We start from the raw sequence: 123499 nt of genomic DNA, 5'->3' as shown, positions 1-123499 counted from the left end.
CTGTGAGAGTTTCCCACCAGCTGAGGGCAGAGCAGAACAAAACATCTCACAGACGTTCCCAAAGAGAAAATGGGACGCAAGATTGTTAACCAGAGATTTGGTATTGAATGCGTATTTTCAGCAAAAGACTTTGGACATTTTATTTTTTTATCTAACCTGATCTGTTACAGAGAAAATAAGGAAAAAATATCAAAATTAACTTGAATTTTGTTGTTAGGGTTAAGATAAAAAGTCAGAATCAATAGATTTATTACTGAAAACATTTTGAGAACTTTTTAATATGCATTACTTTGAGTAAGTATTGATTAAGGTCTGGACTTTGACTATGCCCTTCTAACACATACATGTGCTTTGTGTTAAACTATTCCAACTAAGTTCTGTCTTTAAGTGTTGGGTTGTCATGCAGCTGGAAGGTCAACATGAACCCCCAGCTTAAGTCTTTCAGAACCTTTCACAAATTTTTCTTGATTTTGCAAGAAGGTCAAAAATATCTACTTGGTCTCATCTAACCAGATTTATGGTAAATCAGGACTAATATTACGATGAGATTAAAATACACAGACTCTATTGACTATTCAAGGCTCTGGATTTTATCCAGGGGTATCAGAATAAAGAGGACGTAATACCTATGGTATGCACTTCAAATGTGTCTTTATAATGACCACCTTGTTAGTGTAAATTTAAATTAATGTAAATTTATAGTTCTAAGGCGACAAAATGTGCTAAAGTTCAAGGAGCGGGAAGTGCTATTGCTCGTGGTTTTATTAGATTTTACAGATAAAAACCACACAAGACTCGAAAAACATGATTTATCCACACACTTTTTATTGCAAAAGGGAGCACAAAGTATATTAAGTTTCTGTTTTGAACAAATAACCAACCAATATGTGGTCATCCTGACCAGTGCAGCTGGGTTTCTCTTTAACCCTCTGCAATATCAGCGCACACTGGATCACGCCTTCTACATGTGCAGCTGACTTACCAGCAGAGTGATTCATGAAGCCAAAGCCATGGGTTTGCAGGTGCACTCTTTCATTCAAGATGATGAAGACAGATTAGTCATTATCAAACAGAGTGGCACATTTGTGAAAGAGCATAGTAAATATTGCTATATTTATGCACAGCTGGTGGCACTTAAAATGTCATGCTGCTGCTGCTTTAAGTGCAAACAAATGTTCAAACGAGCTCCAAAATGAGACAAAATCTCCAGTCATCACATGAGATGAAAGGATTAAGCTGAGGGGAAAAAAAAGCATTAAAACAGATTTAAAAAGAGGTTTACACTGTGCCCAAGTAGGATAAATAAATATTAAGGTACAATGTGTAAATCTTAGACAAATATTAGTTTTAGCTGATGACACATTGTTGTTTGTGTAAGAATAAATTAATAATAGCTCCGTTATAAAGCAGTGTGTTGTTTCTCCTGACTGTAATTTCTTTTTTCTTCAGCCTCATTTGTAAACATTTATAGAGACTAATATTGATAACCCTCATTGATAAGTTCACACCTTTTATGACTTTCAACAGTGACTTTTCTTTTGCCAAATTTGTGGAAATACTTTGCTTTCCTCTCTGTGTTTGTGGTGTAAAGAGCATAAAAAAATAAAAATACATAGAAAACAGTGCAGCCATCGGAAGTCCACTTGCTCGTGCATCTACAGCCCGAGTAGTCATGAAACATCTTGGAGAGTTCAGAGATCAGAACTCCATCTGGTCCTTGTGGCAGAAATTTCAGAAAATTTCCTTTTCTCCAAAGCTCAAAACCCAAAGATGGTGACCTGTCTAACTGTCGGTGTTTGTTGATGACGATTGATAGCATTCTAGCAGGGCGAAGACACTTCTAGTTACCAGCTGGCAGCTTATATGGCTTTCAGGATTTGGCAATGGTGCAAGCATGAATGCCCCTTCTCAATGAAATAGCTTCAAGGATTCTAAGTTCACTTTCCTTGGAGCTGGTATCTGCCTTTCCACGGAAAAATTGAGCCGAGTTTTGGCAGAAATTTATAAAACGCAAAGAATATTGTTAGATTTTGTTCACTTTTTTTCTACCCAGCCTCTTGGTCCAATCTTGTATTTGCTTCTTGCTACTAACTTCAGTCATTCTGCAGACTCATTACTACTTAAGAGATGCTCTCTCCTTAACCTGTGACAAGTGTTGGGTACAATCCTGCTTCTTTGGTTCAGGCCGACCCATTTATATTTTTGCACACAGACTGAGTGATTGTAGTCACCTGTAGTCAAACAGTGACAGAAATATAAAATTTTTGTGTAATGAAGATAGGCATTGAAAGACTTATTCAATAGTCATAGATGCAGGAATCATGTGCCCGTTGCAATCTAAAGACATAAAGGACATTATAAATCAGATCTATTATTATTATTATTATTATTATTATTATTATTATTATTATTATTATTATTATTATTATTATCACATAAATGTTTAATAAAAGGGGCAGTAGCCTTGGGGAACCTTTCATTTGATTTGTCCTCACTCAGATTTATAATTTCCGAATGACTCAGAACAGTCCCCTACTGCCAAATAAGATCTGAACCAAATTTGTTTACAGCATCTGTAATATGTAAGTTGCATCACCAATAAAAAAAGCATCTTTTAAGCAACTTGTGGGCATCATAAATAATTTCTTTCAAAAATACAGCATTCAATGATTTAAAATAATCTCAACTCTGGAAGCACAAAAAAGATGTATTATTAATATTGTCATTGAAATATAAATTTATCCTTTTAAACTCCTGAACATAGATGTGAATTCTCTTGCTATAAAAGTCTATGAAATGCATTAGTCTGTGTTGAGGAGAAAACATGCCATGTCTGAAAGGCTGCGTTAACAGCTACGGCTTTTTAAACCTTCAAGGCTGCAGACAGTTGACGAGACAACGCTCTGTTTTGTTATTGACTGCAAGTTCAGGCTGGGCAGAGAAGACGATAGGATTGTAGTGAGAGAATGTCTACAAAACAGATTCTGCTATTCTAAATGTGCTATGTGTTATTGTCCTTGGCCAGGTTTCTGCAAGAATGGAGTAGCACATGTCTCTGCTGCATAAGATAAGAACAAGCTTGCATTCATTTTATTTTTATGATTGATTGATGCCTGGATGCTATGCTGACTTTCCATGTAAAAAAATTATAATTTTATGAGGTCTTAATTTGGGATTGAATTGGTTAATAGGTGCATAAAAATGAGGCTTATTGTGGATGAAACGTTGTGTCATCCTGACAGGTTTGGAGGAACCTAGAATCCATCGGTGATATCACTTCAGAAAATGTATTGGCTTTCAGTCTAATTGACTAATCCAGCGTTTCCCAATTCCGGTCCTCAGGCCCCCCTGCCCTGCATGTTTTAGGTGTTTCCCTTCTGCTACACACCTGGATTGAATGTATGGGTGATCAACAGGTTTCTGCAGCACTTGATGGTCATGCAATCATTTGAATCAGCTGCTCTGGAATAGAGGCACATCTAAAACATGCAGAGCAGGGGGGCCTGAGGACCGGAATTGGGAAACGCTGGACTAATCTATTTAGCTAGTATAAAATAAGATAAACTGATCATGCTATGCTTACATCCCCCCAAATCTCTTTCTACTATCATCAAGACATTGTGCCAATTTTTCTAGACGAGTAACATGAACTTAAACTGAGCCAGGCTTGTCCAAACTGTGGCCTGGAGCCATTGGCAACACTTGGAATAATCCTGCGCTGCCTGGACCACAAATTAACAATGCATGTAATTTGCTAGCTCGGATGCAGACTCACATTTAAACACAATTGTTTGGGGACAACTTTGGCTGATGGAAGGCCTTTCAAAAAGGATACAGACAAATTACAATGTATTTATTTACTAGAAAAGCCTGAGGGACCCTGTTTATGTGGAATACTTTAGAGTCATATTCAATAAGTTGGAATATTGTTGAAAAGTTAATTTATTTGAGTAACTACATGCATTAGGTGCAACATATATAGATTATTACAGATAATTGAGACAGATGTTTTCAATCCTTTACTTTTGAAGGTAATGGTGATATTTCATTTAATACATTCTACAGAACTCAGCTTACTATTTTTGTTTTGTTAAATATTGAGTGTTTAGTTTATTGTGTCTCAAATATCCTGTAGATATTTTGTTGAAAACAATGCTGACGTGATTTATTACATCACAGTCTTTTTACATGTCATATTCTTTTATTGATCTCAAGAATGGGTAATTCATCTTGACCCTGTTTGTGACTCACACACTGTAGGACATAATAATGTACAATTAAAACATAATATCACATCCATTAATGCACATTTCACATTTCAGCTATCAAGAAACAGGTTTGAAACGATTTGGTTCGATCACATCAGCCCGTACTTTGAATCTCTCCAATCTCCAATTGGAGCAACAATAAAGATAACAAAGTGCCTCCGCAATGCTACGAGGCCTATTGCAGGACAGATAACAAGCTCTCGGTCGTAAGTAAATTGAAATGCAACAAATACAGTCAAGAAAGTGGGATGCTTTAAATACTGAAGTTCTCATATTGGATTCATACGTTGACCTCGCTTTGCTCTGCGCACGACTTCTTCCATAAAATAAAAATGAATCTTTCACAGCTGGTCCAGAATAAACCTCTCAAGCATCGAGCTCCACAAGAATTAATTTGAAAACCCCTTACACCTTAATCTGACCTTTTTGAATATTAGAAACTCCTTTGGTTGCATTTCAATTCTGCAAAGCCCACATGAGAAAATAATATTTTTCTGTCCAACAAATCTTCTACAGAAGACTTCATTCTTATTTTTATATATATATATATATATATATCCCATGTTGTCCTTTGTGATGTTTTCAGTGCAGAAAATTACTCTGCGTCTCAGCAGAAACTTGTGCTAAATCCAAGGTTTGTGTACATGTGAAACTGAAATAATGATTTGAAAGTTTCAAATTGTTTTGTGCACTTTTTTTTTTTGTGCATTCACGTCTGGGCCCATTTTGAGAAGTGACGGTGTCCAAACAAAAAGAAAATCAGAAAAACAAGACGGGCACAAAAAAGATCTTGTCTTTGTCTTCTTTGTTGTATAGAACTAGTAAAAAAGGTATGTGATGAGAAAAGAAAATGACTATTTTTTTAAAGCACAGAACATGTTTTTCCGAAGGTGTAATCATGTGTTGAAGTTCAAGCTGTAGTAGTGTGTTGTATGTAATTCAAAGTTTTTCTGAGAAGTACAGAAAGGATGATGGGAACAGCCCAAATCTCCTCCTGTTGATAATAATGAGATATGTCTTTGCAAGTCTGCATGTTCTTCTTGTGTTTCTCCCTAGGGAACACGTTATGTAATGTAATCTGACTTATTCTGTGCATGCTTAGGGAAAGCACAACACAGATATTACTTAATAATGGCAGTAAAGATAAGCAACAGGATTTCACTCAGCATTCATGCCGTACAAATACAAAATAGAGTAGATGGAAAGGGAAAAATAAAAAAGTGGATGTGGACACAATAAATGTTTTTAAAAATGCACAGATTTAAATATGTTTTGGAATATAAAGATTTCTTGTGTTTTATTCTCAACTTTAACTCCATGCAGAAAGACCCAAAGATGGGATTTGATCCCAGTACTTTCTTGCTGCAAATTAAAAGTACTACCACTTTTGATTTGCAGCCTTAATTACATTAAAGGTGATTAAAATTTACTTTTTTTTTAGCTTTATATCATGTTGTAATGTTACTACCTCATCGAAAACATACCTGGAGTGTTGCTTTGATTCCTTCATCCATGTTTGGGAAATCCTTGAATCTCCCGTGGCAACCATTCAGCTGTGCCAAAGGTTTGGTGAGACTGAATGCCTCCTTCGAGGACGAAGCTATTCCGTGGAGCCACAGTTTCCAAGCTTCTGATCTTCTGCACTACAAAACACCCCAACTCAGCTCCTTCAGACTAGCCAGAAGAAATGAGCAAACACCTGGTGGAACTAAACACCTGCTAAGCCAATTAAACAAGCTACTTCTCAGCAAAACTGTTAAAAACTTTGTTAAAGGGTTAGTAGAGGGGAAATGTTGTGATAACTTGCTGAAGTGAAGAGAGTGTCAGAAAGAGACAGAGGCCCGATTTAAAGGGGTTAATTTATGAAGTCAAATTTCTTTTAAAAACCTTAAAAAAAAAATAAAAAAACATTTCTAAGATCATCTGTTAGTGACGTTTCATACACTGATTCAGTTTTTGGCAAGGTATTAGTCACTTTTATCGTCTTTTATCCTTAAATTATGCCTTACTGTTTATAAAGTTTCCACAGTTTGATTATTAAGTGTGTTTATTAATCATTTATAAGGGAAGGTCTCAGTTTAAATTGGTACAATAAAACTAGCACTATCATGTGACAGCCTACTTCTCTTAAATGGAGCAGCAGTTCAGTGGTTTTTGTTTTGTTGCTTTACTTTTCACCGTTTGATTAGTTTTTGAAAACAAAGTATGTGCTTAAATGGACATTTACACTGCACTCAAGCTCCATTTTCAAACAACGCGTGCTCAGTTATGAGTCTCGCTCTGACACTATTTCCAAAACATTGTTGTCGTCTTACAATTTGACAACCCTTATTGTAAAAAAAAAAGTATTGTTCCGCAGTGACGGTAAATTAGTTTCAGACGCTGCGTTCTGTCTCAAAAATTTAACCTCCTGTTGTCCCTGTTATGACTTTCAGGGACTCAGACATATATTAAAGTTTAAAAATGCTACTGTTTGTTTCTGGTCCAAGGTTAGAACTGTTTTCTGTGTTGTTGTTGTTTTTTTTTTTTTTTTTTTTTACAGATTCCCAGTAATGACAGGAGACTTCAGTAATTATAGTTTAATTCTCCACCTCCCTCGTTGCCTTGGCAGCGATAAGACATTCCTGTGAATAAAAGCTGCAAAGGTAAGAAGTGAATGTGAAAGCACTGAGCAAGTACTTTCTGTCATATCACATTGGCATCAAAGGTCACTCTAAATCACCTCTGACTAACTTTCTCTAATTAATCCATCAGAGAGGCTTCCTTCTGGGCCAATCGGCCCTCCGTGCTGTCAGCTGAACACCGGATTGGATGTTGATAAGCTGTCCTGTTCTTCAGCGCAGCAATTCAACTTTGTCCCTTTAAACAGACTGTGGCAGTTCTACACCTTTCGCCATAGAGGAGCGTATCGATCTGATTGTCTGCTGCGCTTGCTCTCCTCCTGGATAGTTTCATTGAAATTTCATCAGCTACTTTGATGTCAGGATAATGACGCTGACAACAGACATGGTAGGATCCCACTTTGTGTAAGAAACTCATTCAGGATGAATGTTTAGTGAAAGGGAATGGAAGGAGGCAAAACCTAGTGAGACAGATTTTATTTAATCAGACAAGTGAAGGAGGAGACCAAACAAGTGATGGCCTAATTAAGAAGATTGTGTTTCTTTCTTCTTTTTTTTTTGGTTAAAGAAAATAAGAAAGCTATAAAAACAATGTTTTTTCTTTTAGGAAACAGAGAATTCCCTTTGTCTAAATTACTTATGCTTTCAGGAGCACGGAGGAATGGACATCTTTAACCTTCTCGGGAGCACAGAGGAGTCAGACGGTGACCACCGGTGGACACCTAATGATGTGTGTTCCTGAAACATTCAACGCGGTTTGCTCCAAACATAGTCGCTCTGAGAATATAATCAAAATCTCATATTCATTTAATGTCAAAATGAAAGTCTATACCCTGAATGTTAAGTGCATTGTTACCAGCGGCCAGGCCTGACTGAGCATAACATTGTTTGTGTTTGTTCTCATTTAACCCTTTCCTAGTATTTTCCGCTGCTTTCTAGCAACTTGTAATGGATTTTCTATTCATTTTGGGATTTTTTACATTTTAAATATTTCTAAAACATACATTTGCAATGATTAAAAAAAATATGCAAATTGTACTTTATTTTGTACAAGCAAAATTCTACACACAGGCTCAAATAGACATCTCTGCTAATAGTTGGATTAGGAACCAAGTTTTAATAGTCATCAGCAAGCTTCTGGTGTAAGTAATAAAAAAACTGAGTTCATTATAATTGGTTGAATTCCTGCCATCTATGAGCTCAAGGTTGACAGTGACAGAAGAGAGCCAGCAGGCTTCAGGCATATTTGAGGCTATGAGTTTGGGTCAAATAATCGAAGCATGAACAAAACAATGATCCCTAACACAAATTAAAAATAGTTTGGACATGGACAAAGCAGGCTAACATTAAACATCTCTGATGCTTTGCCCTAAAGTTGAGACCTAAACCCTTTGGAAAATGCGTGGATTATTCTCAAAACCCTCGAATGTTTTAGCATTCATTTCAGCGCTATGAACACTAAAATACGTTCTTTGCTTGCCACAAAAAGTGTATCATTTGGCAACGACACGCTAACGAACATTTAACCAAACTGCAGAGGGAGTTCATGAACATAAAGGTAGTCTGAGAATTTAAACTGATTTCATTCTACCAAGAAGGGAATTTTTGTAAAGACAAATTGTGAATATCATTTTTAAATGGCATGTTGAAAAGCTTTAAGTTGTTTCATGGAAAAGCCTTTATTGGTATCACAGCAATTAAAATTCTTCCCATAACTGCTATGAAAGTTTGAACTCTGGCTGCTCCACTCCAAAGCATTAATAACATGGTGATAAAATTAAATCATTATTTTAAAGCTAAGTTTTGATTCTGTGTGGATTCAATGAAATCACATGTAACCTCAAATTCATGCACATGATTCTGTTTTTAAGTTCACTTAAAGTTCACTTTTATCCCCGTGACTAAAATATCTTACCAGACCTTTATCTTCTTGTCTGTGCTTGTGTACAAACAGCAAAGGTGCCATAAGTTGATGTGCACTTCTTCTCTTCAGACTCCAAGCCCTCAAAGCAGTGGTGCTGATGACTTCCTAGATACTCTGCTGCATGATTCCTCCTCTGTGCCAGGGTCCCCCCTCTGGTCACCCTGTACCGCCCACAATGGTGTTAACGAGGACATCCTGGCTAAGCTGACAGACTGTCCCCATCCAATCTCCTGCACAGGGTTCCCTGCCTTCGACATTCGGGTTTTTTCCCAGGCTCCAGATATGGAGAACTCGCCTGCGGCAAAAGAAAAGCTGCCTGACGTGTCCATTGATTTAGGTAAGGACACAAAAGTGGAGACATTTGCAGAAACGGATCAAAACAGGATATCGCCTCTGCAGGGAGAACTAATTTTTGTGTTAGGAAAACAAATTGAACAGCAGGGTTTCGCAAGTAACGGGCAGCGAAATGAGAACATTGTGAGGTATTGCTTTTCATCGTGTTCGTCTCTGTTGTGGTGTAATGAGGGCTATTAACTGCAGGTCTGGGAGCAGGCATTTATTTCTTTTTTTCCCCGTTTCACTTCATTTGGATGATTAAAAGCTTGTTCAAAAGTGGTTCAGGACGCAACACAACAGCTTTCTTTTGTAAAGTGCTCTTTTTTAAGATAATAAGCTGACCTTGACGAAAGAAAAACTGTAAATAAATGAAATCTGAAACATCTGAATGACACAAAGCACCACCCAAACATAAAGAAAATATTCATATTTTTGATCACAGCAAAATATGTGATAATTTTTCATATTTTGTGATGTTATAACCAGATACTTCTGCGTATTTTGCTGAAATTGCGTGCTACAGCCAACATAAAGTAGTCTGTAATGATTAAATGGAAATAACATGGTACATCGTTTTCAAATTTTCTTGCAAATAAAAATATAAGTAGTATGACAGATTATTATTCATCTACAAAATGAGCTAACACTTTGTAAAACCTCATTTAATTGCAGCTTAAAGTTTAATTAGCTTTGGAAACATACATTCTTGCCCATTATTATTTTCAAAATGGTTCAAACTCAACATTAAAACACATGTCGACGTTATTTTTCAAGTCATGCCACAGATTGTTCTGTGGATTTCATTCTGGGCATTGACTAGGCCATTCTAACACATTAGTATTCTTTCTTTTAAATCGTTCCATTGTCTTTGTTTCCTGCTTGAACATTGGATTTGAGTCTCCACCTGTGGCTCAAGACCTTTGTATCCTCTACAGGTGTGTTTTTCAAGGATCACCCCATTTTTAGCTCCTCTCATCATCCCAGCTACTCTGATCAGATGAACTAATTAGAGAAAATATTGTAGACTTGCGTCAGAAAACGGAGAGAGGAAGACTAATTAACCCAGAGGGATCTGGAAACCTGCAACAGACTGGTGACCTGTCCAGGTTGTACCCCACCTCTCGCCTGGAACGTTAGCTGGAGATAAGCACCAGCACCTCCCGACCTCGCTAGGGACTAGGGTGTTAGAAAATAGATGGATGGATGGATGGATGGATAGATGGATGGATGGATGGCTGGCTGGCTGGCTGGCTGGCTGGATGGATGGATGGATGGATGGATGGATGGATGGATGGATGGATGGATGGATCTGGAAACCATAAGGAAAACACTGAGGTTTACTGGACATCATTAATCCACAGTTCTCTCACATTTCAATCACATTGGCATCTGGACTGCTTTGATTCTTTCCATTTTCAGCCATTTAGCTGTGGACTTGCTGGCTGTGCATAAACATGTCAATGTGTGACAGTTGTGCATGTAAATTGCACAATCATGCTTTGGTCTGAGACTGAGACCCAGATTGAGGCAAGCTTCAACTTTCGGACAGATGGCCTCAGTTTCAACTTCAGAATGTTTTGGTATTCAGAGAAATTTATGGCTGGCTCAGTGACTGCAAGGTGACTTTCACCCCCCACGCGGTTGAGCATTGGTATGCTGCGCATGGGGTCATATGGTGCTGTGGGCTTTATTGCAAAACATTTCAATTTCAGTAATGTCAGACCAAAGGACGTTGTTCCAGAAAGATGCTTTCCCCTGAAAAGACTTTTTTGCAACCATTTTGTCGATAACCTCCACAAAGGACCTGCAGCCTGCTTTAATGCCAGCCGTTCTCTTGATTGATGAATGCATAGATAAGTTCCCTTTGCTGTTGATTAGCTAATCAATGCATTTGATTGGTAGAACCTCCTACCTTCTTACTGTCTAACATCTTATGCCAATAGAAAGGAATAGAGGAAAATAATTGTTTTTTTTCTACTCAGGAATTGATTGTAAAAGCCAGTGAACACATAAAAACTATTATTGCATATAATATGGAAGCTTGTCTTGTCTTGATATTAATGGCAATATTTAAACAGACATATTTTGTCCCAAGATGTATCAAGATATAGCCATGAAGAGGGTTTGCTAACTTCAGGTTCTGCTTTTCTTTCTTTCTTTCTTTCTGTTTTCCTTTTTTTGGGGGGATGATATGGATTTGCGACAGACTGGCGACCTGTCCAGGGTGAACCCCGCCTCTCGCCCGGAACGTAGCTGGAGATGGGCACCAGCAACCCTCCCGACCCCATTAGGGACAAGGGTGAACAGAAAATGGATGGATGGATGGATGGATGGATATGGATTTGTTGGCATCTTCAAGTCATGACTTTCAGCATGCTCTGGAGCCGCTAGCAGCCAAGTGTGAAGGAGTCAGGATGAGAGTCAGTTTATAGTTTTACGGTCTGTACATCCTCTGCAAGAACAAAGAAGTTTGACCTCTCGCCTAAGACTGCAAGAAAATCACAACGTCACTCATTTCTTTTTTCACGAGACATAAAAGTTTGTCCATATAAATTGGTCTTCAGTCTGAAGGTTCCAACTTAAATCTATCATCTCAAATAAGCAGAAGACAATGGGTAGATGGATATTTTCCTGATAATTTTAGAAGTGATAAAGCATATGGAAATGTTTTATTATGCATCCATTTTATAATGTTCTAATGCTTGTAAGATATTCTAGTTTAAGAGAAAGCACATCTTTTTTGTATGTAAGATTAAAGGAAGTGGAAATCAGACAGCAGAAGTAAATTTGGAACCAGGTGAAACATAAACTTGCAGATTAAATACTTATTTAAATGCTTGATTTAAAAAAAATTACATTTAGTCATTTGTTTCTTTTACTTAAGCTCAGTTGAAGAAAAATATAAATTGATGAAAGTCAAACTATTCTGTTGGGACCGTTCAGATCATTTTTATGAAAGTGTACTACATCTTTTACAGTTTTACCATTTTCAAGATATTTGAAGTGCAATATGGTGGCTGAAATATAAGAACAGGAATTAAACAGAATAGTTGCAATCGACGTCTTCGTTCGAAGCGGCTAATGTTGTGTTAGCAGCGGGAATATAAACCCCGGGAACAAATTGGAGCATCATCACTGATGAAGATAATCTACCAGCCCTGCTGTCTGAGTTTCTGCTCCTGTTGTGTGAAAACAGCTGCTTTTGAACTGTGACAAATTCAAACTGTGACAAACCATGTTAACTCAGTGTCTCATCTATCTGATACCTTCTTCTTCCTCACCTCATCAGCTCGTTTTATGCCTCATCTGCCTGCGGCGCTCCTTATCTTCCCTGCCATACCCTCTCTCTCCTTTGCTTCAGTCCTGTTCCTGAATAGGATGCAACCAAAATATAATTACATCTCAGAGTTTCCGATATGAAAATTAGATCATAGAAGCACAACTTCTATCGTTCCATCTCTTGATTTTATTTGTATGTAGACTTATTTTCAAAACTGGCCTTGTAGATAAAGCAGCCTCAATTTCATGTCCTGACTCTGTTGCTGCTGTAGCAACAGAGCTCTCCTCCTCCACATCCTCCTGGCTCACATTTGCAAAGCACAGCTTTTTTTTCTCCCCCTGTTTTTCAGAGGAAAAGCTTTTACACGGTCTGAAAATCACTTGACCAGTCAACAGCAGCTGCAGGCTCGCCTTTCACTCACACTTGTCACTCTCGGCCCTTAAAATCTCCACCAGCCAGAAAGCTCGAGGTAGATGTGGTGCTTTATTAACGAGCAGAGCAACCGAATAAATAAATAACTTTCTGGGGGTTTAAATACATGACTGTAAACAGATCCATCCTCCTTCTTGACCTAAAATACAAAAAACTCTTGTGCAGCACTCTGCTACTTCCTCTAATGTTTGAGGATGACAGAGCACGAGCTGCTTTTTCCTTAAACCCAACCCAGTTTTGAGTTACATTCATCTGGTTTATTGTTTTGTTTGCTTTTTCTGTGTCATTGTGCAGGCTGGGAGTCTGAGGGCTGCCATGAGGAGTTTGGCATTACATGCTACCTTTCCAACAGCCAAACCCCACTGCTGCCATCAAGCCGCGCGCTCACAGTGAAGGACCTGCTTTTATCCAGTCTGGGACAGAACGTAAGAGAAGCTCAGCGTCTATCTGAAGCACATATATTTCTTTAAAGTGCATATTTTAGTATTTTCTCTACTATTTCTTTTTGATTTTTCATGAGCATGTACAGTTATCTTTATCTCCATGTCATAAACTGAAGAATTATTATTTCCACGAGTATTTTAGGTGTTGACGGTGTCTTAGTGCTGATTTGATTTGCTGTTAATTTGGCCGGGAGTCTTTGTGAATGAGATTTTAAAGGTCATTCAGTGAGACAAAGGAGAAGGAAGTCAGTAGAAATGCTGCCTGAGAGCAGTAGCTTGGAGACTTAGCAAACTGGCATCCTACTGACAAATTTAAAGTGACTCTGTGATGATATACAATTTGAATATTTATTTGGCTCAGATACTAAGAAAAGAATTGAGCTTGTGCTGCAGCTATTTATAGTCTTTTGACTTTGCATGTTTTTTTCTTAAAACCAAAATGCCAATTCATTCATATTCCTAGGGATTGCTTTTGGTGGGAGATGAAAAAATCTGTCCTTTTCAAACAAACTTACCAACATTTCCTTTATTGAGGACCTTTGGGAAAAGTAGTACTTCTCACTCTATTGTCTTCTGTGTTGCCAATAATCCAGTCAACCACATATTCTCATTGGGAGGGTCTTTGTTGCTAAGAAAACTGTTTCCTATTAACAACAGTAAGTCCGCCTCTGTTGTTACAGACAAAATATCTTCATCCATATATGGTAGTGCATCTTTTTTTATTATAAAGGCAAAGCTGCTAATGCTTGAGTATTGTCGGAAATGTGTGTCTTAGAATGACATCTTTTTTTTTTTAAATCAAGAAAATAAAGACAGTGATTTATTTATACCACATTTTCAAGAGTGTTAGGAATAAAATATGATGAACCTATTCCGCTTTTTAATCAGTATTAATGAAAAACAATCAGAGTTATTATGTGCCTTATTTTCCACCACAGACCTCCTGGTTGCAGCCCGCTCTCCAACAAGCAGGAAAATAATTTTCTGAACTAGTATTCCACTTTAATTTCCTTCTTCTACCTGAAATTGTGTTTGACAGGCACAGCGAATCTCTCAGCAGTCCTTGCAGGAGCTTGTGCTTAATGAGGATGAGAAGAAGCTTCTAGCTAAAGAGGGCATAAGTTTACCCTGCAAACTGCCCCTGTCCAAGGTAAATGAGCAGGTTACAGATGTAGTGCAGTTCCTGCACACACATACACACCCCGTGCCAATCCGATTCACATCTTTGAAAATCTAAATCTGGAGGCCCTGTTTGCCAACTTCCTAACCCACTTTTGTCTCACTTACCTTTCTCCTCTTCATATTTTTTCGTTTCCTTGTTCTTACGTCCGTTTCATCTTCGTGACAAGTTTGAGGAGAGGATTTTGAAGAAGATCCGGCGGAAAATCCGTAACAAACGCTCGGCTCAAGAAAGTCGGAAGAAGAAAAGGGAATATGTTGACAGGCTGGAAGGGAGGTAAGAAATCAACTTACTGCAGCGTCGTCACTGAAGGTGACATTATTAGTGAGTAGCTTGACCTAGAAAATTACAAGTTTCATCTGCAATGAATTGTACATCCTGAAACATCCTGTAACCTATCGACATATAAAAGACCATGAGGGGAATCTGTGGATCAATGAGACAAACATGGTGGAGGTGTTATGACTGGGGCTGCACTGCTGTCTTAGTACAATCTGTCGCAATAGATTAATTCTGTTCTCCTGGAGGATAATGTTTGACCATCTGATTGTGAACTCAAGCTCAAGCACGCCTGGGTTATCAGAGAAAACATAAAAGAAAGGTTTTGAAATGAGTGGGTCAAAATTCCTCCACACTGGTGTTGAAGATTCATTGGCAGCTACTGAAAGTTTCAATTGACTTCATAAGGGACAGAGTGTATTAATCAACATGAGTACATTAAAACAACCATGTTTATGTGCCACATTTAGCCACAAGAACTTATTTTCATCTGTAGTCTCCTGGCAAATTGATGGTGAAAAATAAAGAAAAACAACTGACACAAACACGGACGAACACACGTGATTTACAGAAAATGAGAATAAATGGTCAATAATTATACAAATTTGCAATTATAAAAAGCAAGTCACACCCATAAAAACATTTAAAGCAATGTTTTAAAAATGATTGAAGTTGTTGCCAACAATGGAGTCTCAACCTGTTAGGCACAGCAGCAATTGCTCTTTCACTCAGGGAGTAACGTTTGTACACAGCTATAACTCTTAGAATTGTCTTGTTGTTTGACAGTATCTTTCATAATCTGCAGTCCTTTTAGTTTACATGTTTATAATTGGTCTTGGGTGTATTATTACCAAACCTCTCATAAATCAAAAGAGGAATTTGCGATTTGGAGCCAAGAGTTTATACTGGACATAAAACATAAAAGAAAGCAAGCGTTTAAATCATACAGGTTATGCAAGATGTGACAGGATGTGCGAGAAATGTCTCGGGGGCCATAAACAAATGTATAGTTTTTTTTAATCATTTGTGACATAGTTGTTATAATTCCTGGGAGCAACTGTGACTCTATTATCCCAAAGACATATTTCCTCTATTAACGGTTGACAGTGATATCGATTCAGTGGAGGGGAAGTGCAACCGGCCTTATCTTGAACTGTCATGTCACAGAACGATAAGAACTGTGGGACATTTTGATACCCACTACCTCATTCACTTTTGGCCATAATCACAGGAACCATTTAATGCCGCAGAAGGCTACCACTGATCAGCAGGCTAAACACAAAGAATCTATGACATAACCCATTTATGAAGCAGAATCAACAGAGAGACGCACTTACAGTGGTTTCGTAAAAGTATTCGCACCATTGGAACTGTCTCTGTACTTTTCATATGACAAGATTTGTTTTACAAATCAAAATCCGAAAAATGCGGCATATATTTGTCATGTTAAACTATAGGAAATACGTCAAGCTTTTGAGATCTCACAGGGCCCCGCTTAATCCATCCTCCAAGAATAAATGGAGTGACAGGCCGTGTGTGAGATTATTAATCAAATAAGCAGCTACGATGCCCGGTGGCAATGCTCTGAAGCAGTTGCAGAAATCATCACAGCTCAGGTAAAATAATCGGTCAGCAGGAGCGCTATTGTCATGACTTTAAAATTCATAACAAGTCCTGCTCGCAGTTTGCTTCAGACCATGAAGGACACACGGCAGACGCGAGAGAAAGTTCTCAGACAGAACGACAACAAAAAAAGAAGAAGAAAAGAAAACATTTCAGCCTAGATGCAAAACACTCAATGTACAGAGAATGTTCAGATGCACTGCTTCCTTTGATACTGATGCAGACACGTAGAAAATGCATTAAATCCATATAGAAAAAGAAGGCATCATTACAACATTCTAGGAGTTTCCCCAATATGTCCCTGCTGTGTTTCCCTCCAAGATCTAGAAGGAGTCTGTTTAAATGTTTGAACGGCATCTGGGCTCATGTGTTTGTCCGGGGCTTTATGTAGGTCACGTCCCTTTTTCATTTTTTGTCCCTGCGCATTTGCTCACTTCCTCATCATTTGTTCTTTCTCTTCTTGGCGTTTCTTGTCTGTGTTCATGTGCAGGTTTTGCTCCTCTGCTTCTCTATGCTCATTTCCTCAAATATTCAGCCGGTCCCTTACAGCCAACGCAGCCACGCAGAATATACAAGGACTGCAGGTCTGTTGACGCACACCCCTCACCTTTGTCCAGCAAACCAACACACACGCACAAAGCACACATTCGCTCACCTTCACCACGTCTCTACCTATCAGCGTCGTCGCGCTCCCTTCTGTCGACGGGCGAAGCGGGAGAAGTCCATCCTCAAACTTTTTCGCTTTCCTCGGTCTCCTGGGGCTTTGAGGACCTGCGAAGCCTGAAGGAGAAGCTTTGGGCCTGGACGGTCGTCACCACGGTACACCTACAGGAACACAACAACGGAGATGATTACGGATCTTGGCAGAGCAGAAACATGTAGTGGTGTTGGCTTGTGTGTCAGTAGAGTGAGCACTTTAATTGCTCTTTTCAGTGTCTGTATTTGACTGTTATGATTTCAGTGGTGCACAAACAAGATGCTACTAGCCAGAACCTGTGCAGTTATGGTCAGTAGGGAGCTACAGTTGCACTGATGTCTGATAAAACAAAACAAAACAAAAAAAAAAGAACAAGGAAACTCCTCAAGGTTCTTGTTCAGGTACATGAGCAGGAGATTCACCCCTTCATTTTATTATGCACTTTAAATACATATAGTTTAAATATGTCAGGAATGAACTTTAACTTCCTCTGTAACATTTCAGTGAAATGATGATAAAGCACAGGAGCAAAAGAGGTTTTCAAAATAAAATTTTGCGAAAATGCATTTTTGTTTTTCTTAATTGCTTTGTGTCAGGTTACACAAACATGAGGTACATGTCAGCACATTTGTGCACTTGTTACTGTTCGACCATGTGGGACACCGTTAACGGTGCCTTGGGAAGGCATCCATACCGTCAAAATAAAACCACAAACCTTAAAGAGCTTAAATCATAAACTGACATAACATGGAAGGAAAATGATACCCAGTTTCTACGACTCTTTATCGATCAAAACAGGCTAACTGAGGTCTCCCTGAGTCAATCTTTTTCAGAATAAAAGTCATTACTAATTACTCTTGTTTTATGTTTGGGGTTGTTCTGTTTGATTGTTTTTGAAACCTCTTGTAGTGTTTATTGCCCTGGTTTTAATGCCATCCAGGAAGAAAAGTATTACCCACAGAAAAGCTTTACCCTAAACACAACTGGAGCATTGTGTTCAGGGTGATGTGCGGTGTTAGTTTTCCACCACAAATACTGCTTTGCATGCAAGTCAATTTTGCCCTTGTTTGGCTGAAGCTTCTTCAGCATGTTTGCTATTTCCTCTACATAACTTGTAGTAAGTATTCTCTTTGTTTACTTTCTACAGTGGATTTTTTTCTCCACACTCACCACTTACCCTAGTGGATAGATTTATGGAGAGAAAAAAAATCTCCCATCAACAGATTCTCCCACATTCAGACTCTAAATGTTTAGTTTTTTTTCCCATGGCTTTCTTGTATTTAACTCCATTCATCTTTCCATAAACTCTAATCAGGTTCCCTGTGCCTGGTTTAGAAAAGCAGCCCCACATCATAACACTGTTGCCACAATGTTTCACTGTGGCGATGGTGTGTTTTTGGGTATGCAGGCACACAGTATGTTTTAATTTGGGTCTTATCTCACCAGAGAATCTTTTTTCAAGTGTTTTCCGCACACTTGTTAAATTGGGACTGCTAATGACTTCTTTCTTGTCTCTGTCTGCAGTTCCTCCAGAGTCATCTGCTTCACTAATAGCTTCACTCTTTTCTTGCCTTCCAGTGAAGGTTGCTCTTCAAGTATTGATAGCTTTGCAGGCCAGTGCTCGGGATATGGCTCCACAAACTAACCCTGCTTTAGATTTCTCCAAAAGTTTCTCTCTGACCTGCTTGCTGGGTTCCTTGGTCTTAAATACTAACACTGCACGCCCCCTAAAGGCTGTTGGTTCACCGACGTACCTCAGCGGCCTTCACAAAAAGTACTGACACACACTCAGTTGGACTCCTAATGAGAGTACAGAAATATTAACATGTAACACCCACTCTAAACTCGCTCCAATGGCTCTCTATCACTGTAAGATCCGAGCCTTTCTGACTCATCAGTGCAGCCGTGGAAATGCTCCTCCCTGTCTACAACCTCAACACGTTCCCTGCCTTCCACATGGACTCCTTCACAGCAGAACAAAACTACACACAATGCAGAAAAAATTTTATTTTAATTTAAGTTGTAAATGTATTTATTTATAGTTTTATGCTACTGTTTCTAAGAATTTGTAGCACCTTCAGATTTGATCTAAAAATATATATGGTATAATAAGAAAAACAAATTTTTGTTAATATTATTATTCAGCAGACTGTTGCTTGCACTGGATTTTGTTAAGTGGTCTCAGAGTTAGGGGGCAAAAATACATGACATAATTTTCCTTCCACTTGATAATTATGCTATTATTACTCTGGGTCAAACTACATAATCCCCCCCTAAAAAAAAAAACAACTTACATGTTAGCTTGAGGATGATCTTCGCTGCTCATGCCGAAATTCAGGCAGAAATAGACAGGAAAGAAAACATTTGCTTTGCAGCTCCCGTGTCTTACAACAAGTGATGGATACTGTGAAGATGCATCTGCAGACTGTTTGTGGTTCAGCAGTCACGTCCAAAGGACTTGAAGCATGTTCAAGCACCAAACACTTCTAGCATCAGCTGTCAGCGAAACCTCTGTCCTCCCAGTTATTATCTCGAGTGGGCTCTCTGTGCGTGCTACACAAAGAACAGATTTACGAGATTTTTCTTTTTCAGCATCTTCTCACAACTGTGAATAATAGTTCAACTTCAGCTCCATCATAATCCATCTTGAATACTGTTTGAGTTCATATTCTCCAAGAACACTGGACAAAATGTTTAGAAAAAGGCTGCGCCAAGTGTGTTGTGTGATGTCTAGAGTCACACATTTTGCACACATTTGTGCACAGCTAATTATGATATTTTTGTTAGCTTCTAATGACGTGTTTAAGTAAGAGAAACAAAAAACATAAGATCTTACAAATGTAAAAGTTTTTTTTGTCCATAATCAGGCTTTGCTGTGCTCTGGGCATCCAGGATCTCAGTATGTCTAAAGCGTTTCTGTAACAGTCCAGAACGAGTGCAGTGGCTCAAGGCGAGAGCTGCTAGGGTGCATTTAACAATTTAAGAAAAGAGGGATTTCAGCAAATCTAAACCAAAACTGCAAGTACGCTGCACAGCCTGGAGTCTGAAATGAATTATTGATCACACAACTTTAAACAATGTTTTCCTGTGTATTAATGGAAAGTTCAGAATCTGTGGGTAGAAATTCAAACAGAATCCGACTGTATCAGTTTTGAGCTGAGGTGCTGCTGCTGCCAGAAGAGAGAAAGAGAAAAAAAGAGGCCAGAGGTGGGAAAAGATCATTCCAGGTATAAATGTTGCAAAGTTTGACCATCTAGAGGGTTTATGAGCTTTTGAATAAATACATTTCACAACATAAAGTAGTTGAACATAACTATATAACATTAATAAGTTAAACCTGTAATTTAACAAAATATTTTGACATCAGAGAAATGGACACAGTGAGCTATGTGATTTTGCATTTCCTGCTTTCCATTCAGTTTAAAGGGGTGGTGACCTTTAAAGGTCTTGTATTTTTTTGATAAGGTGACATTAAATATGAAATTCTAGAGCTGGTTCAAAAAACAAACCGTAAATCTTGGATTAGTAGATATTATCGGTGCTGTGGTGGATGATAGAAAAGGACCCCAGAATCAAATCCCATATAAGACCCCTGTAATCTTGTGGCGGCTCTGCATTTAGCAAACTTTCAGAAAACAATCTTCAGGGGACATTTAAAGTCGAAGCTGAACAACTTCAGGAAGTAATTTGGAGAGTCTCTAGGAATATTTCTAAAAGAAAATAGTCTGTCAAAAGTTCTATTTTTCTTTTACTGCCGGAGATAGAAATTGGTGTTTGACAATGGAAGAAAAAAAAAAACTGAATTGAAATAAAAAATATTGTTTTCTCTTTACCTTTCTGAAAGTGTGTCCACATTGTTCAGCTTTTTCTGATGACGAATATAGATTAAAGTGACAATTAAATGATCGTGTTTAAAGGGTTTTTTTTTCTTGTCCTCCTTCATTTTTTATTTCATCTTTATCACAAGTTTTTGTCAGAATGTGCTCGACCGAGCAAGAACACTGAAGAGCAAGCTGGCTTTTATGATCCTTGCCAGGAAGCCCATTGCAGTGTCTGTTCGACACAAAGAAGGAAGGCGGAAATCTGCTCGAATAAAAGCCTGTGAGTCCGCTTCGGTGTGACAGAAGAGCTGTAGTTCAACTCGAAGCACCAATGTTTGCAAAACAAACAAAGAAAATCATCTCGCTTTTATTTTCCCTCATTTTGAGCAGCAACATAACGAGTTGAGAGAGAGGCGCTGCGTTTAAGATTCTTCCCCAGCTCTACTACTTAATTGCCTGTAAGAGTCTGATGAAAATGAAAGCCGACACCTTTAAGCACCTTGAAGAGCTGCTGCAGAATGTAAATGAACCGCTCCACAAGGAGGAGACGTTACCAGCCGAACGTACATCTCCAGCAGACTTGGTACTTGGTAAACATTCGATGAAAGCAAAAAACACATTATACATATTACTATAAACGTGTCCAATGAGTTTAGGAGGAGAGCCTGTTATCAATAGCAGCTAAATGGCTGGAAAACCTCTCTAATGTATGTATGAGAGATTGGTATGATTGAACCCACTGATTGTGAGATAATGACAGAATTTATTATTTAGATGCGTCTTAAGTCTCTCCTTGTCTCATTGCTTTTTCATTTGTATTCACAATCCTCCATGCTGAAATAACTCTAAAAAAAAATTCCAATGCCTTCAGTCATCTAGAGTCGACCTCTGGGTAATTTAATCTCAGTACAAAGCCAGCTGCTCTTTGAAGGTCTCAGAGTTTTGGCAGAGAACATTGGAGAACAAACAGCATGATGAAGACCAAGAAATGGAGCAGATATGTCAGGGACAAAATTGTGGAGATGTTCAAAGCATTGTTTGGTTATAAAACAATGTCCCAGCTTGGAACACGTCACAGACCACTGTTGCATTCGAAGATAATAGAACTAGAAAAAATAGCCTAAACTAATAAGGAGAGTAATAATCAGACAATCAACTAAGATGCACAAGACAACTAGAAGTTGAAGAGATCCACAGCTCGAGTGGAACGAAAAAAGACATTGTCAAGAGGAAACCTTTAACAAATCTCAGTCAACATGTGGAAGGGGTTCAGTTCAGTCAGCTGGGATCCACTAGTTGTGGTTATTACGTTCACGGTCATATAAAATCTAAGTGAGACAGACAGAAGACTGGGTGTAAAATAAAATGATAATAATAGTAATGATGACAAAGACAAAATACTTCTCTTTTTCGACAATGAAGAAACAAGAATAAATAGCCCAGTAATTGTTTTTTTTTTTTAATTAAAGTAAAAATAAAAATTGATAACAGCGGGATGATGAAGCTTTTCTCCCTGCCCTCCCTGGTCCTGTGATGATAATAACAGTTAACGGCGCTGACTGAGCTGTGCGCACCCACAGTGCGCCGTCCAGCGGCAGAACGAGAGCCCGTCGACTATAAAAGCATCCAGTCCGGCGGCTTTGCTCTTCACATTCTCAGGATGAAGAGGCTGACGGATCGTGTCAGTATAGGCTGATGCATTTTCATATCCCCCTTCTTTATTTTATTTATTTTTAATTATGGATAGCTTAAGTTTCCATTTGGAGCACCTATAACATGTGAGCGGAGAGTTTTTGGAGACCATATAAGCAGGAGGAGGAAGATGGGGATTTTTTGTCTCCACACCTGTGCGGAGGTTACTCTAACACAGGAGAACGCTGGAGACCTTTCTTAAATAAAAATAAAAAAAGTGAGTCGATATTTCTCTGCACAAGCATGCAGAGCAACAGCAGCTCCCTCGGACCCCCCACCGGGCTGAGTGAGTGCGGGGGGCAGGAGGAGGAGATATCCGAGCTGGTCAGCCCGACAGGAGCAGGCTCCAACCTCCCGATGTTTAACCTTTCACTCAACTGCTGGCTTCTCATCCTCTCCAAGGAGTCCTCCCTGGATCTGCATGGAGACAGCGCCAACCTGCCAGTAGGTTTACTCAAAAGGCAGTAATTGTGTGCAGAGCAGAGCCTCTCAGTATTTGCATTAATAAAGTTTATGACAGAAGTTCAGATGCTGAAACGGTACTTTATGTTTGTGACAGGTGCGAGTCGTCATTGCACTGGTCTACCTGGTGGTGTGCGTCCTGGGACTGGTGGGGAACCTCCTGGCGCTCTTCCTCCTACACTCCCGCCGCCGGGGCCACCACCACTCCGCCATCGACTGCTTCGTGATGAGCCTGACCATCACAGACCTCCAGTTCGTCCTGACCTTGCCCTTCTGGGCCGTGGACACTGTGCTGGACTTCCGCTGGCCCTTCGGCCGCGTCATGTGCAAGATCGTGAGCTCGGTCACCACCATGAACATGTACGCCAGCGTTTTCTTCCTCACGGCGATGAGCGTGACCCGGTACCACTCCCTGGTTACGTCCCTGAAGATGAGCAGCCCCAGGATCGCCGTGGCCCGCGCCAAGTGGGTCAGTTCGGCCATTTGGGTGGTCTCTCTGGTGGCCACGCTGCCCCACGCTTTCTACTCCACCACCGTTCAGGTTAGCGCAATTGCACTGACTGCGTGGCCGATTTCTGTTACCGATTTTCTTTGGGCAATTTTGATTTTTCTTGAAGAAATCTAATTAAAAAAGCTGTCTGGATGCACTAAGAATTAAATAGTCCTAGCAATACGAATATTTGCAGCAAGAAAAAAAAAATAAAGTTATGAACAGCAACCCAAAGTTACAAAACAGTCAGAGCCGGCCCAAGGTACAGGCAACTTCTTGGGCACCCAGGCCTCATGGGACCCCCGGCCCCCATCATTGCTTGAATTATAACACAAACAATAGTTCCAGAATTTTAACACTTGTTTAACAAAGACAATACTACTAAATTAAATTTAGCAGTTTCAGCATAGATTGAATGTTTTAAGTTTTAACATTCAAATGTGACATTTAGAAGGAGTTAGTAAGTTTATTTTGTAAAAGTCCAAAGAATAATCTTCACGGTTTGATTGTTATGTTACCATACCTACAATTGGATGCTATGAGTTTAATATCTGTGTTTCAGCTCCTTGTGTTCACATCTCAGCAAATAATAATTAATTATCAGTGATTTGTTTTAAGCTCAGCCAGTTGAGCTTGGGCTCCTCTCACAGATTTCACTAAATCTGCTTCAAAACACTGCTAGTGGTGCTGATGTTCTTAACTAACAGGAGGAGGGGAGCCTAAATAATATTCTCCGTAAGGCCCCATTAACCTTGGGTCAGCCCTGCAAGCAGTATATCGAAAACTTACAATAGTGTCTGCAGGTTTTGGTGGAGAAGGTATCGGTAACAGAAAAAAGAACCACAGCACATCCCAATAAGTCCTTTGCACACTTGTAGAAGCGCACCATATATTGCCAATTCAGTTTACAAAATCAATTCAAAAACAGGACGAGACTTTAAATTATCTGGAAATCAATAATGATAAAGCCAAAACCTCACCTCTAATCTGACCCTTGACCCTGAACATGTCAGAGGCAACCACACCAAGCATGTTTCTCACCTTTCCCCAAAAAGAATTGCTGTGTTTTTTAAGAAACTCATAAGAATGGCAAAGCACATAAATTAATTTTTTAAAAACATTACAATGTGGATAAGGCCTAAAAACCTCAAAGTTGATGCATTATTTAGATTTAATGACATTTTATTACGTTTTAAAAATATATTTTCAACTCAATTCAATTATGAATTGTTTATTCATTTTTATCTGAATGAAGAAGCAATTCATTCAATTAAAATATGTAAGTCAATTATGCCATAACTAAAAGCTTAAACTACTTTTGTTTGTCCTCAATAGGTTTTTTTTTTCATTCATAAAATAATGGAGGAATTAAAACAAGACATGTTCAATAAAAAAAACATAGAATACCAGGAGGAGAATCAAATGTTTTCACAAAAGAATTAAATGCAGCCTTTTTAATGATATATATATTTTAAATCAAACTGGATGTTTTATTACATGTACCTATTAATCAGTTGCAGTTGTACAAGAAACTTTCATGGATAGGACACTAAACTGTTCCTTGTCTTTGGAAGACACCGTCATTGAGAGAAAAAGTTCAGATTTTAAGCTAAGTGTTCAATTTTTAAGTTATTCACTCGCTTATTGCAATTATACAAGAGCTTCAAGCAGCCTTTCCCTATTAAAGGTAATCATTACTTGTTTATACTGGGTCCTGAGGAGATGTCACACTGTGTGTATGACATAGAGAGCTACACAGCCCTGCAGCTAAACAAGATTTGAGTATAATTTCAAAACAACGATTAAATCATCACAGAGCTGACATTTTAAACAGTCTTTAGTATCTTGGCAAACGGCACGGTTAACACGGCTGGTATTTCCAGCAGCACAAATTCAACAGCTCACTGGAACGAGTAAATCCAATATTTCCTGATTCAGCATGTTCCCTGGCAGACAGAATTGGACTCTTCGAATGATAACTTTGTTTTAATACATTTAGTTTCCTGTTATCAGCAGAAGTTTACCTGATGCTGCAGCCTAAACGAAAAGCCAACCTGCTTCAGTAAATGTTAGATGTTCCTGTCTAGAAGCTTCTGACAGCCCTTATTCTTCCTTTGACTTCATTTCTAAATACCTCTAACTGTGAGACTTCTTCTCACAAGAAGAACTTTCAACACTGAAAAGTGTTGCTTTATGTCATGTCCTGGTCATGGTTGTGTAAGGTGTATTGACAAAATGGAAACATCAGTCGATCCTAGAGCGGATTTCTTAATGTATTTATAGTCTTAACCTTTAATCCCGAATTGCTTCCTATTTTGACGAGCATCTTCTCGTTCTGTTGTGTTCCCAGGTGTCTGCAGATGACGAGCTCTGCTTAGTTCGGTTTTCAGACTCTGACTCAGGTCACTGGGATCCCCAGGTTTTGCTTGGGCTCTACCAAACACAGAAGGTCCTTCTAGGCTTTGTAGTTCCCCTGATCATCATTTCCGTGTGCTACCTCCTCCTGCTGAGGTTCATCCTGAGCCGGCGCATTGTGGGCAGCTCGGTTGGCAACGGCAGCGGCACGGACAAGTCGGAGCACGAGAGAGGACGCCACCGCAAACGCTCCAAAGTTACTCGTTCCGTCACCATCGTAGTCCTGTCCTTCTTCATCTGCTGGCTGCCGAACCAGGCTCTCACCCTGTGGGGGGTGCTCATCAAGTTCGACCTTGTGCCCTTCAGTAAGGCCTTCTACAACGCCCAGGCTTATGCCTTTCCGCTGACTGTGTGTCTCGCCCATGCCAACAGCTGTCTCAACCCAGTGCTCTACTGCCTGATCCGAAAAGAGTACAGGGCCGGACTGAAGGAGCTCCTTCTGCGAGTTTCTCGTAACGCCCGGAACGTTCTTTCTCTGGCTCTGAGAGGAAGGAGAGTGGAGGAGGCACCTCCCAGCACGGTTGTGATGCACAAAGACATCAATATGTGATTTATTTTGTTGCTTAGACGATTGGGAAAGCTGTGATTACATTATTTTTGTTATAAAGAGGATATCTGAACAACAAACTAAACCTAATTTGTCAATAAGCCCTAGGGGTTGACATAGTGTATTTTGTTAAATTTGGAGACATCCAGGCTCTTTGTTTTCCCCAGCTTTCATCTCATCCTCCTCTGTTGGTGCTTGACATTTCAAATAGGTCTCATAGCAGCTTGTGAAACAATAACTGGTTTAATATTTAAGTTGGATAACTCAAGCTAAAAGTAGGCTTAGCGAGAGGGAAACAATCTGGTCTCAATTACGAAAGAAATGCCCAGCTAACGTATTTAAAGCTAATTGGCATCACCAGCGGAAATGTCATTACCAATCTTTTTCTTTTTGCAAGCCAGTGATTACTGACAACAAGTTATGCTTCCATACAAACATTAAAGCAGCATGTTGCGGACATACAAACTGACCAAAGCTGAAAGGGACGTCTAAATATTGCATTTGTGACCATTATTAACGGCTGATAAACAAAAAGACCTCCAAAAATTGGCCTAAAAAAATATAGGATTTTGATTTACTATCAGGGACAGAATTGAACAAAGATCTATGGGCTACATGGTAGACCTAATAGTTTTATGATTGCAGTAATATAATGGCCCCTAGGGATGTCCTGATCAGGATTTCATTTATCCCTTGCACTGATTCAGGCAACGAATATGTGCCAAGACAGAGCTTCAGTCAGATACATCATTAAAGTCATTTAAATGATTAAAAGAGTTATTAGCTTTAAAGCAGAGTGCGTAGACGAAAGACAACATTTCATCAGCATATATAAGGCCTGAAAAAGCACAGTGTGTTCATTCACATTGCATGGGCTGCAGTAACTTTCTTCCTGAAAGCCACAGATATTTTTTTTACCAACTAGGGTTTCTGGTGGATAGCGACAACAGAAAGCTAGCGACCAGCTAGGTTAGCTAATGATCTGATATTGCAGTAGGTCCCTTTCTTCACTCAATCACACCTCTCAATTAATCTTTTACTGAAATATTAGGCTAACACTAACATGTTTACTCCCTATCTTGACATGACTTGTAGACAATTTAGGTAGGGACTTGAGTGTTGTTCCAGTTACACCTGTGACTAGCCTGTGTTATATTTTAAACACCATTATAAATGGAAAAGGCATTTTGACTTTTAAGGAAAACCAGTGTTTGTTATGTCAACAGAATCTACTGTACAGCCTGTAATATATTTTTGTGGCTCATTCACACAAAACAACTTAATCACAGAAATGCAGGCTGATCTCGGGGCCACCACATGGTAGATCAAGCACAAAATTGCCATATTTTTCTGGAATATAATTTAGCTATAAAACTGAATAAAGTGACAGATAAAGCTTTATCTCTGCTGTTGATTTACAGTAAGAACAAAAGATGAAATTATCAAACGCACAGTTTTCCATTTTAAAGAAAACCAAATCCGGTGATTTAGAAACCACCTGCTTTGAAACAACGTTTGATCAGTGTTTACTGATCCAGATTTATATAGTGTGAGTATCACACTATAAGAATAAATTGTTTCACAAAATGTCATGAGACTTGACTTTGTTGTCAGCACACAGAAATGTCCCTGTTATTATAACAATATTAATCCTATAAGCCCAACAGAGCCACATTTTTTGGCGCATTGTAGCTCATAGTGTTGCTTATTTCTCCCCACAGTTATGTGATTAAATCTGAGCTGCTCCTTGTTGGATTTAATGTTCTCCTTTGTAAAGAAAAAAAAAGTAAAGAAACAAAAACAGATCTGCTAAAAAAAAACCATCCGGATAATCAGGAGAAATGATACCCTCTCTCTCCAACAGTTTTGCTTGAAGTCACATGGACAGAAAACCACCTTTTCTGATGTTTTCTTTTCTAGCTGTAATTATTTTGACTAAATTCACATCCATTTCACCCCTTTAAAACAGTCGTGAAATAGTTGAATTTCAGTGACCCACTCCGCCACACCCTTGTGCAGTGAAACAACAACTCCTGGTCGGCTGCCAATCTGTGTTTCACACTGCCGTTCATAACTGTCGTTGTCGTCGGCTCTGCTGTATCGATGTGAATAGTTTGGTGAATTTACGTATGTCCTGTGGCATTAAATAAAGCGAACGGACAAAAGAGTTAACGGACGTTTCGACAAAGTTAATCTCCCCTGCAGCCACAACAGCCTCACAGCGACAAGCTAAATGAGTCACTTGCACAAAAGCCGTTCCACACTTTGCCCTTTTGCAACCTTTAAAATTTCAACACGGATAACCTTCTTGCGGTCACGCTGCAGATGAGTAAAGCTCCTGACGTGGCGCAGGCTCTGTGACAGCTCAGCCATTGTGTGCCAATCTGGAGCTGATTACTTCTCCAGTCCGAATCACAGATTTCCTCATATATACGTATATTCTCTTTTGTCTCTGGTGTTGCTAAGAAGAAGAGTGGGGTCTCCAAGGAAACGTCCAGAATTAACTTTAAGACACAAAACAATAAAAAGTGAAGTGTTAAAGTACAAATCTGATTAAAATTGCAACCCTCTCCAACACAACATGCGATCGGGAAACAGGCAGAGGTGTGCATAAATGAGTACAAATTAAGTGAGGCGGTGAATTCAGCGCATCCTCTCACACATTACTGGTCGTCTCAGGGCTAATTCATGCAAATCAACAAAGACCTGACAAAGCCAAGGGCAATCTCACGTGTACCAAGTAATTGGTTGTCAACTACAAAGAGCAATTCTAATAGCAAGAGATGAAAAAGCACTTGAAGAAACTCTAGTGAGTAGTCACATCTGAGATGCACGTTCAGCCTGGATTGTTCAAGGTTTGAAACAATCAGGCTGAAGGTGCTTGTTCCTCAAGAGGACGCGGTTAAATGGGATGAGCATGAATGATAAAATGGGTCAATGTCAGCCACACTTCTCACAGCAGGAGTGACAACAAGCAGGTGGAGCTGCTACTGAAGAAAAATGTATGTTTAAATACATCAGGACAACTGTTCCTTTGTCCAAGAAAGCTTATGTATATATGAAAAAAAAAATCTAATCTTTGGTTCAGCCTTGTGGAGCTTACATGGAGACTTTAAATGCAATCAAAATCCAAAGGCGACGTGAAAACTGATTTCTACAGACTGAATATATTCTGTACACCCTGAAACTCAGTGTGGAATCAGTTTAATCAGAGGAAAAGCAGCTAGGTCAAGAGTGAGCACTCACAGTTCAACACAAGGAGGAAGAATGTCCCGTACGAGAGCATGGGTAGTTCTTGCACAAATCTTTAGGTCATGGATATAATGTTAGATTGTTTTTGAATTGTTATTATGCACTTTGTTCATTCTTTTTCCATGTTGGAATGATGGTACAGCGAGCAACCTGTAGGAAATTTGTTGGAATGACCAAGAAGTCTGTCGTGCACTGGAGCCACCAGAAAACCAGTGTCCTTCTTCACTCTATAGTGAGTTTTAACATCAACCTGAGCTGAAGCCCCTAATAAAGCACCAAAAGCACACGTATTTAATCTGCAGTCATCCACACACAGAAACCCAATGACCTCCTGGAGCAAAGTTTTATCAGAAGATGGAAAGATTGAGCAATTTGAGCAGAACAACAGGAAGATTCTTCAGAGGAGTCAAGGTGAAGCTTTCAAACAGGCAACTTTATCTGCACAGCACCGCTCACACATATCAAAGTGATGAACAGAAAACTAAAGGAACAAAGAAAAAAGGAAAACACATTAAAGACAAAATATCTTTAAGCTAAGAACGTAAGTGCGTTCTGATGCTTGAAGTGCATAAGGACACACGTTAATCATCCTGTAAAAAAAAAAAAGAGAGAGAGTTTATGATTTAAGGCATAAACAAAAGGCTAAGACAAAGTAGAAACACACAAAAAACAATTAAATAACTTTATGGAGTAGCTGCAGTAAAGAGTCATCTTCTCAGCTCCATTCTTCTATTCTTTGACAAACACGGAGCAAACATGTTGAAGGTCTGATTAAAATGGGATTTATTCTCCTCATGTTGGTCAGGACTATAGTGGCAGTGGTTGCACTCACCTGATTGGCTTTTACATGTGCAAAAAAAAAAAGACTCTTCTGCATCAAGCCGGAGGAGCAACAACCCATGTAAAAGGCCGCTCCGTGTCACGCGGCCGAAAAATTTGAAGGACCTCGTCTAATTGTGACTAGAAGAGCAATCAAGCGTGAGCTTCAGCATGCAAGAGGAACATTTAAGCAAGTATTATTCAGCATGTTTGCAGCTATTTGAGTTTGAAAGTATTGTTTTCACCCTGAATGACTTTAAAAATCCACAATAAATTCAAACTTGCATCTTGCATTAAAAATTAGGGATGCTGTTTGTCAAAATATCAGTCAACCTTGAAATAAAACCACATCAGATAAATAACCTGAAGAGCAAAATTAGCATGATATATATATATATATATATATACTGTATATAATTGATATTATTATATCAATGTAGGTATATGTAAGGTTTTAGTTTTTTTAATATGTGGAACTCAAAGAATACATTGGTTCTAAGAACAAAAGGCTAAGTCATGGATCTTGCAGGTAAACTCTGAACTTTGGTTCATTTTCTGCAGGAAAACTACAGGAGCATCTCATGAAAGGAATACCGAGACCATTTAAAGTTGGGTTCACAAGCCCCCGAGGCAAGATAAGCTCAGAAAAAGCTCCCATAACTCACACAAAACAAGCCAAGATCATCAAAGACCTTTAAAAAGACAAAAAAAAATGACATGAACAAAGAAAAAAAAGAGCCATTTACTGCAAACAGACATGAAAGAACACAAAAGACAAAAAGACATCAATGAGTCACACAGCAAGAAAAATGAAGATAAACAAAGGGAGGCACCGAGGGACACAAAACAACCACCAGGGGACCTAAAATGCTTCGAGGCAACACAACCCCCCAACCAAAAAAAAAAAAGAAAAACGGGGAGCACAAGTAGATGCAAAATAGCTACAAAGAGATTGAAAACACATTAACGTTGTTTAAAATCGACGTGGTTCTCCTCGGGTTCAGGAGTGTATCAGGGAGGACGAGGCGCCTCATAATCTGCCCACAGAGCTCGAAGACATGTTTTAATAATATGGATCGGGAGTCGACACCTAACAGGGATTTCACACTTCAAATGGTGACTATTTTGTGCAAATCTTTGTCAGAGCTTCCTCAGCTTTTCAGGGGCTTTCAGCATCATTTCACAGGATTCATCATTAAGCGCGCCTGGCGCAGGTTCTCTCACCGGGAGCTCAGGCTCTCATGTCTTCACCAAGGCGAGGGTTTTACCTTCCTACGAACGAAAAAAAAAACTGTGGAAATTACGCACATGTGAAACATCGCTTCCAGTGTTTAAGTAAAGTAATACATTTTTTAAATGTGTAGAAATGATTCAAATATATACTATTGAAAGCCTGGCAACACCAAAATGAATCTTTTAAATATTATTTTTACTTACACAACCCTGGATGTATGATACATATTCACAATTGCACTGTGCTACAGAAGCCTTTTTATTCAGACCAGCGACTCTTTCTAATGGGTCAGAGATATAAAGACAGACGGGCCAAGAAGAGCAACAATCAGAGATGCAGTAAAAAGATTCATCTCAATTTTGGAGGAGCTGCAGAGATCTAGAGCTCAGGTGGGAGAATCTGTTTAAGGGAAATTGTTTAACTGGCTGTGCACTCTGCAAATCTACCTTAATGGAAGAGCGGTCTGACGAAGAAAGAAAAAGAAACATTAAAAAAACAGTCCTGTTTGCTTTAACCCGTACAAAAACACAACTCATCATCATTATCAAATATGACGGCAACAACATCATGATGTGGGAATCATTTTCTTCAGCATAAGGAAGCTGGTCAGAGAAGTATGGAGCTAAATAGAGGCTGTAAAAGACCTGAGACTGGAGGCAAAAGTTCACCTCCCAGCAGGACAACAAGTCTGAACATACAGCCAGATCTATAATGCAACATTTTGGATTAAATTACAGTTGCAATGACCCGATCCAAATGAAACACTTGTGCCAACACATTGCTTATCTAAACTACCTCCAGATAAGCACAGTTGACCTAGATACAGCCTCAAAACTCTTGTAGTTGTAACTGCACCAACCACAGGTAAATAAATAACGCACTATTTGTGTTTATTATATATAAACTGAAAACAACAGTTCACACTCACAGACTTGTATAAGCTTGCATTCACACCAAATGCCAATAAAATACATTGAAGTTCAAGAGGCAGAGATACTTTTTTTTTTTCTTCCAAGGTTTCCACATTTTTCAAAACCTGTTCTTGTTTAGCGTGGCTGTACGAGAAAGGTTTCTTCAGCATAAATAAAATAGGAGCTCAGGCGTGGATGTGAATCTCAATGCACTCTTTTGCAGCTGCATTGTGACTCAATAATGTTACAAAAAAAAAGTACTGTCCATGTCCTGTTAAGAGCGTCTGACACGTTATTATTAAAACAGCTGTTATTGGCACAGATAGAAGCTCCAGACAAGCAAATAAAAGCTCATCTGATCTAAATAGATGGCTGCAGCTTGTAATTTCAGGCAGTTAAAAGTTGGAGGAGCAAGAAGCAGGAGCAGCTGCATTTTGTCGCTTCTGCCTCTATTTATGAGTTGATTACAGCAGATTGTCTTCTACGCAGATGACACTCGTCTTTCTGCGTTCTGGTTCTCAGGCGGAGCTCTTCTTTTGGAGAAGTAAATAATCTTATGCGGTTCATACTGAGTGTCTGAACTTTCCTTCCCATCTCATTACAATTCCCCCCGCAGTTCATTCGGTTTGATGTTAAAGCAGAAATATAATTCGGAGAATCCGGGGCTGCTGCTGCTGCGGCATCTATCTGACAAGAAAGCTGTTTAATTTCTTTTGATTTTGAGACTTTGAGGTTCGGTTTGCTGGTTTATCCTCGACTCACCAGACAGGACTTCTTGATGCTGTGTAATTCCAGTCGGTGGGTATCCAGACATGGGCAAAGATAAGAGGAAGTGTTAGAAATTAGGATGGAGACATTATCGGAGGATTCGCTGACAAAACAGGCCGCTTTGAAGATGGAATGATTTTGTTTCCCATGTTGGATGTTAATTTTAAGTAGAGCACTTTTTAAATCAGGTTATTTTTTAGAGGATATTTATTTTCTGTGTTTTTCTCCTCCTGTTTTTTCTTCATCCCCCCCCTTATTTGACAGCAATTGCAACCCCTACACTCTTCATTGGAGACTTTCTCCTGCTCTTGGACATTGAATGGGGGGAGATGATCTGTAAACAAGCCTCTTGCTCTGGCTCTGCTCGCCTCGTTGTGGCAGCCATGTGAAGAATCTTTCTTTATCGGGGCTTTTTGTGACCTCGCCGAATCTGTTTGCATTTCTCACATGCCTCGAAAGCATTTTCAGTAATGACATTAAAAACTGTTCACACAAAGCACACGCCACCACTCTCTGCCTCAGCAGGATTCGTGCTAAATGTTTAATGAGCTGCGCTGCTGCTTTCTTTCTTCCACACAAAATGCTTTGATTCGCAGCAGAGGAGAATTCAAGCTTAGTGCGAGACGAGAGCCAGAGATCTTTGATGAACTTTTAGCTTGTTTGATAAAACTCCAGAAGCTCCAGAGAGAGACAGAAAGGCCACAACTTGCTTATTGTCTGACCAGCAGACTCTGAATTGAAGCCTCTTCCGGTGTATTTATAGCCTCACGTTTAAATCTTCACAAATTTGATGCTGATTTTCAGCTTCTTGCTTCTTTGAGTTGTTGACTGTGACCTGCTGTCTTTTGTTTTCTCAGATATTTCGGAATAACGGCACACTTTCTTTCTTTTTCATTGTGCCCTGTAAAGGTTCACATTTGTCTCACTGTCACATCAGCCAAATATAAATGTGACTCAATTTTGTTGTATATAAGCACATCGTAGAACATAATTGTAAAGTGCAGAAAATGATACATGATTTTCAGGTTTTTCTTCTTTTTATAAAATGTAGTGGAATTTCTTCTTTTTTTTTTTAGCCAACCAGAATCAATACCGTATAGAGCCACGTTTTTCCTGCAAATAAACCAGCACATCTGTTTCAGAATGTTCTACAAGGTCTGACAATCTAGACACCAACCTTTTTTTTGTTTTGTAAATCTGCTTTGGTTTAAACCAATCTATTGCAGCTCTTGCTGTATGTTTACAGTGGTGGACCGCTGCCATAGATCTTAGGTTTTCTGCAGAATTTAACAAGTTTTCTTCAAGAATTTTCCTATATTTAGTTCCATCCATCTTGATAGATACTTGATACCTCATACCGCTGTCTTTTCTAGTTGGTTTTGGGTGTACAGATTTCATCTTTGCTGTTTCTGGTAATACATCAGAAGACACCAAACTACCTGCAGGTCTTCTCCCTTTCAAAAGGCATTTGTGATAAGAATAAAATGTGCACAGTTTGAATCATGACTATAATGCAAACATCAACGTTCTCTTTATGTCACCAACACGTCTCTCCGTACTATTCAAGCTACGAAAATTGTAAAAATTACAGATCATCTTTTCAAATTTTATGTTTACTGTAACACTGTGATGTCCAGGCATTTTTATTTGACCAAGAATTGGAAGCACATTTGGACAGAAGTTTTATATATACAGTATATATATATATATATATTTTACATTTTTAAAACAAATGTTTGCGCTCAACAATAGACTCAAAGATATTATTTTAATTCAAATCAACAAAATAGTGGAATTGTAAATCCAAGTCATTATAGGAACAGAGCATAACAAAGGTCTTCAGACAGTCCCACTATTTCTGCATTTTTCTTATTTGAGAAGTAAGACTTGCTTTTGAGAAAAAAGCAGGTCGGTGTTTGTGGTTCTAGTTGCTCCAAAATTAAGATGAATGCAAAAAACCTTGTGAATGAAAAGGAATCGATTTTTTTGTGCCTAACATTTTTTAAAGGATATATTATTTATCTGTAAAAGATTTTGCCATAGAAGATGAAAAAGTGTATGTCTGTATAAATTAAAACTGTAGCACGCAGGTTGAATAAGGCTTTAACTGGATTACGTTGTGGGAAATGTGGAGCGTTGCTTCCAACAAATTACTTCCGCACAAAGGGAGAAAACAACCCTGATCATTTGGGTTATTCTGAACTGGAGAATTGTTGATGCTCATTAGGGTGAAAAACATTACAAATCTTTCTCTAATGACTCCCACCCACCAATCTGCCCAAAAAACAAACAAACAAACAAAAAAGGAAGTGTCGGTTCAAGCGTGTTTCTCAGAGCGAGCCAATGAACTCAAAGCAACTGCTATGAAAAACTGAAGGTCTCACTTGTATCGACGGATGTCAGTGTTCATGAGGCCATCAAGAGGAAACCGCTGAGGAAGAGTTGTGGAAGGACTTGAAGCGAGAAGCTCAAGCGAGGAAACCGAACAAGTTTAATCTGTCCTGTACGGCTGAATGGGCTGAAGTTCCTTCAAGCAGAAATGAGGCTGAGGTTATTTTCTGCACAGGGGGGATCAGACTGACATACTGAAGTCAAAGGTTCACAAAGTTTTCATCATCATGGTCATAACAACTAACACTGAGCACCAGAGTCCTGAATGAGTAAATGTCAAAGAAATGGCTTTTCTTAAATGATCATAAATACTAAGAACAATTTGCTTAAGGAAAACCCAAAAGAACAAGAGTCTCAGCGTCCCAGAGTGTAAAGAACAAGTCCAGAAGGAAAGAGAAAATATATAGTACAAAAATAGAACTGTCCTAATAGTTTAAAATCCATATTTGGCTTTCAGCAAATGTTATCTGTAACTAGGTATTACTGTGCAAAAGTTTAAGTCAGTCTAATTATTAGTTTATAAGGAGCCAAATTTTCCAGTTATGGTTCAAAGTGGTCCTGGTGGTAATTCTTCAGGCTTTCTGAAGATACATTGGTTTTTTTTTGTCCATTATAAATAAAAAAGGTGCTGAAACCCAAAGGATGAGCCAGTTTTGTGTCTTCAATGAGCAATTTTGCAAAAAAAAAAAAAAAAAAATTCAAAATCAGATCTTGGGGAACTTTGTGACCAGAAGTCTGTCTTTGTTCCACTTTGTGAGAAAAATCTACAAAAACATAGAAAAGTTAGCCCGCTTCACCACACAGACGATTATCGGCAATATGATTCCCACAGAGCCATTAGCTGAAAAGTGAAGATAATCATGGGAAGTTGATAATCAGAATGTACATCACTAAAAAAGCAAAAAGCTAGGGACTGTATCTGCAGGACATTTTCATATTTTTTGGGAATGTATTAAGATTGCACCCTATTGGTCGGAAGTGATAAAAGAAATCAACACTAAAATGGACTTAAATTTATGTTGTGATTTTACTGTGGTTTTCCTGGGTAATTTACCTCAGGAACTGAAGAAGTCTGATAGATATCTTCTACTAATATTATTAGCAGGTGCAAAGAAAGCTATAACTCGCCGGTGGCTTGATGTGGAACCACCGTCATGTTTGGACTGGAAGGACATAATTGAGGAAATTCACGCCATGGAGAGACTGACCTTTTCATTAAGGCTTGCCACTTATAAATACAATAAATACTGGAAGAAATGGATCACTCCTCAGAGCCTGACACCAACTGTATAATTTATGTAATTACCTATTTTCTTATTTTTGTTTTTTCCTTGTTATCACTCAACTGCTCCTGTCAAACTAGCTGCTCTGTAATTTTTTTTTTTTTTTTTTTTTGTTAGAGGGGGTCTAACTGTTCAATGTATGTATGTGCGTCTCTAAAACTGCAAAAATAATAAAAATAAAGTTTAAAAAAAATAAAAATAAAATTAAAAAAAAGCAAAAAGCTAGATAACATTTTACAAATGCAGACATGTTCTGTGGTCAGACATAACTCTAATTTAACCGTTTGACCATAATGACCAACATTACATTTGGAGGAAAAAGGGAGAAGCTTACAAACCTGAAAACACCATCTTATCGACAACTGAAAATAGGCAGCAGTTCAATTACAACCCTGAAAGGATTAAGAAAGTAAATTAATATAGGATGAAATAATATGAAAAAGTAATCTTTCTCCAATCTAGGAGATAGGAAATAGGTTCCAATCTCTTTAATAGGTTTGATTATTACAGATTTCCAGCACAGTGAGGGAAGATACGGGCCCCAGGGGCTTTAGGAGACGTATATAAAGAGCAACACAGAGTCTCAATTTCTTTCAAATTGCGGTAGATAAATGGCTACACAGACTCCTTGCTGCAGAGATAATTTAATAATTTACATTTCAATTGAAGATTGAAAATTTAACGTGGATGGAAAAGTTGTCAATAAATTATCCCTGGAGCAGGAAGTAAGTCTGCAGAGGTTTGAATCTATTTTTTTTACTTTATCTGAAAAACAATTTCAGATGAGAGAACAAGTTCTGTCTCTCACTAAACTGTAACAATCGAGACGGTACACGAGAAATGAGACAGTTTTTAAGCAAAGTTTATGATTTTACTCCCTAAATGTGTTTACAGATATACAGCCCAGGGTGTAAAAACAACAATCTTAAAAGTAACATTTTCTTGGAGAGCACAACCTCCAAGACCTCGTTCTCAGACACACACAGCATGATTATGATTCAATCACGGTTCGAAAATCCGACATGACCTAAAATCCCAGCACACCCCACCTCACCTCACGCCCCCACTGCATGTTTGCACTGTAGCTACTAGTCAGCCAGACTTGGAGAAGCAGCTCACTTGATATTCCTTTTCATAATGTATCAAACCAAGGAGACTTAAAAGGCGAGATCTGCAGGGACAAGATCTGGAGCGCATGCTATAAATATTAATAAGGTGCAGCAAACTTACACACCTTATTAAAAACTTTATCTATAACGACATGCTCCAGATCTCGTCTCGTTGTACTGTCCTGTTAGACTTGTTCTCCCGGAGAAACAAGGCTCTGAGCTGGATGAAGTACAAAATATCCCCCGAAACATTTTATATCAGGGTGTCTGCTTTCAGCTGTGTTCTCATTAGGAGAAACGCTTCCAAACAAGCATGAATTAGTGAGGCTTTATGAGAGCCTGAGTCAGATGGTGTCTGAAAGGTTTCATCGTTTAAGAAAAAAAACAAAACATTACGACAGAAGTTTTCCTTCCAGATGATAGAAAAATAAGAGACTAATGTTATTTCTGAAGATGATCAGACTTTCAGCTCATGAGTAAGCTTCTGGACGGGTTTGTGTTTGTGGTTTTGACGAGTCCTGAGGAAGAACAACAACAACAAAAAAATATCCAGAGGTTATTCCTTTTCGTCTGTCTCCGCGGAAAAATCTGCTCGCTCTCGCTTTACTGAAACCGTCTCGTCTTTCACGCCGGCGTCCTCCGTTGGCTGCGTTGCTTCCCTTTTCCTTTCCTCCTTGATTTTGTCCTTTTTCACTTTGTCCTTTGCAGACATGCCGCGAGGAGGCTTGACATCAGCGGTGGTCTCGGGTGAGAAAGTGGAGCTCTCGCAGATGACGGGTCCCTCCCATTTTGGGATTTCTAAATCCAGCAGCTCCATCAGCTGCTTCATGACATCGTCCACATAACCGTTGATACGCAGGTGGGCGTGTTTGTCCTGCAAAATAGGCGACCACAAAAGAGATGATAGGGGATCGACCAAAAACTTCAATGCATTTTATTACTGCAATTACAGCTACAAGTCTTTTGGAGTATCTTTATCCTCTCTGAACATCTAAAGACTCAAGTTTTTACCAATTAGTCTTCACAAAATAGTTCAAACCAGATCGTACGGAAAGTGTCTGGACAGTAAGTTTCCAAGTATTGCCATACAGTCTTAATTAAATTTAGGTTTAGACTGTTTTAATGCATAAACCTGATTTAGCTTGAACCATTCCAATGATAATGTTTATGGACATTGCTCATGATGGAAGGTGAACCTCTGGCTCTTGGTCTTCATGATGTTTGCTCACCAAATTTTCTCTGACAAACCTTCAAACGGCAGCTGCATTTATTCTGAGATTAATTAACACACAATTAATTGATCTGTGGTTGAAAAACAACTGGTTGGAAATTATTTTATGTATCAGTATAAAAGCGTATGCTCTGTGGATGAGTTCAATTAGTTACTTTAATCTGTTTGAAAGAACAATACAAAGTAAAAAAAAAAGCCTTTGCCTAATTTTCTATTCCTGTCAGAGATCCCTGTTTGAGTCTGATTGCAATGAACAGACCTGAAAATTATAATTACCCCTCAAATAATGGCCTACACCGTAATCATTCACCCAATGAAATGTTTTCTGCTAGTGATTACAGTGAAAGCATGTGCAGTGTGTTGAGTGCGAGTAAACTGCAACGCAAATCACCAGAGAAAAAAAGCGAGGTGAGCCCAAAATAGGTTCCCTGTTTTCCTTTCAGACGCACAGCGTCGGCTTCGGCAAAACAAATGAATAAAAACATCTGCAAAAGCATGAATTTCACAGACACCGTCGGTGCCATTCAGCATCTTCACAGGGTACGCTACATTGTTTCCTGATGCTGCGTCACTTACTGTCTACATCTCAAAGTACACTGGTTCGGTAAGAACCCAGCAGCAACACCTGAACTGAACCAGACAGTGACGAAGCTTCACACTAAACAAATGCAGTGAAACCCTGTCTGTCGTTTTGCCTCAACGTTGTGGATTTCTGCAGTGCAAAAGACAGCGGACACTCGTTACGTGACACGCACACCTGCACTCACCATTAATTATGTATCATGTACACAATCACTTTGCTGATGTATAAATATTGACTCAGTTTACAGCATAGGGGAGCTATTTGAGATACTGTCCCAGACTAGTTTAAAAAAAAAAAATCACCACAATAAACCAAATTAGGTTTTGGCACCTGATTTTGCTTTGGGGTCTGCCTCAAGTGGACATGTGAGGAATTGCACTTTCTGCACATTTCCATTGCTAGATACTTAAGGACAAGAAAACAGTGAAGTGATTTGTCCCTACAATATCAGTGTAGTTTTTATATCCCTGTTATCCCAAAGTGAAGAAATGATCCACAATGGCAAAACAACAGATTTCTCCTCATTAATAAACTTTGGTATCACCCCCCCCTTCCTTCATATAAAGTTTCTTCTTCCTGCTGTGAATTCAATGGAACATTTTAATTTTGAGTATGGTGGTGCAAGAAAAAATAAATAAATAACACTGAGCTTAATTAATGTAGATATGCAGGGAGATACGCAGGGTTGTCAGTGCTGGTCCTCAGGGCCTTATTCAAGTCTTAAAACGTGTCTGCTCCAACACACCTGGTTCAAATGACTGCACAATCTCTTCATTAAAGCATGTCATTAAAACTACAGTAGGCAACTTTTATTACATTCTGTGTTTAAACTATCACTATGTCATGACAGTATAATATGAGACAGATAATCTGTGGAAAAACTAAATCAGCAATCCAGATTTTTATTTACTTTTTACAGTAATGCTCCACTTGTGAAAGTAAATCTGTTGGGCTTCCCATTAGGACTCTGTATACCCCAATGCCGGACAGGGCATGTGAAAAACAAAAACAAAAGAAACATGGCTGGAAAGCTCTCGCCAAGCAGATGGCTTGACTAAACAGCCAGCTGATAAGAGCCTTTTATTCTCCCAGTGTTAGTCTGGAAACAACAGAAACCGACTTGCAACAAGAACTTAAACTCCACGGTGGAATGTAGCCAATTTTTATTCTTTTTTTGTTTTTGCATCAACATCAAAATAAATGTTTTAGATGGAACTATTATAATTTAATACCTTATATTTCAGCATGAGAAGGAACAATCATGGCTTTTCTGTTGTAAATTAAAGCCGTTATGTTCTATAAAACCAGGATATTTCAAGTCACACCTTGAGATTCTACACTTGGAGGTCAGTTTTCTCCTCACAAACAATGAAATATTTCCCAGATGAAGTTCTGGACGTTTGTCTTGATGTGGCGTGTGGATGAGACTCACATGTTTGGTTGGTTGCAAGTTGACTATAACCACTTTCCCTCCTTTGCGCTTTGTGAGGAGTGGGAGGTCCCCACTGGGTTTGATCTGCATGGACGTGCCCAGAGTCAGTGCCAGGTCTGCTCGTCTGCATGCCAACACAAGGAGTAAAAATCAGCCAAAATGAGCAGATGTGACTTTTTGACAGTCTTCCGATTTGCCTGTTTCTCCTCAAGGGTAATTCCTGCATGTGGGTGTCCATGAAAGTCAGTGTGGAAAACAGCAGTACTTGGGTAATATCTGGTAAGGACGGGAATCTGGATATTTTTTTTATTTTGCATGTCTGTAAGAAACTTTTGACATCTCTACTGTAAACAAAACAGAAAATTCAGCAAATCTTGCAGGGGTACAGGTTTACAACTAGGTGAAAACAACTATTCTGTCTCCGTGGTTTGCACCACAGTGTGGATTTGCAGTAGATGAAAAGAAGCCAGAATAAAGATGTAGCTGGACTTCTTTTTCTGATTCTTCAAGATGTATGTTTAGCTCTCATCCTCATCCCAAACATATCTGCAGTTCTAGCCGTCCAGCAGGGAGTTTCAGGCTTACGAGCTGCTGTTGGTTCATTCACTCTCCTTGCGGCTGGGTTAAAAATATCTCATCTAGTAAACATACGTGATCTGCCAGAGAAAAAGTATCTCATGTTTAGCTCACCTACACACCTACAGTCTAAAAGTGAATTGCTAATAATTTTTCCTTTACAAACTGCAAATCATTATTTATTTTTAACTAAAAACTAAGTGCCTATGTTACGGCGTTCGTTGCTGTCCAAGTTGCAGGCTAGCACAAAACATATTTTTTGTGTTTTTTATTTCAAATGGACAAGCTGACCTGGGTTTTTCTTTGTGTTTTTGCAGAATAAGAATAAATTTGGATCATTTCTAGAGTCTGTCTTTGGATCTTGGAAGTCAACAAACTAAAACAAAACAGTGATCAAAGTTAAGGAATATTTCTTAAAATTTGCCCTTAAAGGCAATTTATTGTATTGATAATTTTTTCAATTCCTGTGAATATTAGAGAGGCTGGTGGCATTACTAAAGTCTTAATCTATCCAAAGCTGTAATTGCAGCAGCGTAAATATTATGGTAAATTAAAGCTGATTAAACTCGTGGGAAATGTTTTTTGACAAAATAGACACTAGGAAAAAAAAAACTTTTAGCTTATCAAAAAGGAATTTTTTTACATGCCTGCTGTACTTTAAGTAAATGTTACTGAAAAACCTGAAGCAGTACGTGAGCTCAATGGCCGACATACTAATTTTTAAATCACAGTGATAAGTGCCGACTACATGGATTTGTTTTCCCAACAGTTATCATTAAGTAGTTATGCAAGAATTTAGAATTTCACTTAAAGAAAGGAAACCTGGTGCTACAAAGCCATCGTACTCTCCAAGATAATTCACCAAGAGTTTGGGGATGGATGCCTTCAAACAGAGTCATTTTAAGATGAATTATAAAAACAGAGTGCAAGACAGACCTTGCCGTCCAACATCAGTGTCCGACCTCTCAAACGTATTTCTGGAAGAATGTTGGCCTATTCCCATGAACACATTTCTAAACCTCGTGGAAAGCCCTCCTAAAAGAGTGGAAGTTGTTACAGCGACATTAGCAATCTTATGAATTAGGCATAGGGTCGGCCATGATCATTTGTTTTTTATTTGAAGGCGGCCTATGAATTACTTTACACAGTATTGTAAATATTTTGCAAGTAATGTGTCAAAACTAACACAGAATTTGCACAGATTTATGTCTGTACTAACAGCTTTTCATGATTTTTATTTATCTTTTATTGCCTCATTTAACACTGCAATGGTGTCATCCTGAAATCTGAGTTAAAAGTTAATTTTTTCTGTCTTTTTTTCATCCTAGCCAGAAACCCAGAGGGTAACTTCTTAAAAAAGAAAAAAAACAGTGAACAGATTGTTTTGGGAAAACATTTGGTATAGATAAGACTTGAGAAACACACAAGCTAAGCGACAGCTTGTGTTGTCACTAGAATCCTCTTCTCTGTATCACTGTGACTAAAATACGGCTAATGCAGTTAATCCCTGGCAGGTTCTTACAAAAGACCATGCTAGATGCAGCTCTGGTGCTATAACTTGCACATTCACTTAAAATGACAAAGCAACTTATACAAAAGAAGGGAAATTTCACCTAATGGGTCGAGTTTAAGTCTGATCACGCACACCCTTCAAAATTTAAAAGCATTGCAGCTTCACATTAAATCAGCTTTGAATGATTCGCTGTTTCTACCTTTTCTTCACTGCCACAAACAAACAATTAGAGTTCAAAGGTCGGTGCTCCAAATCCCCTCTCCGCAATTTAAATGGTAATTATGAGTCTATTATGTGTCAGCAGATCAAGGCGACACAAGCGCATCCTTTTCTTCCCTCTTGCAGTTTTGTAAACACGCAGTAAAAGCTTTTGGGGCTGAAGGAATGAATGAAAACGTTCATCTGAGGGCGTTAAAGCCGACAGAGGTGAATATGTAAAGCCCGACAAAAAAGGTTTTCAAACGAGACCTTCAGGACAGCGACGGCGAAGCCATGGCGGGCTCGAGCGAATCAATCCCAACATTTTGTTTGACTTTTTTTTTTTTTTTTTACTTCACAGCACAGGTTTGAAATGGCGTTTGTACCTTTCACCGTCAGATGAAACGGGGATGTTGGAGGAAACGAGATCTGTGTGTTACTCAGTGATAAAGACAGGTGATGAAACAATGATTTATGTTTCTCTCACCTGCTTGCATCATCTGCCCTGTTCAGGTCTCTGTCAGGCAGAGCATCCTCCCAATCCAGTATGGTGCTGATCAGCTTTCCTCTTCAGTGATTACAAAAAAAAAAGTGAATAAGCACACAAATAAATAAATCACAATGAGCTGTTTGGCTTTTTTTTTCTTCCCCCCTTTTCAAATGCACAACCCCGTGTGTGTTTTACCTGCAGGCCCTCAGCCCTCTGGACCGCACCACCTCGCAGTAACGTCCTGTCGGTTTCAGCCCCATCACACCGATCACCTTTTCCCTCACGTACTGCCTGGAAAACAGCAAATCCCAGAAGTTTAACACTTGAATGCATCCACCTCCATTTGCTCCACTTTCAGGAGAAAAAGCAAGCGGCTCAGAGGCACCACTGGAACCTCCGCTTGCTCTTACTCCTGCCTGAGCTCATCAATTCATGGGTTATAAAGAACAATTTGGAGATGTTCTGGAAGGATTTGGGTTTTTTTTAACATCGTGTAGCTGAAGCAAAATTGTTTAAACACAATGTGCTCGACAGCCTTGCTCTTTCACGTTACGTCCCCAAGGCAACCTGCTGAGAGAGAAAATGAAGCCGCTTTCTGTTCCCTGGGAGCATCCGGAGACGATAACTTTGCATTAACCTTTTTCCGAGTCGTTCTCTCAAAGCGGGCATATCGTCTTGCAGGAGATAATCACCAAAATAAAGCTAATTTATAATTAATTATAACAGCGCCTTGTGTGTGCAGAGAATTATACTTCAGCTGAGTTTATTTTTTGCTCACGTTTCTCTTCCTCTTCTCCTGAGGCTCTACCTGCCAGCATCTCTGAGCTTCTACCTGTGTGGCATTTTCCTTGAATATTAATAAGCATGTTTTTCTTCCAAGAATTTTAAGAAACACTGAGTTTAACCCAAACATAAAACCCGAGCAAGTCCTTGCAGTGCGATGCCAGAGACTCTGCTGACACCGGCGATCATGATGTGCAGGAAAGCTCAGACGCGAGCTCATGTCTGTGAATAGTAACTGAGCCTCTTGTCTGCATGTTTTATGGATGACGCTGCAGCCACATAGTTTCTGCTTGTATACTGAGGAATTTCGACTAATAACTCAAAAAACTGAGTACAACGCAGCAGCATAGTAAAAAAGAAACCCAGACTATTCTGAAAATTTGTCCACCACAAATTCCTGAGATGTTAATAAAATGTCTGACATGCTTTGGCCAACATACCACAGAGATGAAGGTGAATAACTCCTCTTTCAGGTCTGTGCTTACAGCTTTTTTGATAGCAGCTGGAGATTTGGGGGGTGGAGTAAGGCGCACCACTCCACACCATGTTTGTTCCACAGGGAGGGAGCCTATTTTCAGGTGCAGCCTCATGTTACTATGCAAACGGAAGCTTGAACACCTATTACACTTGTTTAGGGCTGAAACAATTCATCAGATTAATTGTGATGAATTGATTATAGGAACAATCGTCAGCTAATTTAGCAATAGATTAACTGTGAACATTAAATACAGACTCCAAAGTGCTCATCTGTTGAAAGAACAACTGGCTTAACTAGTTTAAGCCAAAACTGTGCAAAGAAAATACATGCTTTTTGCATTCAAGATAAAAAAAAACAACAACAACTTCTTTGTCTGTAAATATGTTCCATCCAGAACTTTCTGGAAACGAAAAAAAAAATCTCCAATTAAACACCTTTTGCGATCCAATTATTAATCGGCTAATTTAAAAGCAATTCTCATATTTCCTTGCATTTTAGACAAGAATTTCTTTTCCTTATCTAACAAAGGAATTCAACGATTTGTTTATCTGAATTTTGTTAATGCATTTCTAATACTTTATTTAAAAAAAAGGCTTAAACGAAAAAGCTGCAGAATGTGCCAGTTTTTTTTCTGATGAATCGATTAATCACCGGAATAATCCACAGATTAATCGGTAACTAAAATAATCGTTCATTGCAGCCTTGTTAATTCTTTAAGAGCATTATAAAAGTATAAAAGACATCTGAAGGAGCAGATACTAGATCAGCCACAATGATAACACAAATTAAATACAACTTAAACTGGTCTTTTTCAGCGCTGGCATGTTACTAGAGTACTTTCACAAAAGCTACGCGTACTAAGATTTCCAAACAGCTTCAAAAACAATTCTTCCTTTTTCAAAGTTTCAGATTTTTCTATCGGCACAAAGCAAGCACAGTGGGGTCTCCTTCCATAATTTGGAAACTAAATGAGCGACAGCCGTTGCTCTTATTCAAGTAATGCTGTTTTGAAACTGAAATTAGCAAGCACTCAACCTAATGAAGCATCTCATATCAGCCTTTTAGAGTTGTGTTGTTCTGCTGCCAGTTACTCATCTGGCCTGTCGAATGGACTCTCACTGCCCCCGATGCCCATACAAGACATTTATGTTTTTAGTGACCGAGATGCTGGAGCTCATAAAGGAAGATAATAACATTGAGATAAAAATAAAAAAAGACTTTGGGAAATTTGGGTTAAAAGTATTAGAAACCACAGATATCAGTCTTGCCATAATACTAGTATGGCAACTGCATGTTTTGCTTTGCTGTTGTGCAGCCCTAAGTGTAATATAATATTATTACATTGAAGTAATAATAGTATTATTATATTGTATTGAAGTGCAATATAGTATTATTGCACTTCAATACACAGAAGGAATAACTGCAGCTTTTCAGCTCTGAATAAAAGCAATTTGTTCATGTCATGATTTTCTCCATATTTTATTTAAAATGTCTGTATCATGACACTGTCGAAATGCTCAAAGTTCAAACTGTGAGAATCTCCTGTTATGTGTTGTTGCATACTTCCAACAACACATAACAAGCTTCATTAAGGTCACTGACAGAAGGTTTTAACCAACTACTCAAATCCTTGATGTAAAGCCAGACCTTATTAAATATATATACTTAATATGACCAAATAACTGGTAGTGAATAACAGTGAGTAACTTAACAAGAACAATTAAACTTTAATTGTGATTTCATTAAGAGAAGGAAAGTCTGAATGTCCAGAAATAATTCCTTTTTAACAGGTCTTATTGCTTCGTTAAGGCATTTGTGGTTTTGGAAAAAAATAGTAATTACACCTTCATTCCCCAGACAGAGAACAAATGCATTCTGTGAATTTATAAAAAAATAAATAATCAAGAAGCCACAATTGAAACAAAAGTAAATAGTGAATGAATATTGAAATTTAAGACCTAGGAAAATCTGGGTGTTTCTAACAGTTTTAAAGATTGAAAATAAAGATGAATAAATATAAGATTTTTTTCTATGATGCTATAAGATTTCACAGAAAAACTGTTTTCCCTATGAAATGCCTTAAAGTTAGTTTTATGATCAACTGGTAACTGCTTTGGTGCTTGTGAGTGTTCAGACTCGTACCTGCCACACTTCTCGCATTCCTCCACAAACATGTTTCCATGAAGCTCTGATAGTTTATCCCTGGAGGAATGAGGAGATAAGTTCACAACAGCAGGAAAAAAACACACACACACACATTTACATAAAACCTAAAGCTAAAGTAAAAGTATGAATTTTTGAGGATAAACTTTTTCTTTGTTGTTTAACGAATCTATAAGCATACAGCTTGTGTTGTTTCAGCTGGAACTTCTGCGGTTTAATCCCAGATAGTTTATTCTACCGGTTCATCGGCCGTTTTGGTGATTTCCTCTGAGAACTACTCCTTCACTGTCTGACCTCATTTCAAAAAACCTGATTGAGGGTGGAGGAAGAGCTCTATGTAAATGGTTTCCAGGAAAAGCAAGTCCTCCAATATGCGGAAAGGCTGGATGTACGAACAGAATAAAAAATTGGACTCTCAGCCCTGGGCTCAGTCCAATATGACCGAGTAACACTCGAGCAGACCACACACTTTCAATGGCACCGAAAATTTGATTTCAAATTAACTGCGCTCTGATGCTGGTATGGCTGTTATACAAAGGCTACAACTCAGCAGCAGCAACCTCTAATTTAAAACAATGAGTCAAAGCCAAACACGTCTATTTATCAGTTTATTCATGACATTCTTCATTCCAGCTACAAAACACTCAACAAAACACCAGCAGTAAAATTACAAAGATGTAAGAGACACTCTGGGCCAAAATCACCAATGTATTCAGCCTCCGCTCGTTGCTGGATGCTAAAACTACTAAAAGGTTTGAAGATTTTTTTTTATTTCTGGCACTGGTACAACTTGCTCTTCCTTCAAAAGCTTTCAGATGGGGATGAAAACTCATAGCTGCCCAATTTTAAAAACAACAACAAATAGCATCCTCTTCATTGTCAAGTGTTCAGTTGTAAATTTGGATCAATGCCATGTTATTCTGGATCCAAACCTAACAATCATGGATTCTTTAATCTTTTCATCTTGTTTTGTATAGTCAGTGTTACCATAACTGTCCCTTTTCTTCTACTTGGCCTAATTTTGTTAGTTAAGACACAAATTGATGTACTTTAGTCTCGAAAAGCTCGCCTTGGATGCCCTGGGTCCATGCAACATTAACCAAGTGAGATTTTGTTTTTCTCTTGAAAATTGGTGTCCTCCTGAAACTGAACTCTAGCAGGGGATATGGATCTAAATAACACTAAACTGAGAGAAGGAGGAAAGTCTTAGCACTTTCAATCATGCTCAGCTTGCACACATTGTGAGTCTGCTGCAGCGTCCTGCTGTTTCTACATCTAAAACAAACAAACCACACCAAGAAAGAATCGAAGCAGATATATTGTACATATATTCCCACCAACAGAATGACATTACCTGGGGAAGCCTGATCGAACATGCAGCCCGTCGACATTCTGGCTGATGAGGTATTTCAGGTATCCTGCCCTTTGCAGTCCCAGGAGGGCCAGGTGAGTCAAACTGGGGCGGGCATCTTCAAATGTGGTATTAAAGTGAGGTGACTCACCCTTTTCTTCTAGCGTCCACACACCCTTGGGACCTCTGAAGGAGAATAAACGAGTCTGATGTTGGTCTGGTTGAAAAGGTGGTGATGTAGCAGGTGAAGAAGGCATAAAAAAAAAAACATGCCTACAATGCTTTGAAGTTTTATATTGAGCATAACCAGCTTAAAGGCAACTATGTTGTGTGTAGGGAAGGACTGTCAGCCAACAGTAGGAGTTCATAAATGAGTTAAAAAAAACAACACAGAAATAAATGAAGACATGTTCAAAGTGGCTACTTTTGGAGTCATAGTGAGGAAAGCTGAATCTAAGCTAGGGAGAGTCAAGACTGCATTTTTGGTTATAATGTTAACTTAAGCTTATCAGAGATCAGAAAATTGACCATATGGTGAATTTATTCAAACATCATCTACACATTGTTTTTCTTTTAACAACAGTTTGTTAAAAGAAAAACATTTAACTAACCGTTGAAGTAATTTGTATTAAACGTACAGTGCAGCCCGGTAGGATTTTGTTTGGGCTCAGTTTCAGGTGTCTGGCTGCACTAATGAATGCAGTGTTGTTGCCATCGCTGCAGTCATCCAACATCCTGATAGTTGCCAAGTTACTTTGAGAACAAACTTATCTCCCTGCATCAGAGATGGGAACACGTCCTGCTGCAACAGACTCATCTCTCGCTTTAAACGTCCAGCGGCCTCATCTTTCATCTGCGCCGCAGTTTACTGCTTGCTCAGCAGAGGCAAGCTCAAAGGCTCATCAGTGCCGACGCGCTAAAGTGTACGTCACATATCGTCTACGTCATGTATCACCATTAAAAAAAAAAAAAGGTAACAGGACAAAGAGGAATGTTAATTTATTTACATACTCCAGGGATTGTTCTCAAGATATTGACGTGAGGGAATAAATCTTTTCTATTTGTGTGTTTTTATAAACAAGAAACATGCATTTGCTTATTTTGAATCTATGCTTCAGTAGTATACCCCCCAGGCTCCCTGGGGGTCAAGTCTGGGCATAAAAATCAAAAATTCAACTGGTACAGATCCTAAAGCATGTGTGTGCAAATGTATTCAGACCGGAAAAATATGCACAATTGCTTTCACTTTTAACCCATTATGAGTAAGAACATTAAAAAAGCATCTAATTTAGAAGGATATAAATATAGGTCAATGCAAGCTCACGGGTATAACAGAATATTACCATTTGCTATCTTTTATATATCACAAGCTAGTTTAGAAACAAAGAGTTGTGCTTATAATCAATGTCTTGCTCAGGAATAAATCAAATACAGATTCAAATTACCTTTACTAAGCAAATATTGTGATTTGTGAAGACATGAACCAAAAAAAAGAACATATTCAAATATGTTTTTTTAAGCAAACCTTTCATGCCATCGTTGTTCAGTCTTTTTTTTTAATAACTATACTATTAACATTCTCCCTCGGGCATGTTAAGTCAAAGATTTTTTCTGAGAAATGCTCAGTCTGTTTCACAGATCAACCTGAGGATTACACAGGAAAAAAAAAAATTATGCCATGTCCTGTATTTGAACTTCATATTAGTTCCAATAACTGCGGACTCCAGTATGGTGGGAAACAGCGTTATAAATGTCTCCAGCGTGATGGGAAATTACAGCGGATCTTCTAAAAATCATTGTTCTTTCTCACTTGAATGTGGCAGATCTGTATGCACCAAAAATATGTTCTGATAGAAGAGTTCAGATTTACTGCGAATTAATGCACCCCCCTCCCCCTCGCCCCCCCAAAAAAACAAAAAACAACAAACATATGAGAAATAAATCAAGCTCTTTTACCAAACTTTTTTCTTTGTTTATATTTTTCCACAGGTTTTAGTAAATAGTAAACTGTAATGTTTTGTGTTGTTGAGAACTTTATCGCAGGTTGAACTGAGCAAAAATTAACACCGGGTAAAGTACAGATCATTTTACAAATTTCTTATTTTTCTGTTACAACTTTGAATTCATACTCACACTGCTGTCAGTTCAAATATAAACCTTTTTTCAGCGAACACAGTCAGTACCAATGTCTTGTGGTTTATAGATGGAGTAGGTATGTAGGGCACTGAAACAACGCAAATCTTTATGTAACTGAGAAGCTGAACTTATGTCCTTTTATCCTCACCAGCCTGACAAGTGGCATATCAAGCAAACACTGCCCTCTTGTGCTCAAACGAAGATGCTACAAAAAGAACATGGAAAACTAAATTGAGGGGGATATTATACGTAGAAATAATTAGCAAAAAAAAATAAAATAACCATATTATTGCAGCAGATTCCCTGTTGATGTGACAATTACAGCAATGATCAATTTTATTTTGCTTCCCCAGATTATCTTCAAGGGAGATTTCCACAAACAGCACAAATTAGTCCGACAGGTTGCACACGCGCACACATATCTTTCCTCATAGCCACACAAAATGTATAAACAGAACATCAACATGTTAACACTAATGTTACATTTCTGATAACTATAGTTCAAAAAATGCAAGACAAAAAAAAATAAAAAATAACTAAACACTTCATCTATTACACCAGGAGACAAGCAAAGATCATTTGCTGCACTGCATGGACCAGCTGAGGTCGCCTCTATAGGTGTGGTTGTTATCAAATGAAAACTGTACTGCTGTTCTCTAATCAAACTTAATGACAGTCTTATTTAGCACTACAGTAAGGAAGGTGGAAAAGCACGTCTAAAGAGCCTGGTTAGTTTCCTGTGCGACCTGTAATTAGTGGGAAGCTACTTGATGTGACACCAGCAGCTGTGCTTTAACCACATTTTTCTACAACAATGATTCAGTAAGACGTGAGTGTGACACCGTGTACACACCTTTCCAACCAAATTAATGTAGTAATTTACAATTGAATGTGACTGAGGACACGAGCTACAACGATTCTGTCTCACCTGAAGTCAGGAATGCCTGATGAGGTGCTAATTCCAGCTCCAGAGTGGACGACCAAGTACTCCGATTCTTTAATCAGCTGAGCAAGGGTCTCCACTTTTGCCTTTAGCTCCTCAGAACTGTCGAAACTCTGCCAATTAACAGAAAATACAACAATCAACTACTGGAACACTCATACGGACATCAGTAATATTTGTTTGACTCATACATAAAAAAGGAAGCAACATCTTGAGAGGTTATTTAGTATAATATTTCATGAAACAGATGAAAATATGTGCATACGCATAAAAAAAACATGATCAAAACAAAGAACGCTTGACATTTTCACACAAATTTGTCTATTTAAGGGAAACCAATGTTGTACAATAGCAAATATTATTAACTAAGACTTTATTTGTTTACCACATTTAAATACCTGTTGATGAGTAGATTACTAATATGACAAAATCTCAGAATTATTTAGAGAGAAGAATCATTCTGGAAGTGGTCCTAGAGGAAGAAACAATTGTTTTTATCAACTGCTGGTACACTGACCACCTCTGTTGATCAACGTTTACATAAACTAGTAATACAGGACTTTTGACTTCCTGCATTATATAACAGGACATGATGCTGAGGGCCATTTCGCTGAGCCACTGGTCCTTTACGCTGTATGGGGCTACATGATTATCTTACAACCCCAAACCTACAGCACTACAGTAAGAAAAGTGAAGAAAAGTCTCCAAAACTCGCAGATTGAGAACTGCAGCAAACACTGACATCTTGCTGCCATTCAGTCTCAAAAACAACCATCTGCACATCAATTGTTTGTTGGGGAGGCATGCCAGGCTTTTAAAACATTTTTAAGAGAAGTACCACATGTAAACAAATATTGTGCTTAGAAATTAATGCTACCAAAGATACAAAAACAACAAAACAAACATTAATTTCCTCATGGCTGAATTTAAATAATGAAAAAATCATTAACGACATACCAATAAGTGATTACAGAGAAGCGATTACCTTGTAAATAATTAAGATATAATCATTCTGGCATCAACAAATAAGTACAGACCAAAATATTTCGATGCAAGAAGGTGGTTTACAGCTATAACTGTAGTCTGCGGTTTACGTTCATATAATACAGCACAGCTCCTTCACAACTTTCTCATTTACTAAAACAATATCGGCTAAGATGCTAACTAGCTATTCAAAAAGCTCGTTTTAGAGCTAAAAAGATTCATTATTTACCTCAGGCAGTCCGCAGACACCTTTATCTGCGTACGGAGAGAGTCCAGCAGCATAATTCACTGACATAGCTGCAACTGTTGTCTTTATTACTTGTATTAAAAATAGTTCATTTATCCACAAGAATTTTTCTCTGAGCTGCTTTGTTTGGAACACGTCATCACTGAGCGACGACCTGTGCTGCATTAACGCTTACTTGGAAATTTTAATTTAATAATGAGTGTATTTATACGCGTTGTCTCAGAAACACTACAAATTACAGATTTGGAAAGTACAGCCTGTACGTCATGTAAAGAAAATGTTAAAGTTTAATTAGAAAAACACACAAAGAAAGGCATCTCCAATTCTCTCTCGCGTCTTCATTTATCCTCTGCGTTCGTGGATAGATTGTCGTGCTGCGTTCACGATCCTTGTAAGATTTTTTTCTGTACAGAAAATATTGTGCATTACCAAAACCATTAAGTTAGTTCAACCTGAACCCTTCCATACATAAATTATTACAGCCTCACTTTAGATTTTAATTTATAAATATTTAGTAGTCTTTAAACATAGCTTTTAAAATGTAGAATTTTTTTAAGTTTTAAAAAAGTTACATTTTTATGTTAGGTAATAGAAGTCTGAAAACTGAAACTTTATGAATTCACAATTAATTATATCCATACTTAATAAAAATCAAATTGCATTTCTTTTCCAGACTTCTTATGGCTGCATAGGATCTCTGCACAAATAGGTAGGACTAAACTCAAACGTCAACTCAAAATCTTAAGATTCACATAGCACTACATATCGTTCTTTCAAATAAATCTTTATTTCTCAATTTTAAATAGCTGAAATAAAAAACAGACACAGGTAAATAAAACATGGTGATCGTTTGTACAGCTACGTGTGCATATTGATTATGGTTCCTGCAGAAGCTGTAAACCAATACCGAAGACCACCGAAGGAAACTAGTTACTCGTCTTAATTGTTTTGTCGCATGTAATTTTCTCCTGAGAAATTCATTATGATGTCCCAATTTAACAGAAAGAAAAATTTATATTGCTGGCAGAAAAAAAAATACACGCAGGACACCCATACACTCTAAAAATATTATCAAAATCTGTCCACTTTTAACTAACACAAGGAATAGTCATGAGAAATAAAAGAGCAATCTGATTCTTTACACTTCCACTTGAAGGGGTGAAAACGTCAGTAATCCTAGTACTCCACCCTCTTACAAGCACTATCTACAGGTCTCTGGTCAACCTTTTGAGTAAACAGTGCAGGCAAAATCTCTAAAAAAAAAAAAAAGAAAAGAAAAAAAAAGCCAACTATAATGATGAAGCTTGCAAGAGAGGAAAAAGCAAACAAAGACAAAAAGCACGCCAAACACTAGTCAAAACGCTGAAGGATTTCTTCAACACAATGCTTTAGGTCTTTGGGTCAGTCAGGCGTCGCCGAGACCGAGCCTAAGGAGAAATACAATTCTGATCAACAGTTCCTTCTGTTCCCGTTTCCCTAAAAAAAACAACAACAAAAAAAACGCTCACTACTCCGAACAAGACAACCCCCAAAGACACACGTAACCAGAAGAGAGCCAGCAAACATCAGTCTCATGTTGATAAAAATGTTCGTGTGAGGAGCCGACTTCTCCATCATCACGTCAAAGTCTTTGCGTCATCCCAGGCCGTGAAGGAGGGAGGAAGCAGTCCACCAGTAAGTAAGAGAGAGATGACGTTCTGGCATGCACAAAGAACTTTGAAAACACTGTCACGTAACAATTCATTTGTGTCTTTTCCTATCAAAGAGAGAGAGAGAGACACAGAGGGTGTGAAACTTAAGAAACGTTTGACATTTGCAGAGCTTTGTCCAGCACAAACAGTGCCACGGGAATTCTTCAGTTTCCATCCGAGAGCAGCAGCCACTTACAATTAGAGAAATACAAACATGAGAATGGGAGAAAGAGGCTGAGTAATGTTTTGGAGAGGTTACACCAGTGAACATGTCATTGTTAGCAGTGGTACTTACCCAATAACAACACTTTATGCTAAACGCGTGATCTAGCAACACTGGAAAATGTGAGCATTTAGGAAATTCTCTCAAAAGTAAGGTTTAGGTGATGATGACGACCGGAAACATAAAAGAACTAGTGACTTTTTTTTTCTTTTTTTTTGCTGGTGCAAAAACTTTATCAAGTCTGACCCTCTCAGGGCGAGGCATCAACTTTTAACCTCTAAGGCTTAAGGAAAAAAAGCTCTTATTGATTTAGAAGGAAGCTTCCAATCTTGGTTGTAAACCTTGAGTATCTGGCAACCTGGGCAGAGAGAAAGGAGGAGCATTCGTCAGATAGATCAGGCGCTTTTGCTGCAAAAGCACGTCACGACTCCTCGTTGCCTGAGTCGTCCTCGTCATAGCAGCAGTCGCCGTCCTCTCCCTCCACGTCGTCGTCGTCATAGTAATAGTCGTAGAAGAGGTCGGAGCCCTCGTCGGGTGCTGGAGCGCGTGTGCGGACGCAGTACTCGGCCAGAGTAGTGGGCACCTTGACTCCATCGCGCTCAGCTTCCGCTTTGGTGGCCATCACTTGTTTCCTGAGGGCAGAGTTTAAGGGATCACAGTTATGGCTTTGTGGCCTACATAAATTCAATGTTTTAAAAGTTAGGAAATACAGCAGCTTGTCTGCAAAAGTACAAATTTCAACTTATTGTTTTTTTTTTTTCAAATGAAAATATTAAAGTGGAATCATATTTTTTATTTTGAATTCACAAAATTAAATCCAGTACAACAAATTAAGTAGAGAAGTCAGCTACTTTGCAAACAAAAAACAAAAAAACCTAATGCAACCTCTGAGTGGAACTTACTCATCCACTGGTGGGTTTGTGCCTTAATAAAGTCACAACACCCAAAAAAAATTTACATTTTTGTTTTTCTTTTTTTACAGCCATACTTTATATGCAACATATAAAGTTTGATTCGCTTCAAACCAGTACAAACACACATAATTTGCATCATCTTTGTTGCAACATTTTAACAGTTGGCTCAAAATTCACATGACAGTTGGATAGAAAAGCGGCTACTTTAATCCATTATCTGGAAACAAGAAGCACGCAGTACAACTGTAACCCGACAAAGACATGTCTGACTACCTAAAAATGGAACGCAGAAACAGTAAAGCAGTACTGGAAAATGAAAAGAAGAGATCTGTTATTTCTGGAGGAGCTGTGGATATTCAGAGCTCGGGTGGAAGAATCTGTTGACAGGACAAATATTAGCTGGGTCTTTGTGTCAGAGTGGGGAGAATAACATCCAGCTGCCAAAAGCCACGCAGATGATACAGCAATTCTGAGAAGGACGGCAATCTGGTCCGAGGATACCAGAATACAAATGCAAACCATTTATGTTACTGATTTGTCTTTTTTTTTTTTTAAAAAAAACAACACATCATTTCCCTTTCACTTCACAATCAGGCACTACTTTGTGTTAGTCCATCACATAAAATTTCCCCGAAAAATCATTCAGGTTTGTGGTTTCCAAAAACGCAGCGGAACAAATTGAGCGTTGCTATGGGACAATTCAAAAGGACAATTCGAAGTGAGCTAATCTGCCTCTATAGACACATGTCCAAATCGTTGGGAGCCGTTTACCTGATGATCTCTACATACTCCCGGTCCTTGCCTTTGCTGTCCCTCCATTTGCGGTACATGACAGAGGCGTCCACGTTGGCAGGGGAAAAGGTGTTGGGCTCATTCAGCAGCGAGATCACGCTTAGTAAAATGGTTCTAAAAGCAGACCAAAAAACAAAAAAAGAGAGACAAGTTAACGCATATTGCACTGTCACTGGATTTTAAAAGTATGCAATTTAATAAAGTGAAGAAAACTTGGGGATTCCTTTCAATCCAACTTATTTTTGGTGACCTATATACAACTCTAATGTCTGCTAAACACACATTTTGAAAACAGAAATGTATGTCAAGCTAAGTTAGTAAGCATACTTGGTAGAAATGCTTTGTTATTCTGCCTGAAGAGGCTTCACATTTTAGAAGGTGGCTTAGTGAGCAATGTTGAGTGGGCCACTTTTGGAAGCAGGATGCAGCAGCTGCGGTTTGTGGCTGCAGCAGCAGCAGCAGCAGCAGCAGCCGCCGTGGCGTTGGGTTAGTCATTGATTTGAAAAAAAGAAAAGCTACACTCTAAGCAAGCTGAGCAGATTCTGTTCCTGTTTTAATATTTCCTTTATGTTTGTTTAGCAAAGCATAGTAGGAAACAGGTTTTACCACAGCAACAGATAAATGGTGACGACAAAAAAATAAAAACATTAATTAGCTAAACGGTAAACTCTAGTTTATTTTTCAGATCTAGCGCAATCATATAAGCTATTGTATTGGGTTTTGGATACGTTGTAAATGTCCAAGTAAATATAAAGAAATTCTGTTTGCCACATCTGCAAACAGCAGGCAAAATAAGAAAAGCTTTAATACTTTTTGCAATTCCGTGGAAGCTAAAAACTTTTAATAGGTAGTCAAAATGCAGATGAAGCATTTCGCTTGTCTTATTCCCAGAAAAAGTGTACAGTTCAACTTGCTGTTCTGCTCCATTCATGCAAAGCGCCGACTCAAATTACATGTAAAGAGCATTCTACATGTTGAACGATATCACAGGAAAACTTCAAACGAATCACAGGTGGAACTAAAAATAATTGGACAATGTGAATAGGTGACAAGATTAGAAATGAAATTTTCTTTTTCTCAGGGGATATTTCAGCTTGTAAGAGGATTAATTGAGAGTACATAACAGCAGAGCCCTGCATCTGGAGCACAGCCAGCGCTGCTGCTGTAACCGTATAAACGGAACCTGTGTTTATTTTTTTCCTTTCATAGAAAAAGAGTCCTCACAGCATCTGTAAACGGCTTGTAAAACTTGCATCAAAATTGAGAGAATGCATTGCACATCATTTATAGTTGATTGCCAATTTTTGTAAAGCTTTGATTCCTTCTTTTTTCTAGCTTAACCAAAAAGAGGTCATTTGAATCTTCTTGACTCAGTAACAATATCCATATAAAAGAGCGTCCTTGTCAACATAAGTACGATGCATTCACTTATCAGAAAAAAATTAATAAAATCGGATGTTCCAATGACCACCTGAATTGTCGGTGCATCATGAATAAATATGATTCATGCCTTTTTTTAAAAAACTATCCTAGTTATGCAAATATGTATGCTCAGCCTAGCTAATAACACAATACATAAAAACAACGTGAATATGTACAGTATGTAAAATATTTTTTGTGGGTGGATCTTGAACAGCTGAAGAAGACAGTACTGATAATGAATGTCATGTGATAAGATAAAATATTGAAGCAGTGGAGGGAGGACAGAGCAGGGAATAGAAAGAGTCAGATAGAAGATACATATTAAGAGAGAAAACGACGAGGGAGATGCTGACCGGACATTCTGGGTAGGATTCCATCTTTCTGAAGGCAGCTCTCCACTCTGCGGGTCGTCCACTGGCGGGTGCAGGATGGAAATGCACACATCCCCATTCTAAAACAGGAGAAGCCGTCTTATTTCACTGTACGGTGGGTTTTGAAATATGTGACGTAAAGAAAAATCACAGGCTTTTTTGGCTGTGATACTTGACCTCATAAATGTTGGGATGCCACATTTTAGTGAGGAAGCGGAAAGCAGGTGGAGAGTATGGGTAGTCTGTAGGAAACTTGATCCGAGCCTTAAACAAAAGAAAAAAAAACAAAAACATAACTTTACACACAGAGTACAGGGATACAACACATTTTCAGGTGAAAATACAAAACGTTTGTTACGCAACCTTTGAAAAGTCATTTTTATTTCAAACCTTTATTATGAGTTTGGGGCAAAAGGTTTCTACCTTCTTCTGTAACAAGACTTTAAATAAGAAGCCTGACAAAAAATAACATTAACAAAAGAAACTGATTGTTGGACAGACATACGGACAAACTAATTGAATCAGTTTTTGGAATCCTGTACTTTTCGGACAAGTGACTGTCTGGGGAATGCTTATAAAAACACAAAAAACTGTGAATTTCCTGACTGATTCAATAAATGCATATGTGGTTAATAAACACACCAACCAACAGAATATGCTTTGAAGAACTTTTTTTTTTTTTAAAAACTTACCAAAAATTGCAGGTAAAAAACATATGCTTTAATGCAAAAATATGAATGATCTTGAAGGATCTTCACCTTTTTCTTTTGGATTCACCTCTGTCAAGGTACCTGAAGCATTGACACATTTTAAAATAAACTATATTTCTTTAGGTCTGGAAAAGAGTACAAGTAAATCAAATGCTTTTCCAGACTCCAAAGGATGCATGCATGCATCTGAGATCATCCACTGTATTTTCCATTCCTCTTGTGTCCATCTTAAAACTTTTTGTTGACAATGCAATAGACTTCTCACCTTAAAATATCCTCCTTCATAGTGAGTGTTCGGTGGTCCAAAGATGGCCACTTCCCAGTTGTACAGATCAGCCTCGTCCACCAGAGTTATCTTGAATCCCTCAACAGGCTCCTCCTGAAGGCTCTTCATTTCCAACATCAGTGCTTTTTGTGAGCTGGCTACATGAGAGGGGTCGTGTTGCGCCATACTGGTTTGTGAAGCTTTCACGATAATCCGGAGTCAGCAGCTGACGCTTTTGTTTACACCAAAGCGTCTACGTTAGCCTGGCTAACAAAGCAGCCTGCCCCCAACAACTTCTGCTTTTCTTTTCCTCTCCTTTCTGTAGATGTTCAGAAACAACAACAACAAAAAACAGGCCGAACCTGCGCACAGACCAAAAAGAGCTTCTCAGAACAAATTAATTACTTATCAATGTCAATACTGAGAAATGGCTGAAGCAAGAAAAACATTGCGGCTGAGCAGCTTTAGCTTATTTACCTGGCAGGACAGCAGCGGATATAAGCCCGTAAATCTACCACAGGCTATCGGCTAATGTTAGCTTGCAAGCTGTCCCTTACCGAGCAGCTGGAGCCGATCTAACTGCGGCGGAAACACTTTGCAACTACGAACAACGCAGAGTTCAGACAGCAACAATATTACCAGCCATCTCTAACTGTACTAAACTAACACACTGCTGATAGTTGTCAGCTCTGTAGCTCTAACCGCAGGCGGAGAAGACTAGATAGGGAAATATGTTGCAGAAAGGAGTCCCCTGTACTCTGAAAACAGGTAATGGCGCCTGGTGTTGCTTGGGAGTTGTAGTCCATTTGTCATGTGTAAACTTTTTTTTTCCTTTTAAGAGTTTGTAGCATGCCCTGGGCGCGCCCCTCTACAGGGTGCAATATTTTAACAATACTTAAAAAAAAAAAAAAAGAATCTAAGAATGTCTATAATAATTAATTAAGCTTTATAAATCAGTTAGTGTGCTTTGAAAAGTTTTCAATCAATTTTGTGAATTGGCATAATGAATACAGTTAGGTTTTTTTGTTTTCTGCATTTGCGAAAGTAGAAGAAAAATATGTATTTGTACTAAACATCCATCCATCCATCCATCCATCCATCCATCCATCCATCCATCCATTTTCTGTACACCCTAGTGCAGGGGTCTCAAACTCCAGGCCTCGAGGACCACTGTCCTGCAGTTTTTAGATGTGCCACAGGTACAAACCACTGGAATGAAATGGCTTAATTACCTCCTCCTTGTGTAGATCAGTTCTGCAGAACTTTGCTAAAGACCTAATTATTCTATTCAGGTGTGGTGCAGCAGAGGCACATCTAAAAGTTGCAGGACTGTGGCCCTCGAGGACTGGAGTTTGAGACCCCTGCAAGGGGTGCTGGTATCTCCAGCGAATGTTTCGGGAGAGAGGCTGGGTACACTCTGGACAGATCGCCAGTCTGTCACAGTGCTTATACTATATGCCTGAAAATAAAACGCATAAAAGGAAGGCCCTGTGAAAACTTATTTCTAAGAGGGAAAGCGTATTCTCTGCAAACTTCAAAATCCAATAAGCCTGGTATGTATTTAAGATATAGTGTCAGATGCTTTAATAAACAGTTTAGTTGATCTTCTATCAGTTAGTATCTCAACATATTTTCACATACAACCTCTATGATACTTTCTATTTCAGTAATAAAAAGAGCAAAACATTGGGAAAAGACTATTGTTTGGACTTAGTTTATTCATGAACTGTGCTTTTATCTCTGAACCTTACTGACATATCCTTTCAAGTTTGACTAGAAAGGGATATATCCATAAAAATTATAATGAAGAGGTTCATGAATCTTGGCAAGCGAGCAAATTAAATTAATATTTCAAAATATAGATTTTTGTATTTTCCATTTGTCAACATCATTCACTCAACTGTTGCAGACTAATACCTTGAAACATTTAATACTAAAATGTGCTTACTGGTATGGAGGACAGTTGGTTTATTAATTAAATATCAGAATCACAAACGGTACAAAACACTGCCTTAGTACAAATATTAGTGTGCAGCGCATTTGTTTTTATTTATGTTTTGTAGTTTATTATGACGTATATATTTTTGCGCCACAGTTTCTACAAGGGCCTTTATTGGTGGCTTTTACTTGCCTTAGCGATGCCTTTTGGAAATCGGAAAATGTAAAATTGGTGCTATTTTTTCTTATTGCTTATATTTTCAAAAAAATACACCAATATGCTTTTTTTTTTAAACACATGTCCATATATTATTTCCGCGTTAGTTATTTGCACTCTAAAAATTGGACAAGTGATTTGTCTTTGGGTTGCTCATTATTACGTCTTATTTACGCGACAGCCTTCCTCTCGGGCCCCGTGGAGCAGCTAAGTTCGTGATGAGTTCGAAATCGCGACCTAGGACACGGTCCAGAACCAGAAGTCGGAGTAGAGAGAGGCGAAATAAGTCTAAAATAAGCAGATCACAATCTCCAGACGAGAGGAGAGGCCGTAGTAGGTCTCCGGACGCCAGAAGAGCCGCCCAAGGACGAGCTAGATCCAGCAGCAGCAGCGCGGCCTCTAACCATGGCTCTCCAGTCCGCCGTCGGCCTCAGCACTGGGGCCGATCCGGGTCCGGCAGCGGCTCGGAGGGCGACAGGAGACGAAGAGAGCACCGGCGGAGCAGCAGGTCGAAAGCTCGATCATCAAGGTAATAACTACCTGGCTTTGTTTATGGATGCAAATAATGAAGTTGACGCATGTTCTCAGTGAGACAACGATTAGCCCTAAATAGTAGGTGTTAGCCTTTAATCGACATCCTCTTATGCAATTTTTTTTACGTTACTTTTTTAGTCTTCTGCACTCAGTGGAAAAGTAAAACACGACTGATGCCAACAATATGGAGTTTTGCACTGATTTAAAGCTTCTAGCAAGACTCTTTTTGTAAAAATCAGTCAGACTCACCTAAGATACAGTTTATTACCTGTAGAATAATATGTCCTGCTGTGGATTTTGTTCTAAATCGTTATTAGTCGATTTTCTCGTAATTAGGTTTTTAATAGACTTGGCATTGTGTGAAATATTACAGTTGATTTCCTCACCTTTACCAAAATGTGTTTTTGTTTTATTTCCATTGTCATTTCTGGCAAGATTAATCATTATAATGTTTTGCTTTACATAAAATAACACGTGTATTTCTGTAGTGCTCATACAAATAACCAGTTTTCTTCTCAGTCCTGATTCAGACAATTCCAAGATGAGAAGAAGGGAGAAGGAGACGGAGAGAAAGAAGGGAAGGTCCCAGTCCGGCTCAGATTCGAGCGGCGGAAGCGGCGACAGAGAGAGGAGGAGACGGAGAAAAAGTCTTGAACGAGGGAGTCCAGGAAGAGGCAGAGAGACAAGGGACTGGGAAAGGAAACGAGACAGAAGCAGAGAGAGGAAGAAGAGGAGTAAGGACAGGGAGCGAGGGAGAAGCAAGAAGAGCAAAGAGAGAGATGATGGGCTCAGAGGGAAGCGGGGGTCCAGCGCGTCCGACTCCTCTGAGAGCTCCGATTCAGACAATGAGAACCTTGAAGTCAAAGAGAAAGAGGAGAGGAAGAAACAGAAAGAGCTGATGAAAGCCCTGGAGACACCAGAGGAGAAGAGAGCCAGACGGCTGGCGAAGAAGGAAGTGAAGGAGAAGAAAAGGAGGGAGAAGATGGGCTGGAGCGAAGAATACATGGGATACACCAACGCAGACAACCCGTTTGGAGACAACAACCTGCTGGGCACATTCAAATGGCAGAAAGTCAGTTCTTTACCGAGACGTTTGGCATATTATTTCTAAACCTAAACGTTGTTTCCCATCCCGATTCTTTACTGTGTTTTGTGCTTCAGGCGCTGGACAAGAAGGGCATTGGCCATTTCAGCGAAAAAGAGCTGAAAGAAAGAAACAAATGCATCCAGGAGGAGAACCGAAGAGAGCTGCAGAAGGTAGGAACACGAGAACGGCGCTCCTCTCGAAACCGGAAGACAGCGGCAGTGTTGTGTGTAATCACGCTGGCTGCGCGCTCGTTCAGGTGAAGCAGCTGCGGCTGGAGCGGGAGCGAGAGAAAGCCATGAGAGAGACGGAGCTGGAGATGCTGCAGAGAGAGAAAGAGGCCGAGCACTTCAAAACCTGGGCTGAACAGGAGGACAACTTCCACCTGCAGCAGGCCAAACTAAGGCTAGTGTGCAAGAATGTTTTTTTCAAAGTAATTGCAAAAAAAGAAAAAGTCACTGAATGTACTTATCTAGTTGTCCAAAAATGTCAATTTAGGTCCAAGATTAGAATCCGCGATGGCCGTGCAAAACCCATCGACCTTCTGGCGAAGTACATCAGTGCCGAGGACGACGATCTGGCTGTGGAGATGCACGAACCGTACACATTCCTCAACGGACTGACTGTCACCGACATGGAGGACCTGTTGGAGGACATAAAGGTCAGCGGCTTAAATGGTCTTTGGCAGTTGTATCCATGACCACATTTTGTCAGACCAACACAAAGTGACACTTAGTGTAACATTTGTGAAGTGGAAGAAAACTTTAAATCTCCCTTTTTACTGTGTGTGAACCGATATGTTGCATAGTCTCTTGCCAAACACCAACTGTCATGGAACATAATTTATTTCCGTTGCTAAGAGGGAAAATAGTGCCGAGACTTTGCCTTTCAAGCTGTTGTTATTTTTTCGATTCTTTAATTATTCCGTGGCTCTAAATGAATTTTCTTTACGAGAAAAAAGGACCACAACGCTACTTCTCTGCTTCAGTTAAACACCCGCAATCCTGCTTCACTGTCACATAACTAACCAAACAAAAACAAAAAAACACACCGACCACAACACCTCTTCCCCTTTGTGACCCCGATTGTTTTGTTTTTTTGAGATCACAGGGGTCGCAGAGCCCTGGTTTAGACCAAAGCCAAGTGATGTTTTATATTGGCTCCGCTTCAACCTTACTATTCCAGTAAACTGTGTTTATGGCCGTCTATGTGAAAGGTCTACATGGAGCTGGAGCAGGGCAAGAACGTGGACTTCTGGAGAGACATGACGACCATCACCGAGGACGAGATCAGCAAGCTGAGGAAACTGGAAGCGTCTGGGAAAGGACCCGGTATGGACGTTTTAGTGCTGTAGTGTCCATATTTAAAAAAAAAAAAAAAATCTGGATGTGATATCTGTTTTTTTAGATGATTACCAAACTATTTTAGTTTGTTATGAGGGAACGTCAATGCATAATGCTAGAAGACCCAAAGACTTGCAAGTCTTTACTTTTTCTATGGCAGACTTAGAATATTTTATCTGTTGCCTACAGCTCTATGCTCTTCCATAGGAATTTTTTGCATCCTAACAAGGAATAGTTAGACTTCATTAAACACATCAACTTCCACGCTAACTAAAAACTTCAAGAAGTTAAGAAACATTTATCCATTTTTGAATTTAGCTATCTACTTATGTTTGCTTCCTACAAAGATACATATCAAAAGCTGCTAAGCTCTTCTACTAATTTACCTATAGCTCAGTATGTTGAGTATAAAGCCCAAATAAATCCAGACGCAGACCTTTGACATGTTATGCTTCATTTTAACCTTCAGGTGATCGACGTGAGGGCATCAACACAGCAGTTAGCACCGACGTCCAGTCCGTGTTCAAAGGGAAAACCTACAGTCAGCTGCAGGCGCTGCACCTGAACATCGAGGGAAAGATCCGGGCAGGGGGATCCAATCTCGATATCGGCTACTGGGAGAGTCTGCTGCAGCAAGTTCGGGTCTACATGGCTAGAGCCCGGTGAGAAAGGAGCTACACTCCATGTTTTCTGAATTGCTCATCCAGAAAACACTGTAATGAATCCGAGTGGCTGCCTGTGGAACATCTCAGCTTGGCTGGAGTACAAATTGTGTTTGTTTTGCAACACCCAGGTTGAGAGAGCGCCATCAGGACGTGCTGCGTCAGAAGCTGTTCAAACTGAAACAAGAGCAGGGAGTGGAAAGCGAACCTTTGTTCCCCATCATCAAAGAGGAACAGAGGAGCGAGGAAGACGAGTAAGTTGTGATGGCTCCACAGACGGCGCCTTGCAAAATATTTCGTCTTGTTGCAACCGTGACTACAATATTTTATTAGGATTTTCTAAGGGAAAAAAAATTGTGCTGCATTTTGGAACATGAATATGTACTCAGCTGCCCTGAGTCAATACTTGGTGGACCTTCCTCCCTGTTGCATTTCCAACTAAACGTCTTTTTGGTTGTCTACCATCTCTGCAAAACTACCATTTTTGCAATTTGGCTCCAGCTCAGGCAGATTAGACCTGCGAACATCAATTAAAGCCTTACAACAGATTGACAGCTTTGACCTTAATCATTCCGATGTAACTCTGACTGTATGTCTTGCATCATCTAATGGGTTTTCCTTTAAAGGACACCTGAGCTTACCTGTAATTGGTTTAGGTGGATGGTCGTGTCTTGGTAGGTTTGCTGATCTGCCATACTCCTTTTTTCCAGTTCAGATAATGGATTTATCGATCTTAATTAGGTATTCAGAGTTTGGGATATTGCTTCTGTTTAGATTTTTTAAATGTACCAATGTCATGAAATCCGAATAGAATTATTTGAAGTCAAAGGTAAGGAAACAATGTTTGGAAGGGACTGTAGATAAGCAACATAAAAGTAACTAGATTAAAAATAAAAAAGTTTGACACAAAGTCTCTTTTTCTTTAGGGATGGGGAAAGAACACAAGGGCAAACAAGAGAGAGGACAGCAGAGGAGAGCGGTCTATCTGCCTCTTCATCCCGACGAAATAAGAACAGAGAAACGGAGGAGGATGAAGAGGGGCCAGGCCCGTCCACCTCTGCAGCTGGCAGCCAAGATGAGGGAGGAGAGAAGGCTGAAGGGAAGGATGAGGAGGGGAAGGAAGAGGCTGTGTTGACGGAGGAGGACCTCATCCAGCAGAGCCAGGCGGAGTACGACTCTGGTCGCTACAGTCCCACTCTGCTCACTCTGTCTGAGCTGCCACTGGACACTCACACCATCACCCCAGAGGAAGATGCGCACCGGCTCCAGTTGGCCCGCAGACAGCTTCAGGTCACAGGTAAAAGCCCTTTATGCTCAACACGTAAACACAGTAGACATGTCACAATCGTGTCCAAATAATAAGAGTTTCTTCCTCTGGTATTTCAGGTGACGCCAACGAAAGCGCGGAGGACGCCTTCGTACGGCGAGCCAAAGAGGGCATGGGCAACGACGAGGCCCAGTTCAGCGTGGAGATCCCCGTCTCCGGGAAGATGTACCTGTGGGCGGACAAGTACCGTCCCCGCAAACCGCGCTTCTTCAACAGGGTCCACACGGGCTTCGAGTGGAACAAGTACAACCAGACTCACTACGACTTCGACAACCCGCCGCCCAAGATCGTCCAGGGATACAAGTTCAACATTTTCTACCCCGACCTGATCGACAAGCGCTCCACGCCTCAGTACTTCCTCGAGCCGTGTCCGGACAACAAGGACTTTGGGATTTTGAGGTTCCACGCTGGGCCACCGTACGAGGACATCGCTTTTAAGATTGTGAACAGGGAGTGGGAGTACTCGCACCGACACGGGTTCCGCTGTCAGTTCGCCAATGGGATCTTCCAGCTGTGGTTCCACTTCAAGAGATATCGCTATAGGAGATGAATAAGTTACCAGCACGGACCTAAATCTCAGGGACCTGATTTCACTCAAGGAAACTGGATGATTTGGCTCTTTTTACCTGCTCTCGTAAAACTAGAGCTTCAGCTACAAACTCTTGTCATGTTGTCTGAAAAGGAAACTGTAAATGTAATCTGCTAAATACATATTAAAGATTTGTTTTTCACTTTCTGCTGTTTGCATGCTGCCAGTTATTGATCGATTTTCTGCTTGGGGTCGAATCTCATACGGTGGGGAAAATCACTCAAAATGTTTTCCCCACATTCCCAACATAAGTATGCTTATAGAAAAAAAAAATTCATAAATTAGGTTGTATGTACCTTATGCATAAGGTATTGCATAAACATTGCATGCAATATCTCTTTGTGCAAATTATCGCAAGAGCTGTTTTGCTAAAAAGTCCATCCTCATATTTAGATTCACATACAGAAATCTCTGTACATTTTTGCTAATCATCCTCGACTCGGTTACATGAGGCCTACCAGTAAGTCAACTCTACGCTATGATGTTCCTACCTTCCGACTTTCCCCTTTGTTTGCTGCATTTGAGGTGATTTGCAGTGTGATTTCTCCTTCCAAAATGTTTCACTTAGTCTCACCTGACCCCATTTTTTTTTAACTTGACCAAACATTTTACAGAAACCTTTCAATAAGCTTCAGCATGATTTTTGGAGTCTTTGTGCAATGAGCTGGCATAGAGGCTAAGTCTATTGCTTGCTCTTTTCTTGTACCTGCCCACAATAGGTCTCATTGACTCTTGGACAACTCAGCTGATTTTTTTTCCCACTTCCAGAAGTCTTGACCAAACATTTAGTTATAGTTGGTTTATGATTAAATTATGTTCTTTCCTCTTCCAGATTATGACTTCAACAGTGCTGACATTCAGAAGCTTACAAATGCATCGGTAATCAACACCATCCATTTTGCAAAAAGAAGGTTGCAAAGCCCTTGCAAGAACTCTTAGCTTCCACCCATCACGAGATGGGTTATGTGATATCTAAGTTATGAGAAACATTTGATCAATCAGGACCAAAGTAGCTATTTATTTACTTGCAGAGAGGGGGCAGAATTGCTTTCTAAATACCAACAGATTCTAGCCGACTCTCTCCAGTTACTTTTCTTCAGTATTTATATTACTCCACTTTATTACACAACTTTTTTTTTAGATATATTTCTCTTGATTTATCAGCTTGTGTGGATCACTTGCATTGTTAAGGCCTGTAGAAATATATTTACTAGGAAAAATGTTGACATTTGGTCGCTGCTTATGTATGTCCTATAATTACGCAACTGAGTCGGTGAAAGAAGTTGCGTTCTTGTCCAAACTAGAGCTGTCATGAACAGAAAATTGATTTACATCAGATAACTTCAACATCTGCTCGTCACATTCTTCACAAACCCAGTCTTGCCGACATGTCGAAATAAAACTTGTTCAGATTCAGAAAACCAGGTCAAGAGAAGTTTTTTTTTTTTAAGTTAAAAAATAAAAAAACTTTATTTCAAAATAAACTCTTTTCAAGCTGGCAACTGGAAAACAAGGTGCCTCAATTCCATTTACAGTAGAAACCCCTGAAAAAAAAAATCAGGATTATGGAGGATTATAACAATTTAAAACACACAAAAATACCACAAAAGCATCAAACTTGTGCCAAAAGCGTTAAAATTAGTCTGAACAACTGAAAGCTTTTAAAAAAGGGTTTGAACCTATTAGAAAAACCTCCTGAATTTACATCTACCGTCAGCTAAACAAGTTTTTTTTTTAGTGCTGCTGCTTATAAACTGCACATGAATAACAACAACAAAAGTTATGGGATGCCCACATCCATCCATCAATCCAAACTGGCGCTCACAGTAAAATTAATTACGGTACACAGCAGCATGTAGCAGCTATTTGCCCTCTGGCACAAATAGTTGTGCAATGAATTAGGAGTAGAAAATACACAGATTTTACAAGGCCTGAAGCTGAAGCAGAAACGCTTTTGTCAGCTTTTATAGCAAGATTTATGTACGCGTGTATTGTTTTCAAAGTCTAAAAAGAAAACTTCAGCAGGGTAACTGGTTTTAGTCAGTAAACCTGACAGTATAGTATAGAATGGGTTTTAGTCTAATAACCTAAAATAAACAACTTAAAAAAACAGGAGGCCACCAAAAAAATCTAAAATGGGATTTAAAAGTTTACTTTGGGAAGTAAAAGTTGAATGTTTGGCTCCCTGGACCTTCACCAGCAAAGATGTTTGCCCAACAAAAAAAACTAAACAAAAAGATAAATGTTATTTTTAAAATAAAAAAAAGAGTTTAGTAGATTGAATTGTATGTTACACTAGGTGTGTATACTTCTGGCTCGTTTCCTCCTTTTTTTAAACAGTGAAGCTAACAAAAAGAAAACCTTAAAGAAACGTGTCATCTTTGATCTCATCATAATAATAATAAAAAAAATTAGTCCTTTTACACTCAGTTATTCAAGATGACACAACTTTCAACAAAAAAAATACACACTACATTTTCTTTCTTTTTTTTGTAGTAAAACATTAGCCATTTCCAAATAGTTGACTCGTCAAGGTGCATAGACGAAAGGGTTACTCCTTGCGTGTTGGTCCCCTCTGACATGGCGCATCCCCTGCACTGGTGTGTTTGTTCGGTGTTTCAGCCGCCAAAGGCACACTGGCATCCTTGGCCTCTAAGTCACGAGTCTGCTGGGGTTCTTCTGCTTTCTCTTTAGTGCGATCACAAGGCAGGTTAATGTGGCGCTTGACAACTCTCCAGGTCAAAAGGAGAACGAGACAAACAGCAAGGACGACAATTGCAACTATCAGTCCAGAGTGAGACTCACCACTGCTCTGAGCCTGAGTAACGCCCCCGTTTTCGAGGCTTATAATGACCTCGTAATTGACTACAATGGTCTCGTACTCGCCAGCTTTGGATTTCTCCACAGACAAGCAGCTGTATTTACCAGAGTTATTATTATTATTATCTGAGTCGTCCAGAATGAGCAGTCCATCCTCAGGTGAATGTGGGAGAGGTATGCCATTCCGCTTCCAGATGAGTTTTGCCAGGTTGGAAGGTGAAGGACACCTGAGCTTAAGTATCCTTCCAGGCTTGATGTTCCGGGTCAAAGGCTCAACAACAGGCCCTGAAATCAAAACAAGATCCCACAACATTAGTTTAACAACCCACAAACCCTCAGTTCCTTTTGAAGTGAATCAATACGCAGTGATAATGCTGCAGAAGAGCACTAACTCACCAGCATCAGGGCAGTGACTAGCATTTCCTTTCATATCTTGGATGAGCGCACTAAAAAAAAAATAAAGTTAAAATACTAGTTTAGTTTAAAACAGTTATAGTGCCTTGTAAATTATTCATTCTCCCAGTGGTGGTTTTTAATATTGGCCATGGGGGCGTTTGCCCAGGGCAAAATTAGAAAGGAGTGGGGCAGCTAAGAACTCATCTGTCAGTTGAGAAAACCTGAAGAAGTTTGCTACTATTTGTATGCATGTGTAGAGGAATAAGTTTCCTTTCCTTGCTGCAGACTACAGGGAGACTAGATTACCTGCTTTCTGCTGAAAAAAACAACAACTGATAATTGCTTGCGTTTTTATTGGTTGCATACCCTTCAGACTTTAAACCTTGACGTATTTTATTTGAATTTTACAGGACCCTGAACGCACCATCCCTATAGTGAAACATGGAAGTTGCAGCATCATGCAGTGGGGATGCTTTTCTTTAGCTGGGACAGGGAATCTGCTCAGAATAAAGCTAAGTCTGAAAGAAATTCTGTAAGAGACTGAGCTTGAGATATTACACAGAGGTGATCAGGTAGAAGTTTAGACATTTCAGCCTCTCGATGTTCACACCCGGTTGAGACACTCAGATACATACAACGAAATGTGCTCAAAATATGAAACCAGGTGAGGTTTTCAGATTAATATTTTGCATTATTTATATCCATTTCCTTCCACTTTACAATCCTACTAAAATACATTGAAGCCTGTGATTGTCAGGTGACAAAATGTGTTAAGTTCAAGGGGTATAAATACTTTTTCAAGGGATGTGTAAACTGAGCACGGCTTACCTCTGTGAACTGGAAACAGAAACACATTTCCCCTCAACCTTGTCCCATCCACAGTATGGATCTCTGGATAAAACACAGTCGAAACAGGTAGAGGACCTCTCACAGTTAGCTGGTGATATTTGAACTACACTGGTGTCTGAGCCGACATAAATCTGACCCTGTGCAAAAACAAACACAAAGCAAGCAAAGTTGTGGTTGTAATTGTAGACCTGAACAGTGATTTTCTAATTAAACTACTGTGGCTTTATATTACCATTTTATTGGAAAACTTGAGGATCTTGATTTTCTGAGGAGGGGTGAAAAGTTGGACTTCTTCTATGATGAACATCTCTTCATTGTGCAAAGCCTTCAGCAACTTGCCTTGATCTTAAATTAAAATAAATGACAAGAAATAATGAATATAATTCTAAAAGTAAATAACATGCATTCGGGGACTAATAGGAAAATGGAAATGAATGCCAGAGCTGGACACGATCACACACCGGTGCCTATAAACATGACGTTGTACTTTTCACCATCCAAAGCTTGCACTTGCTTCACTATAATCTGTGTGAATGCAGTTCCCTTATGCGTTAGCAATGGTCTGCCCCCTATTGGCTCAATAGCCTGGTCCATGAGCGGCTTTTCTCGGATGAACTGAAGGGTCTTATCCGGGAGGTCCAGGGTCGTTTTTATTTCCGAGTTAGTAGCCTCTCTGTTTATGCACTGGTGAAGGAGGAAGGCGAGGAGAGAGAGAAAAGGAGCACAACACAATCAAGGGTTCAGGAGGAACTGGTTTCCTGCTGAGTTGACTCATAAAAAAGAACAGAGCGACCCATTAAGATTCTGCTTTGCTCCAAACACTTCAACAACACACGTTCTAAATTAAAGGTAGGACTCACAGCTCCAGGCCGAGGCTCAGGGATCTCTCCGCTGAACGTCACCCACGTTATGTAAGAGGTTTCCACGGAGGCCGGGGTCTTGTACTTGCCCTCTGAAAACTGTTTACTGATGTCAGACATGCGGTACGCACACACTGCAGATATTTCAGATGTGTGTCTGAAACACATGATGAGAAATCCAAAGGTCATTGAGTGTTAAGCCGCAATCCATGAAGAACTCTTTTGTTTGTTGGTGTAAACATACGACTGCGAGGTGAAGGTGGCGTAAAAAACGCACTCCTTCCAGTGCAGGGAGGGATCACACCAGCGGTACGAGTCCTGGATAATGTAAGGCAACTGGGAGCCTGGGACTGGACAGTCCAAACTGGCTTTAAGGAAGGATGTCCATTTCTTCTGCAATGTCCTCTGACCTCCTTCATCTCCCTATGAGCACAAAGGCAGTTCTGTCACAAAACAAGGCCAAGAGGAAACCGGGAAGAGAGAATTCTTTATCAAGCAGCGAAAATGGCAGAACTAGCGGGGATGAGGAAGTGCTGTTTGCGTTTTTGTTGTTCACATTACCTTGCACACACGGGCCACACGGGACACTCCCAGTTTGCTGTAGCAGTTGAATTCTACAGCCGTCTCGCTGAAGAAGAGGTACACCTTGTCGTCGTTGTCGTCCTTCTCACTGTCTGGCATCGATGCCATGGAAACAAAGTTGGGATCTGGAATAGCAGAAAATAAAAATATATTTGCTACACATGATCAAGATGAAAATGTTCCTTTAAACACCCAGGTCCCTTAGATACAGAAAGTACAGACATGTATCAACATATTACATAAGACCATTAACTTCAATCCTCAACACACAGAACAAATATTTAACTCCTTAAATGACAGTTTTACTGATTAAAGTCTCTCCTCTTAATAGAAGTGCACTTCATATTGACAAGGGAAGCGATGGAAGTTAGTTTTTAACATATAGGTTCCAGGCCCATAAGCAAAAACTACACCAATATTAATAATTATAATGTCTTTCTGGAGGGAGGGGGGTTGGCCATGTTTGCCCATGTAACATATTTGGTGATGCAGCGGAGTGGTAGTTTTCATGCCATTTTCATGTATGTACAGAGTTTCAGTATTGACCAAAATAGCAGCATAAAGATTCTGGTTCAGGTTTGTCAGAGTCATAAAGGGCAAATAATAATTTAAAAACTAAAACAAACAATAAAATATTTCTAAAAACAATAAATACAAATAGAAATCAGCCAATCAACCAACTAATCATGCTAATCTTTGTGCTGCATTAAAAAGGGAAACAGCTGTAGGGAAAAGTAACTGCTTGTATCAGTTACTTTTCCTAACATTGAAAATTGTCCCTGTTGCCAACTTGGCAATTGTTCTCATGTTAGTGCATTCCTAGGACTAAGATTACTTAATTAAATTTTAAAGGGCACAGGAAATATTTGAATGAACTCCCACGTTAAAATGCAACCAAACACACACTACCTGGACAATGTCTTGTGCCTTTGCATCAAAACAATCAAAAATGCTCATCAACACTTAAGTTCCATATTACCATAAAGCCAGGAGGTTTTTATCTCCGTGCGTATGGGACCAGACAGGGGGTTGACATATGGGCTGAGCATCAGGACCGGCTCAGAGCCAAGGAAGTTCATGGAAGTGGCTGAGTACAGGTCATTCTCTGCCAGGGAATGAGATTCGAATAAAAACATCAGTGGCATTTTCAAGTTTTACCCAGACCTTTTGCAAGTCAGAATTTCTACTCACTTATCATAATGGAGGCATGTCTTTGGAACGGATCAAATGGACATTTTCCTTTGCCGTCGTCTTCGGGTTCCATTAATGCCAAGTTCCCGTCTGCATACGACTGCAACAAGAAACGGACAGTGCTGAACCATGACCTTATTTCGCAAGTCCTCAAAATGATCAGGATGAAAAAAAAAAAAAAAAACTATATTACAGCAGCTTTGAATTTCTTACCATCTTCTTACATGCTGGATCAAAAGCATTAGTTCCACACACATACATCTTCCCATCCACCATCTCATGGAGTATTCTGATATAGTTCTTGCACTCTGTCTGAAAATGTCAATTTAAATAGATTTTTAAGAAATCCAACAAGTTAAAAATGTTGCAATATGGCAGCATGCCGGTAAAGCGACCAACCTCTGCATCCTTTCCTTTCCTTTTACAGTCCCTCACTTGTATTGGAGAAGCTTTCCATTCAACCTGAAAGGGCAAACCCACAGATTGTTGTTAGGTTTATTTTTTCCTTTAAATAAAATGTTGTTGTTTTTTTTCAATGGTAGAAAATCTTTGCTACATCACACAGAAGTTTTATTTGGATGCTTCTGGTTCTGTGGCCTGGAACTGTAAATATGTTAAACTCTATAAGGGATCAGATAAATATGTCTAACTTAATTGGTCATTCTTGATACGGGACCCTTAATACATGATACATTAAGAGTTGTTTAAGCAAATTAATTAACCAACTTGTTTTTTGTTACTAGAAGTTATGTAATTATTTTGGAGTGCTCAGCCAGAATGCCAACTTGAATCTGAAATACAGAATCTGTGGCAGGAGATTTGGTGTTTGCATGAAGGCCTTTCCACTAAAAGGACCTGGAGCTCATTGTCATAATATCAGTAGAAACATGCAGGAAATTACAAGAAGGGTTTGGTTGCCTTAATGCCAAAAAGAAAATTCCACTGACTATGCAGAAGGGTAAAAATGTTGTTAAAAATATCATTTTAGTAAAAAAAACACACAAAAATAATATATTCATTTTGTATCATTTTATCTTCTTAGAGACTTTGGTCTCATTTTCGTCTAAGAGTTTAAGGGATTTAATTTGAAATATTAGCCTCACCGGCCAAAATTAGTATTAATAATTTTGCCCTTAGCTATAAAATGCAATGATAAACTGCTGGTTTGACACAGCTTGGAAGCCATGCGTTTAGATCAAAACACACTTTTGTGTTTGAACGGCCTAGTTAAATGCCAGACCTAAACACAATAGACCTGAAAGCTGACTGAGCATGAACCATTTTATATTGAGGAACAGATAAAAATCTTAGATGTGCATAGTTAGTATAATACTACTACTTTACATTTATTAAGTCAATTAATAGAAATGCATGCCACACTTTACACCAGTAAAATGCTTTGGAAAACAATGTATTATTTTTTTTCACATTACAATCTGGTGCTCCTCTGTGCTGATATCCATCCATCCATCCATTTTCCGTTCACCCTTGTCCCTAATGGGGTCGGGAGGGTTGCTGGTGCCTATCTCCAGCTACATTCCGGGCGAGAGGCGGGGTACACCCCGGACAGGTCGCCAGTCTGTCGCAGGGCAACACAGAGACATACAGGACAAACAACCATTCACACACACACTCACACCTAGGGAGAATTTAGAGAAACCAATTGACCTGACAGTCATGTTTTTGGACTGTGGGAGGAAGCCGGAGTACCCGGAGAGAACCCACGCATGCACAGGGAGAACATGCAAACTCCATGCAGAAAGACCCCGGCCGGGAATCGAACCCAGGACCTTCTTGCTGCAAGGCAACAGTGCTACCAACTGCGCCACTGTGCAGCCCGCTGTGCTGATATATTACAGACAATTTCAATAAAAAAACACAGACTCCTGGGGGAAGTCACAACATTTGTGAAAGTAAATGACAGCACCACAAATAGCACAGAGCGAATAAGTCGCCAAAAAAAAACAACAACAACCTATCTCAGAGATGTTGGTTAAGAGAATGAGTTTTGGATTTGTGCTTACTGAAGTAATTTTCTTGGAGATGTTTCTGAGATCAAGAGCGAACATGGCCTCTCTGGCACCCACCACTAACAGGTCCAGGTCTTCTCTTAACAGCATGGCGGAGTAGTTGAACACGCCCTCCTCCCAAAACAGAAGGGCGTTGTTGCCTGGAGACAGAAGAGTCCTTAACTCGGCATTTAAACCAGCGAGTCGGTCCAAACGTACGGCATTGTGAGCCAACACGAGCTGACAACGCACACCCAAAAACCAAGGTTACACAAGAAGAAAGAGCAACACTCACTATTACTGGGCACAGATCTGCGTGGGATACAGTTCAAGGGCGAGTCCACCACACGCATCAAGGCCTGGGGCAGCAGCAGTCCGAAGACACTGAGGGACAGCAGCGGATGCATGGTTCCTTTTGTTCAATCAAAGAGGAATTTGGGGGCTTTATTGTTTCCAAAACAGTCATTCATACAGGGATAAAGACAGCAAGGGGCATCTGTGACGTGATGAAGTCTGCAGGGCACTGGCCCCTTCACTGGCCCCGCTCAGCGGGCCATCCATGGTGAGACGGATGAGACAGACCGAAGACACAATGCCAATGAAGGCTGAAAGAGAGAAAGTCGTATGAATATCACTATGAATGTTTCAGACCTGAGACAGAGGAGGTCTAAAAAGTGTCCAGCAAAAGACCAAACACAGGATGTTAAAAAAAACAAAAAACAACAAAGCAGAGTGAGCTAAAGTCAGCACAGCAGTAATTCTGTCAACGCCATAGTGATGTTAATGCAGAGCCATGAAAAGCCTTCAGCAGGGTGCTGGGATGTCAGGCTCAGCTCTTCTGCAGCGCGGAGCTCTATAACACAGAGGGTGAGCGCGGAGGTTTTCAGCTCAGAGATGTTGCAAGTAGAAAAACCTTGCAAAATGCCTGCTTGTTCACACAGCAAATGCAGAGGACTGACAGATATTACGTCACTAAAACACCATAACCACAAATGAAATGATTAAAACAAGCACAACAAAAAAAACACATGACATATTTCTGAACTGATTTAACTGTAATTACACTGCTCTAACTTTACAAAATATACGTATTCTGGAGTGTTCTGTCAGGTTGTACTAGTAGGCCCAGCTGAGGAGGTGTGTGTGTGTGTGTGTGTGTGTGTGTGTGTGTGTGCCAGAGCTGTGTTGGAGTACGTGTTGTCGTGATGAGCTTCAGCATGTCAGAGAATGCGGACCTGAAAAGATGTGCTCACATATTCTGGAGCAAAGCCAGTTTCACTCACTCACACACACACACACACACGCACCCTAGCCCTACCCTAACCCTAGCCCAGCTGAGGAAGTGTGTGTGTGTGTGTGCCAGAGTTGTGTTGGAGTACGTGTTGTCCTGATGAGCCTCAGCATGTCAGAGAATGCGGACCTGAGAAGATGTGCTTCACATATTCTGGAGCAAAGCCAGTCCCCACCACCACATATATATATATATATAGAACTATAGAGATTTTATGCAGCAAAAATGGTGGTAAGTGCAGGGGTGTTTCCAGAAAGTTTTTGATGAAGTAGTGAGATGCGTGGTGATGGGTGGGCGTAAACATTACCCTCCTAATTTCAGAGTTTTGCACATTTCAGGAAATTATTCGTAGGGCTTTTATAATTTACATTGAAGACCTACGTGAATTTTGAAAGATTGCAACTTAATATTTGACTCATTCAAATCCAGTTTAAGAGTTTAGTCAAAATAGCTACAATTTTACTCACTAAAATTGGCTTTCTTCCAGCCCGGTGACTTTAGTGCATTTACACCTCGGCTGCCTGACTTCAGCATCTTACGACAGTAAACTGCAAGCTTTATGACAGGTACCCATAGCAACATTTATCCAATTGATAAAATAATCAAGTCAAAAACATAGCCCTCAGGAAAATGTCTCAGGGCAGAAAGAGCAGGTTACAACCTAGACGCTGTAGCACCAGTTTAGATTTCACACACGTGAATATATTGTCACAAAAGGGGAACAGAGTGCAATGGAGGAAAGAGCAAGTTATAACATGTCGATTTAAGTGAGACTTTTTACAGGTTTGGCAATTTATTTATTTGTTTTTTTAGTATAATTATTTTTTTCCTGTTTTTCGGCCAAAATTAATATCGTCGCTTTGGGTAATAACCAATATGACATATCTTTCCCAACGCTTTCAACAAAACCGACTACACCGCTGACATTGCTTCACTACTCCAGCCAAACACCCCACAATTCTGTGCTTCATCACTATTACTGCCATATGACTAAACAAACACCACATGGCCAATCCTTTCCCAAAACGCATGCAGCAACAAACTGTACATAAATATTGCTTATTATTAATATTGGCTCAGTTTCACTCATTGGAGCAATAAAGATGTTAAAAATTGGCTAATGTTAAAAACTGGCTAACGTTGGCAAATGCGAATGCTAATGTTGATATATTGAAGAGCATTTTTATTTTAAATTTTAATCTACAACTGGCTTAGAATAGGGTAAAATTACATTCATGCCTGTAAGCCACCTTGATTAGCAGAATTCTTTAGAAGATTACTTCCCTGCATGAAGAGATTTGTAAATTTGACACAGCATATACACACACACACACACACACACACACACACACCCCCACACACACACCCCACACAATTGAAGACCCAATTGTTAGGATTTACGACAATAATACACATAGTGGAAAATCTATTCATTCGTAGGACTTTTTGAGGCCACAAACTAACATTGTTAGATGTAAGACTTTATAAGACTTTGCAGGAAACCAGTTTGACTTTTGTTGTTATGTATAGGAGTGTAGGTGATAGAGCCAGGAAGTAGTGTCATGGTACAAGAGTGAAAAAAATAAAGCATAATTAAACATAAATAAATCGGTATATAAATAGATATTTCAACATATAGAAGCTTGTGAGATTTTGGATTTTTACAAATCTACATTAAAATTGTAGAGTCGGTAATTGTCCCCTCTGATCCCTCTTTTAGCGGCTGAAGTAGTTCTAAATGCAAACAGGTTAAGTTAAAAATTAAGTTTTTTTGTTCTAACTCTAATACGTTTACCTAGCTTGTAATTTCCATGAAACTCATCTCCTTAGTAGTACCATTCATCTTAAAATACCAATTGTTCCTTAAGCTGGTTAAGCTGTAAACTGAACACAGGAACTTCAACGTTTAGACGCCGAGTCTCTTACCCGAGCACTGAAACACCCAAGATTGCGGAAGATAAAATTCAAACTAACCAGCACCTGGTCAGACACATTTACAGGCCTGCTTTTGCAACAATAACTGTTTTGCATGGGGGGGGGGATAACAAGTGGAACAAAATGCACACAGCCGCAGTTTACGTTCAAACATACCTTTTAAGATGTGTGAGTCCACAGAACAGCTTTCCCTTCCCTCTGGGAATAAAAGCGCTTCTTCTCTGACGCTTCCGCAGCCCGTCCTTTCTGTCTCAGGTGGGTCTTTATGAACACACACGGGAGGAGAACTCAGGAGGGCTGAAGAATCTCTCTGTACCCACTTCCTGCGCTAAAAGAAAGCATACGATACAAATAGTTGGTTTGTCCCCCCCCCCCTCTAGCTTTGTCGTTGCTGCCTCTGCGGTCACACAGCGCTGTTAAGGCGGCGACTGAAGGCGCTGACCTCTGGTCCAATCAAGTTCTCATTGCTGATGGTCACTACTATCAGACGCTAGAGGGCACAGCTCATCCACGAGCAGCGTTACAGACAATGCAGCCAGAGGACTACATGCAAATCTAACCCTAAGGGTGCAGTCTATTATCTGTGTAAGGACTAATTTGTTAATAGATAATAGCTGATTTAATCATTTGCAGGAGTACGGGAAAATATAGACCTACAGCGGTCTCTGAAGGGCATTGTAAAGCATCAATAATTTTATTGATGTTATTGAATATCTCATTTGCACCGTGCGCCATTACACATGAGTCGTCAAGTACTGCAGGGTAAAGCAGTTCAAATTTTAGGTTAAATTACTTCTCAACAGATTTCATAAAGCGTCACGGGGTGACATCTCTGTCAGGTGAGAGCTTCACTATTTTAAAAGGCTTTTTTTTTTGTGAGAAACATTTCACGTTCAGAGTTATGGCAGAAGTTCCGTCTCACTTCATAATTTCTCTTAAAACAAACAAATAAATAAAAAATAACTACTGTGTTCAAACTGTTCATTTTAAGCCAACATTTATCCTGAACATTGTTGTGTAATACAAAGATGGGACAAAAATAAAGACAGTTACATATAGTCATTGAAACATTGAGGACTCACTTTCTGTATTTCAATTTAATCACAACTGCTTATTAGTATTATGTAACATTTAAAGAAATAATTAGTTTTAATAAAAAAAAATCCTTAATAATGTCTGTCACTCAGTGTACCATCCAACAGCATAATGTATTTTTTGTTAGGATTAGTTCTAGCATTGCCTCTGGTCTCTAAATCCTATTAGAAATGTGTAATATGTCCTGAATATTGAATTATGAAAGAACAAGTTTGGATTTGAAGGATATTTGCAAGATTTATTTTGAAAGACTAACCTAGCATATCCCAATCTTCTCCCAAAGTATTGTATGAGCATTACTTTACAAACCACTCAAAGTGATGGTTATCCCTGTTCTTTACGCTTTTTCTAACGCATTTTTTCCTTCCACCCAACTTTCCATCGATATGCTTGGAGACAGTACTCTGAACAGCAAGTCTCTGTTTTTTGGACAGCAGCTTAGGCAGCAGTCTTCCTGATGACCGTGATGCCCATTCTTTTCTTAATGCAATGTTCTCGCTCTGTCACTAAGACACGGACTAAATAAAAATAATAATTTAAAACCAGAAGAGGTTTGTGCGGACAAACATTTTATCACAAATTGACCCAAGGAAGAAATCAAATGCTCTCCGTAATTATCAAAAACACACATTTTTAATAGTAACCATGTATGCATAACAACCTACTGTATGTACAAACATTCAGTAAATTGTTCATCGTATGAAGACACTTAATAGTCAGTTGTTCACAATTTGATACCAATCTGTAGGGATGGGAGGGGGACAAAAATGTCAAACATGAGGGTAAAAACACTTTACATTTAAGCACCATCAAATGTAATACCGTAGAGAAATAGAGGTTAACATAATACTGTCAAACAAACTCATCAGGCACTTGTGCTTCTGCAAAGATGGTGTGCTGATGACGTTTCTGTCGCTTTGATTTACAGCCAATACTCCAGGAGGCAGATTGAGACTTTTTTGGTGAAGGAAGAGAAATCAGCTGAATTTTACAGACATGGCTGAGAAATGGGGAGTCAAAGGCGTCACACAACAGAAGAGATACAGTAGCAGACGAATCCAGCAGGTCAGACGTGGATCACTTAGCAGCTGAGTGGAGAGCAAGAACAATCACTGTCAACAATCAGCAACGTGATGAAAGTTGTTCATCAACCTCAAAAGAGATCTTGGAGCAGAAGGCAGAGAAGTTGTGCAGAATTCAGTTTCTCTCCAGTTCAGTTCGACCTGGATTACTTATCAGTCTTGTTATAAATGGTAGGCGGACAAAAAATTCAGTGCTGAAACAGCCGGGTCTTCTTTCTTTCTGTAGATAAATCAGTGGAGAATACACTTTCAGCTGTAAATCTCTGCAATGCGTGGTATGTATTTTTATTAGCAGAACCTTCAGCATCTCGCCAGTCAGACAAATAATAATGTCTCAGCTAGTGGTCTGGAATGTACCGGCAGATTTATAGTTGTTGTGGCACTATGATTGGTCGTAGAGGCAGTTGGTAACAGCTGGATGCATTCAGATAAAGCAAAAGGCCAGCACCATCTTATGAGACAGAGTTATTATTTTTTTTCTTTATCCCCTCGAGTCATAGGAGAAAGAAGAGGCTTTGTAGTGACTTGTCTTCCACCAAAAAGGCACCAGATGAGAACATGCCGAAGCTGGTTTGAAAAAACGTTGGAAGATCTTCCTCATGTCAGTCCTGGCTGGTTTTCCTCTTTTCCAGTGTAAGTTTGAGCTCCTCATTCAGTGCTGTGAACAGATTAAAAAACAAAAAAGCAGTGAAGCCAAATAACATCTGACTGCTGCAGGTGTGAACGACAGACTGTTGTACTCACTTTGTGTAAGAGGTGAAGGGGACAAGATGAGTCGCCTCATTGGGTTGGTGGGAGAGGCCGGTACCGGTGAGGTCAGGATCCGACGGTCCGCAGCCGGGGACCGGGACAGAGGGCTGGTGCACCAACGGTCTGTGCAAAAAAAAAAAAAAGAAAAAAAAAAGGTGAATATCACTGCAGTCTGTCTCCGTCTGCACTAGCTAGGACTTCAGTGGCCAAGACAAACCTTGTTTTGGAGGCAGAGCGGGGACCCTGGGCAAGGGGCTGGAGGGGGCAGTATGGAGGATCTTCTCTCCATTTTCGTCATTAGCAGAAACATATGCTAACAATATGAACAGATTCGGCGTGTTTAGCATTATAGGTTACTCATGAAAGTTGAATAAAAAGCCATGAGAGACAGAAAAATTATTCTTTTTTTGTGTGTGTATTTCTCTGTGTTTTCTCACTGATATTCTCCTCGTACGGTTCTTCCAGAAGGAACGGTTGCAGAGTGCCCGCCGTCTTCTCTACCAAGGCGTCAATGACATCATGCAGTGTTGCACAGGGAATCTGCAGCAGGACATAATCTTTTTCATCTCTCGCAAAACATTTTCAAAACCAATTTGGATAAAACGTATAAATTTAAAATGCATTGTCTGATAGAAAAAGGTAAGGACAAAGTCACAGAATACTTCAACTTTTAACTGGAAGTGAACATTATTTACATTATCTTTTAAATTTGAAAATTATTAAACTACTTCATCAACATGAAAATACTTTCTTTCAATTTTAACTGCAAATGTTTTGATTTCACTATACCTGGATGGCATTCTGCAATGCCTTGAAAAGTATTCATAAACCTCGGATTACTTTACATTTGTTCACTATACAACCACAAGCAATTTAAAGTAGCGCTTCACTGCAATGCAGAAGCAAAAAGACTCAATTCAACACAATTTTTTACACATAAAATAAGAAAAAAAAAGTGTAGCTTGCATTTCTATTCAGCTTTTTTATGTTGTGCATTCCACGTAATTTTATTGAGCTTGAGCAATTTAGCAAAGGAGAATGTGTATAAACTAATTTAGAAGAACTCGAGGTTATTATAATGCCTGCTAAACATTTTCATGTATTAAGATAATCTTTTTTTCCATTTAATAACGAAGGCTATGGGATGCTGGTCTATCACAAAAATTCCACTAATTTAAGTTTTTAGTTGCAAATTCACAAAAATGAAAAGTGTTTAACATTTATTAATAATTTTGCAGTTAACGGACTGTTACTGAATAAGCTACTAATTGAATTGCATACAAAGACATGCCTTGTGGAGCAAATATTTTTGTTAGCCGGTAAAATCTGTATATTTCAGCGTGCCAGTCCCAATTTAGAAACAGAAACCAATGAAATGATGTCACCACAAACACTGTAAGGTGCACCACATTCTCAGGTGCACCTTACCTTAGGTTATTGTTTTCACAAATTTCTAAAAACCATTTCTGAAAACAATAACCTAAGAATATCTGACTTCTCCAAAGTCAGTGCATTAAAGTGTTGTAAGCGCAGGGCTGACATTTTGCTGCTTCAAACTAACTAACTAACTAACTAACTAACTAACTAACTAACTAACTAACTAACTAACTAACTAACTAACTAACTAACTAACTAACTAACCACAGTATGAACATAATTCACTCTTGCGCTGCAACAGTGCGACATCGCTATTTCCAGTTCAGCTGCACACTGGAGAGACTGGATGATTCTCCAGATCTATAGAGATCTGGTGCTGCTTATAGTACTGAAGCAGCACAGCCTCTCCCCCTAAATATTACTCAGCACTGCTGGTGAGGTGGCTGAAAGACCCAACACTTTGCCCTTTGACTGTTTCAAAATATTTATTTATAGACAAATACTATAGACATTCACGGTGTGGAACCCAAAAGAGCATCCCTCATCACTACTAAGGAGATAATGTTGGAAAAACACTGCAATGGGCAAGCTACAGGAGGTCTGTCAAGCAGCTGACTGCAGGCTCTGCTGGAGCATATAGCCTAGCTAAACAACTGGCTAACATCAGTTTGTTATTTGTGTTTAGTGATGCGCCGAGAAAACAACCAGTTACCAAAATAAGAGAATTTACATTTGAATGACCCTGATACTTTGTTGTTTGGAAACCAAAAGACAAAATCTTTTTTTTTAGTCAGTGAACACACCATGGTAAATCACTGAGTTCTTTGTCGTGGATGTTTTTACAGTTGAATGAGCACCAAGTTGGTCTTTCCAGTAAGATATGATTGAGAAAGCAGAGAAGGTGTAAGACAATCCTAGAAAGGAAACAACTATTCTGCTAAGAAAAAAAAAGAGAGGAAGATTTAGAAAAATATGAAATTGTCCACAAAATCTGATCAGTTTATTTTCATGATCAGAACTGGAATGGGTCACCGACTTCAACCAGAGGAGGATCAGATGGATAAAAAGCTAGATAGAGTCAATGAGCGAAGCATTTTTCAATAGGTTTAGGCTTCTGCTCTGTCTGAACATACTCTCTTTCTGATAATGGCATAAATCTGTGCATCAATACTGTGAACATTTTACTCAAGATTATCATACCAGAAGAATCTCACTGCAGCCCAGAGCTAAAATCAAGGCAGTTCAGGCAGGTGAGGTAAATGTATTAAATGAATGATCTGAATGCCACTTTCAGTGACATATCCTGTCATTTATACTAGTCAGATTTTCAACATTTTTAATAGTCCATGCTGAAAACTGAATCACACTTACAGGATTTTCCACATCAATAACATAACCACCTTGGTCTCTCTGAGTGACTCTGTAATGTCTGAACACTGACCTGGATGATAAAGGGAGAGACAAAGGTAGAAGTTGCGTCACTGATTCATTTATGCTACTTAGCTCCCCATATGCTTGGTGTTGGTTTACCCATTGAGGTCCTGGCGGGTAGTGACAGCCAGCGAGCATCCGTCTCGACCTGGACGGAGGAGCATGTTGCCACAGTCCGGGTGTCTCTCCAAAAGTACTTCAGCTTCTGTGCGTGACACTGGACGAAAACACCTACGGATTAAAAGTAATATATGTTAGTAAGGAAGTATTTAAATAAAAAAGGTAATAGGGAAGCAGAACTCACGGAGGGATCTCGCCCACTAAGGGAACAGAGAGGGGCGAAGGAGGAGCTCGTCCTGGATTGCGGGTTCTCCGTCTGGTCCGTTCTTTTTCTACCACTTCCTTCAGCATTTGGAACTGGCCCGGTAGTAACGTGAGACTGGACGGGACATTCAACTGCAAACCAAAAGATCAAAGAATATTTGCATTACAGAACTAGGTAAAAAGACTCTGGTAAAGAAATGCAGGAGGCTGATAATCACATCTATAACGGAGTAGAGGAAACCTTTCCACAGCTCCCGGGCCTCCAAGTTTGGTGCCTAAAGGAGGCAATTGCACATTTGAATACTTATCAAGATGTTTTTAATGATAAAAAAAAAATGCAAATAATGGTACGAGTTTGTTAAGAAGCATACAGTGAATTTGGTCTCCCCATCTTTCATGCGGAGGATGAGTCTCGCCGCTTCCAGGTTTCTGTCTCGGCTGCTGTCATCTTTGAGGGACACAAACCCGCCGAGGTCCAGCTTCTCCACATACTGGTCCACACAAATATCTTTTAGTGTCAGCACAATGTGACGCATTAAAGACATAGAGAAGAAGGTACATAGTGATACTTACATGAGCATCCTTAGCGTTATTGAAGAAATACAAAGAGTTCCCACAAAGGCAAGTCCAAAGCCTCCTGGAAGCCTGTCATATACAGATTAACAAGCAGACATGAGGAAAAAAAAACATAGATGAGCTGTAGTTGCAATAGAAGAGATGTTTTTCACGCAAAGTGTCGGCTACATTTATTCACATCTCTGGAAAATATGTGTCAAAAACCTTTAAACAAATGTTTTTTTTTTTTACATCAATAACATATCTCGCACAAAAAAACTTCAGAAATTTCACATTTGATTTTTTTTGTTGATTGGAGTCTATGAACTTTCACTGAGGAATCCATAACTTTCTCTTACCCTGTGGCATAAGCAGGAGGTAACACAGCTCAATTTCGTTTTGCCACTGTAGACAGAACAAGGACCCGTGTTTATCTGGCAACCACATACCAGAAATATTTTTTAAAAATCAAGTAAAATCCCCATAGCCAACTTTTTTTTTTTTCTATTTTAACCAATTGTATTATAAACCATTATATTCTGATAATTATCCAGAATATATGGGCAAATAATAAATGTTGAAATATTCTTCCTTGGACAGGTCACCCCCTATAGGCATCCTATTGAGAAACTGTGTGCTGAACTAAAGACAAGAGAGAATATACGAAGATTTAGGTTGATGCTTAAAATGGATTTGTCAACGATTTCTCTCTCTGTATTAAAACCTTAATTTTATATAACTGATTTCAGTCCTATTGGCAAAAGGTGCTTCTACAAATCATTGGCAACACTCGCTGAATAAATGTACCAGCATTAAAACATTTTTTATATACTGGAATAAAATGGAAAACTAAAAGCTTTTTAGACACTTTTACCCTAAATGCCAATAAATGTGGCCAGCTGTGCAATGGGTAATCCCCCCATTGCGTCCCTCTCTCATTCCCATTTCCTGTCCCAAGAGAAAGATAGTTTAAGTGAGTCTCAGTTGCTGCCAATATGGGACCTTGGATCCCTGTAATATCCTGCACCTGAACCAGTGTCACATTACGAGCCTGTATTGGATTAAAACGAGCCTAATCAGTGATGGGTGGACATGAAGGAGAGGGGTGTCTTTGTCATCTCACCTATCAAATAAGACAAAAGGCAGAAGAATAATTTGAGAATTTCTGCATGCAACTTTACTTAAAAATGCAGATCAGGGAATTACAAGACTTTAAGTGTTTATGCATTGGAGACTGTGTGATGCGGAAAAAAAAGTTGGCAGGCATTCGTTTGCGACATCTAGAGCATATAATGTGATGTTGATGACAGCCAAGAAATGCACGGTTCCCCAGATAAGACACTCAGCGTCTTGACATCAGTGCGGATTCCTCGATTCCCATGATCGCCGTGTGATTAGTGGCCGACCCGCTGTCACAAACCCATCCGTTTCGTGGAAAACGAAATGCCCACACAACCAGCGCTCAGATCGCCTCGCCCATTCCAGCACAACAAGGAAGTTGACAGCTTCCAGGGAATGGTGGATCAGCCGGGTATGGCAATCGGCGGCGCGCGTACATCCCACACCCACCGCCAGCGCGCTCCGACCCCCCGCAGCCTGCGGCATGCTCCCGGGTGGGTGTGGTGGACTGGACCTACCTTTTCCTTCGGTCCTCGCTTCTCCAGGTAGCCCTCGAAGTAGCAGGGTGGGAGCTGGGAACGGGGGCCCCCCGAGCCGCAGCGCTGCCTGACGGGTGCAGCCGCCATGAGTGTCGCAGGCTGGGCACTGATTGAGGACAAAGGGACTTATTCGGGGACCGACACGCCTTCCCCGATGAGATAGTGTTCTGGCAACAGCCTAACAGCTGGGTGATACGAGCTGCTGTCTCTGCGGGGGTCATGGATAGGGGTGGGGTTGACCACATGAAAAAAAAAACGAAGCAAAAACATTGTGGGGTGATATCCACTTCAATAATAAATACATGTACATAAGAAGTGCATCAGGACAGTAAATGAATAATTCAAACATTTGATCATTTTCCAATTTAAAAATGACAATTCATCAGAGGATAGAAATATTTAACATTTATTGGAGGAAAATGAACAGCATCTATTCACAGACAATAAAACACACAATACATCAGATTACACTTTAAATGACTAGTATAGCGGTAATCCATGCATTTTGGAGATAATCCAGGATAATCCCACGTTTATTCTTCCCAAAGCATCACAGTTACAGAAAGGTATTAAATCAAAAGCATTTTTACAAATACATACAAATAAAAAAAAGGCTAGATATTTAATTGAATAGTTCCATTAACATTGTGCATAATGAAATAAAGCTTTAAAGCTGTTAATACTTCATCAGTATTGCAAAGCTGATATATAGTATAGTAAAGTCGGCTGCAGCGGCTCTGAGCTGTGACATCAGCAGCACACAAAACCTGATCTTAGCCCTTTGTTCTACAACATCATTCATCATCTATGATCTAAGCTGAGTCGCAGACCTTCTGCCTCTCTTCAAGGGGTTTTGCTTAGTCAAATGAGGCATGTAAACCCACACCTGAGCCACTGTTATTACTCAGCACAGCAAGGGTCCTAAACATATCACCAATAACAGACACATTAAGAGGTCTGTAGAAGGACAGGCAGTGTGGATATAATTCAAAGTAAGCATACGAGCCTGAGCATCAGAGGCACCGTAGGTTTGGGAAGGGACAGATAATGAGGAAAGGGGCAGGAGCAAGGGGGCAGGTGGTGAATAGAGTGGTGGGGGAGGGCATAATCCACTGTTGTGTCCCCTCATCTGCAGAAAAAGACCTGTCTGTTCCGCTTGCACTTTAAATAGAGACGGCAGAGATGAGCGGGGCAGGGGGCAGTCCAACAAGGGGATCGTGACAAGGGGGAAAATTTGGCATTTCAACAAACAGCATGAACCGTGACAGTTCATAGTCTGATTGCAATAGGCTTAACTGGAACTGAAACCATTGATTGTGGACAGATCTCCCTTGATATTTGTAAATTTGATACAAAGACACTGGGAGAGAGCATCCTCCATCCAGGTCTGGTGCATAGTTTACGTCTGAAAGCAAGAGGCAGGTACAGCAACGCCAAGCTCACATCACCACACATTTCCATGCTCCAAATCAGGTCTACAACAGAGCTGAGGAGTGAAAGCAAATAAGACAGAGAATTCATGAAGAAACACTTCAACAAAAAGCCCTATCTCCCCACGCCCCATAAAAACAACAATGTAATGACACTGCCAGCAGTATCAGCTGAGCCTGAGGGGGGGGAAAAAGGAACAGATAGAAATCATGTTGGCTTTGGTGTAATGTTGCTCATTATATAGACTAAATCAAATGTCCTTTTACTCATGAAGATTTTATTTTAAGTTAAAATTAGACTGAAACACAGCCATCTGGTAGGACAAATAAGAGAGAACAACCTTTGTTTGGAAGTAGTGTTTCAAAACATATCTGGAGTGCTTTTAAAGGGGTACAGATATTTATGGAGGAACAAAATATCTATTTGTAAGTTAGATTTTTCAAGTCCCCATCTTGAAAAACAAGATTGTCTCCTAAAGCTGGGAGTCCCAGAGTATATTGTAGTTCTGAATCAAATATGACTGCCACACTTCTAAAATCTAGAGAAAGTTGTAGATATAAACATTATTCTCACAGTTTGTGTTCATTTAAATCATTAAATCCTATAGTTCTGAAAAGCCCATATTAGTTACCAGTTTCCTTTAGGGTAAAGAACCCATTGAACTATGTGATTAACTTCTACTAGGAAAAGTAATTAGCACCACAACAAGTAGAAAATCCCACTGATTTTCCAATCTGCAGCAAAATCTTGCTCCACTCGGTGCAATCCAGACCTGAGCTCGGACTTGAGAGACAAACATACTGCAGCAATAGAGTCATAAAAGTAATAAAATAGTCTTTTATATTTATCCTAAATTATCCCATGACAGTAGAACCTGCAAACCTAATGTCCAAATTCAGCCATCACTTACAGCTGGAACAATATGAAGTTCTTAAACATCTCAGAACTCATGATTAATCAAACAAATACAAAACTAAGAAAACTCTTTGCATAAAACCACCAGATGGCAGTACAAGGTAGCCTCAAATGCCTGAGAACATCAGTTTTGTGTAGTGTTGTTCTATTAGTGGCCAAGTCTATAGATGAAAAGGTTAAAAACATGATTGTGTGTAGTTCCAAATAGTCATGATTCAGCAAACAAGATACTGTGAATAAAACTGAATAAGACAAAAAGTCATTGCACCCTTTGACACATCTGTTTCTGCTTAGTGTTCAGCTGGAGATGTTGTGTACAAAGTGCATAGGTGCAAAAAATGTTTTACAAAGACGCAGTATATGGCGAATGCACCTAAACATCATGCATCATTTTCCTGATTCAACCCTTAATTGTCCTTAGTGTTTTTATGTTTTCAAATCCATTCCATCTTGACAGAAAGTCTCGAAAAGTTTGCTCAAAAAATATCTCAGAGATACAAAATAAAATATTTCATTTCCTTGCTATGTTTCTGTTTTCATGATAATATATTTTTAAACATCCGTCTTCCCCATTCTGATGCTCCCGTCTTGCCTGTCTTCAGTTAGTGTGAGATTGGCACAATCACTTCCACGTAGTTGTTGGGAAAGTATCCGGTTTGTCCACGGAGTCTTCCTTCAAACCAGTTCTCGTCAATTTGCCTGACCAAGGTGATTATTTCCCCCTCGTAGAAACCCAGCTCTCCATCGTTTTCTGGCACAAAGTCATAGAGGGCTTTACAGCTCGGCTCCCCTGGACACAGACATGGAGAGAAGACAACAGACGCAAGAAGGGGAAAAAGAAAGCATACGTAAGTCCAGCTACTAAAATAAAGACTCACAGTGTTGGCCAGAAGTTTACGTACACTCAGAATCTGCATGAATGTGTGACTCCTTTAAATAAGTTCAGACATATGGTGTCACTAGTGTGACATTTGAAGAGTCTCTAGAAAACACCACTGATGGAAGGTTTCAAAGAAGAGGAAGCGAAATGTTATAACTTATTAGTTCTCAGGTGATTAAAACTTCAGAAGCTCAAAATCAGAGCATCTATAGGATTTTTTGAATTTAACAAAGATTTTGAGATTCAGAAGTTTCAGTGGTCGGTGAAGAAATCGTCAGATGTATAAAATTCAGCCAAATTTACATACTTCCAACTGGAAACTTCATTTAAAATGTTCAATTTTAAATAAATCAAAAATAATATAATGTGAGCTGCTGATGATTCCATACATCTGAAGATCTGGTAACAGAAACAGTCAACACTTGTTCCCCTTTTATGTTCTGCTCTGCTGAAAGGGATCAGTTGACACAATAAACATTCAACAGAGTTAGTAAAAAAGAACAAACAAAAAAAAACAGCCAGAGAAGTGCATCCATGTCACTGCCACACACATGTGCAACAGGTTAAAAGAAAGCAGTCAAGTTTTGTGGTTAATTAGTAGGTAATCTTCTTCTGTCCACTCACGCGGTTTGCTCTTGACGGAGGGTCTTTTGACGGGTGGAGGTGGATACTGTGCTTGGGCTGCTTAATGTTGCAGAAAGGGAAATAATTCTGTCAGAAGGGTGATGCGGATGTGCAACGTGTTTTCCTAAGATGGGGGGGATTGGCACGTACTCACAAAGATAAAGTAAGATACACAAAAGTAGTTTTACCAGGAGTGTATGCCGGGGGGCTCACTGGACCTGCTGCGTATCCTCCATTCGAGTGCTCTTCGTCTCCATAGTCAAAGGATTGTCTGGGTTTAGGTTTGAATTCACGCTTCGGGCGGGACTGAGCTTCATTTACCCTGCATCAAAATCAAAATAAAATGCAAAAATTACATTTCTGATCTCAGTGCAAGTATAGAGCAAGTGAAAAGGAACCTAAATGGCCTCCTCTGTGGCTTTCCCACTGAGTCAGAGTCTTCATTGCAAATTAGATTTGGATTTTCTGAACATAAATGTTTGCCACTCTTTCAGGTTTTATTTGTTAAGGTAAACTCAAAACCACATTATTAGTCATTATTTTCCTTTTACTTCACAATTATTCTCTATGTTGTGTTGGTCTATCACATGTTGGAATTGTGGCAAAATTTGAAAAAAAAATAATAAAAAATTAAAATGGATACAAATAGGCAAAACACACCACAATTTCTAGACATTTAGAAATATTTTCAGATCTGTCTGTAGGTTCTGCACAAATTTCATTTAGTAGCAGTAAAGGCAAATGTGACGCTTGATCATAAAGGTTGTTGACCCAGGCAATAAACTGTCAGAAGAAATTTCTTGAGCCGCCTGGAGATTGAAATCCATTTCTTGGAACTTTTGGCTTTAAAACTAGTTATGTATGCATCCCTAGAATGAGGAGATACAAACATAATCTTATGTCAGTGTGTTTATACATTCTAATCTTCAAATTGCTTGCAATAGAACCGAAGAAGAAGACAAATTAGATTTAAATGAATAAATGAATAAATCTTATTTGGCAAGGCTTGTGTACTTTCCTGAATAACTATGTCATGATATCAGTGGAGAGGGGTGGAGCTCAACTGGCTGAGCGGGAGCCACAGGTACAGAGGTTGTCGGTGCAAAACTGCTCATTTTCTCTCAGTGTCTGCCCACTTTAAATATTGCGGTTTCCAAATAAATGCTATGAACACCAAAAACATATATATTTTTTTACTTTTGGGGGGGCACTCTGAAGACCTGAAATCATTTGTATTTAGGTTTCATTACATGGAAAATATACATATTAATTCAACAGCTATTTTTAAATAATAGCAAATTTTTAAATAGTAGGATAAACTGTAAAGGCAGTGAAAGAACTGACCTTTCTTTCAGTCTTTCTGTGACCTCCTCCAGGATCTCCGTGGCCTGCCTGTGGTACTGCAACAGGGACTCCACAAAGGCAGACAGCTGACTCACCTGCTCCACCTACATGTGAATCAGCAGAATACTTTAGAGCAATTCAGATAAATAAAAAGTAACAAGAACGGAGAATGAGTTTTTCCACAAGATTGTTTTCACATGTTTACTGAGGTTTTTGTTTTCTAAGGCAATGAGTTTAGATTCCCATGTGTTTATCACCTGAATCAAAAAGCCTTAATTTATGTGGAAGAGACATGAAAACAGTAAACATCAGAAAAAAATCTGGTTCGACAAGCTTGGCCTACAGCAAGTCACCATGGAAAGAAAAAAGAGGCAGCTGGAGCAAGCTGTTCCTGAAGATTTGATGTGCTGACTCAGTTTCAAGAAGCATGCATAAAAAACACCCATCTGAGCTTATTTTTATAAAGAGAGGGTAAACTCTGTAAACTCTTAACAGATTAGTCACAGAAACACAAAAATGCATTCTATTTTTCTGATTTAAACCATGTTCAATACAATTTTATAAGATTTGTTCATTTGTTTTTACATTTAAGTGTAAATGTACAAAAATCTTGCATTGAAATTTATGTCCAAGATGCTGCTATAAATGATTATATGCAATAGGCACTGGATTATATTAAATATTCTTTATTCATTTTGCAACATGTGGAATAAGGTCACAAGAGGAATATTTCAAATATCTAATCCACCACACTGAAACCATGTTTGCACACCATACCCTTTTTTCACTTCACTTGCTGTAACTGAGAAAGCCAAGGTTATGTTTTAATTTGTTTTACTGATGTGAATTGCTATCTTCCAAAAAAAAAGTCTAATACTGGTAATTTAGTTAGTGAAATACAATTAAGTTGACTTTATCAACTTAATTGTGTGTCGAAATCATGAAGTGGTCTGAAATCTCTCAATATTTTGGTTCCTACAAATTTCTTATTGAAAATTCTATAATCTACTTTTTTAGATTTTTTTCTGAAGTTATTTAAAAACAAATCTGCCTATTTAGAAAAGAATTTACCTAATTAAATTGCATTTTATTTCACTTTATTTTGCAAACTAAGATTCCATTTCAAAAACCTGATCAAGTCTGGCTTGGATTATACAAAGACAAACACAGAATCCTAAAATCAGTTTTTGACACCTTCACTTAATGTTTGTAAAAATCTCAGCCCCAGTCATAAACCTTTAGGATAAATGGGCAGTGGATTTTTTTTTTGTATTTTCTATGAGTATATATTTATGAGAGGGTCTGTGTAACTAAAATGTTCAATTAGATGGGCAAAAACTGAACTTTGCTGTGTTAACTCACAGATGAAGAACATCATCTTATTACAAAGGCTCCAACATGTTTCCATCTGCTGCTCTCTGTTTTATCTACCTTTGCACTCTTGAGAAATATCAGACAGCATTGCCAGACAGCATAAAAAACGCGTAAAATTACATTCCTAATATTGTATGGATCATAATGGACGATCAAGTGGGAGACTGATTCACTGTTTCCAATTGCTTTAGCATGTCCTCTATGACTCGTTTTATGGACTCCTCTGTATGATTAGTTGCGGTAAACTTAAACATCTTTTAACCAGCTTAAAAGAGAAAAATGAAAACTTATGTGATATCCATTTATGTAAGACAGACAATCAAGCCAAGGCAGTTGCAAACTTACATCAGTTTCCAACAGATTCTGCATGGAGCTCTCAGCCATATCTTTGGACTCATGGAACTTCTCCAGGGACAGCCTAATCTCTTCATCTGGGATTTTACCTTGACGCTTCTTTTTATAGTCATAGTCCAAACGGCGGCCTTCCAACTTCTTTAAGTGGTGCTGTGAGTTAAACACACAGGGGTGAGGTTATAAATGTCATTTGAAATAAGACTTATACAGTATATTGTGTCTGTGATTTTTTTGTGTTATTTTTCCCAGTGCACCTGCCTTACAAAGCACAAACCTTGCAGTTCAGTGCAAAGCCTGTGTGTAGATAAACTTATCACATCTTTGTTCTACCTGAATATCTTTGATATCCTTCTCAGCGACCGCCTGCAGTGGGTCAATGAAATTCTGCTTCACGTCAATATCCAGGGAGTCCTTGACTTCAGCCAGCCTCTTCATCGCCTCTCCAACATCCACCAGAGCTCCGCCTATAAAATACACACAAGTAGAAAAGTAGGAAATTCTGACTGCCTTGGGTCAATATTAAATCAGTAGATATCACAATGTATAACTGCAGACCTTTCCTCAAACACAAGTTCCTTCCCCAGCAGGGGTGGCACAATGTTACATAGAAAAAAAAAATTGATTTGCACAGCTGCAGTTTAGTTTGTGATTTTCATAATGCTAAAGTTCCAAGGAAAATTATTTGTAGTTCAAGACGAGCCAGTCTGGAAGAACATCAGTGTTTTCTACTCATATTTAACATTCTTAATACAGACTCTGCCGTTAGTTCAACTTGAACATCTAGTTGCTTTTCTCTACTACCATATACTGTACAGCTTGGTTCTAAATTTCAATAGAGCTGAGTTCTAAATAAAGTAATTGTAAAACTGAGTGAAATGCAAAACATTAACTCGACAGAAAAACGAGGTCAGCTTTTAAAAATGTTATGTTGACCAAGTACAACAAACAATAAAAACAAACCGTATTCTGGTTTCTGTTGCTGTGTGTATATAGAATGAGCTTTCATTTAAAGATGGGAAGTTCACCACCAAATGCCAGCTGAATGTGCTTTTCAAACAGAATGAGAAGTATGAGCGTTTTTCACTTCCCGAGTGTTTTTGGTTTCTTGTTTCATCCAAAAATGCCCCCAGACTTAACACGAGGTTGTTTTGTAAGAGCATAAAATAATATACATCGATAGATCTATAGATAAACGTCCACACTACATCCCCAAAACGGTTCCACAAGTCTTACCAAAGCTATTGTCCTCCCCTATGTCCCGTCCATATTTAGTCATAGACTCCCCCAGAAGTCCCTCTGGCTGGGGATAACCAGGACTGTTCACCTGCCCACGGATTTTGGACACTGTGTTAAGCATGGTGAGCTTAGCTCTTGATGCAGGATTGGGCTGCAGGTACTCTGACGTTTTCCCAATGACATCCACTACTGCTTTACTGGTAACATCTGCTTTCTGTAGGGACATGAAAAGGCAAAAAAAAAGGAGAAAAAAAGAGAGCATTTGTCAAAGAATCATCGGTAGCCTTATTTGATTTGAGCAAGATCATCCAGTTAATTATGCTGTAATTACCCTTTCAAGTTCTTTAAAGTCTTCATCCAGTTTGGTTCCTTCTGCACCTCCAACCTTTTCACTCATCATCTGTGGAAATAAAGCAAGTAGAAAGATTACTTTCAAGAATAAATTTCAATGTTGATGTAATGACATAATTACAATTCAACTACTTAACAGATACTTTTTGAGCTCCGAGGAGAGCACAGGGACACGTCGTTGTTTCAGGATCATGAACCAAAGCCTTGGTCCAGGACTATAAAGTGCCATGCTTTTTCTTCCAAATTGATGAGAAATAATCCTTTTGCACTGCGAGCAACCTCCTAACGTCTGTTCTTAAGAACTCCAATTTCATATAAAGGCTTCTCCACTTTTTTCCATCAGGTCAGCAAATGCATCACAGTTTCCTACATGATGACCACAGGCAATGCTTTGATTTACTGTGCAAAAATTGTACTTTATAATCTCTATTTTACACACACACACACACACACACACACACACACACACACACACACACACACACACACACACACACACACACACACACACACACACACACACACACACACACACACACACACACACGCGCGCGCGCGCGCACACACACACAAGTGGTTCAAAGCTTAATAGAAGACTGAAAATGTGCTAGTCTACATGTATAGAATATAGATAGATATACCAGATGGATTTAACTGGATGATTATTTTCTCTAGTTTAAATAAAACCACTTAATTAGCTTGCCTGGAATGTACATAATCTCAAAACATGAATTTAGAATAACCCAATAACACTCAACAACAAAAAAGGGGTTGTTTCAGCATTTTTTTTTGGATTCCTACAGTAGTACGCTAAAAAGTTAATACAAGTTAAAAAATAGAAGTATGAACAATTTACTTCCTACACTAATTACATCAGCTACAACTGCCAATATAATGATTTGCAGTCAACATATAGTTTTTATGATTTGGACTTTTTCATTTTAACAATAGCTACAGCCAAGTCACACTGACGTGTATCTACAGTCCCCCACATGCAGCCTGCAGATACTTGCGTGCATCTGTGATTGCTCCATATGTCAAACAAGTTTAGCTCTATTCAACGGTTAGCTCCGTCTAACAGTGAAGCATCTGATCCACTGTCAAATGGTCTGATTTAAAGCACTCAAAGGCTAGAGTGACTTCAAGTTTGGAAGTAGACCAATGTTACTGATGATAAATTGCAGGGTTTCATTGCAAACCACAGAAAGACAAGCAACATGCAAGATTTGCAGCTAAAAAACACTGAGGGGCAGCTGCTGATCCACTGGTACAGACGAAGTTGCTGTGAATTATTTTTACAGTTGCTGAATGCACACTATGAAGTCAGACAGGCTGCTCCATGTTTTAACAGCTTTATGCCTTTATTTGTATGTATATTTTATATATATGTCATTAGCAGTAGCCTTACAACATATGATTAATATTTCACAGGTATGTGTACATTTTCCACATAACTACTAAGATAAAAAAAACTACTAAGATAACATCTCTAAATTGGCTTTTTCAAAATATCTACATGGAAGTCTATCCAATAGACTGGATATTTTCCAGTTAACCTTCCATGTAGATATTTTGAAAAAGCCAATTTAGAAATCTTATCTTAGTAGTTTTTTTTTTTTTTTTTACATAAGAACCTCAAAGCAGCTCCTTTCTTATATTAGCATAACAAGATCCTGCCAGGCAGCTTTTGCTTGAACCTCATCAGTCTCTTCATTTTCACTCCTTTTAAAACCAGATGAACAAGTTGACATTAGTGGGGTTTTTTCCAGGCATTTGCCAAAAGAAATCTGGATGGCAAATGGATGAACTTCTCAGGTACACAACACGCCTCAGTATTTGGCCTGTAAAACATCTGTTGTAACCAATCCATACTGCCATTGTAAAGGTATAAAAGACCGTACTATCTGTACAACCACCCATCTATTATCAATGTTAGCTACAAAGTATGACTACTGGACAAACCTTTAGAAGAGGTATGGTCGGAATTAAAGATGACTCAGTTCTATTTATCGCTGCAGTAAACCATCCCAGTGAATGAGCCAGAACAATGACAGCACCTGAATGAAGTCATCGTTACCACGTCTGTCATTTCCCCAGAGTGACAAGTCCGAATATCTTGGGTGAAACCAGTCAATTACATATAGGCTATCATCTGCAATCACATGGCACTGAGTGTCTGCCAAAGACAGAGCCATTACTTCATTTGTATGATATTCCACCAAAAACAAGCACCTGCTGCAACAATGCTGCCACCAAAACAAAGCCTACTGGTTTAGCAAGTCATGGCATACTGGGAGGTTTGTATGTATGAACAATTACATATTTAACCTACAAGCCTTCAGCAGTCACCCTCAAAATAGAGGGTGAAAACTTGACTGAACAAATGCAACAAAATCAGAGGAGCCTTATTATGCCGTCTATTATGTAGTCTTCAATAAGGAACGCCACATTAAATTACTTGGCAAAAATCATTCAAATTCATTAAAAAAAAACAAAAAAACTGTTAAATGCAAAACATTCCAGTTACATTTATATTATATTCTTTTTTTACCCTTGTTGAAAATAAATAAACATTGACCATGACTTTTTTAAAGTATGACGGAGAAAGCAGAAATACAGTTCTAATATGCGTATGAATGTAAACAATTTAAATGAACTAACCAACTCATTTAGGCTCTTGCGTCATAATCTTGCCTCAAATGTCAAAAGTGGGGATAAATATAAATACGATATAAAATCTACGTTTTACCCCATGACTAGACAAAAATAAAACCCTTTATGTCTGATTTAGGGGAGATAAACCTCTCGAACAGATGGCGCTAATCCTGCGCACTCTGGCGCTAATATAGCGAGCATTTAGTTAAAACGAAACTTGGCAACAAACTACAGAAAATAAACATTTCCAGTTATATGTTTATGAATAAAACTTTGTTTAAAAGACAGTATTGGCTCTAAAATGAAGAACCCAAATCTAAACCAGACAGACTAACTAATTAACTAACCAGAGCGTTGGCAACTAAGTTTAGTTAAACCTGAGATTAGCATGAGCTAATTTAAGACTAACTTAAGAGAGGGCAGGTTTAAAGAGTTTAATTGCAACACGAATTTGTGTCTTTTCTAATTCAAAAACATTTTCCAGACCTAGAAGGCCTTTTTTGGTTCCCGAAAATCTTTTCTACTTTAGGTAACCTGGTAGCTAAAGGCCAGAGCAACAGGAGAGCAGCGGAGCTGTGGAAGCGACTGGCTACAGAAGTCAACTCGTTTACCTGACTGGCTTTGAAAAATTGCTTCTTAAATCCTGCGACCGACATCTTTCCAGCGCTTCCTCCTTGTCCTCTCTCGGGAAAATGTGTGCAAAAAAAGCTTCTGTGAACGACTGCAGCCCTAAATCTGTTGAGGAAAACACGTCTCCAAACTTTGCTCCGCGGATAAGAAACTTGCTAGGCAACCACCACTTCCTGGCTTCCAGAGTGGGCGGAACCGAGCTGGTTCAAAACACACACGTAGACACAAACAGTGGGTCGGTCCACTTCCTTCTACAGTTACTTTATTGCACTCATTTCTTATTCACCTTATTACAGAATTTAGCTTCAGTCCACGTTTGAGCATGTGTGTTAAGAGTTTTACTTCTGTTATTATTTATTTTGAGTTAATATTTGATCTAGCAAAAAAAAAAAAAAAAAAACACTAATCGAGAGCAATAAAACAGCTTCTCAGAGGATGACTCTAAGAGAAAATCACTGCAACAAAATCTACATTTCTTTATTGAGCCAGATAAGACATGTACCCTAAATAATAAAGACTACAGGCTATAGTAAATGGCACCACTGTGCAGTAGAATGAGAGAGACTGTTGTTGCAAGAATAATACCCTGGGTGAGCTATTCCCTCCAACTATAACCATTCCCTCCAGTCCACAAACTTTTTTACGTGAGCTGCACCAATCAACTGGAAAGAAATCAAGATCAGAAGGGAAAGAGTGACTTCAGGGGCTCGATTAGTAGATCAAAAGCTTTTTTTCTTTTCTTCCTGTTCATTAAATGTGTCAAAACACAACATTTCTGCTATATTTTTCTGTCAAAACACCAAGAACCTGGACTTAAAATCAGGTAGAGCTCAAGAAATGTGCTTTGATGCATAAATGAGGATAATGTTGTAGTCCCCTTATTTAATTATTTTTTGATGGGTCCACAACAGCCTGCAATGGCATATTTTATAAGGAGACGTCATTGGAAAAATATTGGCCTAAACTTGAATGAGTAATTGTCACATCCTTACCAAAACCAGAAATCTGAATTGATCCAACAGTATTTCTTTTGCCGAGATAGTTTTCTGGATGAACACTTGATGAAAGACTACTTTAAAGACAGTCACCACAATTATGTTCAGTGGCATCTTCCTGTCTCACTAATGAGTAAGGTAGATGGTGGTGGTCTCATTTGTTGTAATGCAGATGTTGCTCTGGGTCTGTTGTGGTGAAGAAAGAGCTGAACCAAAGAGCAAACCTCTTGATTTTCCAAGCTGTTCACCCTTCTGCTCACACGTAAGGAAATGACATATGAATCAAGGCTGAAAGGACAAGATCCCAGACACATTTAAATGAAATGACCTTCTTTCATAGGGTGAGGAGCACCATCTTTGCAGGGGGAGCTTGAAGTAGTACCGCTACTCCTCTGGATTGAAGCAAGTCTCATGAAGTTTTCTCTTTGGAGGTTTTCCTTTGACGTCCTGTTGGGAGGAGACCAGGTAGATCCCACATGTCCCTTCTGGCCTTTTGTGCAATGTGCTTCTACTTTTCCTACTACCCCTGCAACCTGACCTCAGAAAAGCTGAAGAAACCGGATTGATGGAAATGCCTCACCCATTTGGGTTTAATCTGTTTTTTAAAAACCTTTTCAGTTGAAAGTAATGGTAGTTGAAGTATTTTAGAATTTAAAGAGGATCTAATGCAATCCAGATTCATCAGAAAAAAAGACAGTTATTTAGACCACAGGATTAAAAATGAAGTTTCAAATCAGATAGCAGCTTCACCATCATTGCAGGTTTTCTATCAGTACCCACACTTCGCAGAACACGGGGCTCTGAATTTCAGATTGCTTGTAAGAGTAGATAGGCAACAAAAAACTACTTAGTGGCAACTCGGTTGACTTATTTTTTCCAACCACTTGTATTGCCTCCTGAGCATTGGCACCCCTGGTGGTGAGTCATATTCCTCACATCAGAAAGCACCAGGGAACAATAATACTAAATTGTTTTTCCCATTTAATTGTTGCAACACTGAATGTTTGTTCATCTAAAATTTTCATTTAATTCTTATTAAACATGTAGCTTGTTGAATGGCTCCGACTAGTATGATGCTACAAAACTCCTTTTGGACATGCTGGATCATGAATAAAGGTTTAAAACCTTTGCACGAACCTAGAATAAAAGATAAAGTTACACACCAAATAAAAACACAAACATCTCCAAAGGAAAAGAAACCATTTATTACATTCTCAAAACCACATATAACGTATCCGGTTGGACAACAATATATACTGAGCTGTGTGACTCTGTTATTCTTGAACTAGTAAGATACCTGTAGTACATTTTGTCATTCAGGGAAACAAAAAGGGGAGTCAAACTATATACTTTTTTTTTGTTTGATGTTTTCCTAAAAGTCTTTAAATAAAAAATAAATCACTGACTTTACGAGACCAAAGGTGAAGACACATGAGAAAAATGTGGATAAAAGACTGACGAATAACTGAAAAATCACAGCAAAAGAAACATGAAAACCCCGATAACAAAATTTCGTTTGAATACTAACTGATTTTTTTTTTCTTTCCGTTTTGTTTCGTTTCAAAATCCTATGAATCTGAACTTGATTGTTACAACATTAGGACAAACAAAGACGGGCTTGGACACTTTGTGGTTAACATTCACAAAAATAGAGCTTATGTCCACAGTGATTATGGTTATGGGTCTTAGGTGCAAAGGGTGTGAGGAGTACAAGGCTAAAAAGATGACACTTGCAATAAAGGGACAAGAGATCACAGCTATCTCCCTGAGCAGCAAGCAGAGGGTCCTCATGTTCTGCTCAAAAACGACACAGCACCCCGAGTAAGACATTGTCATCACCTTCGGAACAGTGTGTTATGTACATGAATGAATTGTAAACAGTTATGGCTGATTCTTTTTTGTGGCAGACATGGAGTAAAAATAATGAACAAAGAAAAAATAAAACAAATCGATTGAAGTCTTACTGGCATGGAAGCAAAACTCAGGGGGGCAGCTGGTAGCTCTGTCTGGCCTTGGACTAGTGTCAAGTGAGAAACAGGAAAGTATAAGTGCTTGATATTTGGAAAAGTGTCGGGTGTAGGACTAAAGGAAAGAAACTCCAAATGTACAAAATAATACAGTTGCACCAACCAGCAGAGAGGTTTCATGATGCATATGGACCATCGCAATCCCAGCCTCCAGCTAGATGCAACGATTTCGGCAAAACACAAATACATCAACGTATTCCTGTCGTGCTTTCTGCCTGTCAGAAACATCTGGCAGTGTTTCCTCTGTCGCTATGTAGTCCGTTAAGTCGTCTTTTGGCTTGCTGTCTCTCTTGCTTAATGTCCGCGTTCGTCCTCTTGTCTCTTTCAGCAGGGGTGGGCAGCAGCAGTGCAGAGCGAAAGCCAACAGTTCAAAATGCAAGGCATTTTTCTTTCATTATTACTGTGTGCGAGTTTGCTGCCTCTCCCCTGCTATGATAAATCAGCAACAAGTGTCCACCCCCTCGCTTGCAGGATGGCCGTCCCTTTGCCGTTGGGCCAAGAGGGGGTTGTTGCAGTGGAAACCTGAGAATACTGCCAAGAGAGGAAAAAATCATCCAGAAAAAAAAAAAATAAAAATAATAATAAAAAAAGATCTGAGTCCAAATATCTGTTGTGCCTCCATATCCGCTTTACTCCTTTTTCTTCCCCCACACACTCTTACTCTTTCCATAAAGTCACATAGATATCTATTTACATTCTTATTTAAAATTTTTTTTTTTCTTATAAACGTGTATATAAATTAAAGATAGTTTCATCTTTTCCTGTGTCTAAGTGGCATTTACAAGGAAGGGGTTGTGTGGGACTGAGGTTTTTTCATTGCATTACCAAAGCCTATGAAAAGGCAGCACCTAACACTATTTACTGTGAGTGAAACTGATTGCTGACTTCACCACAGGCCGTGAGTCGGTTTCTATGTGTTTTTCTATGCATGTCAGAAGAACCTCTGATCTGTGATCTTGGTCCCTAAGTGCGGATCAGTGAAAGGATGCATGGAAATGCATGTGCATCCCTCTGAGATGCATAACATTGAGAACTTTTGACTAACATCTGCGCCAATATTGACATCGTGCCAGTTCCGTGTGAGAAGCTTTGCTTTCGAGTGGCAGGATTGTACATTCATCGTTGTTTGGTTCTCATTTGTGCACTGGTGCTAATAGAAGAGGTACATTCATAACTAGTTCGGCGATCCCCAGTGGATCAATGCTTAAATATCTTTTAGAGCTTGGAGCTGTTACATGCCATGTGGGCTGCTGTGATTTTAATAAGATGCCCACACACTGGTTTACAATGCTACAATTTGCAGTAGAGCAGGAGCATGTGTGGTATGTAGTGTAAGGTGCTTCGCCTGCTGCTGGGATAGTGGAGGACTGCTTTGGGAGACTGAGTATTTATAGTCCTGGATTGTCTCTATAACCGCTGGTTTTCTGTCGCTCTCTGTCTCACGTGTGTCCCCTCTACTTTCTATTACACTCTCCTCATCTCTCCTGTTTTATCTCTCTGCCTAGCTGTCGGTGGAGTCTGGCAGAGGCATCTCACTGCCGAACACTTCCCGGTACAGCGGTGGAAAACTGTAGGCAGTCTCTGGGTGGACCAAACGGAAAAACTCCAGTTTATCGACGTGGAGATTACAGATGGACTTCATTATGGGCAGCTTAGACAGCATCTGTTAGAGAAAAGAAAGCAATGCAAATTCCATGAGTATATGTATAGGTTTAAAGTTATTGTAAATGGTTATTTTTTTAAAGCACAGCAAGCTATTTCAAATACACACCTAATATGATATGCAATGAAATGAAGAAGTGAAACTGGATTAAAGGAATTTGTTCTTTGCCATTTTTATTGTAAGACTTTGAGAAAAGTTAAGATTTTTTTAAATTAACAGCAAAATTGAATTGCTTTTTGTGTGTGTGTGTGTTTTTGATCATCTGGTGACACACATTTCCCCTGTGAGTCTTGATTTAAACAGTGAACAATAATAGTCTAATCTCCCATTCTGGAAAGTTTCTTTGTTTACACAGTTGTTAGCTATTCCAGTCACTCTTTTATTGTGGTCTCCATGAAGGGTGTGTATTTAATCTTCTTCTGTTTGAAGTGTGCTGCTCTGGGCTCTGCTATGTTGGCCGAGTAGTTTAAATACTAATACTACTTTTAATTTACTTTACAATCTGAAATTCAGATGTGTGAAAAACAACAATGCACCCAATTCTACAGTGTTCCAGTTGCAAAGAGAAAAATGGGAACATTTGCATAATGTTATTCTTAGCAATCAGGCTCTTTACTTCTAGAAATGGTTGCTAATAATGTCTTTTTCTGCATTTGAACTCCATAGAAGGGTCATTCTAAATAATGATTTACCAATATCTAAAATTTGTCCAAACTTTCTTGTTAACAGTGTTATGTTTGACAATGCTAGCATTTGGATAATAACACCTTAAGCATTAAAGAAATATTGTCATAATCAGCCTCTTGCACCAGGAGAGTGCATGCTAACGTAATCATTGAATTAGAATATTCCAATGAGAATAATTTGTCAGACCAAAAATGTCTTTTCAAAAATAATTATATTATTAAATGTTGTGTTTTCCTTAGCTGCAAGGAGAAAATGATCGCAATTAACAGAAATAATTAGTATGCTAGTAATTAATATAAGGTTGTTTTACATGGTGAATTGAGTTAGTGAAAAAAATTAACTTTTCAATAATATTCTATATATGTTAAAACACATCCAAGTTTGAGGGCCGTTTTCATGAACTCGCAACAGACCAAACCTTCACAAATTCAAATCCAATGAATGTGTTTTCTGCATGATAAAGTCGAAGAAGCTGGCTTGATTACTTGTGTTTACCTTGTCCAGTTTCTCCTCAGAAGAACCACTCTTCTGTAGACTGTGCTGCAGAGCCAGGTAGACTTTCTCTTGGAGCTTCTGGACCTTCTGACTTTCTGTCAGCCAGGGTCGATCTACAAAAGCAGATATTTTAAATACAGTTCAGATTGCAGATTTTACAACAGCACTTTAAACTATTGAAAGAATGCCTTTTATCTGTTTGACAGATGATTTGTGCATTTAACCAAAGGGTTATTGAATGGCGGAAATGCTGAGACCTCTCTCTATGTGGCAATTTAACTACTGTGAGTTCAAATTAATAATTTGTGAGAAGTTAATTCAAAACCATTACTTAAATGATTATGATGCATGATATTTAGCTTTGAACTTCTTGTTTCATATTAAGACCTTTTTGTAATATTACAAGTGACAGAACGAGACAGAATATTTATGACAATAGTTTGCTAAACAGTGTGCCTATACTTTCAAGATCTTTATAAATGCCTGGATACAGCAAAAGAGGATAAAAATAATTACCAGGTGACAGAAGAACAGCAGCACTAAACAGGGCCATTTCCTCATCTGAGAGCTGCAGACGGCTGAGACCTTTTCCCAGCTCAAAAACGGCGCTCACCAGATCATCACACCCTGCAGAAACAACATAGTGCCCCTAATAAGTGACTAGATAAGAGACTCTGCCATTCCTTTTTCACTTCATCACTGAACTAAAATCTAACCTACTAGGTTTACAGTGCAAAAATGAATACATGAGCCCTCTTTGTTTGCAAACTGTGAAAAACTAAACTTCTCCCAGGTTATCTGAGTTGTCTTTAGGTCAGCACCTTGTAAGTGTACTTGTACGTTTTAACATTTTCTCATGCTATAACCAGAAATGTAATATTTTATTGAGACTTTCTTTACTTATGCAAAACTGTTTGTGATTTCCTTCAGCAGCGTGCGTGGTGGAGTTGGTACATCACATAAAATCCCAATAAAATAAAGTAAAGCACTAGATCTGTGTGAACTATCAAAATATAAATTCTTTAATTTCTCCCACTAGGTGGCAATGTAGCATAAAGATGGTGATACTGAAGAAACAACCTAGAGTTAAACACTTGACTTCTTTTCCAGGCTTGATCTGATTTAAGGTCATACTGTAAACACGACTGCAACTAAAAGAAGCTTTTTATTTCAGCTCTTTTCTTAGAAAAAAAATAATTTAGCCAACTAAGACAACTTAAAATTTTCTAAAGTAGATTACGCTGATTAATGGTATTGCACTATACTTAAAATAGTATGCAGAAAAAACTTCTCCGGCTTACCAAAGCCATGTACAACTTCAGACACCTAAACACTATTTGAGTGTTTCAACACGTACACAAAAAAGTTCCCAAACTGATCCTCACCCAGAGCTTTGAAGAACTGAGCCGAGGCAAATTTTCCATTGAAGAAGATGGTGTTGTTGTTGCTGTTAAAGGCGCGACACATGCGTATGAGTAGGACCTCCAGACAGCCTAAAAAAAGGTAGCCAGAAACAAAGGAATAGACATGGAGAGATGGAGAGAGAAGAAGAAGACGGAAAGGAAGATGGAGGACGAGGAAAGGTGCAAAAATACTCCAAACATGCAAAAAACATACAACAATTGTCAATTTTGAGTCAAATTAGTGCACAGCATATACAAGACAAAATTTAACAAGTTAATATTTTAAAGGATAGTACAAATATCCAACAAGGTTTGTTGTTTAGTGCAAACCATTTAAAGAAAGTAAAACATTGTCAAATATATGCAGGAAATTATAAATAATTAATTTTGTTTTCAGAATTTTGTATTTCTCCCCAGTGTTTAGAGCAGGTGTTTATTAAAAAAAAAGAAAAACATTGGGTTTTTAAAAAAAATTATGTAAAATAACAGGCAGAGGTAGAAGGTTGGAGACAAAAACAACAAGAAGGAAGGATTTTCAGTTAGCAAGATTAAAACTTTGTTCACATTGAAAGAATTTTACTTTGTGAAAAAAGTGAGCTGGTATTTTGGAGCGTACACTGACCTGCTTTCAGCAAAATAATCTGATCATTCTGGCACAGGTCCATAAAGCCAGCTATGCGCTTGGCAAACTCCACCACATACTGGATGGCATTGGTGATGTGATGTGCGCACTGCTGCCACATCCACTCGGCCGACTGAAAAAGGTCACAAACAGAGCATTACATCGAGTTTACGTTTAATTCTATGACAACATAGAAATTGAGAAGCTGGTATCTTTCTGATGAGCTGTACTGTCTGTCGCTAGAAATAACCCTGAAACTATCTTGGAAGCTGGAACCCAGATTTGGAAATGAAATCATGCTTAATATAACAGTGTTTATACTTTAAGGGGACAAATAGAAGAGTTTTTCATTGACGTGTTTAATACAATTAGCTATGATGTTCTTATTTATCATCCTCAATATATAATTGATATATAAGAGTATTTCCTCACAAGTACTTTTTAATTGTGGCGTCCCTCAGGGTTTTGTGCCTAAGCTGTACTGTGCTGTCTAGACTTAAAGCGTTTTCCATTATTTTTCCATTATTCTTGGTAGTTGGAAGTCGGGTCTGGGAATGAGATCAGATCCAATTTAACAGTTTTCAAGCTTCCAGTGGTAAAACCTGGAAAACTCTACAAGGATATATACCACACCAATATAACACCTATAATATGCTGGTGAATTACATACATCTAAAACTTGACACTGACTCTTTCCCAAGAAATTACTCCACAGTAGTAAACAAGTTGCTTATTACACTTTTATGAAATTCAATCACTGTGAAGGGCACAACAATTTTGTTTTGCTTAGGTTTTTTTTTTTGCGCACCTTGTTTTGGAAAACTCTGGTTTCTTCGGGTGTGTAATGTACCCAGGTGAATCTCTTCATGTCCTCTGCGCTGTACTGGCATGTTTCCAAGTGAGACTTTACAATACTCTGAGTGACATGCTCTGGAAAGGAAAAATACACATGTCCAAAGTCAGTGTTGTCTCGCTCTAAGCATTTTTGAGGTCATTGTGGCACGTTTATGGTTTGAAAAGACAGCAAAGGCAGACCTACAGAGGTGTGGTCTTAACATCTAAAAATTGACATAACTGTTAAGATGATTTGCACTACTGAGTAGTTTTAACAGTCATTTTTCTCACTTTTTTTCCTACAGCTTTAAGATGTTTTCCTTTTCCTCCGCCAGTAATAACACATTTTAATTTCTTCCTTTATTGGCCCTCAGAGCCTGTCTAAAAACAGCTCCCTTTCGCCAGCAACCATCTAATAAACCTGACACGTACAACTCCTTAAGGTACCTTGAGACGTGTGTAAAAGTATTTGATCCTTTAATGTGCACAAATGTGACACCGACACCATCCTTTTGCCTGACCAGGTTTGTGAACTGAAGATTAACTTACTGCTTCCCCATATCACCATCATAACGTTGCCCTTGTTCCACCTTACAGATCAGTATAAAGTGTACCAGCACTATGAGATATATCTTTGTCCTTGGTTATCAGAGAATTATCTCTGCGTAGAAACATAGTTAAGGATTAACCAATAATGAGCTCCAATAAATCAAATTGTGAAACAGGCAGATATAGGCTGTTATGTATTCTATAACTGATCTGCTATGGTTTTATGTAGATAAATTACCTCCTGTTTTTGTGACTGTTATTGTTCAGCAAGAGGGGACAAATGGAGTATCAGTTGTTATGTTTCTGTTTTCAGACTCACCGAGGTCTGTTACTGAGCAGTCATCAGGCAACTGGTCCAAAAGTGACCGTCTGCGTCCCAGAAGCGAATGTGTGAGCAGGAGTTGGCTCCCACAGCTGTCTGCCGTGTCCATTATGGTCTGCTGTGGCGAGTTCTGACTGGACGAGGAAGCGGAAGACGAGGATGAGGAGTTAGATGTGTTCCCGGTGCTGTCTCCTCCGCCTCCCAGCAGCTCCAGGCTGCAGTACTCGCTGGCCTCCTCGGGCGTCAGCGGTAGGTCAAAAAGGTCGGGCAGTGCGGCAATGTCGTCCAGATCGCTGAGGGTTGATGTGGACCCCCCACTGCTGTAGGAGCGGCTCAGGCCCTCCTCGCCGTCGTCCGCCCCGCTGCCGCAGCCTCCGTCCTCTCTGGGTAGAGACAGAGCTGCAGGGCTGTTAGAGCCCACACACTCTTGAGACTTCTGATGCTTTTGGACCTCGGCGTAGAGGCTGTCACGCTGCTTCTTTGACATGCGGCCAAACTTCACAGCTGCAGGGAGAAATTACATTTCATTGCAGTAGGCAGTCGCAGACAATCACTTCTCCACTACAGAGCCAATGCTTAATGAATGTTTACCATCTCGGCTCATGCCCAGAGCCAGACACTTCTGAAGACGGCAGTGCTGGCAACGATTGCGGTTCGTTCGGTCAATCAGACAGTTCCTCTGGCGGGAGCAAGAGTACATGGCGTTGTTCTGCTGGCTGCGACGGAAGAAACCCTGGAAGCACAAAAAAGCAAAAACCAGTATCAGATCTATACATCGCATATGAATCAGTGCATTGAGGAATTTGGGTAAAGTTGTGCTTTCTTTCTCCTTTACCTTGCAGCCCTCACAGGTAATGACTCCATAGTGGATTCCTGAGGACTTGTCCCCACAGATCTTACAGGGGATGACCTCGATTTGAGCTGCAGGATGAAAACAAAGCCAGACCAACCACACAGTTTAGAAAACTTGCACACTGATGAGTTTAACAGAGAGCTCCACAGAGTACGATTAATGATCTATAAAAACATAAACAGCGTGTACATTAGTGCTCTTTTATTATTTAGTAAGACTTGAATACATAAACAGGACTAGACCTGCAATACTTTGTTTTTTTTAAAATTTATATCTACTATTTCTATCAAAGAACCTGCAGTGCATTTTTATTCTTGTCTATGCTATATTGTGCATCAGGCCTTAAAAAGAAAAGAAAAGAAAAACACAAATTACTTTCTTCCAGGAAAAGATTAACTGGTAATTTTCTTATTCAGACAAAACAAAGACTTTTACATGATGATGTGTTTGGTTTGATTTTGAACCCGATAGGGCAGAAAACCGCCCGCCCTGAGTCTGTCTCCGTCTGAGCAGACTTCCTCTGTAAAGATGAATTTTCTCCAGCGTTGTTCAGACATGTTTAAACAGGTCGCTCAAAAGAATAGAATGAGCTCCTGATACATATAAGACCAAGGATTTAGTTCGGAACAAAAAAAACAAAACAACTATGTGACCTTTGGCTGTTGTTTCATGACTCTCATCTTCAACAGATTTTAACATTTTGTGTTTGTTGGCAAGTTGTGAGGGTTTTAGAAGGAGATTACAAATGACTGAACTTTATCCAACTCCACAGGCCTGACGGCTGACCAGTGTCCTTTGGCAAAGCTCTGAACATAGTAAACTCAGGTCTCATTCGATGAACCCAGTGTGCGTGTGTCTGTGAATGTTAATGTTCGGAGTTCATGCTAGTGAAGTTAAACATCTTCACTAGCATGAATAATTTCTACCACACTAGCTCCTTGCAATTAAATGTAATATAATCTGCTTCACTCATACTTCAGAAAAAAATATATAAAATCACTTTCTGTTTTGACTCTCATTTCAGTTATGTAATACCATAACATTTTTTCCACAGCTCACACTTTGTCATCATTTTTGTTATTTTCTGCAGTTCTTAGCATTTTCGACAGATGTACAGCAAGGATGTTCAAGGAAAATGTGAGGACAACTTGTTCTTGATGTGTCCTGCAGGGTCTGTTCCCTTATAAACTCCACAGCAAAGATTTACAGCAGAGCAGACTTTCTAACAAGCAGAAATGTGAGTGGGGGGGAGCGCTCGGGAGGCAAGGCAAGCAAAGGGTATGTTATGGAAATTACTGTTTTTATTACAGCGCAAGGAAAACAGCAGAAAAAGCGTCGTGAGATCTGTTTTTATTTTCTTTTTTCAGTGATACCAGATGCTGAAAAAAAGTCTTGAGTGTGTGGAAAGCAACAAACAGGTCAGCAGAAGAGAAGAACTGTAAAACTTATACAGGCATGCGAATTTGCTACCTGAGAAGAAATTCTCTGAAAGATTTGCTGCTACATTTGCTAATCATCTCACCTGATAGACTCCTGGACATTTTACAAGGTTGATAAATGGAAAATCTTGAGCAAAACCTGCGCTAAGACATGCCACACCTTCAATCTGCTAATCTGCTAATACAGATTCCCTTTGAAGGCTGGTGTAGTCCAATTTTGACTGCACTTTGTGTTTTTCTAAGCACCGACATATAACTAAACTACAATGCAATAAAGTATATTCTATGGATAGAAAGTGGTAAGAATCCTTTTGTTTAATAAAAAGGGGAAAAAATACCTATCAGTTACTAATCGAAGCCAGGAAACCAAAACTTGGCAGATTGTGATCTCTGACTTATTTATTGTTGTATTTCCAATTTAAAAAAAAAGCTCTTGTTCCATGCAAAGACGTGCTGATTGTTGGATCTTGGCAACAACCTAATTATTTTCTAGAACTAAACATGGGTGGGACACTTTCTCTACAGTAGCAGGCCTTCAGCTGATCCTAATAAAACTGCTTAAAATGGTTCAAACAACATTATTAAGAATTAGAAGTGTTCGAATCCTCCGAATCTCCTCACCCAGCAGCTTAAATGGCCTAACATCATTTATGGGACGCCAGCTCAGTCCAAAGAATTTCCACTGCCAAGCCCATGGGGCAATAAAATCTACCAAATATTAGGAGTGCGATCATAACATTATGGCTGATACTTAAAAGGCTTCGGGTTTCATTTTTGTGAGCTGTTATGTAACCCCTTGCTGCTCCTCACTAGGAGACCCCATTACAGCATTAAAAAGTGTAGACTTCCAGTTTATGAGTCTGGGAGCCTGAAACATGCCTCATTACCAGAGGTTACTGCATGTTTCAAACGGACTCTTTGTAAATCCCATGCTGACAACAATAAGCAGCTATTTTTTAGTGGAGGACTATGACATAACCTAATGCTTAGAAAGTAACAATAACAGTACAGTTCTAATAATGTCATTTGAAGCACTTATATGTCGCTTATTTATAAATAAATAGATTAAAGCAAAAAACTCTAGAATGAACTACTGCTTAATATTTTCATAGTTTTTAAGTATAACAAGTTGATATTATCCAGTTAGTTGGTTAGATTGGGCAAAGTCTTGACAGACATCCAGCTGGTAGTTTGCCAACTTCTGTTTTGAATCAGTCACCTAAGAATCACAGGCTACAATATTTTGTGCGTTATGAAATATTTTTAAACAGTCAAATTTGTCTTTCAGTCCACTGACTGGCAGCAGTGATTTACTTTATGCTCTGTACAGCTGGACCAAACTCCAATCACTTTCCCTGGAATTATATTAAATGATACGATAGAAAAAAAAATCATTGTGTGTTTTTATGTAAAGCTGCTATCACACCATTTCCAATCATGCCACATATGCTGCAGTTTTAAAATAATTCATACTTTGTTCTAAACATAAAAAAATAAACAGGATTTAGGGAAAAATCCAAGTCCTTTTACGTCTTTATAATTTGTGCCGCTTCTGATGTGCTTCCTTTTTGAATGGTTCATCTGTGAGGATGAGTGGTGTGGAATTAACAATGTTGTCATTTTTTATATATACACTCAAGGATTAACTGACCATCTGGTAGTGAAATATGAAAGCTCTATGAGTGCTCTTACATGAGCACACATTCATTAGAAACTAATAAAAAAATGGGTTATGCCGTCAGTTTCACTTTTAGTTTCAAACATCTACCATGGTGAGGGAAATTACACATGGCAGAGTGAGATTAGGCACTGTTCTCAGTGGGTCATTGTTGCAATAATAGAGTCACAGTTGCATCATTTCATCGACATTTGAATGCCTTTTTGGTAAACAACCAAGCTTATCTGGCAAGATGATGCAAGAGCGTTATTTTCAAATGTCACTCTGTCTTCCAACCCAATGGACATGAAAGGCAGACATACATTAATGTCATTTTTCACATTTCAAAAAGGTGAAACTCAAAACATCACCTGCCCAACATACTGTGCTGTGTCTTCTTCTTTCTAGACACACAAACACCAAGTTGCACACACAGCGAAAGCTTAGATAACACCATACAAAGTGTGGCGGTGCACACCCTTCACACGGCTTCTCCCCCCAACCCCCACGAAGAAACCAGGCAGATAGGAAATCACATGACGGCAGCACATAAGACACATATACAAAGAAACCTTTTCTTCTGCTACAATTACTTCAAGAGACAGTCGGTCGGCGCCTGGGTTTGCCGGTCAGAGTGATCTGATCGGTTCTGTGTATGGAAAACTGTGGAGGAATTCAGAGGTTATTGTTGGTCTCTGGAGTTCTGAAAAGCACAACTTTCCTCTTTCCTTTTTGTTCCACAAACGCTCGACTGTCTCTTCGCTAAAACTGTTGACTAAAATAGTCCAACTGATGAGGGCAGCTGCAGGCATGCAATGGAAAAACATCACCCTCCTCTCCCGGCTCTCTGCCCCTCCCGCGCCTCTTGATTATATAACTCCTGTCGGGGAGCATTCTTTGCAAAAGCTCATTGAGCAAGCTCACTCCAGCGCCAGCACCCCGCCCTCCTCAGGCTCTTCGCTTCCCACTGGCTGGTCGGTGCTGGCTACTGCCTCGGCACTGGCTGAGTCAGCCGTCACTCTGGGGCTGGAGCCTGTCAGCCCATGTGGACGTTCTGTCCCACTGACACACTTTCTCACTGCAGGCTGGGAGGGAGGAAGGAGGGAGTGGAACCAGCACTCTGTCCAAACCAGTTTTAAGGTGGAGTTGAACAATGCTAAAGCTTTGCAACAAAGCATCTATGTGGTTACAGAATTAGCAGGGTTACATAATAGCGAGCTTAAAGAAGATACAAGTCAGTGCACAATATATATATTTACAGATTTGTCTACCTCTTCACCATAGAGTGCCAGTAACATGACACCACATGCGGTGTGACCGTGATGGTACGGGCAGTGGAACACACTCAAACCTCGAACTTGATCGTCTGCTTCCCACCCCTCTCTGTTCTCCTTTGACATTGAGCTTCTGCTTATTCTATTCTTGTGGTGTGCTGAGGGTCAGAAACACACAGATGCCCAGCCAACCATCCCAACCAGCTATATTACACACACACACACCCACACACACACACGCGCGCACACGCCCCCACAAACACTGCACATTCTTTCCCAGCGTACAACCCTTATTTGATATGTAAGCACAGACAGAGTTATATTTTCTTAAAGCTTTTAGCCAAACATTTCTGTACATTTTTTTTTCTATTTGCGTCACTGTTTTGTTGTAAATGATTATTTCACAGTGAGATTATTTACTCTCCCTCAAGTAAACTTTCAAAAGCGGAAGCCTTTGGTGACATTACCAGGCAAAGGGAGTCTAACTGGAGTTCTTTAGGATTTTTCTGTGTTTTCTTCTTTTATTTGCATGGTGTTTTGTATCTGTTAAGTTGTATTTAGAGCTGAAGCAAAATGTTTGAGTATTATATGAGAACACTGCATGGCTTTCAGAAATATGTGGTAACAATAAAGCCTTTTCTAAAGAAGGCCAGGCAGACCGGAATGGTGAGATTTCATTGTCAGACATTTTTATTGATAACATTGAGTGAGTTGAAGAATGAGCTGTTCTCTAAATTATTTGGGTTTGCTGATGAGTTCCAAATAGTAGATAATTAAATTTTAATAACAATCACAGCAGAACTGCTGGTTTACCCAACATAGAGTTTCATAATTTGTCCTGTCTGATCAGTGAGCCTCAATACAACCACTCCTTAAACGTTTCATAAGCGCTGCTGCATTCCTATTAAAAGTGGCTCATTCACTAATAATATTTTGATAATTCTTATGGCACTTGAAATGTCATCAACACAAAAGCAGATTTAAGAATGATCTTCTTAAATACTCTTTTTAAAAACCTGTCATTTTATGAAATCCTGCAGTGTAATCATTATATAACCATGTTTTCATTGTCAGTATACAATTAACTGTGAAAAATACACCAATATATTGCGTCTTTAGTTATTTTACATTGCAATATCTTGGCATTAGCCAGATTTAGAAGAAGGTGAGACTTTGGGTTAGAGATAGTGTTGGTGACCCCAACCTCACAATTTTACATCACAAATACAAACTGCACCAGTACGATGGTTTAACATCAACTTTAAGCTTTTTTAGGCCTGAAAAGATTCCAATAAACACAATGTCATCTCTAGAAATGTCTTTGTCCATGCAAAAGAATATACAATAACTATGTTAGACTTGAAAGGGTGATGTTGTCACTGAAATCCATGGAAAACAAAAAAGAGCTGTGAACAGGCTCCATGCGTGTGCACATGCAATACTAGTTAGTTGTTATGCTAACTAGTATTGCCTGGTAAAGCTTTATGTGGTAAAATACTATAAAAATAAAATAAAAACCAGAAACATAAATATTGTACAGCATTAAGTGCAGCTGTAGTTGAAAGCAAAGCCTTAAGTGCGTCTACATAGTTAATGCCTGGTACTTTGACAATGTTTTTTTTTTGTTGCCATTTGAATGTTTCATTATGTGGTTCTGCTCGGTGGCAAGTTCTGACTTTCCCAGTTTTTAATTCCACATTCACGTGGCACTCTTGTGATATTCCCAACTTAAGAACAAAAGGAACGCACCATCAAATTGGCAGTTGTTGCTTGGTTTGTGTTTGGTTACATAGTCTTCTCAAAATAGTTGTGTGGGATATCTTGCATGGAAATCCAATACATGAAAACATCTCAATGTTATGACCCAATACGTTTTCTTAGAAACCTTGAAAAAGACAGTGTTTGTAAGAACTCCAGCTCCCTCAGTAATCTCTTGCTGAAGTCCAGCCCAGGCTGCCAGGCTGAGGCATGTTTCGTTCAGATGAAGCCATTTTGACTGTAAAACCCTGAGTCAACCCTTTCAGATCAAAGATTTCAATTAGTTTTTATATGGGCTTAATGTGCCTCACTTGACCGTAACCTGGTAAATGAATGAGGATCAACAAACTAAACTGGATGCGCACAATCATAGAATTGAAAACAAGGAAATAAACTATGAGGAAGGTCTGTAGTAAGTAGCTAACTCCAAACTTTGACTCTACCATCAACAGTTCAGTAGGAGAATTTTGTGTGTACTATTGTGAAAATCCAAAGGAAAGGCATTTGAATATAATTTTTGCTTCAAAAGTGACGTTAGAGGCTGATTTCTAATCAGAATATGTACTTCTTTATCAATTAGCTGAAAGGTCTCAAAGGATTATGACTTGTGGAAGTGAAGCACATCAGACCAATTTAGCTCGCTGTCGATAATGGCGGAGAAATAAGAAGAGTGATTACCTTTGACCCTGAATATCCCTGCTGAGCTGCACTCAGTGTTTTTAACCTTTTGCTCTCTTGAGACACCGAGCATTCCAGGAAGATCAATACCAGCACCGCTTTTTGTTGCAAGCATGATGCATAAGGTCTGGAGAGGTTTAAGTTTGTCACAAAATCTGAGTAGACATCTGCAACAAATTATAACTGAGCAGAAAGAAAATGCAAAACAGGAACAGATTTTCCAGAATAAAGCAGGTGTTTGAACTTCGGGGCTGCAAGCCTTTACGCAAAGCAAACAAGGGAAAGAGATAGCTTCAACGAACGAGACAAACACACTGGCCTCTGACTATTCATCAGCCAGCTGAATATACAAACTGGTTATCTCTACACAGAAGTAATTCAGCAGAGGGTGGGGCGGCCTTACGGGAGAAAGAAAATCACTGACTGAGCCTCCAACAGCTCGCTTCTCGATGTCCAACGAGGAACGAGAAGGTGATAAAATGCCCGACATGCCCCATGACCAGTGCGTCACGCAGTCAGTGTGTCAGTGTGTCAGAGACGATCTCTGATAAAGTCGAACACACCTAGCAACATCACACCTGACAACCTGCAAACACATAAAAGTGCCATCTAATCTTTATAATCCTGGGAAACTGTTGAAGCACATGTACATATTATTTCTTTCACAATGCAAATCTCTTATGGCATGAGTAACAACATGGTGACAAATGCTGGTTGCTCTAATATGTGGTAAATTTCATACTTTCTGGTGAAACAAAATGAGAACAAATTCAGCGAGAGGCGGAAGTATCATGATTTGGATCTCTAAATTAAAAAAAAAATGTAAACAGCCTTTCTGTGGCTAAAGTGTGGGGAATAATTTCATGTAAAGGAATATATTTTCAGAACGTTTTTGGGGGTGGGAGGCAGGAGGATTCAGACTCACATCTCTAACACTGAACTCTCATGAGTACAGTGAAAGGGTGTTTCTGCTTTAACATAAAAAAAAACAGTTTATGTTAAACTGGTAGCATCCTACTCTATACTTAGACTAGGATGCTAAGTGTGCAGAATGTGTACAGTCTGGACAGTCGCTGCTGGCGAGTTCGGTGGGCTCTTTCTATTTTAAAAGATGCAAATACCACTGGAGGCTGAGCGGGGGCCCACAGAGGGGAAATGAGCTGAGCACTTCACTGGCCTCTAACACAGGTTGTCTGTACGTGTGTGACACACGTCCTGTGATCTTTCACTGTTGCTATAAAACATTGTGTGGAAGTGCACAGACAGCTAACGACCTGCTACAGTAGAGCAGGAGAACAATCCAGAGTTCATAGCAAGCGCCTACGGTGGGTCAGCATGCCAAAACTGCAGGAGAGTAGACCACAGAATTTGTTCTGATTGCATCTTATGTGCTCTGACTAGCATACAAAATGCTGACATGTATTGTGAGAGAGCAAACAAGAGGTTGTGAGAAGAAAAAAAACAACAAAAAAAAACTACATTTTTTTGGCCGAGCTAGCTAAGAAAGGACTGCAGTTTGTTTACATTTGGATATCCGGCCAGAGAGGGAACCTCCCTCCACCAGAGGCCCCAATGTTTCTCCGTCTGTCCCCAGCCCCTTTTTTTCTTGAGCAAAAAAATCAATTTCCTCCCCGACAGAGATAAGACAACTCTCTTTGTAAGTCAACTCTAGTCTTGCAGAAAAGTAAAAACAGTGCAAGGAGAAAGACACGCAGCAACTTCAAAAACATTAGTTAGCTATATTGAGGGGTTACTTGAAAGGGAAGTGAAGTTGAATGTTGCAGCTTGAGTTTTGTAAGAAATGTTAGAGCCAGCCTAGTCAAACCTAACTCCAAACTGAGCAACAATTCAGGGCCGCCAAACTAAGTAGGAGGCAACAAGTGTACTAGAGTTGTCACAAAAGTCAAGCTCAGAAATCTAATTATTTAAATGATACATTAGTGGCAACAAAGCGCTAATAAAGTAAAGCTGTTGTATGTGGTATTTAAAATGCAAAAAAGTATCCAAGCTACTTTATTTCACCAACTTTTTATATAATACAACTACATAAAGTGCTGAGGTAAAAACACACAACGTTACACTATGTGGAGATCAGTAAAAATTGAATCTTTTTAATGTGAAAAACATTGAAGCTGCGGTTATGGTGCCATAAGTGGTCTTACTAAAGTAAAGCCCTTCATTGAAGCATTTGACTGCAATGTTATATATTGATATTCTTTGGCTGATGTCACTTTCTAAAGGCAAAATATATCAGGTGAACAATGCTTGGAAATTTGAATATTAGTATTGTTTAAGTGTTGTGTTTGATGGTATTTATAGGTGATTACCTTTTTGTTTCCAGTTTTCTTCAAATATCAATTGCATGTCCAAACTTGAAACCCATAAGTTTGCCCAAATGTCTTTTTTGATTTTCTTCTTTTTTTTTTTTTTTTTTTTGCCACATGTCCCATGCTGGCAGCTTATGGCAAGCCAGGTTTTGCATTTCACTCTAAACGGGAATGTGGATTTACAAAAGCATTATGCTGTAGTGAAGAAGTTTCATTTCTGGTGCCAACTAACAAAATAACAGTGACCCCAAATATCAATTCAGTATACAAGTAACTAGCAAACCAATTAGACTGATATAATGGAGACAGAAAAAGCTAATATTTTTCTCTAAATTAGATTTTTTCATTATTGTAAATTCTTAAATTTGCCATTTACTTTGATGATCCCACATTTGTTCACTTTCAGAACCCAGTGGGTAACTGATTACGAAGCACAGATTTGGATCAGGTGTTCAGTAGGAGAGCCAGTGACTAAGTTTCTGTTGTATTTTTTTTTTTTTCTTAAATTCCTTTCCATTTTATTGTATTTTTGTATGATTATGTCTACCGACGTCCCCGGGGCCTCATACAGTCTATAACTCCAGAAGCCGAACAGGAGGCCGCGCTCCTTAACCCAGAGTATTATTACTTGATAGCAATTTCTTGAAATAAAATTCACTGAAGATCCTTTTGGGATTTCACTGTGCGTAACGTTTGCGCCTGCAGCCGCACATGGCGCTGCGCGCCTTTGGCGTCACAAAACTTCCCAGAGTCCTCCTCCCCTCCCTCCGCTGTAGATGCTGTATAATGCTCTGTGACATAACTAGGTCAGTGGAACAGCCGGGTTTCTCTCTCCCTCCGTAACTCACATTGTCGGCCATGCTGGCACAGACCATCACACCACAACACCAAAGATTGATCCTGTGCAACCTCGGCTGTGCGAAGGAGCACTTTGTTAAATTTAGCAATCGCGGATTTCAAAGGGAAACGATACAATTCAAGTTCATAGGTGCATAATAAACACATAACCTCATAGTGGAAGCACTTCCATATGTTTTACGACGCTAAACAAATATATGCAAAATAAAGGCATAAAAAAGTCACCTATTTGATTAACATTGTAAGAAACCTGATAAGATCGATTACATAATAGTTTGGTTAACAACAACCCCCTCCCCCCCCCTCCCCTCTCTCGTTGCATAACTTCCAACATGGATTCCCCGAAAAAAAAAATCCACAGAAGTCACAGGTGAGGTTTTTTTTCTTTTTTTTTTCTCTGACGTTTATGAGATCGCACCGTCGTGAATTGCAAAATGCAACATTGCGCGTGCAGGAACCACAGCCTAAGCCCAGTTCTGAATTTCATATTAAGAAAACACGCTGCCTCTGTTTATTCTCTCAATTTAAGCCTCACTGATCAGCGCACTTGATGGGAATTTTGGTGTTTTAGCAGAGCGCCGCCTCCGGTTCTGTGCGGCCATAATCCAGTCAGGAGGGATTAGTGCGCACTGGGAGGAAAGGCGCTCTCTACAGAGTCCCTGTGCGCACACATGTGGCAACAAATCCAACCCGAAACAGGCAACATTATGATAAAGTACGGCTGCACAAGCAATAACTTATTCATTTGAACGTATTAATAAATGAGGGAAAAAAAACCCTTACCTCTCATTTTTGATGTGTTCTTTATTTCTGGGCAGGGCGGCGAAGACTCGGCTACATGAATTTAGTGTTGGAAAACAGACGAAAGGCGAATAAAGCGCCGGAGCCAGACTAAACTGGCTCTATAAATATGAACTTATTCCCAACTGCGATCAGCTTTAATAAGCACGATTCCAAAAACCTTTTTTTTTCTGTTTTAAAAAAAGGAAAACGGAAAGTGGCAAAAAGAGAGAGAAATAAACTCCTCTTATTTATCGCTCGATCAAGTTAGAGTAAAATAAAAGAGTGCAGGAAATCGCTTCGGATCTCATGGTAAGACGTCCGTTGCGCACCGACGAGCAGCTTCTCCTCAACTTTGTTGTTTAATTTGACAGATTGGATCCGCACGATGAAGGAGCGTTGTTTGGACCCCCCCTTTCTGCGCTCTGACTCTCCGCCTGCTTTCCTGTCCGTCTACCCTGCTAACCTACTTTCTCCAAGCGTGGACTCTCACATGATCTCACCGCCGTCAGCTCAGCTCCTCCCGCAACGGGCGCGGGGACGCGCAATCGAGAGCGCGTTTAAGGTGGCCTGGCAAATGATTAATGAAGTGCTACAGTTCTTTCTTTCTTTCTTTTTTTCTTTCTTTCTTTCTTTCTTTTTGTCCAGGAGAGTAATGTGAGAAGGATCAGCTTCAACTCCTTTGAGCAAAAATTAGGAAGGTAATTACACCCGCGGTCAGTTCTGCTTTAATACTTCCCTGGCATTATGTTGCCCAAAGCAGCTTTATTTGTGCAACAGAGCAGGGCCCATTAAGTTAGGTAATGTCATACCTTTCTTATGGCGTGATGCCAAAGTAAAAACCAACAGCAAAACCAACCAAACGGGTCTTTTGTTAGACAAATAGCTGGTTAACGTCACATTGACTCTGATCTTGCAGAACTGGAAGTCTTAGCGTCGTCTTCAAACACCCTTCCTTCCTCCTGCCTCTTTTAATTTTAGGCAGGCTGTCAGTTTTGATGAAATGAAGCAAGTGTTTTATTATGAAACCCTGAACCGAGAAGTTGTTATCTATAAAAAGATAAGCTGTGTAGAACCAATCACACCTTTGTTGCCCTGGTGATTGGTCTGCCTGACTTAGTGTGCAGACGCAGCGCTGTGCAGAAGGAGTCACGCTTTTCACTTTTTTGGGGTCATTTTAGAGACGAAAATGTCTGTGTGGATCCCCCAGACTTCAAGTGCTAGGGCAAACACGATGTAGAACATGACTATAAAGCTAATGGGAAGTGGGAGTTTGTTTCTTTTTTTTTGACCAATTAAAATCTGAAAAGTGTGGCATGCATGCCTTTACTTTATAAAATTACATTCTGCTGCATTAAATCTGCAACTGTTTCAAAGTCCTTCTCCAGCTCTGCCCATCTGGAGAATGACACTTTTGCCCATTCTTCTTAGAAACATAGCTCAAGCATTCTTTTTAGTTTTTGTAACTTCATTGGATGGAGAGTGTCTTTAAACATCAATTTGGAACTGAGATTCTCAATCGGATGCAAGTCTGGACTTTAATTGAGCCATTCCAATACATGAGCATGCTTTAATCTGAATTGGGGGTACCTAACACACATTTTTAGAAGTGCTTGATTCAAGAAATAGTCCATAACCAAGGCTGTGTAAACCCTGATTACAGAACTTACAGTTCTGGCTACAGTGGATACCTATTTACCATGCATCGCTTTAAACAACAAACTTTAAACAAAACTTAAAACTTTCTTTCAATAACGGTTTTATTCTCACCACTCTTCTATATGGGCCAGATTTCTGGATTGCATGACTAGAAGTTGTTTTTGTTGACAGATTCTCTGTGGAGTATCGTAGCAAAAGGAGGTGAATAGGATCATTCTTTTGAATTTATAACAAATGTCAACTGATTTTGTGGACCTGTTTTGTGTTTATGTGCTCAGATCACTTGCATGTAGAGTCAATTTGAATCGGAAATGCTGAATTGAATATAATCTCTGGCCATCTTCCCAGCATTTGCTCACTCACTGTCTTCTTATGAATTATCTTGAGGGCAAGTGTTTCTTTACCCGATTGGATCTGAAGTTGGGCTGATGTTTTGCATCTGTTATTCCAAACTGATGTAGTAACATGTCACGACTCCTAATATCTCAATTAAACCCATAAGTATTGCACACTTGCCGAATGACCCATACTCCCATCCTCCTCCCTAGAATCTGTTCTGCAGATTTTCTGCCTTCGTTTTATTTTTTGTGTGTGGGTATTTAAAATTTTTTTTTTTCCATTTGGTGACTAACTTTGGGCAGGCAAAGTTTCCAGCTCATCAGTTTAGATTTGCGGCAAAACAAATGAGAGCAATTTTGAATCTGTGTATCGCTGCTCTTGGGCCGATTTTGTTTTCTGGGAACTGGAAGGTTGATGTTGCAGTGGCAAGCGGCTTTATGATGCAATAATCTGGCAGCGCTGTTATGAAACAGTTTGAAGGCAAAGATTACTCGAACTAGGTTAGTGGAGCAGCAGAGCGCAGAAAGCCAACAGGATCATCACAGAATTACACAGACAAGCACAAACACGTTCTCTAACATAGGCGTGTGTTCTGCAGAACTTTGTCCTTTGCCACTTCCCCCTGTTGTGCACATTATCTGTTTTTATTTGTATACTTCCCCATCTCAGTTTGACACATTTGAATATATCCAAATACCACAGCGGACTCATTTATGTGCATCAGCTAAAATCTTCTGCACAATTCCGCTCTCAGACGTCTGTCTGAGTCGTTTTCCTTCTCTTTCGCCCCTGCACCCTCACTCGTTTCCTCATC

The 123499-nt window shown here is 39.2% G+C and overlaps 9 protein-coding genes across 13 annotated transcripts; 3 read left to right on the top strand and 6 right to left on the bottom strand.

Annotated features, from left to right (window-relative positions):
• The first annotated feature begins 7019 nt into the window (after positions 1-7019).
• LOC114146014 (cyclic AMP-responsive element-binding protein 3-like protein 3-B) lies at positions 7020-15065 on the top strand. 2 transcript variants are annotated; one of them, XM_028019742.1, is made up of 6 exons: positions 7020-7277; positions 7497-7619; positions 8883-9150; positions 13156-13286; positions 14344-14454; positions 14654-15065. In XM_028019742.1, the coding sequence occupies exons 1-6, from the start codon at positions 7257-7259 to the stop codon at positions 14762-14764; spliced, it is 765 nt and encodes a 254-aa protein (XP_027875543.1). In that variant the 5' UTR covers positions 7020-7256; the 3' UTR covers positions 14765-15065. The 2 variants fall into 2 exon arrangements, with proteins under 2 accessions (XP_027875543.1, XP_027875545.1); XM_028019744.1 differs by having other exon boundaries at positions 7022-7277; positions 7539-7619.
• A 7439-nt stretch (positions 15066-22504) lies between these two features.
• Positions 22505-28682, top strand: LOC114145851 (relaxin-3 receptor 1-like). The gene is made up of 3 exons (XM_028019496.1): positions 22505-23040; positions 23156-23599; positions 25899-28682. The coding sequence occupies exons 1-3, from the start codon at positions 22840-22842 to the stop codon at positions 26511-26513; spliced, it is 1260 nt and encodes a 419-aa protein (XP_027875297.1). The 5' UTR covers positions 22505-22839; the 3' UTR covers positions 26514-28682.
• An 8929-nt stretch (positions 28683-37611) lies between these two features.
• Positions 37612-53546, bottom strand: sirt6 (sirtuin 6). The gene is made up of 8 exons (XM_028021747.1): positions 53368-53546; positions 52140-52267; positions 49079-49261; positions 47704-47763; positions 44496-44591; positions 44298-44378; positions 41524-41647; positions 37612-39151 (listed from the first exon to the last, which is right to left on the bottom strand). The coding sequence occupies exons 1-8, from the start codon at positions 53431-53433 to the stop codon at positions 38834-38836; spliced, it is 1056 nt and encodes a 351-aa protein (XP_027877548.1). The 5' UTR covers positions 53434-53546; the 3' UTR covers positions 37612-38833.
• A 606-nt stretch (positions 53547-54152) lies between these two features.
• Positions 54153-60551, bottom strand: cdc34b (cell division cycle 34 homolog (S. cerevisiae) b). Its single transcript, XM_028021414.1, has 6 exons — positions 60251-60551; positions 59774-60135; positions 58976-59062; positions 58781-58878; positions 56985-57119; positions 54153-55931 (listed from the first exon to the last, which is right to left on the bottom strand). The coding sequence occupies exons 2-6, from the start codon at positions 59957-59959 to the stop codon at positions 55721-55723; spliced, it is 717 nt and encodes a 238-aa protein (XP_027877215.1). The 5' UTR covers positions 59960-60135; positions 60251-60551; the 3' UTR covers positions 54153-55720.
• Positions 60552-62096: 1545 nt separating this feature from the next.
• Positions 62097-67614, top strand: cactin. Its single transcript, XM_028020471.1, has 10 exons — positions 62097-62457; positions 62982-63534; positions 63624-63719; positions 63806-63951; positions 64045-64207; positions 64763-64877; positions 65359-65551; positions 65683-65805; positions 66478-66848; positions 66938-67614. The coding sequence occupies exons 1-10, from the start codon at positions 62147-62149 to the stop codon at positions 67426-67428; spliced, it is 2562 nt and encodes an 853-aa protein (XP_027876272.1). The 5' UTR covers positions 62097-62146; the 3' UTR covers positions 67429-67614.
• A 1422-nt stretch (positions 67615-69036) lies between these two features.
• Positions 69037-79849, bottom strand: LOC114146446 (semaphorin-4E-like). Of its 2 annotated transcripts, XM_028020472.1 has the most exons (15): positions 79557-79849; positions 76470-76779; positions 76190-76335; positions 74565-74627; positions 74379-74477; positions 74166-74265; positions 73954-74079; positions 72954-73099; positions 72637-72815; positions 72393-72549; positions 71994-72216; positions 71765-71877; positions 71512-71669; positions 70684-70733; positions 70019-70572 (listed from the first exon to the last, which is right to left on the bottom strand). In XM_028020472.1, exons 2-15 carry the CDS (start codon positions 76579-76581, stop codon positions 70019-70021), a joined length of 2226 nt encoding a protein of 741 aa, XP_027876273.1. In that variant the 5' UTR covers positions 76582-76779; positions 79557-79849. The 2 variants fall into 2 exon arrangements, with proteins under 2 accessions (XP_027876274.1, XP_027876273.1); XM_028020473.1 differs by lacking the exon at positions 79557-79849 and having other exon boundaries at positions 69037-70572; positions 76470-76581.
• A 1257-nt stretch (positions 79850-81106) lies between these two features.
• stap2a (signal transducing adaptor family member 2a) lies at positions 81107-87941 on the bottom strand. The gene is made up of 11 exons (XM_028021225.1): positions 87652-87941; positions 86033-86104; positions 85831-85950; positions 85678-85734; positions 85440-85591; positions 85235-85366; positions 85076-85145; positions 82765-82867; positions 82545-82640; positions 82322-82450; positions 81107-82235 (listed from the first exon to the last, which is right to left on the bottom strand). Exons 1-11 carry the CDS (start codon positions 87757-87759, stop codon positions 82180-82182), a joined length of 1095 nt encoding a protein of 364 aa, XP_027877026.1. The 5' UTR covers positions 87760-87941; the 3' UTR covers positions 81107-82179.
• Positions 87942-88062: 121 nt separating this feature from the next.
• Positions 88063-99658, bottom strand: LOC114146829 (endophilin-A2-like). Of its 3 annotated transcripts, none has more exons than XM_028021222.1 (9): positions 99448-99658; positions 96162-96230; positions 95828-96044; positions 94925-95058; positions 94586-94744; positions 92867-92970; positions 91711-91844; positions 91523-91579; positions 88063-90808 (listed from the first exon to the last, which is right to left on the bottom strand). In XM_028021222.1, exons 1-9 carry the CDS (start codon positions 99490-99492, stop codon positions 90621-90623), a joined length of 1107 nt encoding a protein of 368 aa, XP_027877023.1. In that variant the 5' UTR covers positions 99493-99658; the 3' UTR covers positions 88063-90620. The 3 variants fall into 3 exon arrangements, with proteins under 3 accessions (XP_027877023.1, XP_027877022.1, XP_027877025.1); XM_028021221.1 differs by having other exon boundaries at positions 91523-91582; positions 99448-99657; XM_028021224.1 differs by lacking the exon at positions 91523-91579 and having other exon boundaries at positions 99448-99657.
• Positions 99659-101644: 1986 nt separating this feature from the next.
• On the bottom strand, positions 101645-121191 carry LOC114146828 (nuclear receptor ROR-beta-like). The gene is made up of 10 exons (XM_028021220.1): positions 120691-121191; positions 109899-109984; positions 109655-109796; positions 109061-109567; positions 108167-108288; positions 107359-107491; positions 106719-106826; positions 105850-105960; positions 105334-105446; positions 101645-104151 (listed from the first exon to the last, which is right to left on the bottom strand). Exons 1-10 carry the CDS (start codon positions 120695-120697, stop codon positions 103990-103992), a joined length of 1491 nt encoding a protein of 496 aa, XP_027877021.1. The 5' UTR covers positions 120698-121191; the 3' UTR covers positions 101645-103989.
• Between the last annotated feature and the right edge of the window lie 2308 nt (positions 121192-123499).

Source organism: Xiphophorus couchianus, chromosome 6 (genome assembly GCF_001444195.1).
Source record: "Xiphophorus couchianus chromosome 6, X_couchianus-1.0, whole genome shotgun sequence".
NCBI lineage: Eukaryota > Metazoa > Chordata > Actinopteri > Cyprinodontiformes > Poeciliidae > Xiphophorus > Xiphophorus couchianus.
The sequence above is the reverse complement of the archived record's forward strand: the minus strand, read 5'-3'. Positions and strand labels throughout refer to the sequence as shown.

What these genes read in the sequence shown, in the direction of transcription:
- sirt6 (XM_028021747.1), bottom strand. Translation starts at nt 53,433, where the DNA reads ATGTCAGTGAATTATGCTGCTGGACTCTCTCCGTACGCAGATAAAGGT. An exon ending in GAATGCGAGAAGTGTGGCAG is followed by an intron (nt 44,592 to 47,703) that starts GTACGAGTCTGA and finishes GCTGTTTTCCAG; the next exon opens with GCAGTACGTGAGGGAAAAGG. An exon ending in ACTTGCAACCAACCAAACAT is followed by an intron (nt 39,152 to 41,523) that starts GTGAGTCTCATC and finishes CCTATTTTGCAG; the next exon opens with GACAAACACGCCCACCTGCG.
- cdc34b (XM_028021414.1), bottom strand. Translation starts at nt 59,959, where the DNA reads ATGGCGCAACACGACCCCTCTCATGTAGCCAGCTCACAAAAAGCACTG. An exon ending in AATCCTACCCAGAATGTCCG is followed by an intron (nt 57,120 to 58,780) that starts GTCAGCATCTCC and finishes GTCTGCTTTTAG; the next exon opens with AACCATTTTACTAAGCGTGA. An exon ending in GAGTATGTAGAGATCATCAG is followed by an intron (nt 55,932 to 56,984) that starts GTAAACGGCTCC and finishes CTCTGCCCTCAG; the next exon opens with GAAACAAGTGATGGCCACCA.
- LOC114146829 (XM_028021221.1), bottom strand. Translation starts at nt 99,492, where the DNA reads ATGTCGGTCGCAGGATTTAAGAAGCAATTTTTCAAAGCCAGTCAG. An exon ending in AGGGGAGGACAATAGCTTTG is followed by an intron (nt 95,059 to 95,827) that starts GTAAGACTTGTG and finishes TGTATTTTATAG; the next exon opens with GCGGAGCTCTGGTGGATGTT. An exon ending in ACAGAAAGACTGAAAGAAAG is followed by an intron (nt 91,845 to 92,866) that starts GTCAGTTCTTTC and finishes ATTTTGATGCAG; the next exon opens with GGTAAATGAAGCTCAGTCCC.
- LOC114146828 (XM_028021220.1), bottom strand. An exon ending in TCTGGGCATGAGCCGAGATG is followed by an intron (nt 109,568 to 109,654) that starts GTAAACATTCAT and finishes TTCTCCCTGCAG; the next exon opens with CTGTGAAGTTTGGCCGCATG. An exon ending in CTGAGGAGAAACTGGACAAG is followed by an intron (nt 104,152 to 105,333) that starts GTAAACACAAGT and finishes TTTCTCTAACAG; the next exon opens with ATGCTGTCTAAGCTGCCCAT.
- LOC114146446 (XM_028020472.1), bottom strand. Translation starts at nt 76,581, where the DNA reads ATGCATCCGCTGCTGTCCCTCAGTGTCTTCGGACTGCTGCTGCCCCAG. An exon ending in GGAAAGGAAAGGATGCAGAG is followed by an intron (nt 74,478 to 74,564) that starts GTTGGTCGCTTT and finishes TGACATTTTCAG; the next exon opens with ACAGAGTGCAAGAACTATAT. An exon ending in CGTCATGTTTATAGGCACCG is followed by an intron (nt 71,878 to 71,993) that starts GTGTGTGATCGT and finishes TTTTAATTTAAG; the next exon opens with ATCAAGGCAAGTTGCTGAAG.
- stap2a (XM_028021225.1), bottom strand. Translation starts at nt 87,759, where the DNA reads ATGGCGGCTGCACCCGTCAGGCAGCGCTGCGGCTCGGGGGGCCCCCGT. An exon ending in ATAACGCTAAGGATGCTCAT is followed by an intron (nt 85,951 to 86,032) that starts GTAAGTATCACT and finishes TGTGTGGACCAG; the next exon opens with TATGTGGAGAAGCTGGACCT. An exon ending in TCCTCTACTCCGTTATAGAT is followed by an intron (nt 85,592 to 85,677) that starts GTGATTATCAGC and finishes TTTGGTTTGCAG; the next exon opens with TTGAATGTCCCGTCCAGTCT.
- LOC114145851 (XM_028019496.1), top strand. Translation starts at nt 22,840, where the DNA reads ATGCAGAGCAACAGCAGCTCCCTCGGACCCCCCACCGGGCTGAGTGAG. An exon ending in GAGACAGCGCCAACCTGCCA is followed by an intron (nt 23,041 to 23,155) that starts GTAGGTTTACTC and finishes TGTTTGTGACAG; the next exon opens with GTGCGAGTCGTCATTGCACT. An exon ending in TCTACTCCACCACCGTTCAG is followed by an intron (nt 23,600 to 25,898) that starts GTTAGCGCAATT and finishes TTGTGTTCCCAG; the next exon opens with GTGTCTGCAGATGACGAGCT.
- cactin (XM_028020471.1), top strand. Translation starts at nt 62,147, where the DNA reads ATGAGTTCGAAATCGCGACCTAGGACACGGTCCAGAACCAGAAGTCGG. An exon ending in CTGCAGCAGGCCAAACTAAG is followed by an intron (nt 63,952 to 64,044) that starts GCTAGTGTGCAA and finishes ATGTCAATTTAG; the next exon opens with GTCCAAGATTAGAATCCGCG. An exon ending in GTCTACATGGCTAGAGCCCG is followed by an intron (nt 65,552 to 65,682) that starts GTGAGAAAGGAG and finishes TGCAACACCCAG; the next exon opens with GTTGAGAGAGCGCCATCAGG.
- LOC114146014 (XM_028019742.1), top strand. Translation starts at nt 7,257, where the DNA reads ATGACGCTGACAACAGACATG. An exon ending in ACCGGTGGACACCTAATGAT is followed by an intron (nt 7,620 to 8,882) that starts GTGTGTTCCTGA and finishes TCTTCTCTTCAG; the next exon opens with ACTCCAAGCCCTCAAAGCAG. An exon ending in GCAAACTGCCCCTGTCCAAG is followed by an intron (nt 14,455 to 14,653) that starts GTAAATGAGCAG and finishes CTTCGTGACAAG; the next exon opens with TTTGAGGAGAGGATTTTGAA.